Raw genomic sequence first — 119,730 nt, forward strand, 5'->3', positions numbered from 1 at the left:
TTGTCAAGAGTGCAGTAAATTTTGCTTTGTTGCAAGAATATTTATCGGCGCTTTGTGCTTGCATTCCACGCTTGACTTTGTGTATGGAGCCTTGTAGATTTTTTTTTTTTATTAATCCTATGGAATGTGAAAAATTGCAATATTTAACAAATTTTCGAGCCATAATTATGTATGTAATGAAATGAAATGAAATGTATTAAAGATACATTTTTAAATAATTTTATGTAAGTCCAGCATCAGTGATTTGCTTACAGTGTGAATTAAATGCCAATTACACAAGCAGATGTAAGCTAAAAAGGAGAAAAAATTAAAAAATATAATTTTGTATTATATTTTTTAACATTAGAAACCAACCTTTGGTTTTTAGAAATTGTTTCGAATCGAAGTCTTTGATTTTCGAATTGCAAAAGTATCTAGTTTTGAGTTTAAACAGCTCTTTTTCTATAATAAAAACAAAAAACTAAAGTTTTGTAATTTTGAGATTTTTTCGAATTTCGAAATTTTTGAACATCGAATTTTTAAAGTTTCTAGTTTAGAATTTAAACATTTCGTTTACAATTTTTCGTTATTTCGAATTTCGAATTTTTGACATCTTTGATTTTTGAATTTTAAAAGTAGCTAGTTTTGAATTTAAACAGCTCTTTTTCTATTATAAAAACAAAAAATTAAAGTTTTGGTATTTTGAAATTTTTTTTCTAATTTCGAAATTTTCGAACATCGAATTTTTAAAGTTTCTAGTTGCGAATTTAAATATTATTGAACCAAAATATTTATTCCGTTACAATTTTTTTTCAAATTTCTATGCAAGCATTTCGACAATTTATTTGATCATTTAATATTTAACTAATTCATATCTAAAGTCCTCTTACAATGAAATATTAAATAACTCAAATTCAATATTCCCATAAGCAGTCCTCTACTAATCACTTATGTTAGTATGAAATTCACCATATTCCAGCTTTAACTTCACTCACAACTCCAACTCACTCATACAACGCATTTTTACAGCTCTTTTTACAATATATTTTATCGAAGTTAATAAATTTTCAAAGAGCAATCATATATTTATGCACAGTTTTACATAACCATAATTCTTTTCTAACTATTCGTTTAACCTTAATCACAAAGAGCGTGGCATATGGGCAACTGGGAAATTTAAGTGGCACTTAAATATAAACGTGACTACATTAGGAAATTACTTGACCAATGGCAATTTCAAATGTACATACTATAGATGTAAGTATGCATGAAGTCTGTGTACATATGCCAATTTTATTTATATGATGGGGTTATACTTTATTTCACGTTTTGATGGAGAAAAGGTTGAGTGGCTTAGTATATTTAATGTAAATGACAACTGGTATGGAAGAAATGTATTTAAACATATGTTTGTAGTATTATTTAGGTAATATTGCTCTATAAATACTTGTTATAAATTTTATTTATTTTAAGAAAATTTATCTCAATTTCATAAATATAGCCTATATTTTTGTTGCTATACTTTAAAGCAGCTTATTAAATCGACTTAAGTGAACGTAAGCATTTTTTGTTATTCTAACGAAATCACTTGAGATTCGAACTATGCCTTGCAATTGAATACTTGCAAATATGTTGGAGTTAAGGATGTATTCATATTTTACTAGAAATAAGAATCTGTTTTTTTTTTTTAACTCAAGTCAACTATTTTAAATTATTTATTATAAATCTATAGACAAATTTATAGATATATTATAAATAATTTTGTTAGGTATATATAGTTTAATATTTATTATGATTTAATTACTAAAGCAAAACTCTCGCCATAAAATTTTCCTAAAAACTCATAAAATTCTAATTTTTAAACGCAAAGCAATTTTGATCAGCAAATTATAATTTGTTTGTCTTTATATATATTCATATTTGCTTCTCTTATATATATAATACATATATATGTCCTTTCGTTTTTATGACTCAATTTGATTTCAAACGAATTCATGTAATAAATCAAAAAATTCATGTTAAAAAACACTTGTCAAACTTTTCAAAAAGTCATTAAAAAGTTATGTAATTTACTGTAGCCACACTTACTAACAAGCTTATAATGAGCTATAACGACATTTACAAAGCACATGCGTGTTGCAACATAAGCTTTAACTAATAATTCAGGACTAAATAAAAAAGCCCTCCTTGGTGATATATTTATACAATCATATTTTGTGATATAAATAAATTGCATAAGCACATATTTATATATTATATGGTTTTCCAAATCCCGTTTTTGTGTAAATTTTCGAAAGGAAAACTTGTATAAATTCATTATAAAGTATATTTTAAAAATTGGTACCCTTCAAAAGGCCTAGCTATAATCCCTGTCATAATAAAATTACTAAACTAAAACTCTCACATGAACATACTGAAATATATACAGCTGTGTTCAAAATAAGGATAGTGCTAAGAGTCGATATTTGAACATCGAATTTTTAAGGTTTCTAGTTCCGAATTAAAACATTTGGTTAACATTTTTTTCATTTTTGCGAATTTCGAAATTTTGAAATCTGTGATTTTCGAATTTTAAAAGTATTTAGTTTTGAATTTAAACAGCTCTTTTTCTATTAAAACAAAAAAACTAAAGTTTTGATATTTTGAGATTTTTTTCGAATTTCGAAATTTCTCAAACCTCGAATTTTTAAAGTTTCTAGTTCCAAATTAAAAATTTTGAAATCTGTGATTTTCGAATTTTAAAAGTATTTAGTTTTGAATTTAAACAGCTTTTTTTCTATAAAAAAAAACTAAAGCCTTGGTATTTTGAGATTTTTTTCGAATTTCGAAACTTTCGAACATCGAATTTTTAATGTTTCTAGTTCCAAATTAAAACATTTTTCCGTTAATTTTTTTCGAATTTTGATACAAGCATTTCTATAACTTTTTTCAGCCATTTAATATTTAACTTATTTATCTCTAAAGACCACTTTCAATGCAATATTATGCTAAGAGTCAATATTAGACTTTTTTATAAAAAGTTTATTAATTTTTTTCTGTGTTTAAATTGAGTACGAACATAAAAGAAACATTCATTTTACATATTATATGGATTTTATCAATATAAAACCGCAAAAATTTTAATAAACGATAATAGAACTAAAATAGCGCGAAAATTCGTAGTTCAGAAAAATTTTGTTATAGTATTTCACATCTGGTTTAAAAAAAGTATCTGAAACATAGGGGAATATCAAAATGATGACATAGGGGAATGGTCGAAAAGCTTTACAGGCACCCGGCATAGGGTTGACTATCTACGGAATTGAGGTCGGACCAATGCGCAGGCCAAGGCATGACCTTAACCTTACGAAACCACTCCTTGGCTAGTCGACTTGTATGTAATATTTTTTTTGTTTTTTGGTAAAAATATCTCCAGTTTTTAATACGTTCCTTTTTCACAACATAATTTTTATATAATTTTCACTCATTATTGATTGAACTCATTTATGAGCAACGAAACGAGCACTGTTTTGAAGCCACTGTTACAGAGACATATTAGATCCAATCCACCATGGCGTATGATGAATAATAAATGAAGAAACTATAGGCTTGTTCGGCAAATCGTTTTCGGGCAATATTTTCGCATTTTCCGTTTTCAAATCGTTTGACATGTTCTGTAAATCGTTCCGTTTTTGATTTTTCGAATATCACCAAATCGTTTTGTCGCCCTGTTCTGCAAATCAGAATCGTTACAATTTTCCGATTTCATATTCGGCGAATTTTAATCCAAATCACCGATTTGCTTAAGAAACATTAATTACAATGTTCGTATTTATTAAAAAAACAAAAAAATAATATTATTAAATATTAATAAGCATTAAATATTTATTAAGTTTTGCCTGGACTTGTGGAATTTTTCACGAAGTTTTGGGGTAGAAAGTTAGTATAGCGGTGGAAGAATGTCCACAGACAGCAGAGAAACCCACTACATATTTCCGAAACTGAAGAAGGTGTTTAGAAATAAAAAAAAAAGAATTCACTCAGAGAATCATCGTATTTATGCTGAAAATACCTTGCTGCATCCTGTAGCTGCATGAGTGCCATCAATGCATCCTATCACTCTTGATATTCTAAATTTTTGCACAAAATGAAGTTTTGCTTTTCTGGCATCCACTTCAAACATTTGAAGCTTAATCCATTTTGGACACAAAATATTTTCTAAAACATTAATCACTTCGGATAAAATTTTGGATATTGTGCTTCTACCCAATATCGGCATCCTTTCCAACTGAACGTTGATATCTCTCAGATGCCGTCTTTCGATTTAATAATACCGTTCACAACAAATAAATGGCCATAAAAAACATTCTTTAATAAAAACTGTTACAGAACGGGCAGGACGGACAGGGCGTATGATAAACATTATGTTAGTCAAACTGCTTTACTTTGAAATCTCTGCTATTATATTCAAAATATTATTTAAAAAATTTTAAATAAAGATTACATAACTTCACATCATTAAAAATGAGAAATATGTATTAAGATTATTTTATTATTATTTCAAATTAATGGAAATTTGTGAAATTAGACTGGGCAGGGCGTATGAGCAACATTACATTAAGTAAACCATTCTGGTTTCAAGTTTATTTTCCAAACTAAATTAAAAATTACAACACCGTCTTTTGTCTAGTTCGTTGTATCCTCGATGCCCTGAGTAGAGCTAGAGATACATTGAGATCTCAAATCCTTACTAAGTTTACTTAAATTACTAATTTGTTCTCATACAACTAAATACAGTGGTACTCCAATATAACGAATGATATAATGTTGGGACCGTTCGTTAAACTGAAATATTCGTTATATCGGAAACGAAAACTAAATTAATATTGGTACATATATGTTTAAAAATAACTATTTATTCATGAATTCATAAGCATTGGTTGAAATAAATACATATATAATGGAAAATGCATACAATAAGATTAATAAAAGTTGAATTGTAAAACAAAAATATGAGCATTATTCAACTGAAAAGAAATTTGTTATGCTCATTTGCTTTTGTGGGCTAGAAATTTTGAGATCTTGTGCCATTCGATGTAGGCTTTTCATTAGAAATATTTTTTCCTGTTCCACGTTGTTTTCTTCAGACCATTTGATACCCTTCTCAAAGCAGTCGATGGCATCAGTATGCTTTATTGGCGGCACAGCTACAACTGCAGCGGTATCACCTTCCTCCTCTTCCGAAATTTCTATAGCTAGTTCATTTTCAGCACTCGCGTTCTCTTCTAGAAGTACATTGTCTACACTGTTCACATGCTTCCAAATCATCTGTGTTGAAGTTTGTCTAAAATTTTATTTGAATATTAATTTAAATTATTTCTTCAAATGCATAAGTTAATCCGTACCTGGGGAAACATTGTATGGATAAGAGAAAGTGTGCTCTCCATAACAGAAAGGTCTTCTCTGAATCGCAAATCTGCTAGAGGTATATTTTCCTCATCATTTCATCGTCAGGTGTGGTTTTATTAATTAAAATGTTTTTCCAACACTTCTGAAGAACAACCCCTGAAACTTTTTCCCAAGCTGCAGCAATAAGTTGAACTGCATTGAAAAGAGTGAGGTCCTTTAACGCTGTATTTAAATTTTCTTTCTGCACTACACTGCTCAGTAAAGAATTTCGGTAAAATAATTTGGTGAGGCGAATCGCGTTCTGGTGCATCGGTTGAATTAGAGCCATTACATTCGGTGGCATAAACACTGTTCAAGTTTTTCCATCTAGAGTCACCAAATCTTCTTCTGGTGGATGACTAGGAGCGTTATCCAGGAGTAATATTGCTCGCTTTGGTAGCCTTCGACTTTCAAGAGAATCTTCAACCTATAATTAAAAGTATTATTAAGGAGTATTGAAGTGAAAATTGTTGTAGTATACAAACCTGAACCATAAAAAAAATAAATAGAATTCTTTAAAAAAGTAGCTCAATAATAACAACAATGCGGGTGTTTAACTGCCTGCATTGTTTTTGTTGTAATACAACCAAAACCAAATACAAACGCCATACATTCGTAATATCGAGTTCATCCAATTTCCAGCTTTCGTTATATAGAGTCATCAATGTATTAAAAAACAGCGTTCGTTATACTGGAGCACCACTGTATAAGAAAGTGCACTCCAACCAATAACATACACTCTACTAGCAGCCAGCGAATCTTTTTTTTACCTCAAAGCAACAATTGAAGCACAGCAAAAAACCGAAATAATTTCAACGATCACCAGTTAAACGCCATATAAGCCAATAGGAAAGCTTATACGGCGGATGCAAACAATAATAAGCGCATATTCACAGTGAAAGCAAACATTTTTTCAACTACGAAAGTATGCAAAAAGTAATATTATGTAAATGTGGAGTTGCAAAGGGTCTTATTACATATTAGCAGTTACACATACAAACATATTTACACACAGAGACGTAAGACTATTAAACGTTACGTAATGCAAACGTGCTACTTATTTATTGTTATTTTTGTAATAATGCGCACAAATATGTTTTGCAACATGCAATATAGTGATGTAACCACAGCAATATATATATAATGAGTGTGTGAAAAAATATGTACAGTGGTGTGAAGAAATACAAGCGCTATGCGAAAAAAATTATACGTAACATGCAAATATAAAGCCGAAAAAAGAGCGTATTGGCCATATTACCACACACAAATAACTGCATATGTATGTTTGGGCATACCGTTATATACGTTATGTATCATTTATGTTTGTATGTATGTATGCCTCACAGTACGCTCAGCAGCACACGCTCCGCTCTGTATTGATGAGCATCATTTAATATTTATGAATTGCTGCGTTTGCGTCAGTTGACTGCATTCAAAAGGATCGCAATTTTCAGTGGCATGAGCCGAGCTGAAAAAACGGCTTATTTATATTTTTTATCAAACAACTTTTTCACCACACACAGCTGCGCACCGAACTTTTGCCATTTCATGCATTGCTTGTTACACAATTTTTGCTCTTTGTTTTTCCCTTTCCTGTTTGATTTCAAACTCCACAAGCACACATACATACAAACAGCAGCGCGCTCACATACACACTCACACATTGAGAGCTGTGATGTAGCATGGCATATTTCTGCTGTTGCTTTTCTTTATTTTTTCATAAATAATTTATTTAATTCAAATTTATGCATATTTGCTTCCTTTTAAGAAATCGAAACGAAAGGGCTGTAAATACACATACTACATACACAAAAAAGTAGAAAATGCTCTCAAATGTATTTGGCAAATTTCAAGGGTTTTTCGTATACACTTGATTGGCTGTGAGCATCATATGATTAGAATAAGTACAAAAAAAAGTTTGCCCATTTCAAAGGGATGAAAAGTGTAGGCTAACATGGAGCATATACACATGTCTGCTGTGGAGCATGCGTTCTTGTGGGCGATTTTCTCAAACCCTTTTTGCTGTTCGTTTTTGCAGTTTTCATTTTTTCGAAAAAAAATTGCTGACCCACAATTTCCAAGCAATTTACAATATGCAATATACAACTTACGAATTTTGATTGATTTGCATATCAAATAAATATTCAAATATTCTTTGCATTTTTGAAAAAAAAGTTTGAAGAATCAATACAAATGTTGCACATGGCGTATACGCAACTATTTCACTGATTGTAATCTTAAGGCAATTTAGTTATTTTTTTGGTACTAATTCTGCTAGCCATTGGCTTTCGGGAAAGTCAAAAAAACAGCTGATATGATGAGGATTGTCGTCTCGCAGTGGAGAGAAAACAGACTGCCAACCTCGCAATGTTGCGATCGACCGCAACACGAGCGGGATGTGGAAGATACCGAGAGCTGAAGAGGGAAGCGAGACGCATTTGCAGGCAAAAAAAAGAAAGAGGCCGAAATGCGTGAGTATGAAGAGCTTGACAAGCTGGCCGACAGGGGTAATGCTCGAAAATTTTACGAAAAGATCCGGCGACTAACTGAAGGTTTCAAGACCGGAGCACACTCCTGTAGGACCCCCAGAGGTGATCTAGTTATTGATGACCAGAGTATACTGAGTTTGTGGAGGGAACACTTCTCCAGCCTGCTGAATGGCAGTGAAAGTACAACACCAGGAGATGGCGAACCCGATTCCCCAATCGACGACGATGGAGCAGATGTTCCATTGCCCGACCGTGAAAAAATTCGAATAGCAATCACCCGCTTGAAGAACAATAAAGCTGCGGGGGTCGATGGATTACCGGCCGAGCTATTCAAATACGGCGGTGAAGAGCTGATAAGGTGCCTGTATCAGCTTCTTTGCAGAATATGGTCGGAAGAAAGCATGCCTGACGATTGGAATCTCAGTGTACTCTGTCCAATACACAAAAAGGGAGACCCCACAATCTGCGCCAATTACCGTGGGATAAGCCTCCTCAACATTGCGTATAAGGTTCTGTCGTGCGTACTGTGTAAAAGACTAAAGCCCACCGTCAACAAACTGATTGGACCTTATCAGTGTGGCTTTAGACCTGGAAAATCAACAACAGACCAGATATTCACCATGCGCCAAATTTTGGAGAAGACCCGTGAAAATAGGATCGACACACACCATCTATTTGTCGACTTTAAAGCTGCTTTCGACAGCACGAAAAGGAGCAGCCTTTATGCCGCGATGTCTGAATTTGGTATCCCCGCAAAACTAATACGGCTATGTAAGCTGACGTTGAGCAACACCAAAAGCTCCGTCAGGATCGGGAAGGACCTCTCCGAGCCGTTCGATACCAGACGAGGTTTCAGACAAGGTGACTCACTATCGTGCGACTTCTTTAACTTGATGCTGGAAAAAATTATAAGAGCTGCAGAGCTAAACCGAGAAGGTACAATCTTCTACAAGAGTGTACAGCTACTGGCGTACGCCGATGATATCGATATCATTGGAAACAACACCCGCGCCGTTAGTTCTGCTTTTTCCCGCCTGGATAAGGAAGCGAAGCGAATGGGTCTGGTGGTGAACGAGGACAAGACGAAATATCTCCTGTCGTCAAATAAACAGTCAGCGCACTCGCGTCTTGGCTCCCACTGACACTGTCACTGTTGACAGTCATAACTTTGAAGTTATAGATAATTTCGTCTACCTGGGAACCAACATTAACAGCAATAACAATGTCAGCCTGAAAATCCAACGCAGAATCACTCTTGCCAACAGGTGCTACTATGGACTAAGTAGGCAATTGAAAAGTAAAGTCCTCTCTCGACGAACAAAAACCAAACTCAACAAGTCTCTCATCACTCCCGTCCTACTTTACGGTGCAGAAGCGTGGACGATGTCAACATCCGATGAGACGGCACTAGGAGTTTTCGAGAGAAAGGTTTTGCGGAAGATTTATGGTCCCTTAAACATTGGCAACGGCGAATACCGCAGACGATGGAACGATGAGCTGTACGAGTATGTGTATTCGACGACATAGATAGTCCAGCGAATAAAAAGACAGCGTCTACGCTGGCTAGGTCAAGTTGTTGGAATGGATGAAAGTGCTCCAGCTCTGAAAGTATTCGATGCAGTACCCGCTGGTGGAAGCAGTGGAAGAGGGAGACCTCCACTCCGATGGAAGGACCAGGTGGAGAGGGACCTGGCTTCGCTTGGGATAACCAATTGGCGCCAAACTGCCAGAAGGAGGGATACGTGGCGCGCTGTTTTGGACTCGGCTATAACCGCGTAAGCGGTGTCTACGCCAGTCAAGAAGAAGAAGAATTCAGCTAGATACAAGATTTTACTAAATAAATTATAACTTTTTTTAAATAAATCTAAACTGTTTCTAGTGAAGTGGAACTAAATCTTAGGTCACTAAAATTGTAGAATTTAAAAATTTTCCTAAATTAAAAAAAATAAAATCGTTACGAAATAACTGTAACTAAACACTTATACAGTGATAAATAATAAAAAAAAATATTTTCGGCTACTTTTTCACATTTTTAGAAAGCGACTTTAATCCGTAGAAATCTTTTCAGGTTTTTCCTTTAATATTTCACACTTCTACCACGCTCACAATAATGTTTCCGCAACAAATATAACCCTTTAAATTACATAAACTCTACAACACAATGTGGTCTTGTATACACCCAATATCTAAATGCAAATATTTTACAGCTTATCACAAGTTATCCCCTTAATAATAAACACAATAGCGAAAATCGCCAATTGTACGATAAACCCTTCTTTGTTGCACAATTCATTTGAATATACGCATGTACTAACAACACCAACACATGCAAAGTATTTCGTATAACCGAACTTGCGAAATTTGAAGTGCGAGGCATTTGAGATTTAAAGTAGCTGCATAATATTTACATACTATAAAATAGACAAGTATTGGAATGTATAGTATTATTGGAATACACACATAAGCTGAAAGAGGTCAAAATGTTGCGAGGTATTTTAGATAATCGTAATTTGAAGGGTCTTAGATGCAGTGTGGGAAAAAATTTTATGAAATATATGCAAATTAATAGTTTTATTCTCGATGTGCTTTTTTCCCGTAAAGTGTATTTTTAATAATTTTCAAATGCTCTAGATATGACTGTGTTATAACACTTTTAACCCATTCCATCCCATTGTACTCACTTGGGTACAGAAAAATATAAAGTTTTTATTTTTAACCAAGTGTGTATAATGGAATCGAATATGTTTTCTGTATCATTTTTTTTCTGTACCCAAACGAGTACAATGGGATAGAATGGGTTAAGGCTTCCTCGTATTAATTCCTCCCCAAGTTGGCTAGATAACCATCTGAGTTTCATTCATGTCCGTATGTTTCTAGAGAGCTAATAACCAAATAACACTGCCCAAAGTGTTCCCGAACGGGTTTTTTGTGCTGAAAACTTCCAATACCGTATTGGATCCGTCATTTTAACCGCAAAAACCCCGAAGAACCATGTTTCATTGAAATATACTGAACTTAAATAGCATATCTAGATGCAATATGAAATAAAATGCATTTAGTAACAATCGGAATGCCAACAGCACTTTTGCAGTTGCAACCGCGATTTTCAAACCAGTCAGAAAAACAATCCATCTAACTCCAAATTAGAGTTGATTAAGTTCGGAACCTTCGTGAATTGATCCTGGGCTATAAGAATATATAGTTTGTCGCCGGAGATGTAAAGGGTAATTCAAAAATAATATCCAGCACGACTCGTCAGACCATTAGATAACTTAAATAAATCGTTATACCATTTAAATTAAAAACGAGTAAGGAAGGGCTAAGTTCAGTTGTGACCGAACATTTTATATTCTCGCAATTTATTTATTTAATTTTATGAATATAACACACAATTTCATCCATTATCATATATATGGTATAAAGTTCATTGTAAGTTGGAAACCCTAATATTAAGTATATGGGAGCTAGGTGAAATTATGACCCGATTTCACCCATTTTTGGCACGGAGACATATTATTAGACGAATTTCTTCAAATTAGAGAGACTTACTTATATTTTCGGTAAAAGAATAGTTATAAGCATTGAGGTCCTCATATTCGATATATGGGGCCTTGAAAACCTATGGTCCGATTTCGGGCGATTTGTAAAAAGGGGGTGCCACACTATAAATGCAGTATATATGCAAACTTCTGTTCCAATATCTTCACTAGTGCTTACTGTATATATTGTAAAGTAAACCATTCTGATCGACTTCAATGTTCTGGTACATACATACATATGTATATAGGAAGTAGGTGTGGTTGTGAAGCGATTTGGCTTATTTTCACAAAATATCATTTAGATGCAAGGAAAATAGTACAAACCAAATTTTATGAATGAAATTGGTCGAGTAGTTTCTGAGGTATGGTCTTCAATCTATAGGTGGGTGGAACCACGCCCATTTGAAATGTTGTATACCAATTTGGCTGCAGCCCTTCTCTATCATATTTATAATGAAATTTAAGGTTTCCTTTTAGCTTTATTTACGGCTTAGTTATAACACTTTATAGGTTATCGGTTATCGATATTTCGTGAGCGTGGCAGTGGACAGATTTCGCCAATCTTCGAAAGCAACCTTCCTATGTTGCCAAGAATCATGTGTGACAAGTTTCATCAAGATATCTTAATTTTTACTCAAGTTACAACTTGCACAGACGGACGGAAGGACGGACGGACAGACCGACAGACATCCGGATTTGAACTCTACTATTTACGCTGACCACTTTGGTATATATAATCCTATATCTAACTCGTTTAGTTGTGGGTGTTACAAACAACCGTTATGTGAATAAAACTATAATACTTTATTAGCAACTTTTGTTGCGAGAGTATAAAAATACATTTGCAAATACTTCCATTGTAAAAATATCGATTGGGGCCATTAATACAAGTCAAACGCTCTATCCTATAAAAATGGACATAGTTCTACTACTGCCGTGTGTAAGTATTTATTAAAACATTTATTTAAAACTGGTCCAATATACACTAGATCCGAACTAGTTTACAACTAACTTTTTATACATTTACAAGCAGCAAACTTACAACGTAGAGTGCATGCACTGTCCAAATCAACTTCATAGCTATTATAAAATATTTGAAAGCCCATTGAAAGCTTTTACGCTGCAACTTTTCAACTCAACTACTTGTCGACCATGACCAGGGCTAAAAAGTTATTGTAGTTTGTTAAAATCAGAATTGAACTCTGCAACGCCACTTACATATGAGTGCACACACCAGCACACTTCGCAAGGCAGTACTAATGGAAGAAACTCTTCCATGTTATAGTGTATATAAGTGTGTGAGTGAGTGTGTGCGTGTGTGGTTATCTTGAGGAAATTTTCACACCTGTCACTGACACAAAAACCGACTTATGTTATACAACAATAGCGTACTGCATGTGCTTGGCATTCATGGTTTATTGCTAATGTTGCATCTTTGCCAACTTTTCGCACACACACCAACACACATACGCACGCAGGCAGTCAGCTGCCACAGCCTGCAGGCTGTCCTTTCACTAAATTTCTCAACATGATGCAACCTTTAACATTAACTTGCCGTTACAATATCTGCAGCCGCTTGTGTTTTTCGTTCGTTCGTTTTTTTTTGTGCTTTGTAGCTGCCAACTTTTCTGCACAACTCTTACAGTTCACCGGGATTGTTGTGTTTGTTGTCATGCCTGCTCACCTTTGGCCTTTTGGTTGATGGTAAAAGTTTTTCACTTAACGTGGCTCATAAATTGATTTCTCCTCTTTAACGAACTTTAACATTCTTCAGGTGAAATTATGGTGTGAACGCCAACACGCACGCACGCACACACCCACAAACTCGCAAACTCATTTAATGTAAAATATTATACAGCGGTGGTCATGAAAATAAGTGCTTGGCATGCACCTAAATTAGTGCCTATGGGTATTTAACTACATGCACACACACACACATTTACACACACACTTCGGAAAGTTCTTCATGTAATTATTGTCTTGGCAGTGCCAGGAGTTGAGCTGAGAGTTGACGTGGCAAAACATTTGTGGCTGCAATGTGGCAAACTGATTGGCAACGTCAACTCGCCGGCACTCAAAGTGTGGGCAACTAACCGTAAAAAAGGTCAAAATGTGCAGCCATTATGCAGCTGAGACTTGTTGCAAGCAAAACTGGCAAACTACTGGCGAGCGTACAAAAACAATTGCCACAAAAACAATGTTGCAAAGAAATATGCAAAAGTCAAGTTGTTTGCAATTTTCGTTTTATTTTCCTTTCTATTATTTTTTTTTTTGCACAAAATACTTTTCATTATTGTTTTTAGTGCCGGCGGCAATATTATTTCTACTCATTTCATGCTTCTTGGCAGCTTTTTTGCCCCATAAATTGCCATCTTTCTCAATTCTCTCGGATAAAATGCAATAATTCTGACTGCTGTTGTTGTTGGTATGTTTACTAATGGCGGTATTTGTTGTTGTTGTTTTTCTTGTTGTCATATTAAAAATATTAGCTAAGCAAATCAGTTTTATGCAGCTTGCTTCTGTCATTTTGACCTTTGTGATAAAATGCAGAGTTATTTTCGTAATTAAAAAGTCAAAGTGGCTGGGGCTTAGTGTGAGAGTGCAAGAGTTTACAGTGCACTCTCATCACTTTTAAGCTATTCTTAAGACTGGTAGGATAAGTACATGAAATTTATGCTGGAAAATTCTTATGGTAGAAGTACAAAAATAGAGCGATAAGCTTTCCAGCTTTAGATATTAAACCTATATACTTTACCATATTATATAGTAATATGAAAACTAAACGAATCGGTGATAGAAAAATTTCATACGAAACGGTCCAAGAAATCATTTAAAGAAGTAAACAACTTAAATATTACTTTCCAAATTCTGTATTTCAGACTCATAGCACTTTTATTTCCAATGAAACACATACAATATGAAAGAAATAGTGAATATTTTGACACTATGGTCAAATTTTATGTAATTTTCCTTGTAAACATAACATACACTGGTGGTCACATAATTAAGGACACTCCGTTTTCTTTTAAAATATTGGTTTATTTTATAATTTAAAAACGACATATTTTTTTAAACTTCAGTTACCATATTTATTATCTTCTAAGGTATAGATTTATTGAAAATTTAACGAACAAATTGTTTCCCATCTGAACCAAATAAATTAAACTTGGATTCATCGCTCAACAGTATTTGTTTCCAAAAATCTAAGGGTTTTCCGATATACTCCCTTGCAAATTTAATACGACTCTTTCAGTTTTTATTTGATACGTGCGGTTTTTTTCTTGCGATTCAAGAAGACGACATCTGATGGTTCGTGTTGATACATCGTTGGTCAGTTGATCCTTTATCGTGCCAAGAATTTGCCTGGAAGTTAAAAAAGGATTCGCCTTGCAAACTCTACAAATTACACGATCGTCCTTTAAAGTAGTTTTTCTGGGCCGTTTTTTTCTTATTTTATTCCCTGTCCTCCGTGATGAATCAAAGCATTGTGAACCATTGATTTTGAGCATAAAAGTTCCTTCGCTACGGCTCTAATGGACATTTTTTCCTTCACGTACTTGTAAATAATCATTTTCCTCAATTCTGGAGTACAACTCTTTTTTCGACCCATATCTAACAGTTATTTTATTTGATATTGAATATTTAGTTAATATACAAATGATTTATACAACTTACCGCAAGTTTTTGTGTTAAAATAATAAAAAATCCAATAAAAAAATTGGTGTCCTTAATTATGTGACCAAGCACAAGCACACTCAAAATACAATAAATTCATCAAACCGCCGAATTTTAGTAAAAGTGTCTAAATTTGTCACTCAAAAACGTGCTACATTTTTGAGCACAGTTATAATATACCGTTGCAATTTACAGTGGGTCTCTAGGCGAAAATTTAGTGCTAAAAACATTGAACTGAAACGCGTGTTTTACTCAACTTTATTTTGTCCCTAATTATGTGGCCACCAGTGTATTACCATAGCGATATCTCATGAAAACCTTCTCTAGGTCTCACTTTGCAACATCATTTTAACATAATCGACTTTATCTCGCCAAGAACTCTTCGAACTGCTCAGTAGAATATAGGTTATCAACAATAGATTACCACCTTTACTGAGTTCACAAAAAGTAAGACTAATAGCCTTTTCACACAGCCAAATTAATTGAGAAACCAGTTTTTGCCCTGCACACTGCCGGCTACTAGATAACCTATCAGCAGTTATATATTTTTATTTTTGCTTTTCATAAGAAGTTGGTTAGTTTCATCAGCTGTTTGCAATTTTTAACAGCGACATCTACCGTCGTGTAGCGTGAACAACAACTCGCAGACAAAGAACGTATATATAATTACAAACACGGTCTTTGTCGCAGAGTTGCATTTCATTTTCAATTCGATTAAAATTCTTTGAAAAATTAATGTAGTTTTTTTATTTTTTTATGGTAAATCGATCTTAATCAGCGTTTTAAACGAGCAGAGGGCGGTTAATTGATCAATTAGCTCGTGTGTGAAAAGGCTACAACGGTATTAAATTAAATTGAAACAAAGTGTTAACTTTGGCAATTGGTATGCGACATTTTCAAAATATCAATTTTTTTATTGTTTGCTTATTCGATACTTTCAAATATATGATGTGAAAGCGGTAAGATCGTATTTTGAATAGTTTTTGAATGGCAGCGTTCTAAAGAGGTACTGCCCACAACGACTTTTTGAGCAGGGCAATTGCTGACATCATAACTCAACGATAAATTGACCAATTGACTTCAAAATGAAACTGAGTATTCTTGAATATATTTACTATACAATGACCTCTTTTTGATTGACTGACTGATTGTATATTTGGCATTAAAAACACGACCATTTTTTTACCTAAGAAAACAAAATTTTTTTCAGAACTACGCCATTTTGTAAATTTTTGATATTTTTCAAAATCGTAGGACATTGAATAGAAAAGATATTTAACTTTAGTCTTATTTTTGAATTTTTTTGTTTCAGCAACTCATTCGGCCGGAATGATGTCAGCAGTTACGGAACTTTTTTTGCCACCTCCGAAGATTGCGTATAACTCGGTTATTTTTCACTATTTTTGTAAAAAAAAACAATTTGAAATGTATAATAGCTTAAAATATACCTTATTATTTGCAAAAAACTTCGAAACAATCGATCGAGTAATTTCTTTAAAAAAAAAATTCACTAAAATCGCCTAATTTTTCATTCGTTACACTGGCATAGCCCCTTAAAAATTATCTTTCAATAAGTAATATTTCTCAAACTATAAACTGAACCTCCTATATAAATTAAAAAACAGCGACTTTGAAACGCATCTATTATATGAAGTAATTAGGTTGAAAATATTTTCAAAATATAGCATTGAAATTATCCACATCCATAAAACTCGCACCGCCGACAGAAAAAATGAGACCAATAATTTTCAATTTAATTCTAGTGTTTTAATTTTTTTCTTTCCTTCTTCAATATTACTGGATAGATAAACAGCGCTAAAGAGCACAACAATAAAATAGCTTTACAAAACCATTGCCTACAATTCGGCTACTTTAGCGAAGTCACATACCTTGGATAATAAAAGTGTTTTAATAGAATTATTAGAAAATTTTTGAGTGAAAAAATACATTGAGAATGATTATAAAATGCTTGGAAAATATATATAATAATATTTTCAATATTAGTACAGTAAAGAAAATCATACTTCGCACACAAAACTGAATTCAGTTTCCAAACATGACTCGTAAAACAAGCGCGCTGAAATGTAGGCAACGTTTTTGATAAAAATTTTATATTTAGAGACCTTTATTAACCAGCAACTTCTCGTAACTTATAAATACGATGCTGTTACCCATTTGGCAAGTAATTAAATAACGTGATTGATGACTTTCGCTTGCAAATTCCGCTTATATAAATACTCATACGCTTTATCAGTGTGAGTGCACATAAAAAATTTAACTTTTCGTTTTTGTTGACATATTGCAGTTTAAAAATTTAGTAAGTTGACAAACGATGTGAAATAATGCAGAGAAGCAGAGCGTTTATGATGACAAGCAAGAGAATATGTGTAAGTAAACGAAGATGCGTGCGTCACTGAAGAACTCATCTTGTGAGGAAATGAGCATATAAAGTTTGCAAGTAACGCGTGGGAATATCGAATTGAGGGTGTGTGTCATAACTTTTTAGCTAGTGAAAGCTTTACAACGCAATTTTTGTTTTTTTCTTGCAAAAACACTAGTTTTTTAAATACTTGCCCCCAGCGTTGCATGGAACGCATACCATATGTACATGTATTAGTGCCTGCATATGTGAGCAGCAAGCACACTGAGTGGCTAAGAAATTTCATTACGCTGAGTGCAGAATGGCAAATGCAGTAAATGAAGTCAAAGTTCAGCTAAAGTTGATGTGTTGCATGCAACGTGTTGCATAACCATTGCCGATATTTCCAGTTACGGTTTTTCCCCGTTACGAGTACGTTGTCACTCATTTGAGGTAAGTGCTGCGCTGAGTAATGACAGCAGTTTGGTGGCACACATGTACTAGTGTTTGCATGTATTTGCATATGAGAGCGAGCGTAATGAATTCTTTGCACTTTTGCTCATTAGAGCAGCAGCGGCGAAAAAAAAGCACCGTTAAATGTTAGTAGCACTTAAAAAAGCAAAGTAACTATTTGGCACAAATATGGTTATATGCGTTGGTATATACTTACATAGTTTCACATTAGAATCCCTTCTTTCCTTTCAACTTACACTTAATATGCTTGGCGCCAAAATGTATGCTACACATACACCCACTCAGCGCTGCATTGCATTGACTTTGTAGTGAATGCGCAGCACTTTCGAGCGTTTTGCTCATTTCGCTATGTAAATTGTAAATATGTATGTTTAGCCAAAATTTCATAATTTTTTCCGCTTGTTGGCTTCAAATATTCTCCGTTACACTATGGCATATTCGTCGTTTATAAAATAAGAAATAATAAAAAAAAAATATTACTCAAAGTACCCTTTCACCCTGCTGCCAAAGCTTGCGAAGCGGAAATAATTTTATTATTTTAATACAATTTAAAGCGCTTCTTCAGCTTGTTGAGTATGCACGGTCCAGCGAGCGCTCAGCTGACGCTAGAACTACTACCGCTGCTCTGCTTCAGCTTCAGCTTCAGCTTCTGTCGCTGTCGCTTTATGCTTTGCAACAGCTGTCTTTGCCAGGCTGACTCAGTTTCCGCCTGCTTAACTCGTCAGTCCTTTAGCTTTTCTACACTGCAGCCATCTTAATTTCTTTTTTTTTTTGCTTTTGTTTTTGCTTTTTTTTTTTTTTTGGCTGCGTCTTATGCAACATACTACTGCAGCTGCAAGTGCTTTTGACTTTGATTTGATTCTCCTCACAAATATTAATACTATCATAAGCGCAGCGTGATAGTCGCGCAGACAGTACAAACTGCTGTTGCTCGACGGTGCGTCTCCTTCTATTTACTTCCTTAAGATTATATACTAGGGGAAAATATGAAAATGAAAATGCGTATAAGCTGCCATTTTGTTTTTTGATGGAATTAAGTTTATATGCCATTATGTGTCATGCTTTGCGCTTGTTGCAGCTGCAAAAATGTCATAAAACTTAAGAAATGTAAACGTCTTTTCTTTCTTTTTAATAATTCACTCTTTATTGTAAAAACAAAACAGAAAATTTAAGATCTGGAAACTATTTCAAATACAATAGTAATTTGTTGTAGAATAGGAGAGTTTTTCTTATATACTCATCTATAAACTATCTCGAAGAAAAGTCAAGTTTCTTTTTACCCATTTCTACTTCTACTACGCAATAAACAAAATCTATAATAGCGCGCTATTGGTCTCTTTATCTCGCAATTGGAAAATACCAAGCGAGAGTGATACTCTCTCTCCACCTCTTCTTCCCACGGAGAGGCGGTTTTTCTCTGCTTCGACCGGCGGGTACTGTATCGAACACTTTCAAAGCTGAAATGCTTTCATCCATTCGAAGAACATGCTCTAACCAGCGTACGCTGAAATTTCAATGTCGTCGTACAGCTCATCGTTCCATCGTCTGCGGTATTCGCCGTTGCCACTGTTGAAGGGTCCATAAACCACCCGCAAAACCTTTCTCTGGAAAACTCCTAGTGCCGTGTCATCGGAACTCAACATATTCTACACTTCTGCACCACAACGCAAGACGAGAACAATGAGTGACTTGTAGAGTTTTGTTTCAGTTGGTCAAGAGAGGACTTTTATTTTCAATTGCTTACTCTGTCCAAAATACCACCTGTTGGTAAGAGGGAATCTGCGTTGGATTTCGAGGCTGTCATTGATGTTTACTCCCAGATCCTCCTTACAATTTTTGTTTCGTTTGTTAGAATAATTCTGCCAACATCTTCACTGACCTTATTCCTTTCAAGAGACGTCGGGAAGAAGTCGTTGGAGGAGAGGGTACATACATGGCTGGGTCGATGTCGGCGAGAAAGGTTGGTGGCGGAGTCGGAGTCGGAATCTCCGCATCAAACATAGTTTCAGGCTTCCCGACCAACCTTTAGGGAGGTGACGGTCATCTCGGATAGTAGAGCGGCGATACTAGTCACTGACTATGCCCTCAAGCTTGGTTACGGAATGCCTATCCTCACTGTCGGTGGCATCGTTATACTTTTCAATTAGATTAGTCTGGGTTCGGCGGATCGCGAGAAATTGTAAGGCTGATGAGCTTGCAAGGTTAGGAAGGTCAGACTAACTAGTAGAAGCATGTAGGAGCACCGTTGTCCAATTGCAGTTTACTAATGGACAGATGAGCCTCGGCTGAGCTGGGTAGACGCTGGTCAGTTACTAACACATGCGCAGTCGCAAGATCCTTCTGGCCCAAGGTAAACCGCGGTAGGTAGCTCGGTAAACCTTCGCTATCAATAAACCTTACCTCTCCTTAGTCGTAGGGGTTCTTACTGGCCATTGTCCCATCGAGACCCACGATGTAAGGTTAAAAATCTTACCGGATGCTAACTGTAGAAGCGGCATGGAGGAAGGTGAGGTGGAATCGCCTCATCACTTTCTTCTGGAATGTCCCGCCTTTGCGAGTTCAATCTCTCTTAAAAAAATACATTCCAACTTTTAAGAAAGAGCTACCTCATCCTTTATCTATGCGCTCATATTCCTCTCACGACCATTGTGTGTGTTTGTTGACCACGTTATGGTCAAACTTCGATACCATCAATTCATTTTTATTCCGTTTGACTTTCGAAAATTTATTATGTGTCCCTTTTATAAAGCATAATATGCATTTTAATTCAACCAGGCGTACGGTCAACCGGCCCTATCAAATTGAGTTGGGACAAATGGACAACTACATATGCAAGCAAAGGAGCCTGAAGTAAAAGTTTTGCATGTGTGCTTAATGGCTGGAAAACTGCCTTTAGTGGCCTTGTGGTCGGTTCAACGCATTGACTAACCGTATGAAAGCAAGCTTATTTATAGGTGTGTGTCTACATTTGAAGGGTCCCATATATGTAACAGACACACACAGTCACCAACAATCAGCGCAGCGCCCACTCAATGGGTACAAGTCATTATTCATTGTTACCGCCTGCAAGCGCCACCGTTGAGCGAATTGAGTTGTATCCGAAAAGTCAACATACTCGTACATATGCCTGAAAAGCTTTCACATGCAGCAACACAACTGTATTGTTTCCCAAAAAAAGTCGCAAAAATGTCAAAGAATTAAGAAAAATGTTGTTTGTGAAAAAATGAATGCGCACAGTTAACGTGATAAATCAAATTAATGAGAAAATCACGAGCAATAAATTCGTTTAACTATCGGATTTATCATTTGAATGTTGAGTGGTCAGCGTGCCACAGCACTGAACGCTGAAGCTACCCATGAAGCATTATGTAGACACATATGTGTTCATGACTTTTGACAGCCACTGTTGCCAATTGTGCAGCCACAATGCTATTGTTCAACTGCTTCTTTTACTCTTTACAATTGCAAGATATTGCTGGCACACATGGCGTATGAGTAACATTTTAATAAGCTTAGATCTCACATTGCATAATAAATCATTTCGTTTCACTAATGCTGTGCGCAATGGTAAATCAGTTAGTAAGCATATAATGGCATCTCATTTATATGGTTACATTTGATAACTAATCACGCGTATAACAATACAATTGCTCTTAATCACACACTCAGCGTATTAAATAAGCATTTTCGCTTTCTTTGTCATATTAATTACACATGCTTGAGTGAAGTTAATACTTCAAAGTGCTTTTGTTGAAATAATTTAATATAATTTGAGAGAAAATAGTAAAGATTAAGAAATTATCTAGTTGCTGGTGATGACAAGCTGATTAAAGAAAATTCAATTTATAATTAAAATTTATAATATTTATTTGAAATTTCATAATAAACATCAACATCTGATTCCAAAAATGTATCAACGGATTTGACTTAAACACAATCTCTTTGTTGAAATAATTTTAATTGAAAATATTTCCAAAATTTATAATTTTTTTTTCAAAGTCATTATTTAGCTTGGCAAATATCTCCCTTCCGCCTTTTTGTCTTTTGCATTTCACGACTATGTATACACGCTACAGAGGTAGTATCTGGCAATACTATACTTCTTTGAATGGTCTTGACATAACGTACAAAACAGCGCTATGCACGGCAAATACGCTAGAGAAACGTTCCGTGAGATGAATGGTGTTTTGGGGGATGGATTCAGAGCTGGTGAAAACGACACTATGGATAAGCCACCCGGCGGAAGTCCTGTGACGACGAATACCGATCAAATCATGAAAACATCGAGTTAGACCGGCCTGTGGCATCTCGTGACATCGCCCAGGAGATAGGAGTTAGTCACCAAACCATTTTAAACCATCTGCAGAAGGCTGGATACACAAAAAAGCTTGATGTTTGGGTGCCGCATGATTTGAAAAAACCTTCTGGACCGAATCAACGCCTGCGATATGCTCCTGAAACGGAACGAAGTCGACCCATTTTTAAAGCTGATGGTGACTGGCGACGAAAAATGGATCAAATACGACAATTTCAAGCGGAAACGGTTGTAGTTGAAGGCCGGTGAATCGTCCCAAACAGTGGCCAAGCCGGGATTGACGGCCAGGAAGATTTCGATATGTGTTTAGTGGGATTGGAAGTGAATCATCCACTGTGGCCAGACGCTTAATACTAACATCTATTGCGAACAACTGGACCGCTTGAGAAGGCGATCGACCAGAACCATCCAGAATTGCCCAACAGTCAACAGGTGTAGTGTTCCACCAGGCCAACGCCAGACCACATACTTCGTTGATGACTCGTCAGAAGCTACGGGAGCTCGGATGTGAGGTTTTATCGCCTCATATAGCCCGGACATAGTGCCAGTGATTGCCACCTGTTGCTGTGCATGGCGAACGCCTTTGGTGGTGTAAAGTTGAACTCAAAAGAGGCTTGTGAAAAGTGGCTGTCCGAGTTCTTCGCAAATAAAAAGGGGGCTTCAACGAGGGGGTATTATGTAGTTGCCGTCTAGATGGAAACAAATTATCGAACGAAATAATGAAAGTCGATTGAAAGTGAAACAAATGATTTTGAACAATAATTGAGATATAATAGAGGACCAGCCACTCTATCAAAATAAATTACTCTAGAATATTTTCTCTAACTAAATAAGACTTTCCTTATTCTTATTATTACTAACAAAAATTTAAGCAACACGAAAGCAATCAATCTCAGGTGATTAGATGCTTCTTGAAACATTCAGCAGTGAAACGAGCAAAATATAATTAATTATGGACCCAATTCTTTTTCAGTGAAAAAACGAACCTAACAAAAATTTCAAAATAAACACAAGTCATAAATTGCTAAAAGTAACCCAGTCTAGATCCCCAAAGGATTTTACACGACTCACAATTCTTATTACACTTGACACACAAGTAAATACGTGTGTATGTATGTATGTCTTGCGTATCAAAGCAACAGAGCAACTACATTTTTTGTTATGCAAAAAACAATTTCGCAATCACACTGGACATAAAATTCCATTTACCATTTTAATTTTTTCATTGTTGCTCTGCTACACTCTATGTTATGTGTGTGTTTGTATGTATGGTATGTTCTGCTTCGCTTGCAGCTCATATTCGTGGCCCTTGTGCAGTCCAGTCAACGGAGCAGAGCAGTGTAGAGCATGGCATAGCGCAGGCTTTTGTGACAGCAATGAATGCAATGAAAATTAAAATAGCATAGCAAACAATCTGCACTGACAGCAGAAGCGGCATCAGCAGCAAAAGCAAAAATAACAAAAATATGCAGCAGCAGTGGCAATAGAGAAGGCCAAGAGTGTAGTTGAATAATGCAAAAAAATGTGGACATTCAACAAGAGAAAGAAAAGTGAGCAGATAGTCTCGGATGGAAACAAGTTACAAAACTATATATTTGGTAACTAGAATTACACTAGTGACAAGTGGATGTAAAGTGGAACAGTCAGAGAATGATTCTGTTTTAGAATATCTGGAAAAACTCCAATTCCAACAGAAGTTCCAAACTACATAGCTTTTAACTCAAAGTGAACCAGTGTCAATTAATAGTAATATGGACCAATCGGAGGCTGATCTGCTCCAAAGTTTGTAAAAATTATTATTCTTATTAATTATATTATCTTATTACGCAGTTGTTATATTTTTTCTCAAAGTTACTTAATATCGTCACGAAATATTCGAAACTAGTCCAAAAGTAATGAGTTCCGCACCAGTTGAAAACACAGAAAATTTACTACTTGGTCTCTATATGACTCACAAAACTCAAACTCCCAACTCGTTACTACTCAAGCACACACAGAGATATGCACTTGTATATAGCTATATATGTATATATGTACATATAAATATCTGAATAACATTATATTCAACAACTTTATTTACACATGTATATATTTGTCTGCACGTCTACTACATACTACATATATCGGCCGCTCCTTGCATCATTTTGTTCATTTGTTCTCTGCAAGCGGCAAGCGGGCAAGCAAATGTGCTGACATGTTAATTTGTATGTGGTAATTGCATTTTTAAATATTTAAATTTAATTCACATTTTAAATTGTCAACAACACCATTGCATACGCATATGCCCTGCTGAATTGGACTTGTTGACCTCCATGCGGAAGCCGTAGCCTCTTGTTGCCTGCAAGGCTATGCAATTTCTCATGAACATGTGTTTTTAAACTTGTGTCACAACAAGTGTTAATACATAAATACATACATATAAGCACACGCAAGCGATAACTGTCAGCAACACCTGCTTATTTTTCCGTTATTACTCTTGTATTTATATATCTACAAATACGCGTATGTATAAGTGTGTAACTACAAATGTTGCTACGCATGTTGCAGTGAAATACGAAATGTTACGATAATGATTTTCTGGTTGCACATATACATACATATACATATACATGACATATTAAATTCCTTCATTTCTTAAATATTTATAGAGCAATACATTTATATTTTTGAATTTTTACTTATGAAAAAAAAAAATTGTATAGAATCCTAAATGTATTAACTCTTCCAAATTCTTATTAAAGTCGGGCATCTTCAATATTTGATAGTTCTGTCAGAGCCAGAGTCGATGAAAATTTTATGTATCGTTAACAATTTTGTTATAGATAAATTTTAATGATCATTGGATAATTGAACTGATTCATTATTTAAAATATTCTATAAATTTTCTCTCATATTTTTCTATTAAGTGTTAAATATTAATATCGTTTTCATGTCAAAGCTTTACTGTTGAGGTAAGAGAAGAACGCTTTATATTTCCTCCCTCGTCTTATCTCTGTCTTTCAATTACTGAGCCGTAGTGGTCAGTCATTACTTTTTCCAATACGTTATAAATATCTTTAACCTTCCCTACCAAACTTTGGTTTTCAAAATAATTTCCGAGCATTATTTAACAAATTTATGTTTTCAAAGTAATTGGAAAACTTTAAAGTTCTGAACCATCTTTTTTGAAACATTTCAAATTTTTGAGAAGATATGGACGAATTTTGATAAACAGAGCATTGCATTGCGTCTACTGCTAATGGCATTGGAATACAAGTGGACGTAGTCATCATCCGACAGTACCCATTTTCAAACTCTATCAACGGGAGAAGGTGAGAAAATCACGAACCAAATTTGATTATTACTTGCATAGCTCGAATACTTTATGAGATCCAAACATAAACATATTATAGGCCGTGGCCAGGCCTACTATTTAGACGAATTTAAGCCACAGCTAATTCCAGCTAATTCTGGTTTTGTAGCTTAATTGGTGGGTGATGGCACTTTATATTTTTTTCGAAAAATAAAATTTTAGGTGTGGCATAGTCCGCTTTTTAGACTAGAGTGCTAAATAAAAGCGTAATCGATGTTAATGATAAAAAAAGACATCTGTTCAATTTTTTTAATCGAATATATAAAACTCAAAGGCATTAGTAGATGGTGGAAGTTTGCACAAAAAAGGTGGAGCGGTTCTTCATTGATCTAGGTATATCATAGGTTGGCAAATAGCTCCCTTCCGCTTTTTTGCTCATCATTCAATGCTTTATAAAACGTGATATAGGCGACAACTTCATAATAGCCCCTTCGTAGAAGCCTTCCTCCTTATTTGCGAAGAAGTCGGACAGTCACTTTTCACAAGCCTCTTTTGAGTTCAACTTTACACCATCGCCATGGACAGGAACAGGTGGTAATCACTTGGCGATATATCCGGGATATGTGATGGGTGCGATAAAACCTCCCATCCGAGCTCCCCCAACTTCTGACGAGTCATCAACGAAGTGTGTGGGCATTGTCCTGGTGGAACACTACACCCTTCCTGTTGGCCAATTCTGGACGCTTCTGGCCAATTCGCCTGCTTCAAGCGGTCCTGCTGTTCGCAGTAGATGGTAGAATTAAGCGTCTGGCAATATGGGAGCAGCTCATAGTGGATGATTCCCTTCCAATCCCACCAAACACACAGCAAAACCTTTCTGGCCCTCAATCCACTGTTTAGGACGATTCACCGGCCTTCGACCGTTTTTGCTTGATATAGTCGTGTGTGATTCATTTTTCGTCGCCAGTCCCCATCCGCTTCAAATCGGTCGGGTTCGTTCCGTTTCCACAGCATATAGCAGGCGTTGATTTGGTCCAGAAGCACCCAAACATCATGCTTTTTTGTGTATCCAGCCTTCTACAGATGGTTTAAAATGGTTTGGTGACTAGCCCCCATCTCCTGGGTTATGTCACCAGATGCCACATGCCGGTCTAACTCGATGTTTTCCATAATTTGATGGGTATTCGTCGTCACAGGTCTTCCTTCGGATGGCTTATCCATGGTGTCGTTTTCACCCGCTCTGAATCCCCGAAACCATTCCTCCGCAGTTCGAAGTGATGGAGTACAATATATATATATATAGGTTATGTCAAGACCTTTCAAAGATATATAGTATTGCCAGATACGAGATCTGTAGCGCTTTGCACATAGCCGCGAAATTCAAAAGACAAAAGGCGGAAGGGAGATATTTGCAAGCCTATTATATACTAAACTTACCTTATTCGCGTTAATTCTAAATTCAAATACCGAAAATTCTAATACAATTTTTTTAAAGCAACAAAGCACATGCAAAGCATTTATTTATTATTTTTCCTCTCAGAATATGAGTCAAATTATGAACATTCACAAATTTTCAAACACCAACCCGGTTGAATTACCGTTAGCTGCTGCTGTTGTGCAGCTAAAAATATGCAATTAACCATATTGTCTCAGTGTCCAACACGTCAATGTCACCCGGCCGTGACGGTAACTCAGTCAGTGTCTGCGCTGCTGCCGGTGTAGCTGCCAAAACCGGTGCATGCATTAGTGTCAGTAGCAGTGCCGGTGCCAGTCCCGGTGTCGGTGTCGGTGTTACTGACGCTGTAAATGCATTAGCAAACGCTCGTGTGTGTGTGTGTGCAACAGCTGTCGTGGCAGCCTGTTACGTCCATGTGCGGTATAAGTAGTGCATGCGGGTGTGTGTTCGTGTGGCTAATATAGCGACAGCAAAGTGACAACCTACACCACTGACATGTTGCAGGCGTACCAACGACCGTTGCTCAGATAATATTACACACACTCTCACACATACAAGTAGTTTCCCGCTAGTCGTGTGCTATGCAAATGTGCATGGTGCGAAAGTGTTTAGCCACCTCAGCCGTGTGCTCCTCAATGCCGTGTGCTGGCGTTTAGTATCTCGTTTAAGTGTCATTGGCTCAGGTGGGTGTACTTAGATTGTGTGTGTGTGTGTGCAGCGCCGCAAAGTATCACTCGTGTGGGTTGTCACTGTTGCGGCAGGCCAACAGGTGACAGTGGCCACAACTCCATAGACTTAGTGATGCTACTCGTACTCCTGCTCATCCTCCTGCTCTTCGCGGTAGCGTTGCCATAATTTATGTTGTATAATCTCGATGCTGAGTGCCAGTAAACTAACTGCATAGCCGAAGATAAGAACCAAAAGTGCTGATGCGAAGGTTTGCAAGTCGACCTGCACTCACGCGCACATGTTTGGTTGTTTGTACGGAAGATAAAGAAGTAAAAAGAGTAAGGATATTATGTGTGGGAAATATGGAAAATATTTAGTGGCATAATTTTGTGCTTATATTCAAATATGTTTGTACCCGATATGTGTGTAGTTAGGAATTTAAAGTAATTTTTTATATTTTTATATTAAAAAGTATCAAATTTGAGTTTTTGCAAATACAGGGTGACACGTAAGAAAATATAGATATAGAGGAATATCTCTAATTTAAGTGTTAAGGGTATTGAAGAAACCGAAGTCAGTTGTTTCTGGTGCTCTAGGTGTTGGTGGAAGCCGTCTAAAAAAAGAAGCGCTTAGGTAGGGTAATTGTGTTTAGTAAAGGAGATAATACTGGAAAGGCCAAAGCGGCATCTCTACCCTAATAGTCAATAAATGATAGAAGCTTTGATAGGAATGACCAAATCCATATATTTTCCCTATTTCAACTTGTATATCTTTCAATATTTTTAAATGACATCGTTTCCTCCAAAATATTTGACTTCTCCAACTCTTTTTACATTTGACTTAACCTTTTATGGTTTCTCCAAATTCTACTCACCCTCAAATCATCCGTATGTATTTGTTTAACACAGCGCGGTTTCGGTGAATGCCAAACTTTGCGTTGGTAGTCCATTAGACCCGATTCAGTAACACGTCGCAAACTAAAAAGAAAACATATAAAAAATTACAATAAATGCAATATTAATAGCGACTTTTTATTAAATTCAATCAATTAAACTTTTTCTGAACAGCTAAAGTTATACACATTTTTATTACATTATTCTAACGCACTCCCTACTCTACAAATAGCACAAAAACCGCATATGCGCTCACCTAAATTCCAAACATCATGTTACACATGTGCTCGCATTTCTAACGCCTAAGTGTGTACTATGTATTGCATATGCGTATGACAATCAAACTTGCATTAATTTTCATTCAGATTCATATTTCATTGGGGAATTCACAGACAGGTATGCTATTACTTGCTCACTCATACTAATTTCATAACTGCCAGCTGCCAGCTGTGGCACCTGGTTATGAATATATTGTGGAATGTAGGTTCTTTAGCAACTAGAGCTGCTTTGTTAGGCATGTGGGTAAATAAATATGTATGTATATATCCTAATAAGATATGGGGTCTTATTTCGTGTAATGTATATACAAAATATACTAGTAAGTTATGGTAAGTTACCGTAATCTGACTGCCATTATTACTGAAAAGGAAATCATTACTTCTCAAATGGGAGATTTCTTCTAATACACGGTAAGGTTAAGTTAAGTTACGTTATGTTGAAGTGACTTAACTTAACATAACTTAACTTAACTTAATATTACAAAAAATAGTGAATATTCATACATTTAACCGGTAAGGAAGGGCTAAGTTCGGATGTGACCGAAAATTTTATACTCTCGCAATTTGTTTATTTAATTTTATTAATACACACAATTTGACTCACATATTCGTATAAAGTCTATTGAAAATTTGAAAACACTAATATTAGGTATATGGGAGGTAGGGGAATTTATGACCCGATTTTACTCATTTTTGGCACGGAGACATATTATTAGAAGAAAAATATTCCCTCTGAATTTCTTCAAAATATCTGAGAGGCTTACTTATATTTTTGGTAAAAAAATTAATCCGAAGCTCTGAGGTGCTCATGTTCGATATATGGGGTCTTGAAAACGTATGGTCCGATTTCGACGATTTTTAGAAGGGCGATGTCATTCTTAAAATGCGATATTTTTGCAAAGCTCTGTTCCAATATCTTCACTAGTGCTTACTTTATATATTGTAAAGTAAACGATTCAGAATGACTTCTGGTATGCGGGAAGTGGGAAGTAGGTGCGGTTGTGTACCGATTTGGAATATATTCATAACATATCATTGGGAAACCAGGAAGATATTAGGAACCGAATTTCATTGAAATTAATCGAGTAGTTTCGGAGATATGGTTTTACCCATAAGTGGGCGGAACCACGCCCATTTAAAATTTTGTATACAATTTTGAGTGCAGCTCTTCTGTACCTTCTTTATAATGAAATTAAAGGTTTCTGGTGGTTTTCCTTACTGAATTAAAGTATTTTTAGTTGTTTTCAACATAACCTTTGTATGGGAGGTGGACGTGGTTGTAATTCGATGTCCTCCATTTTTAGACTGTATAGAGAAATGCCTGAAGAAAACGACTCCTGAGAGTTTTATTGATATTGCTTTAATAGTTTACGAGACATGTACAGAAAACAAAGTTGGGGGCTGGCTCACGCCCACTTCTCCAAAAAAATTGCATCCAAATTTGTCCCTTTCTAGTGCGAGCTTAACCTTCTTATGGTGCCAAGAAATACGTGTACCAAGTTTCATTAAGATATCTTAATTTTTACTCAAGTTACAACTTGCACAGACGGACGGATAGACAGACATCTGGATTTGAACTTTACTCGTCACCGTAATCATTTTGATATACATAACCCTATATCTAACTCGTTTAGTTTTATGACTTACAACCAACCGTTATGTGAACAAAACTATAATACTCTCTTTAGCAACTTTGTTGCGAGAGTATAGAAATTTTGTTGTTAGTAACAAAGTTCAAAATAAATTATATGGCTTCAATCTAATGAAATTGATCATTAAAAAAATATTTAAAAAAAAATAAAATAATTATATTTAAAAATTAAGTCCCCACTCTATTTGAAAAATAAAACCGAAATTTTTTTCTAAACAAAAAAAAAATTTCTTGAATTATACCGTTTTCAGTCGATATATATTCTTCAGAACTTTATACATACTTACATAGATACATATGTATGATACCCGTACCTATATCAATGGTCACAGCTGTGCTGGTTTATTTTATGCCCACATACATATACATATGTGTACGTATATTAAATGCGTTCTCATATTCCATTCACATAACGTGTTTGTTGTCTTATGCATTCCCTTGTCAAGAACATGACATGTCTTCCATAAAACTGCCGGCATACAAACACATGTAAATGTATGTATGTGTGTGTGAGAGCACGTTTACTGCCTGTATCTCACTCGTGCAGAACAATTGTCCAGTTTTTCAATGAGCGCATGTAATAAATCTTATCGCACAAAAACACACAAGCAAACAAATATTCTCAAAATATTCTAGTGTTAGATATAACAAACAATTTTGTGCAGATTTGTGGCAGGATATATGAGTAGCTTTAACTGGTAATAAACACTTGAGCACTTTGAGATGTGAGGAAATTTTTTTTCACCTGAATTTTGAAAAATAAATAACTCGAAAAGGGCTTTGGCGTAACACAAAAGTACTCTAAATACGATCTAGAAGATGATAGGATGTGTATAAGTCCTTAAGAGGTTAGATTTGGAACCACTAAAGTAGCTTACATCTTAATAAAAATAAATATGATTATCGAAAATGGAGAGCAATTTGTCTTTATTTTTTTTTGGGAAAATCGAAATATTTTTTTTTCAATTTTGTTATGTATAATTTATTTATTTCTCGTTTGCCATAAGTCCACAAAACATTCAAAAATAAATAAATTTCAACCTTCTAGCGCTTTGCTGTGACTTGACGTTGCTATCAAGAGTTATAAGCCCCTAGAAATATGTTACGCAGATATAAGTCTTGGCAGCTGCATAAAAAGCGCATATATACATACAAATGCATATGCAACTATTAGGAAGTGCACTTAGTAGCTTACCATATTTTCCATAACTGCCACACGCTCACACCTCATCTATGCACTTGGTGCTCGTAGTATCACAGCAGAGCATTTTGCATTTACCTGCTGACCATTTCTCTTTATTTTCTGCAAAGTTCAGCAAATTTTTCTTATTTATTGCAGACGGCAGCTCCCTTGGCTTGGCTTGGCTGGCATATTTCAAAGCGCCACACACACACACACGGTGTTGCCAACGCACACAATATTGTCTTCTCTCATAATAATTTTCACAATTATTCTGATGTTTGCTGTTGATGCTGTTACTAGTGCTATTGTTGTTGGTTTATGCGTCACAACAAGTTGCATATTTGGTGCATTGCTTGCAGTCATCTGTGTGCTGTTTATTGCTATCAGTGGTCTGACAGCAAATACTTTTGAAAGAGACAAACTGCTTGCATGTAAATGCATGTGTATGGGTTTGTGTGTGCTTTGCCTTTGAAGAGCTGTGCCATGACCGCAGCACTTTTAACTTTTAACTCAATTTTATTGTTGCTCTGCATATTACAAGAAAACCGAGTGTACTTTGCTGCTACGGCAAAATGTCTACCGTTAGTTGGTAAAGTGAGTAAATGCGTGTTGGTTGGGGAAAACTTAAGCTATGTAAATTCAATGTGCGGAATAAATATAAATATAAATATGTAGCATACTTCAGGGAGTTGATAAGAAAAGTGCTTTGTAAAGAGGTTCGTTTTATAAGTATGCAATTGCATTGATTCGTATGAAGGTAATACTGAATAAATATCCGAGAAATATTTAAGGCAAATAGTAGCGAGAGAGTATAATTTATATTTTGTTAAAAATTTATGAAAAAACATAATGTAGCATACCTTTGGGAGTCGAGTACACGTGATAATTGCCTTTAGTGGCATCTAAGTAGAGTTAAACATATACAACATGGTTCAGGAACGCAATTACAAACCTTATTAGGGAGCTAATAGACTTTTTACACAGCCAAATTAATGTATCAATTAAAATTTTGATTGAGAAACTAATTTTTGTCCTTCACACTGCCGGCAACTTGATATCCGATCAGCTGTTATACATTTTTGTTTTAGCTTTTTGTAAGAAGTTGGTAAGTTTCATCAGCTGGTTGCTATTTTTAACAGCGACATCTACCATCGTGTAGCGCGAACAACAAATCGCAGACAAAGAACATACATATATAATAATTGCAAAAACAGCCTTTATCGCAGAGTTGCATTTAATTTTCAAGTCAATTAAAATTCATTTAAAAGCTAATGTAGATTTTTATTAAATTGATCTAAGTCAGCGTTTTAATCGAGCGAAGGCCGGTTAATTGATCAATTATCTCCTGAAAAGCTATACGAGATTCAAAATGGTTCAGGACCTCGTTTACTAATTAGTATCGTTTTCTTTGCTCTGGTTTTTAAAACGGAAAGCAGTTTATGACTTTTTAACTAATGAAAGTATATTAAATATTCCCTGGCATTCTATACCACTTATGTTTATCTGGATACAGATACGTCAGTATTTTGTAGGGACCAATAGCCTGAAACGATCTCAGACTATTCGCGACGGTTTCAGAATGAATTTCATTTCCTACTGGTAATTTTTTAGAAACACAGTGGTAATCAGAAATGGTTCTCCAATATGCTAGTTACTATATTTTACAGAAGAAGAGAAGAATAACTTTACAACCTAACCTGACCTACAAAAATCACATGTGTCTAATGACCGGTTCTCACATTCTGAATTCGTAAGCCAGACCATTTGTATTAAAAGTTAGTCTGAACCGAAAGCTATGTCCATACAATTTATTCGGTGTGTTATTTCCGACCAGAGCTTGAAAAAACGATAAAAGTATAATAAAAAACCAGCAACAAAGCGATCTAAAAGTTCCCAAAAAAACCACAAAACACAAAAACAAGTTTGGAAGGTCAATGTTCGGGTGTAATGGATCATATTGTACTCTCGCAAATTATTTATTCCATTTCATTAGGAATGCATATGATAATCTAAATCTAGCATAAAGCCCAATAGAATGTGAATTAAATACAGTATATGGCTACATTACCACTAAGATATCTCATATATTAACCGATATATACGGTTTGAACTAAATATTAGCTATGTGGTACCAAGGGAAAGTAATTTTACCCATTTTTGGTACAGAAGCACATTATTATAAGGAAAATATTCCCTTTGTATTTTTATAAAATATCTGGGAGATTTACAGATATTTTCTGTAAAAAATTGTCCATAGGCCCAATGGCTTTATATTCGATATCTGGTGCCTTGAAAAATGATAGTCTCAGCTGGACAAGTTTATGATAAACGATGCCTTACCTTCAAAGTACTATTGTACAAGTTTTATTACGATATTTTTATTGGTTATTGATTTATATATTGTAAAGTGGACGATTCAGAAGGAATCCAAAATTGTATCAAATTAAAAGTAGGCGTGGTTATAAACCGATTTCGACATTAAGCTCTCAGCAAAGTCTATTTAAATAATTTATAAATAAATTTAATAATACCTGCAACATTTTATTTTAAACGCAACAAATAATTTGTTCAATAATGGAAATAAAAAGTTGAAAAATCATATAAATTTAATAATTACGAAAATTTCTCTAACAAGCTGAAAACTAAAACCAACTTTGTAGTAAAAACATGTGAATAGTTACTAAAATTATATGAAAAATAATTTTACTCCATAATACATATTACCCACACACCAACCACTCAAAATAATTCGAGCATAACTATATAAAAACAAAATTAAAAAAAAAATATCTCATTTACCCATATGTAATAGTTTTGCGCAGCGGTGAACCCTTCTGCACAATGGCGACCATTTTTTGTGGCGGAAATAGTTGAATCTCCGTCAATTCGCAAATTTCCTTCTCGCTAAAAGTGTCGGCGATGATTTTATACGCTGTTGCCACATCCACATGGAAAGCGAATTCTAAAATGAGAATGCAGTGAAAAAGCACACGCATATTAATTTGGTAAAAAATATGAGACGAATATAAATAAATATGCAAAATAAATGTGCAGTCTGAAATGAAATGAAATCAAAACTGACAAACAAAATAGCAGTGAAATTCAAATAAATAATAAAAGCAAAGAAAAAACCAACACTTAATATGAATATCAAGCGCAAAAGGCTTGCTAATTTGACTACAATAATAATAAATCTTAATAACAGCATTTCAAATTTCACACATACACACACACACGTCCCTTGCGGCCACAGCACAATGCACAACGTTCAACATGGCGTATGAGTAACATGTGCATGCAAAGAATGAGCGAAGAGTGTAGAGCAGAGAGTAAGAGTATTTAAAAAAAACTAAAGCAACATGATATGTAGGCTTGAGTGGGCCTGCATATATAAGTATATATGTATGTATGTGCAAATGAGTGTCTGTGTGCTTTGCATATTTACTTTAGCAATTATCTAGCAAACCGCAATGCCTGGTGTGTGTTACAATAATTACAAAGGAATATTAGATTCATACTCTTTCGCCTCACATTTCACTTGCAATAACACAGCACACACGCATACACAACCGCATTCGCTTGTGCATACATATTGCAAATAGCTGCTTGCAAGCATGGTAACTTTCATTTTTCTTTTGCTCTTTTTTCTTGGTGTATTTAAAACCGAAACTGTTAGTTTTTTTCATATCACAATAAAAATACTGAATATGAAATTAATATAATCATTAGAGGAATGTAAATATGAGCTCAAACGTCTCTACATTTCAAAATACCCAGTGAATCTTGAAAAAATATCGAAATTAATATTAATTACTTTATTTAATAAAATTGTTCAGCAATTGCTGAATAAGAAACCCATTCATTCAAAAAAAAAAAAAAATGATTTTAATACTCACTTTTTTGTCTCCGGAGCTCTCTTCCTGTGAACTACAATATTGATTTTAAAACGAAATAATTTTGAAATTAAAATCATACAGATATTGAAGCTCCGTATATAGGCTTTGTACTGCCATGATGAATATATAAATAGATCTATAATAAAATACTAACATTTTCTCACGTATTTAAAAAAAAACCGAATTTGTGTTTTGCTAAATCATTTCCTTTTTCTCCTATAAAATATCCATATATATTTTAATAATTTTCGATTTTATAGCGTTTTTAGACAGAAGCAAATTGATCAATTAACCGGGCTCTGCTTGATTAACCGCTTATTATGTTCGATTGACCATACAAAATAAAAATCTACATTAACTTTTTCATCGAGTTGTAACCGCCTTGAAAATCAAATGCAACTCTGCGACAAAGACGTACGATATACGTTCTTTGACTGCGATTGGCTGAATTTTTTGATAAAAAAGGTACGGTAGATGTCGCTGCTAAAAATATGAATGAAACTTATCAACTTCTTATGAAAAGCAAAAACAACAAGTAAGGAAGGGCTAAGTTCGGGTGTAACCGAACATTTTATACTCTCGCAATTTATTGATGTAATTTTATAAAGATAACACAATTCGACCCATATATTCGGTATAAAGTTCAATAGAATAACGAAAATCATCATAAATAGTATATGGGGACTGAGGTAATTCCTAAACCGATTTCACTCGTTTTCACCACCAAGATACAATGTATCGAAGACTATACGCTCACTTAATTTAATATTACTTATAATAAGGTATATGGGATGTGGGGGAAGTTATGACCCGATTTTTACCATTTCAGGTACAGAGAGAAACTGTTATAAGAAAAAAATTCAGAGGGAATGAATTACATTAAAATATCTGAGGGATTTGCCTAAGTATATTTTCGGGGAAAAATTACCCTTAAGCACTGAGTTCTTCATGTTCGATATCAGGGGCCTTGAAAAGTCATGGTTCGATTTTGACAATTTTTCACAAGTGATGCAACAGATTATATACAGTGTTTGTGTAAAGTTTTATTTCGCTATTTTCATTGGTTCCTAATGTATATATTATAAAGTGAAGGAATAAAATGAAATTCAAAAATGGGTTATATGGGAAGTTGTCGTGGTTGTGAACCAATTTCGTCCATTTTTCACACGAGTCATCAGGGTGACAAGAAAATATTATATTCCGAATTTCATTGAAATCTGTCTAGTAGTTCCTGAGATATGGTTTTTGACCCATAAGTGGGTGACCCCACGCCCATTTTCCATTTTGTAAAAAAATCTCAGTGCAGCTTCCTTCTGCCATTTCTTATGTAAAATTTGATGTTTCTGACGTTTTTCGTTAGTGAGTTAACGCACTTTTAGTAATTTTCAACCTAACCTTTGTATGGGAGGTGGGCGTGGTTATTATCCGATTGCTTTCATTTTTGGACTGTATAAGGAAATGGCTAAATAAACGACTGCAGAAAGTTTGGTTTATATAGCTTTATTGGTTTGCGAGTTATATACAAACAACCTATTTGGGGGTGGGGTCACGCCCACTTTTCCAAAAAAAATTACATCCAAATGTGCCCTTCCCTAATGGGATCCTATGTTCCAAATTTCATTTTCATAACTTTATTTATGACTTAGTTATGACACTGTATAGGTTTTCGGTTTCCGGCATTTTGTGGGCGTGGCAGTGGACCGATTTTGCCCATTTTCGAAAGCAACCTCCTCAGGGTGCCAAGGAACATATGCTCCAAGTTTCATTAAGATATCTTGATTTTTACTCAAGTTATCGCTTGCACGGGCAAACGGACGGACAGACGGACAGACATCCGGATTTCAAATCCACTCGTCATCCTGATCATTTATGTGGTGACACAAACAACCGTTAGGTGAACAAAACTATTATACTCTGTGCAACAGGTTTCGAGAGTATAAAAATGTACAACAACTGATCGGTTATCGAGTAGCAGGCAGTGTGAAGGGTAAAAACTGGTTTCCCAATCAAAATTTTAATTGATCAATTAATTTGTCTGCCTAAAAACGCTTTTATATTAAAAAGAAGTTTAGATAAATTTCGGGCAAAACCAGTATTTGCAAAAATGCTTACTCTCCAAGTACCAGCTAATAGCGTGTTGGGTATAAAATGTATAAAGAATGGTGATAACCCAAGGGTAAACCTAATTCAGATTCTAATATATTTGCATTGTGGTGCAAGTATGCGGTTTCAATGAACCAAATATAACAAATGAACACACAGACACTTACACAAGCACACAAATGTATGTAATTCTTGAAACATACATGCATACATATATGTAGTCATGTCGACAACTGGTTCATGTTCACAGCAGATAACTAATAGCAAACTACTACTATGCAATGCTTACTGTATTTATTCGCAGCTACTTTGACTCAACAAAATAGACACACATAGAGACATACATACAACGTACGGAACTAAGACTGCATGCCTTAGCACGTAGGAGTAAAACGAATTAGCATGAGGAAAAATTAAGCTAAAAATTCGTATATACACAATATATTCCCCTTTGGCATGCCGAAATAGTAGAAGCTCAGTGAAAATAGAAAATTTAGACAAATTTGCCGAGGGCAAGTTAGCAGCTACTTACTTGCTGCGCTGCTCTTCTTTGGCCCTGCGTAAAGCCAATGAGCACTTGGGTTGCATTCAAATATACAGAGTCTAACAAACGCACAATATTCATATATGTATTTACAAATGTTTTCATATACTTCTATATATATATATATATTTATTTATATGTAAGTGCGCGTGTGTAAAATGTGCAGTTAACATGGTGACATACTTATGTATGTATATGTAAATATGTAATTTTAATTTAATTATTTTCAGAGCAGTGTGTAAGGAAATATAAGGAGACCATTGGATGGGGTTGCTAGAGTGAGTGGGAATTTGAAAATTAAAAACACAAAACAAGTAAGGAAATGCTAAGTTTGATCTACAATTCTGCACCAAAACTTTTTGAAAATTTTCCCGTGAAATAAAAAATATCTTCATTTGAATAATCTTATACCTCGTGCCAAATTATACGTTTGACCCAGTTTATATGACTCTATATCTAACACGTAACTTACAAACAAGCGTAAGGTGAACAAAGCTATGTAAAATACTCTCTTAGCAACTTTTGTTGCGAGAGTATAAGAATCCTACTGACAAAGTCTGTAATAATGGTACACAAAAATTCACATAAAAACAAAATTTAAATATTATTTATATTATTTATATATGACAAAGTAAACAATTTTTATGTAACCGAATATTTAAAAAAAAAAATATGATTAATATTATAGTTACGAAAATTCACTTTCATGTGACACCAAGATTATTAATATCGGAGTTTTGACTATTCAAAGTTCCACACTGAACCTCTGCTCTGCTCTGCCGGATTACCAGAACCGGAAATGTGGCAACAATAACCGAATGTGATGTTAACGTTACCGGAAATAGATTCACGAATATGGGGTAACCGGATATGATATTGCGAAAACCGGAAATGGGGCAACCGGAACCGGATGTAGGATATCCGGATACGGAGCGCCAGGAATCGGATATGGGTAATGATGTTACGGAAGCCCTTGTTACCGTAACCGGAAATGAGATAACCGGATATAATGCTAACGGAACCGGAAATATGAGGTGGCCGGATATGATGTTGCGGGAACCGGAAACGGAGCAACCTAAACCGGAAATTCTGTTATCACAACCGAATGTGGGTTGAACGGATATGATGTTACCGGACCCGGAAATGGATCACCCGGAACCCGATATGGGATATGTGGTGGCCTCATTTTCTGTGTTCCGGGTATTTAGAAAGTATTATGTACCGAGTTTCATTGAAATCGGTCGAATAGTTTTTGAGATATGGTTTTTGGCCCAAAAGTAGGCGACGACACGCCAATTTTCCATTTATTAAATCTGAGTGATAACGTTTCCCGTTAGAGAGTTAACATACTTAATTAGCCTAACATTTGTAGCGAAGGTGGACGTGGTTATTATACGATTATATCAATTTTAATAGTAATGCAATATAAATTTTCATTTTTTTGGGTCCGTAAAGGAAATGACTGCAGAAAGTTTGGTTTATATAGCTTTATTGGTTTCCGAGATATTCACAAAAAACTTATTTAGGAGCGGGGCCACGCCTACTTTTCAGAAATAATTAATCCAGATATGCTTCTCCCTAATGCGATCCTATCTATATACCAAATTTTACTTTCAAAACTTTATTTATGGCTTAGTAATGACACTTTATAGGTTTTCGGGCGTGGCAATAGTCCGATTGGTAATGGAATATGTGTACCAAGGTATTAAATAAAGAAATCGCAAAAAGTATCAGTTCTTACCTAACAAAATTTCGGTGTTCACTGAATTTTAGCTTAAAAAATTAGTTTCAGGAAAATAAACAAAAGTTGAAAACAGTTAAACAAGGCTAATTCATCTTTAGAGCCAACTCCTCTGGCTACTACTGACAACCGCAACGAAAATTGGATATCTTGTAGCTTGAGTATAACTGCAACGCATGGAAATGCAAAACCGCAAAGTTATGGCCGAAACGAAGCAGGCACATACGCACGCATGCGTAAGTGCGAACCAGGAGAACATGTAGGCAACTCACACACCGACACACACACAGAATTGAAATGTGAGCGCGGTATGGCGGTGAGCGTTGCAAGCACAAAAGATCATGTAATTCCGGTACCCTGCACTTGGCGTTGCAGTAAGCATACAAAAACCAACAACAAAAAAATTACAACAACACAAATGCGAATATAAGTAGCGCTAAAGTAGAAGCGTACGGCGAAAAGCAGCAAAGCGTTAGAAATTATTCTTGCATTTTTCGGTTTGCGGTCTCCGGTTTCCCCCGTTTCGGTTACAACAGTCGACAAGCGTAACAACTACAAAAACAACAACAATATAAAAGTGGTAATGCTGCTCATTTCACAACAGCTCACTTCCTTTGCTGTCCGGTTCGGTTGGTTTTTGACGTAATTGTAGTTTAAAAGCCCAGCAGCTTAATGCTGAAGGGTAAATAGATATAGCCCGCACATGTGAGTGCCCATATGGGATATATATACATATGTGTGAGTGCATTTACAACAAATTAGAGTAGAGAAATGATATGCTGTGGTTACTTAGCCACTCATGTGTGCTGAAAATTTAGAATGCCGAAAATTATGCGCATTTACCTGCTGAAAATTGTAGGCTCTGAATAATAAACAATACTCATTGCAACAGTGTGAGTAAAAAATTTTGAGAAAGCAACACTTTCCGCTACTCACTGCCTTTGCGTATCCTTTTAACGCCATACTCTGGATCATACCAGTTCGACGCCTCATTCGTCTTGGCATGCGCACCCGTCTCATGACTATGTAGTATCTCTCTATATGTCTTCGCCTTCTCCGCTGCAGTGAGCTCAACACCCGGTTGCAGTGGCGATAGTGTGGTCACATTGTCAGCTGTCGTTTCGGAGAGCGCTTCATTATCCGTTGGTACGCTGGTCACTTTCTTGGCGTATAACTCAATGGCGATGGGGTCTTTAGTGCGCTGAGAGAGTATATACAAATTTTAACAAATTTTTTTAAACGAAAATAAAATTTGAAGGACTGTTTTTGATTTTCTAAAAAAAAAAATTATTTTCTCAAAAAATTAAATTATTTTCTCAAAAAAAATAATTTCTCAAAAATATTGCGGTAAACTATAAGTTAAAGCTTTGTGCGCTAACATTTAAACTCACCAAAAAATAATCACGATTATACGGTATATCCTCTACACCAACGGCCAATGAGCTGTGTATCAAATCACGCAATGTACGTATCGTTTTCGGCTTCTCCATCAATAGCGTACCCACAATACTGGCCGAATAGAATTGATAGATGGCAAAAGCGAAGAGTAGACTGGTAATGACGATGCAACGACCCGAAAAGAAACTTGTAGAAAATGTCAGACCTAATGATAGACGGCAGCAAGCAGTCGATACGAATGAGTTGCCATTGTCGAAATGAAGAATAATAGTAAGTGAAATGAAATGTGTCGGACTACATACTGCTACAGCATACAAGAACAATAATACTGTCGAAATTCAACTTGACTAGACTAGACTAGAGAAAGGAGACTAAAGAAAGTAGAGTTTGTTTTTATTTTTCGAAAGCTGATGAATTAAGTAGGAAGGTTTAAATTGTTGTTTCAAAATATGGTAGCTTCGGTAGTACTTTCATGCCTTAACAAAACATTTATAGAAAACATTTTGCTTTGAAACAACTTTAGTTGCAATTTCTTGGACTACTTCCCTACTAAACCTATAAAGCACAAGCTGTAATCCCACGATCCCCATTCCATACTCTCGTAAATAGTGAACGTAGTAATTAGCAACATTCCTACCTTCACCCATCGCTGTGTACTTTAATGAGCTCATTTATTTATCTGCAATACTTCGAAGTTTTCGCATTTAACTCCTACCAATTCTCCACTTTAGTATCCTTCAATACAATCAAACACCAAATAAAACTCTCCAAATAATTTATAAAATCTTCTACCTTGCAGTTCAATTACTCGTATTTCTGCTCATTCTTGTTCAAATCGTGCAGTCGTTTGTGTGTAGCAGACGCTTACAGCAGTAATGAGACGTTGTTATTTTCTCAACTGCTTGCCAGTGGAAGCCATTAGCTGTTGCCCAATTGCATTGATTGTTGCAATTTAATGCGTTTTGTTATTGCATGGATTTTTATGGGCTCCCTATGAAGAGAAAATCGATGAGAATTTATGTTTAAGTTGAGAAATAAGTTTAATTCAGTTTTTAGTGGAAATCGAGAAGGTACAAATTTGGCTCCAAATTTAGGATGGATGAAGGCTTGTTTTTTCAGGACTGAGGAAAAATTTAGGAATAATTTGGGTAGTGAATGAATTGTTATCAAGACCTTTATCCAAGGTCCAGACTCAAATGATGTTTTTATGGTATATTTTTGAGCAGTATAGATGAGTAGAAAGCATTGAGTAAAAACTGTAAGTATACAATTCAGATAAGTTCTCAGCATTATAATTTAGATTTTGAGAAAATAATACTTGAAAATTGATCTATGCTCAGTATGATACCTACTATATAATATGTTTTTGAAATATAATAGCTTGAATCTGACCTCTGTAAGCAGTTATATGTATGCTTAAAGAAATCTGGAGGCCGGTATAAAAAATGCCTCTATCTGACTACAAAATCAAAGGGTCACTAGGACATCATCTCTTATGGAAAACCATATTTACTAAAACTTTGAAAAATGATAACTAAAGCTGGGACTATTTTATGAAGTTAAATTAATCAACTGTCCAACTTGATAATCAAACCATTTTATGGTCCAGCAGATCAATAAGACACATCTTAAATTAATGTACAGATCTTAAACCTCGATCTTTCTCTAGAAGCGAAAAAATCTAATCAGCTTGTTGGTGGTTATGGTTAAACAATTCGAGTAATCTTGTTTTAGAGATGTGTTTTTCAAAGCGCTCTTATTCAAAATGTCCATACTTGGTGGACGGAGGGTTTCATCTGAAAATGTTTGATCATTAATTATCTCAGCTGGTCATACAAAGACAACAGGTGGCAACTGCATGCCTTGATCGACAGACCCCTCGGCCTCTACCGAAACCAAAGCTTTTATAGCTTTTGGTCTTAAATCAAGTTCAGAAACTATAGAACCGAGATTAATTAGTGTGTAATCTGGTTCAGGTGGCGGTAGCTGGATAGCTCGAGACGCTATTATACTCAATTGAACAATTAATTAGTTTCAACAACAGTCAAGGTCATCATAATTTAATAAATTTTCTTGAAGAAGAATGAATTACTACTAAGCTTGGACCCGAGCTGTATGGAATGGATCCCAACTGTACCAACTTATAGTATTTTCGATCTAACTTTCAAATAAATAATATTCTTATAACACTTTCACTTTCCTTTCACAATTATGAGACCATAAAAAAGAATAAACTCTGTTCAAACCCGACCTAATTAAATAATAAAATGTCGAAATGTAATTAAATAAAGAATGCAATATTTTCTTAGCATTACGCAGTTGTTGACTTAACACACTTTTTTCGGCACAAAAGCATTTCTTATAAATTGGTAAGAAGAAGCAGTGTTTGCGCGCATACTTTCCCCAGCAACTTGTGCCACCACGAATGCACTAGCAATTTGTTCAGTTATGTTTACAAGAATGAAAGTCTTGTAACAAAGCCAAACAAACGAAATTGAACTCAAGAACCTACAACGCGCCAAAGTAGCGCATATGAAAAGCGAACGGGGAGGCAGGAACATGGAGGCAAGTAGTATGCTTAGTTATGAAAGCAAAGCTGAAAAGTAAACTTGTGAGCGCATAAATTGCGTTGCATGCTACACATGCTACCAAACATGCCAATAAAACTAAGAGCTCAAGTACACAAACAACGGCTTACAACGTATAAAGACTACACATGCGGACCCCCCCAAAAAATAGCTCGATAGGTTATGTGTATGTTTTGCCAAAGTTCCTGCGTATATTAGTTTTCGAAGCGACGCACCGCTGGTGCCCTTAACGCTACCACTATCTATACGCTACCAAACTACTTTCTCGACAAACTTACCTTGCTGACATATAGAGCCCACGTAGAACAGCACCGACTCGAAGAACAAGCCCGTGCGCTGTTGTGCCGCAACGCTGCCTGTCTGGCCGCAGCACGCACTACCGCAGCCGAGCATGCTGCGCCTGCAGCTAATACCGTGCACCTTCTTTCGCCGCGCTTCCGTCTTACCGCGACGTTGCATCAACTTTTCCAGCTTTTGTTTCCGTTGCTCTTTTGTTGCCAAGCCAACCGACGGAGCGTTGCAAGCGCCGCAACTCGGCATTGTCCCGGCACTTAACGGCATTCGTGTGGAACAGCGGCAACCAACTGGTGGTGGTAGTTCATCATTACCGCCGATTGCACACAGTTGTTTGTTGTTGGCGGTAGTGGTGGAGGTGGCATTGCTGTTCATGTTGCCGCTGCTGCTGCTGCGCGTGCTGTGTCCTTTTGTGTCGCCGCATTCACCAGGGAGTCAATTGTTGGCGAAATCAATGAAAGGATAAAGCAAAAACGCCGCGCAAGTATGAGTGAAAAGGGAACGCAAAATGTGATGAAAAAATAATAGAGTTTCTAGTAGTTTTTGACCTCGAGCGCAGCAAGTAATATCGCCCGAAATTTTTGGAGCGAAGAAAAAAGTAGAAATGGTACAGCAGCACAAGCATGTACCATGTACGCAATGGAGTTGAGAATTTAATGGCAATGATCTCTCATTTTTCAGAGGCACGCATTCGTGTCGCACAAAAACTTTGCGCCAGCGATATTTGCACGAAGTGTCCCAGCATGTCCGCAGTGCATAGTGCATCTAATCACCAGCGCGATGCCATTTGGTGGTACGAAGGTGGTCGGATAGATCAGCGGAGCTGAAATAGCGCCTGACATCTGGGATAAGAAGTAGATCCCGCTAGTTGTAAGTGGTACAACTAAGCAAATCAACACTGGTTAGACAAAAAGGAACTGGAAGACTTCTGCAAGGTCTGTGTCATCTGCGGTTCAGCCGTAGTGGGTGGCCTATATCGAGCTTGAGGTGGAAATATAATGAGATACAATTTAGTTTCAACTTCAGTTCAGATTAGAACTCTCCTCTCACTGCTTTATCGCGAAGTTCTTTCCTAAAAACTTTCTTATCCGACCGATGACCAAGGAAGACCGAAGTTACTTCTTCCGACCTTCTTGGGACAACTTGGGACAAGACCCGACGGGGTACACTTCAATCAACCGCGGAACTTTTTAATTTCTAATTTAATTTTTTCGCCTCCAGTAAAGTCCAAGCTCTTATATGAAGCGACCTTACAGGAAATTCGTGAAATTTATTTCATCATGTCTTTTCAAACCACCCTCGTACACTCCGACACTCCTTTAGCAATGATAATCACTGAATATGACTGCCACAGCGCCAATGCACTTCGACATTGTGGCGTTCAATGTCCCTTGTGTCTTGCAATACATCCTAACGGCATTTTGCTGCAATTTTTGGCTCTTTGGTTTGCTTGGAAATTGAAAGTTTTGATTTATACTTTCACCAAGTTCGCATTGTCTATCGACATGCCCGCTGTTCGGCACGTCTTCGTCTACCTTTTAAATGGTGTTTTATGAAATTGCCGCCATCGGAGGTTATAAAAATTACTAAAGTGAAAAGAAAATTCCAAACTTTTGTCTGAGACGGAAAATAGTAAAAATCAAAAGCACGTTCGTCATGCGGAAAATTTTATCATCGGAATTTGTAATAACCGATAATTTAATGACATTTTATGCGCAGCGTAGTTGAGGTGCATCGATTAGTTTTGCTTGATGGGCGCTGGAAGTCATTAATGACACGAGTGAATTTAAGTTTTTCCACTAAAGAGCGGAAAAATTGACGCTCGGGGTATTTGGGAATGTTTACGAGCGATTAAACTCTTTAATGTAGTATTTAACTGAGATTCCTCTTTATACGTATGGCATTGCTTTGAACTATTTGATGATCTTCTAACATTCTTGTATTATGAATGAGACGTAGGGAACTCCGGCAGAGCCAGATAGAGTGATCTTATTAAAGGTTATTATTTCGCTTTAAAGATATGATGGAATTGGAGGCATCTTTAATAGAAATAAGAAACCCTTCCCTAGTTTCCGAATATTCCGAGAGTTCACATCTGAGATTCTTCTATTATAGTAAAGGAGAATAAAACTGGAACCTAATTCCGTACAACTTAAGGTCGTCTGACAAGGCCAAAGAGTACACAAGTTAGGATTACTTGAATTGGACGATGTCAGACGGCACTAGGAGTTTTCGAGACGAAGGTTTTGCGGAAGATTTATGGTCCCTTAAACATTGGCAACGTCGAATACCGCAGACGATAGAATGAGAAGCTGTACGTGTTATTCGACGACATAGACATAGGTCAGCGAATAAAGAGACAGCGGCTATGCTGGCTGTTGTTGGAATGGACGAAAGTGCTCCAGCTCTGAAAGTGTTCGATGCAGTACCTGCTGATGGAAGCCGAGATAGAGGGAGACCTCCACTCCGTTGGAGGGATCAGGTGGAGAAGGACCTGGCTTCACTTGGTATTACCAATTGTCGCCAAACTGCCAAAAGGAGTAATGCATGGCCCGCTGTTGTGGAATCAGCTATAACCGCGTAAGCGATACCTACGCCAGTCAAAAAGAAGAAAAAGGTGGGGAATAATATATCAAGTTTCAAATCCTAGTTTTAAAAACATATTAAGATTGTATAATTTAATGAACCATTCTTTAAGAAGAAACAATTCTTCTTCAACACAACAGTCCTTTAAGCCTACCCAGTTGCTCTACCACACCGACCGCCTCTAAGCGACGCTCCACCGACGTCAGTAGCCACAGTAAGCATATGGTGAAGATGCCACATAATCCCAGTAAAATCCAGACCATATTTGAAAAGGGTTGCAGAAACACTATACGATCCTTTTTGGTGCTCGGCGGATGACGAAATATGAAGCAAGGTCTGTGAATAAAAAAACACACATTGCAATTAAATACAAAACTATTTCACACACAAACACACATAAGTACAGTAGCTTTCAGCAATGAGCCCTTATCAACTCATACACGCCCACAAAATCAACGGCCAACCGCCAGCAACGGCAATGTTAGAGGCGCAGCAGGTGAAAAGCCACAAACATAAATCTTATTTTACACAAAGAAATTAAATCAGCAAACATGTCCCCGACAGGATTTAGTTTCAATTAATGTGTCAATCTTCGGCGAATACGTGGCACGGAAGCGTGCGGACGGCCTCCGACTAAAAACAAATTGCTTGTCCAATGCCATGTCCTCTACGCCAGCTGCCTACACACTAGCAACAACAACAACATCAAGCGCTCTTAAATCGCCGTCTCATTGCCACTTAAGTTGCTGTCAAGTCAGCTGTTGGCTTGACCTTTCCACACTCAAGGGAGCAGCAGCAAATAGCAACCCGGTCTCTAAGTGATAGTGACGCAAGCAGCAAGGTGGCGTCGGCGGTGGCAGCATTAAATTGTCATTAGCACAGCAGGAGGCGTATTGAAGAGCAAAAACAATAATAACAACACAAACAAATCAAAGAACCCAAATAAAATTGAACTCCGTTGCAATAAGCGTAAGTACAATAACAACAGAAACAACACTGCACGCATGCAACAAATCACCGCGTAGTGATAAGAAGCGTCGCGAAAGTGCGACGCAAAAATTGAGCAGCGCATAAATTTGCAGCGTTTAACAAAAGAAAAATGTGTATTTAATCGGCAGAGTGTGCAAATGGTGTGTGCTGAGAGCCATACACACCTTTCTAAACGACACGACATGCAGACCATAAAACTACAGTGGCGGTCAGTTAAAAATTACAAAATTACTTTTTTTCAATTTTTCAATATTTTAGAATTTTTCTAGTTTAAAATGACCTAAAACTTTCTGAAGATAACATTTCAGGGAAATATAGAAATTCGATTATTTCAAATCCGTGAAAAAATATGTTTTTTCTGATTTTTTTTATACTTAAACAGCAAACTAATTCTGCAAATTGAACAATAATAAAAATACAGCTGAAAACACACATTAAAGACTTGGTTCATGGAAATCGTAGGAGATGCATACTCGGAATATTTCACTAAAAGTAGCAGTTACTAATAGAGAAATCAAAGTACTGACATAAAAACCGTTCCCACAAATATCGGAGTTAGTTACCGATAATTAGAGTGAGATAGCTGTAGTGAACATTTAGTCTACCGGTTGTTAGTGTTATTGAAAGTAGAGAATAGTAGGTTCAGCCAAATTAAAGAGCCTTCTGTTTTTTCCAATGTGGTAAAGAAATAGTAATTGTGGAATGGTTTCGAAGCTACCCGTTTTCCAGAATTCTTTAGAAGTAGTTATAAAGTATTCTGACAAACTACTGAAAGTTTAATAAACAGATAATATTGGCTGGATATAAAAAAAAAATCAGATATGTTTCGTTCTTTTGGTCGTTATTCAATGCTTTATGAAAAGTGTTACAGTGATGACATTTAGTTCAAATATGCGCCATTTCGATCGATCATCTGTTTCCATCTAGACGGCAACTTCTTAATACCCCCCTCGTAGAAGCCCCCATTCTTATTTGCGAAGTACTCGGACAGCCACTTTTCACAAGCCTCTTTTGAGTTCAACTTTACAACACCAAGGGCGTTCAACATGGACAGGTGGTAATCACTTGGCGCTATGTCCGGGCTATAAGGTGAATGCGATAAAACTTCCCATCTGAGCTCGCGTTGTTTCTGATGAGTCATCAACGAAGTGTGTGGTCTGGCGTTGTCCTGATGGAACACAACACCCTTCTTGTTAGCCAACTCTGGGCGCTTCTGGTAGATCGCCTGCTTCAAGCGTTTCAGTTGTTCGCAGTAGATGGTAGAATTAAGCATCTGGCCATATAGGAGCAGCTCATAGCGAATGATTCTCTTCCAATTCCACCAAACACACAGCAAAACCGTCCTGGCCATCAATCCTGGCTTGGCCATTGTTTGGGACGATTCACCGGCCTTCGACCACGTCCGTTTTCGCTTGATATTGTCGAATGTGATCCATTTTTCGTTGCCAGTCTCCATCCGCTTTAAAAATGGGCCGAGTTCGTTCCGTTTTAGGAGCATATCGTAGACGTTGATTCGGTCCAAAAGGTTTTTTTACTTCAAAACATGCGTCACCCAACTATCGAGCTTTTTTGTGTATCCAACCTTCTGCAAATGGTTTAAAATGGTTTGGAGACTAACTCCCATCTCCTGGACGATGTCACGAGATAAAGGTCTAACTCGATGTGTTCCATGAATCGATTCGTCACCTAAGGTCTTCCGCCGGCTGGCTTATCCATGGTGTCGTTTTCACCCGCTCTGAATCGTCGAAACCATTCCTCCGCAGTTCGAACTGATAGAGTACGATCTCCCAAAACACCGTTAATCTCACGGACCGTTTCTCAAGCGGATTTGGCTTTAACGAAGGAAAACTTTAAAATAGCGCGAATTTCGGCGTTAGTGAACTCCACGTTTACACATTTATAACTGTTGAACGCAATATCCAAACTAATCATGCATAGCGTCGTATTGTAGGTTATATCAAGACCTTTCACAGATGTATAATATTGTCAGATACGAGCTCTGTGGCGCTTTATACATAGCCACGAAATTCAAAAGGAAAGAGAAACCCTGTTGAAGAATACATAAACGTCAAATATAGGTGTTCACTTTCAGAAATGGTTTGACAGTTATCCCTCTAGGACATCCTACACTACCCACTTATAGATTCAAAATGTCGGTTTACTTGTTAAAACCTCTATAAAAATATATTTATTATTTTCTTTAACTTTAAGAGTTTATTTCTATTCCTTCTGATGAGTGACAATTCACTTCGAGTGGAACTTGATAACAGAAAAGTAGTAAATTGTAATTAGCCACCAGTGTACATGTATTCACACACTCACTCTCACCATCAATACGTAACTGTCAATGACCAACTAATACACATACAAAATATTTATTGTTGTTATAAATAAAGACAACAAACGACTGTAATTGTGCTGGGTTCAAGTTATATGTATGTGGCACTGTGTGACTTTTTGTTGGCGATATTTTGTCGACAAGATTTATGTTTGTCAATCGCAAAGGTTAAACTTACAAACATTTATCTTGGCAATAATAATACTGAACAAACACAAACAACAGCAACTACAATGCGAACAAAAGCAACAATTGGCGACAATGCACAAATAACGGTAATGTAAACTGAATAAAAAAAAAACAAAGTTGAGTGTTAAACGGCGACGGGTCTCGTGTCGGTCGTTTTAATATCATTTTTCATGCCATTGACAGGTTACAATATGCGAAATTAAATAAACCGCAACAATAACGGCAACAACAGCGCGCTGAGAGCAGCAAAGGTAACAGGTGAGGCAACAATAAAAGCATTAGTGACATAAGCGACGCGCGCCAACGGCACCGCACACAAGCCACCAGCCACGAGCCGCACCACTTAATTCAATTCATTGTGGCATGTCCTTCATGTCAAGCGCTATGGCATCACTCAAATGTGTTGTGCTGAATTGAACTGGGCTGGGCTGTGCTTTCAAGTGCAAAGCTTTCGACAAATTGCTTTTTAAAATTTCCCAAAGAACCACAAGCAATAAATACACTAACAACTTGTATTGTTGTACTAAACATGGCAAAAAAAGAAGTCAAAAAATGAAAATTACAACAACACCAAGCGGCACAACACTCCAATCACGCCTAAGAGCTTTAGCGCGGCGTACCACGTGACTGTTGAGCGGTTGACCGCTTGTGCTGTGCGAGCGCTAGGAATTAGTGTAAATCACTTTTTCACCAGCCACCACTCATGCTGTACGTATAACAACAACAAGCAGAAAAAGCAGCAGTCCGTTCCAAAAAAAAAAAAAAACGCACCGTCTGCTTTGACTTCCCGGCTCCCCATTGAACTTTGACACCTTGCTCCCGTTCCGTTTACCATTTATCACTTTCGCTCACCAAACATTTTTTGTGTTTATTTACTGGTTCGTTCGTATTTGTTTTTTTTTTTTTTGAGTTTTTTCCCTCTCACTCACCTGGCCACCCACGTTCGTGTCGTGTAATCAATCACTTTGGCACGTTCGATGCGAAAGAAAATCGGCGAACCACCAATATCCGCTTGTTTGCGTACCAACGCTCCTATCATGCCATCGAATTTGCCATTCTTCAGGTAGCCCCAGCTGGCGGTCTTCGACAGCACGAAGCTGCAAAAAAAAAGTTTGACAGCAAACAAAATGAATGTATATTTAAAAGGGTATATATGTGAGTATGTGCGTGAAATTTAAATTTTTTGTGATAATTGAATTTTACATGATTGAATTTGTTTCCAGACTAAAACAAAAAAACAAACAAATATGATTTATGTACATTTTTTATAACCTCACTTTTTATATTCTACGAAATTTTACTCATGATTGTTTCAGATTCACACTCTCACTTAAAAGTTTAAAACTGTTGTCTGATTAGATTTTAATGAGTGCCTATTAGTAACTGTTCTTTGTTGCACCTAATACATTTCCTATACACCAGTAAAAGATTTATTTACAGCCTGTTACGAAGGTGGTGAGTTAAATTAAGTTTTAATTATATTTATTTAGACCCGTGATATTCAAGAAACAATAAAACATATTTGATTTGATGTTATGACCAAGAATTAAGATAAGGGTTCGGCATTATGTTTTAAAATGATTTCGGGAAAGTGACTACCGCGGCCACCGCTAGGTTGAAAATCGATGGAAATCATTCCTAGTTTAAATCGACTGTTTTAATTTTGATCACTTTAGTTTATGGATTCATGGTCAGCTATAGATTTTCTATCTCTAGCCTATAGTATCTTGCAAAACATTGTTAAGAATGCATTATCGTACATTTGTGTTTCAGAATCGACTTATTGAAATTACTTATTTTGAATCTTTTGATGAGAAGTCCATTAGCTGATATTAATATTTAATAACATAATGGAAGGACAAGACCGAGGTTACTGAATATGAAAATGTTGCACTCTTATATCTCTAGTAGATCACCTAAATTTTAAAAAATTCTCTATCTATAATTTTGTGTTAATTTTAGACCCATTAAAAGTTTGACGAACCGACGGACTCACGGAATATGGTGCAATTTTTAGAAAAGGCATGTGGCATCTCGTGACATCGCCCAGGAGATGGGAGTTAGTCGCAAATTTGACGCAAAAAAAAAACCTTCTGGACCGAATCAACGCCTGCGATATGTTGCTGAAACGGAACGAGCTCGACCCATTTTTGAATCAGATGACGACTGGCGACGAAAAATGGATCGCGTACGACAATATCAAGCGAAAACGGTCGTGGTCGAAGGCCGGTGAATCGTCCCAAACAGTGGTTAAGCCGGTGTTATGCTCTGTATTTGGTGGGATTGGAAGGGAATCATCCACTATGAGATGCTCCCATAAGGCTAGACGCTTAATTCTACTATCTACTGAACCACTTGAAGCAGGCGATCGACCAGATGCGTTCAGAATTGGTCAACAGGAAGGGTGTAGTGGTCCACCAGGACAACGCCAGACCACACACTTCGTTGATGACTCGTCAGAAGCTACGGTAGCTCGGATGGGAGGTTTTATCTCCACCATATAGCCCGGACATAGCGCCAAGTGATTACCACTGTCCATGGTAAACGCCCTTGGTGGTGTAAAGTTGAACTCAAAAGAGGCTTGTGACAAGTGGCTGTCCGAGTTCTTCGCAAATAAGGAGAGGGCTTCGACGAGGGTGTATTATGGAGTTGCCGTCTACATGGAAGCAGATTAAGGAGAAAGAGAAGGAGATATTTGACAACCTAATACATATATGAACTATGTAGTAGATTAGCAATAAAATATTTTTACTAAAAATAATGTACTCAATAGAAACTTAGCTGAATAACTTTTAGTAAACTAACTAAGGATACTGTATTTCTCCAAATTTGTTCATAAAAAGGTCTTTCAATATATTAAACTGTTCCTCAGATACTAAAATAAATATATTTTAGTTCTAAGGCATAGTCCATCCATTGAACTATTTCTCATATCAATATGCACATTATAGATAATATATATAATACTACATACATTTAGAACCGTAAAAGCGTGTTACTTAAGCATTTCGCTTTCATTTCCTCCTCACTCCGAACACTTAACACTGGGGAAATCTTAATTTAGACATGACTATCGACAAATTGCTGGCAACAGTAAAAGAGTTGTATCTAAGCACACCACTTATGTGAAAGTGAATGGGAGTGTGACTGTCGAAAATGTGAAAAAAGGAAGAAAATAACTGTTTAGTGTTCGAAAAGTGACGAAGCATGTCAGAGTAATTCGTACATATTTTGCCATTTTCAATTTGTTACCACACCCATTTTAATCAGCGCCACATACAATCAATCAAAACACACAGGAATAAGTGGGAAGGTGGGTTTTTGAAATGGCGAACTATTTGTAATATATATTTGTAAAGCACTCCGTTCGATGTGATGTAGATGAAAATGAGAAAGTTCTGAATGAGGTAGAAATAAAAAAAAATAAAAAATCTTTTATAAAAATGCTAAAAAGTTCTCTCTTTTTGTTGAATAACCCACAAACGTGAAAGGTGTTAGGGAAAAAATGCATTGCGTAACGAACCTGAAATTGAACAAGTCCCTTACGCTCGAGAGTAGTGCGAAATTGAAGCGATTCATTGAATCCACATGCGTGTCGTAGTGTGTGGTTAGATAATGTTCCAGTGTATCCGTGTGATTCTTGTTCGTTACCTGTAAAATGAGTACATAGTAAGTGTTGAAAATACAACAAAAACAACAACAATATAAATTTGTAGAAAGCATATTGTAAAGTAAAGCTGTTTGCAAATATATTTACATTGGAAACTTGGGGAAAAAGTTAAGACCAGCTGAAAAGTGTGTAACGTCTTGGGAAAAATCTCTCAATGCGACAGGGAAACGCACTTTTTTCGCTGAAAGTATTTAGAAATTCTACATTTCCACTAATATGTGAGTACATACTCGCTTTTAAAAAGTTAACAGTGTAGAGAATAACATATAGCAAAGTAATGTAAGAGTAATTGCACCGAGGGAATTATTTTGTACAATTACACACAGAAGACGAAAAAATCAAAAGGCTGTTTCTTTAGAAAGGGGAAACCCACTTAGACTATCAAAAGCAGTCCTTTGTGATGCCGTAAAATTCAACCGCCTCACTTATTTTCTGAATCGACAAAGCGCTTAGAACCTACCACAAATTTGCAGAGGTTTTTAACTTCTGTATCCGCTAATACGCGAGGTTGCCCAAAAAAATGAGATCCAAGGATTTTTTGTCTAGATCTCGCAAAGGCGGGACATTCCAAAAGCAAATGCTGGGAGGATTCTATCTCACCTTCTTCTAGGCAGCTTTTGCAGCTAGCATCCGGTAAAATTTTTAATTTGACCGCGTCAATCCCGATGGGACAATGGCCAGTTAGAACACCTATGACTTGGGAAAGATTGACCTTGTTTAGGGCAAAGAGTTCCCTTTATATATTAATAATAAAAAAAACACGATTATCATCGGCAATACTCGTACAAAAGTATATACAATACGAAATGTATTATGTAGCTTACATTTTCTTATTGACTCTCATCTAAATGACTCTCAGATGCCAGAACCTTAGTGCCAATGTCAGAGTTTATGCCGAAACTATTAGTCTATATGTAAAATATTAGTATTGTCTTATAGCCCTTTTTAACTTGTTTTATTTTAATTATCTTTACTTACTACTGTATTATTAAATATTTTTTCAGTTGAATGACTTGTGCACCAGCTTCGACGGCGAAATACAAAAATTTGGTAAGTCAACTCAATTTCGATTATTTTAGTAATTTTGTAGAGGAACATCTCCACTCTCCTAAAAATTTACTACTTTGTCTAAATTTATATTTAAAGTAACCCTCCAATTCAACCAAACAATTTTGCATTTTATGTTCAAAAATAAGATATAGAAAATTAAACTGTAGTTTATACATCACTGAGCCTACGATTAGAGATGATTGACCTTAAGGGGTTATATGGGTTACGTGGGTTCAAAAAATCGATTTTTTGTTTTTTGGCTTATTAATTTCTACAACATCTCAAGAATATTATTCTAAGTTTTCAAGTCTATCCGAATAATAGTTTCGGAGATATAGCTTTTGGAAGGCGTGCGCTCCACACAGGTTTTGTTCCTCAAAACTGTAAACGCGATTTTCTCGGAACCTAGTTTTCAAAGTCGCTTCTCAAATGTTCTCGAAAACTACTCCACCGATCTTGGTGAAATTTTGCACAGGTGTTCGAGATACAATTTACTCGTGCTTGAACGAAAGACGATTCAAAATGTCAACCAAATTTGACCGAAATTTTTATTTTTTTGGGAAAATGTCTGCCAAAATGCCAATTTTAACTTTTTTGTTTTTCCTTCGTTTAAGCACGAGTTTATGGTCTTACCCAAAACACATATTTTTGTTTTTTCATTTAGGATGATCCTGTCAGGAGTTATGCTGACAACGCGGACGCACCTTTTTTTCTGAGGGGTTACCGGAAATGACATCACAATGAAGAAGATTTAATTATTTTTTTGTTTTAATTCAGAAATTATTCTTTAAATATGTATCAATAAGACAGAAAAAAATTTGAATTAATTAAATATTTTTTTACATTGAAAAAAAGATTGAAAATAAGCCTTTTTAACCCGACAAATCCCATGTAGCCCCTTAAATTAACTAAACATAAATATTTTATGTCATAAACTTGCTGAGAATTACAAAGCAGGAATGGAAATTGATGAAATTTATGTAGTGAATTATCCTCACATATTTTTTCCAAATATCTGAGTTGATGTTTTAACAGATTAAAGAACAAACTGGATTTCAAGCCCAGTTTAGGCGTAAATACTTTCGGATTAAGACCAGAGTGTTCCTAAAAGTAATACAACAATGAAATGATTTTAATTTAAGTAAATAATGTAGCTGGAGATTATACTCATCATCATTCTGTAACCATTTCTTTAAATTATAAACCATAGCAAGCTTTATAAAAAATAACTGGGCTAAGCGTAGGCGTCCGGCTTAAAGCCATAAACCTTATTATATATAAGGAGACTTATTATATGGAATATTGATTTATAGTGTTCCTACAAATAATAGATTTCTTGATACACTTTGAGAGATCGAATTAATATAAGCTCAAATCCTTACGAGTAAATGGTGAGAGAGTTCAAAAGAGATGGTTTCCACATTGACTAGTAGTTTCGTAGTATTCCATAGTTCCGTGGAATAATATTTATTTACTGAATCATTGTACAATGTAAATTACAGAAAGATATCTATTATTGTTAAAGCAAATCCCTACAATTCAGTTTATCAGCACCTTAGCTGACAATTTGTACAATTTTGTTTTCAATAAAAAAAACTCCTTGTGAAGTTGCATGGCTGAATAGAAATGATACAAAATTCAAAGGCAACACAAACACACACCCATAAATGCAAATAAATATGCAGACATTTGTATGTATGTGTGAGTGTTTATGAGCACTTGAAAGGTCTTTGCCGCAGGACAATGCAAAGCACAGGAGATAAACCCACTTCCACTTGGGAAATCAAAGGACATTGTGACACCAAACAAACAACCGACCAGCACGGCGTTGGCCCACATGTGCGCACTCTCTATATGTACCTATATGTACCTATGTGTATATATTTGTATGTCTGTAAATAGTGTCAAGTTAGCACAAGACTTACCTAAAAGCAAATATGAGTTCTATGCTCTTTTTCTCGCATTTTCCATTCTAATCACACAATCACATCACACGCTTACGCAATCAACTAAGCGTTTTCAAATTTGCGCTCCTCAACTTTTATTTGTTTGTTTATTTGCTATTGTCCAATAGTTCTTACTTCTTTAGCCGACTCTTTCTTTTTTATCTAATACACAGCTCTTCGGTTTATTCCGGTTCCGCACTGTTTGCGCTCTTTATCCCCATTAAGTAACACATCTTCACTAAATTTGCGCCCTGCAGTCATTATTGCGTAAGTGTGAATAAATGAACATGTTGGTCTATAGTCGGTAGCTGCAGCGGAACTCATTACTTTGGGCACGATTTATTACTAATAGTAGTTCCTTGAGTATCAAAATATTAATGTTGTATTTAAATGGGCAGAGACTGTTCAGAATGGGGTGTGGTCTTAACGATACCTAATAATGAGAAAGAAAGGTCTAGCAGAAATGTATTGTCACGTTAATTAATGATATTTTCTTAATATTTTAGAAGGTCTTCTGAGAAATAGAGAGTCGTTCACACTTCAAATACCCGCGAGTGATGTTTAAGTTCTGATAAAATCCTCTTGATGTATACTCTTAACTCTGTAGAGATTTGAGCTCTTGACTTATTGAGTAATAGTAGCGAATGCCTCTTCCAAGACTTTCTTCAATCTATCAAAGTGTAAAAATAATATTAATTGCGCCAAAAGGTAGGCAACACTTTTTAGACATACCTATTATACAATCTACACGACTTATTTATAGACAGAAGAGCTTTTATTGCGTCTTTGTTCCATTCTTTAATATATATTTCTATTGAAAAGTTTTCGTTTCCTTCAAAATTATAAAAAACAAATTGGATCTTCTCTTCGCAACTACACACTAGTGATTTTCCAACCAGTCAAAATGACATACCATAACCCATTTAAACTCCCACGTCACTATGTGCATTGCCCCCAGGGTACTTCTACGTATGTATGTATATATGTATATATGTATGTATTTTTTATTTGTTGTATTATTTGCCATTGAGCACACCACTTACCACAATCAAGCAACGGATGCGTGCCATCTTCATGTCCATTCGCCTTGTAATTGTGGTCGATCTACGATACCAGAGGGCAATTTGTAGACCATCATCGAGTGCGAAATATCCAATTTCCGAAATGTTCAATTGGCCGCCATATTGTAGTCCTGGATTCCTATTGTGGTCAACAAAGAAACAGCAAATAATACACATCAACACGCATACATATATATTACTTATACTACATATGCGCATGTGTATTTGTGTATGCCTGTGTGTGTTGTACAACTAAACGAATGGGCAAACAAATATTAGATTTTCTGTCGATTTTACGCTCGTTTTGTATTTGCGGCTAGTTTATTCGTAGATTTCCTGTATTATTATTTTCCCTGCTTTTTTTCTCTTTCCTCGTCCCTTTTTGGTAGCACTGGGCACATTTTTATATGTAATAGCACGTAAGTGTGCGTTTTGGTAAACATTTTGTGTACCGTTGAACTTCATTTGGTTTTCTTATTTACTCTGAAGCACACAATTGTTCAGTAACGGTATTAGAAAATTACTTCTGACAAAAATTAACTCGGTCGTGTTAGCTAAGTTGTTACAGATTTTTGTTCAAAAATTTTTAAATTTTTATTCATGCGCTCTTGTGATTTTATCAACTTGTTATCTTTATTTACCACTTTTGCCATACTGAGATTGAAACATCTTGGTAGCGAATTGCCTACTAACCTAACCTAACCTATCCAACCTTTATGATAAAATTCTGCAAGTTCATTTCTTTTCATTGCTACGGCTATACTTTTCTGTTTTAAATTTATTGGATAATTAGAAATGTCCTTAATTGTGCTAAAAGCTATTCATGTTTAAATCTTTGGTAAATACATAGTACTTAAGTATTCGAATCGCAAAACTGTTTAAGACAATCTTCTTAGAAAAGAAAGCTAGGACGTAGGGCCTTCAAATTGAGTCCGAAATATCCATAATAGCCTTTCGATCAATAATTAATTGTTCAATTAACCGGGCTTTGCTCGTTTAAAGCGCTGATTTCGATTTATTTACCATATAAAAGAAAATCTTATTTTATTACATTAATTTTTAATCGAATACTAATCGAGTTGAAACTGAAATACAACTCTGCGGGTAGTCCCCGCTGGAAATTTAGTTGTGGTTTTTGGTAAAAGAACAATTAGCTTTTTTTTTTTGCTGTTAATAAGAAGTAGAAGTTTCAAAGTTCTCATTAACAGCAAAAAAGTCTATAACAACTGATCGTTAATTGCGTGGCCTACTGTGCGAACAGCAAAAACTTGTTTCTTAATTATAATCTTAAAGTATTAGGGTTTTCGGATAAAAAATTAGCATGTAAAAAAGTAAGTAAATACTATAAACTATCAAGATATAAGAACAAAATTCAATAAACATTACCTAAGCTACCTAAACATGATGAGGCGTAGAAATATAGAAACATTTTAGACATTCGCAGTTTATTTGTTTAATTTTATTAAGCTAGCACGCAAATTGACCCATTTATACATATAATATATGGGAGCCGACATAATTTCTGGACCGATTTCACTCATTCTGGCCACAAAGCTTCATTATATCCAAGATTACGGTCACTTAATATTGCTAAGATATCTCACACAATATCTGTGGCTGCAATAGCAATCTCCTTATAGTGCCAAGAAACACATGTATCAAGTTTCATCCGGACATACCGACATCCGGATGGACAGACAGGCATCCCGAATTCAACTGGTTATGTCGTTCTGATTACTATATTTAGACCATGTCGTTTTAGGTGTTAGAAACAAACAAACTCGAATACTAAAAAGGCTTCTTTCAACTTATAGAAATGGCTAATTTACCAGTTGAATGCATCGGGCCACCTATGTGGGACATTGCTGGATTGAAAAATATTATTTTAATGCAATTTGTATAACAGAAGGGAATTAACTTTTATTTTTAGATTGGTAGATTGCAAGTTTCATTTGAAGGCATAATAAATTAAATACTGCAGGGATTGAAGGAGATACTTCTATTCAACAAGAATTGCAAGTGATTGCATTGTCATGTATCCATAGCTGGAATAAAAGGCTCACTAGAGTTTGGTGCAACGCAAACTTTGAGAATCCATCCATAACATCGGAGAGAAAGTTTTCTCGCGAAAATATTAAAACAAATTCGTTCTAAGTAACAGCACACAATATTTTAAAAATAATAAATTAAAAATAAACTCTACCAAAAGATAAAATTACAATAGTTATTTTCGAAATACTCCTTTCATTATTACAACTAAAAACATGAAAATATATTTTTATTACATATTTTGTTGATAATGCCATCATTTCTATACCAACGACTAAATTGCGCTAACTTTCATGGAAATAAATCAAAACTGATATATTTTAAACGCTTCCTTGCATTGTTAAAATACAATTATTTTCAGAAAAAATATTGAAAAAAGTTGTTTACCGCCTCAGATTCAAGGCCTTCCTTCCTGCCTATATGCCTTTATGCTGCCTGTGCCCATTATTGTCACAAAGCAAACTTTGGCAACGCGTAAAAAATTTCAATCAGCAAATTGAAAAACTTTCGCTTAACAACACGAACACACATGCATATGGATGAGGCACATTTCACGTAGAAGTTTACAAAAGATTATTGTCAACGGCACGAAAAAAGAAACGAAATGCTCACGCAAACGGCAAACTGCTGCGCTGTAACAAAACATATGTTGCCAATACTCAATAAGAGTGCCACCAGCACACACACACACATACATATTTTATATGCACGTGCGCTTGAGTGGCACCGAGTGTGTGTGGGTGGGCGTGTGTTTATCTTCGTAAAGCAGGCATATCCTTTTTAATGAGTATATCTTACGATGTCGCCGTGCATGCCGTACGCGGGTACTCACAAAAAAAAAAACAACCAAAAAGCAAACCAAATAATAGCGAGTGCAAAAAAAGCAGAAAAAAACGAAACTTACCAAACATCGTAGAGCTGGTAGTAATCCTTCCTTTGAAGTGTATTATTAGTAGCGCTTTCACTGTCAGACGACGTGCAGCAGCCACCACTGCCACTGCCACCGCCATCACCAGCATCATCATTGGTGGCAGCACATTTTTTGTTATCGCCAATCTGCGCAGCGTCGTCACGTATACGCCGTGTGTGTCGCTTTGCCAATATTAACTCAGTATTTATGTTGATGTTGAGCTTTTCCAGATACTTTTCAATAATCTCCATGGTGTTCTCATTATTGGCAGTCACCGTCAGTGCTGCTGCCGCTGTAAGTGTAGCTTTTGGGTGCGGTGTAATCGAAGTAGTCGCTGTCGCTGTCAGTTGCTGCTGCTTCTTCTTCTCTATCTCCTCTTTGCTTTCTTGCAGCTGCTGCGTTTCAGTTTGTTCCGACAACTTATTGTTGTTGCTGTTCTTGTCGCTGTCGACTGTCTCATTATACTGATGTGCGCTCTTACGCTTGCAATTCGCATTGCCATTGTTGTTGCCATTGCGATCGTTGTCAACGTTGTCATCGATGTCAGCATTCCGATTAAATGTATAATCCTCAATCAACAGCCAATGATAGGTTGCATTGAACAATGCTTTATTCGATGCCTTGGCATTCGTACGTTCATCCAACGTGTGTTTGTTTGTGTATGTACATATGTATTTGCCAGTTGTTCACCGTAACAATGAAGCGTTCATTTCGTATGCATGTGGAAGTGAGAAAGTGAAAAAGTTAGTCCAACGTTTCAAATGAGATTTTGAATATTTATTTTATGCTTTTCCGCGCCCACTCTCTATTATTATTATTAAAGCACCGTTAGTTGCTTCACGGCTTGCCATAGCAGCGGCAAGTAGTACACGGAGATTTAAGAAATGACAAAAAATCATAAAATTGATTGAAAGCGAATCATTAGCTTTGAAAAGTGTAAGTTGTCTGCGGCCTGTGTTGCTCTTAGCTATTTCTTTTTCTTTATATTTACTTCTATTTACAAACAAGAATTGGAAAAAAGTGTATGCTAAAAATAAAAAAAAAACATGTTTACCCAAACAGTCAATAGCATCCTCAACGTATTAAATCACGTCCATGTGCTTCGAGCTTTCTTTCGCTTCATCTCCCTATTACTTTTTCTCTTCATATATCAATAAGAATGGATAATTGCATAGATTTGCTTAGAAATCGTGTTTTTGTTTTGCTCTTGTTAGCGCTGTTTTACCGCTCCTTGGCAGCCAAGCAGCCATGGGCGATAGATGTATGAAGGTTAAAGCTGCTTTGAATTATTTTATTAGCTTGATTTTTGCTTTGGTTTGGCGATTTCTCTCTTCTATGTTTTAACAATATTTATACTCTCGCAACAAAATTGCTAAAGAGTTTTGTTCATATAACGGTTTTGTTGATATAAGCTTATATATACCAAAGTGATCAGGGTGACAAATAAAGTTCAAACCCGAGTGTCTGTCTGTCCGTCCGTCTGTCCGTCCGTGCAAGCTCAAACTTGAGTAAAAATTAAGATATCTTAATGAAACTTGGCACACGTGTTTCTTGGCACCATAAGAAGATTAAGTTTGAAAATGGGCGAAATCGGACCACTGCCACGCCCACAAAATGGCGATAACCAAAAACCTATAAAGAGGTGTACCTAAGCCATAAATTAAGCTATTGAAGTCAAATTTGGTATGAAGGATCTCACTATGAAGGGGCATATGTGGATGTAATTTTTTTTTGGGAAGTATATAAAGGAAACTTTCTATAGTCGTTTCTTTTAGGTACTAAATTATACAGTCCAAAAATGGAGGAAATCAGATTATAACCACGCCCATCTCCCTTACAAAGATTATGTCGAAAACTTATAAAAAGGCTTTAATTCAGTAAGGTAAAACACCAGAAGCCTTAAATTGCATTATAAAGAAGGTACAGAAGGGCTTCACCCAAATTGGTATACACAATTTTAAGTGGGTGTGGCTCCGCCCACTTGTGGGTTAAAAACCATATCTCCGAAACTACTCTACCAATTTCAATGAAATTCGATTTATAATATCTAATTAATTAATAATATCATATACAAGAACTTTGATCGATCTGAATGGTTTACTTTGCAATATATAAAGTAAGCACTAGTGAAGATATCGGAACAGAACTTTGCACAAATACTAAATTTATAGTGTGGTATCCCCCTTCTAAAAATCGCCGAAATCGGACTATAAGTATTTTAGGACCCATATATCGAATATTAGCTCCTCAGGGGTTCGAAACATTTTTTTACCGAAAATATAGGTAAGTCTCTCAGATATTTTGATGAAATTTCTTCTAATAATATTTCTCCGTGCTAAAAATGAGCGAAATCGGGCCATAAATTCCCCTATCTCTCATATACCAAATATTAGGGTTTTCAAACTTTCAATGGATTTTATACCATATTAGTGGGTCAAATTGTGTGTTATATTAATAAAAGTAAACAAATACATTTCGAGGGTATAAAATGTGCGGCTACACCCTTCCTTACATGTTTTTTACAGTTTTCAAACGCAAACTTCAAGAACCACAGCTTCTTAATGAATTAGTAGGTAGAGTTTATTTGGTTTTATGAAGATAATCTGTATACTGAAAATCTATAATTGATGGATGATATGCCAAGAAAAATTTGGTAACTTACACACAATTTGACTGAGAGCCCTCCCAGAAATATCGAATCAAATAATATGATCATAGGCATGGATTATCCATCCCCAGTTGCATAAAGAGCATTTACCCTCAATCTATTATTAGTCCAGACAAGAAATTTCCGGAAGATATCAATTTTCCAGAAGGCACTGTAATTTCAACCAATCGAAATCGAGAAAAATATATACATATATCTCTCCCAAAAAATTTTAATTCGATTTTTTCGATCAGTAGCAGCTCTATTCTTATGAAATGGATTCCTTTATTTCTTGCTGACACTATATTCCACTATTATTTGCTTACAGTTGCCAAGTACATATAGCAACTTTACCACTGCTGCATTTTCTCTTAGTTTTACATGACATACCTTCCGTTTACGTTTATACGTTTCTTTAAACGTCTTTTATGCAAAAACATTTTTGGTTTATTTATTGATAGATGGCTACTCTATTGATAAAATCTGACTGAATTAAATTTTGTTTCTTCTTCTCTCTCCTCTTCTTATGTTTGTTTTTTCTTATTTCGGATATGAACTTCTCGATTCTTTGAAATGTATATTTATAGAATCGGTAGGCGATCCAAATCATTCATAAGCGCTTTGCTAAATAAATTCAGACTTAAATTGCTGATTCTGATTCTAATTCGATTGGCTAAAAATTCAAAGGATATCCATAAATAATAATGGCTAACTTAGTTCAGTAATAATTTCATCCTTCTGATCTCTTATAGAAATAGTGAAAATTTTCCTTTTAATATAACATATTAGGTGTGTTCAAAAAATAACGGGAGCTGTAAAATTTAAAATTCCGCATGTTTGAAGTAAACACAGTTAAATGTTTTTTTTTTTATTTTTAATAACAAAAATAATCTCACAAATTAACCCATTCACATTCAACAATGAAATTTACTATACCTAAAGTAAAATACGTAGCTGCACTGTCCAAATTGAAAATAAATCCACAAATGATGTGGCGCTAATTTTCGAAATATCCGCCAGCTTTTGCCATTCACAAGCAACAAATTTAATAAATTGTATGTATTTTCACATTTTAATGCTAATTGAATTGAATAGCTAATATGCGGTGGATTACAATCAATTTAAACTAAAAGCTCAAACCGTAAAATTACACCTAACATCAAATTGTAAAGGCACAACAGCAGCAGCAACAACAACAACAACAACTAATTTATATTTATTGAGAGAGGCAATGAATTTTCGAATAGCCGAAATTGTCGAATGTGTGTGCAGTAATAAGCATTAACAGTTACAAAATAGCAACAAATCGACGGCAAATCGAATACAAATGGAATTGCTGAATGGCCGATTTGGCACACGCACACACAACGGCACTCAAGCGTGTGTCTGCTTATTAGTAGCGATTCCTGCAGTGCGCTTACGATATATAGAACCGCAAGCGAATTTCCGAAATACACTTGTATGGCCCGCAGTCAAACTGTATTTAGTTTTTGCATGGATATTTAAATACATTTGGCGGCATTCACATGGCGTGGAAAGCGGCAGACGGACAAAGCTCGAATAAGTGCGCAAATGTGAGTATACATACGCTTTTAATATTATATATCATATATTTGTATGTTGTAATGTGGTAATAATAATAATTTCCATTCAAAAATTCAATTGAACTGTACAGTTATAAGCCTTTTGATGCAGGTGTTCTCAAAGCTTGTTGAATATTATCTGGAATTTGTTGATTATTTTTTATTTTATTTCATTTAATATTTATTTATATTTCATTTATTTAATTAATTTTGATTTTTCATACTGTACTTATACGTACGTTAGTTACTTAATAAGCTTCACATAATTCTTCAGTACGTCACTATTTAGTATTTGATAAAAACATTAAAAAACATAATTTAGTTGTGGGTATTTTAATTAGGAATTAATGGTTTATTTAATGTAAATACTCCGAACAAATATTAGTCTTACTATTATTTAGACAAACAAGCCTTTATTTTAACCTGCATAACATGCCATGGCGTATACGTAACACTTGACTTTTTCACTAAATTTGAAAATTTTCCTGAAAATTCTTATCAGCACCGGCGACATCACTAATTAAATTGTTACTGCCACATAATCTTCGGCCATGTGCCACATTTCTGGAAAATTTAGCCACTCCAGACAGGCTTGGTTTACGAAAATATTATTAGTCCATAATTTTAAAACTAAAAATTAAAGAAAGGCTAAGTTCGGGTGCAACCGAACATTTTACACTCTCGCAATTTATTTATTTAATTTTATTAATATAACACACAATTTGACCCATATATTCGGCATAAAGTCCAATAGAATAACGAAAAACATCATATATAGTATATGAGGGCTGAGGTAATTCCTGTACCGATTTCACTCATTTTTTCACAGACATCCGGATTTGAAATCTACTCGTCACCCTGATCACTTTGATATATAAAACCCTATATCTAATATATAAAATTCTCGTGTCACGGTGTACGTTATTGAACTACTCTGAAACCGCTCGACCGATTTTCGTGAATCTTAGCGTGCATATCGGCTAGGGTGGAGAATCGGACAACATCTATTTTTCATCCTCCTAAATTTTAAGGGTGTTCCACTCCTAAATTTTTTTAACTTTCCGCGAAGAAAATTAAAAATTTTCTAAAATCGGGATGTTATTGGTTGTTGAAGTTCAAACCGATCTGGCTAATTTTAGTCTTGAAGTATTCGTGGAAGGCCAGAAAAAGATTAGAAAGTGAGTAAATATGGAAAAATTGCGAGTATAAAAAGAGAAAACAAAAAAATAATATTTTTGTTGCTTTGTTAAAATATTTTTGTTATTGTTCGATTGTATAAGGTTGTGTCGATAGCCCAAAACAATTTGTAAAAAATAAGGAAAGGCTAAGTTCACGTCCAACCGAACATTTTACACTCTCGCAATTTATTGATGTAATTTTATTAAGATAACACACAATATGACCTATATATTCGGCATAAAGTCCAATAGAAAATCATCATATATAGTATATGAGGGCTGATGTAATTGGTTCTGGAATTCGGCCTTGAAATTTGTCCTAAATTGCAAATCAACGAAACACCAGTCGGCAAAATCGCCAAAAATAGCGCTATAACGAAGATTTTCCAAATATTCAAGAAGTCGCTGGAGGTACTCCACAGGACTTTAAAAGATCTTGATTGTCGATAAACGTTTTTGGTGGAGCCAGGATTCTGTTAACATGTGATTTACGTCAGATTCTTCCAATTATTCCTGGATCAACTGTTACTGACGGGCTAATCGCATGCCTAAAGTCATTTAATTTGTGGCGACACATAAAGTATCGCCAATTAACAACTAACATATGAGTGTTTTTGCAACAATATCAAATTGCGATTGTAGAAGCGGTTGGAAATGGTAGGAAATGGATGTTGACACCTCGATGGATTAATAGCATTTCCAACAGATTTCTGTCACTTCATTGAATTCTGTCACTTCATTGTCACACAGCTACAAACCAGAATGTAGTCAATTATCCCAAACTATTTAAAATTGCCTGTACTTTCACCACTCACTTTGCAATTAAAAGTAGTGTGAGTTGTCATCATGCTGCGTAACATAAATCGACCTCGAGTAATCAATATCGTCGCCGAAGCCAAGATTGGACCAACTTAATTTAATGTATACCTTAGCCACAACAACGTGTGGTTCTGCTAGTCTATATATATGATTATGCGAATAGTGGCACATTTTCCACCGCCGATGAAGACCAACCTTCCTCAATCGAAGTCGCTGTGACCACAAGCACGAAATTCTGAGAGCTTAAATGCTACAGCAGTTAAGTTTTATATTTATGATATTTATATTTTATTTTGTGTTGATTTTGACAGAAGAAAAAGTGAGCAACAAAAATTAGTGCTGGATTAAAAATCAAGTCACAAAAATCTCCATGGAAAAATTTATTGAAAATATTTAATTTTATTTTTATAACGAAAACAAAACAAAACTGTGTTACTAATAAATTAAGATACATACATAAAAAATAATTATTTTCTGCTAATTATTATTTTTGTAGCAAAAGAACTACCGATTTAAGATGCCACACTGCGTATACGCAACATTATTTAAAAATTCCCTATACAGCCAGCCACAAGTAACACACACACACACTTCTTTCTATCTCACCTACTTAACTTTCACCACACTGCCAGGTAGCATTTTACCATTTTCCCACCCATTCCACTTACCATTTCGAGCAGCCGACGACTCGCTGCGCCGCATGCCAAATTCAGCACCACCAACTGACGGCTGCCATCGTCGCGCAACACTTGCGCCAGCCAATTTGCATTCGTGTACGCATTGCGTGCGCCAGCATTACCTGCCGCTGATCGACCATAACCGCCACCAGCGGCAAATCCACCGCCAAATGTGCGTTGCACATTCCAATTGTAGCTTCGGTTGTTTTTGCCATTTTTGTTATTGGCAGCGGTTGGACGTTTATTGATTAATTGATCGATATGTACAACTTTAATTAAAATGTCCCACTGTGCGGAGGTGGTGGCGACGGAGGCATCACTGGTTACACGACTGGCACGGTTGCTTCCTTTTCCGCTCTGCGTCACATTTCCGTTATTCAGCAGTGCGGCGGCTGTTTGTGCGCGTGTGACCGCGGCAGTGGTCGTACGTTTGCTGCGCGTATTTCCGTTATTTCGAACTTTCGGTGTATTGGTTTCGACAGCTCTAGATGGCGGCGCTGCACGCGCTGTTGTTGCCGTTATTGGCGCGCTACTACGCTTTGTTGTTACCTTGTCAGCAGCGCTGGCCTTTTTTGCTTTTTGACTTGCTTTTGTATCGGGCTCTGACCTCATTTTGTCCACCGCCTCGCTGCCATACATGCGTTGCATCATTGCCAGCGTCTGCATATTTAAGTACGTCATTTGTTCACCGAAAGTGTTGCCGCCGCTCCCCTCGCTGCTCTGCCAGCGGCAGGTGAAGTACGTGACACGCGGTATATGCTTGTATTTAATTGCAAATTCATAAATTAACTGCTGCTGCAACGCGGCTGTCACATCCACCGGTTCTTCGCCATCGTCCGTCTGCATTTCGGGTGCAATCGCCTCCTCCTTCTCGCTCTCTCTCCCCTCTGCAGCAATGTTTTGTTGTTCTCCCGTTTGTGGTGTGGCTGCTGCCGTTGCTGAGACACTTTCTGCAAATAATGCTGTTGCTGCTGTTCTTGTTGTTGTGGCTGCTATAATTTTTCTGTCAACAACCTTTGCACGCTCGACATTTTCATTTCCATTATTTTTCACATTTTCATACTCATTAATTTCAACGCTGCTATTCATAGTTGTTGCCACGCTGTTGATATCGTTTGCTGTTGTTGTTGTTTCAGTTTCTGTTTGTATTTCAGTTATTTGTTGGGTCATCATGCGTTTTGTATCAGCCACACCTGTCATTGCTGCGTCCAATGTTGTAAACTCATACCCTGTGGTAGCATTCAGCTCTTCAGACACACCGTCGGTCGCTTTTGCGGTGTCGCGTTTGAATAACACTGTACAGCAAAAATATTTTATATTTTTTTATATATATCTACAATTACAGGTTTACTACACCAAAAATTATAATTGTCACACCAGATGGACAAAAATTTATTGAATATAATAGCTAATACTCAGTGATTCTTATTGATGAACAAATATCATGTAGCATAAGCATATTATTATCGAACACTGCACTAACTTTCTCAGATGACTAGCTCAACAAAAATTTCGGGATCTTCAGCTGATTAACTCCCAGACTATTTCCCATAAGCATTGTAACCCTCTAATTCGTATATATATGGAACTCTAAGGAGACCTATCCTAAATATAAATAAATCCTTGACAGCATACAAAGAAACACGAAATTATAAACAAAGATTCAAAAAATTTGCAGTTCCGAAGGCTTTGAACTTGAAAAAATAAGATTTTTCGACAAAAACTTGAACCGAAGCCCATAGCTTTACCTTTTGTAAATCTAAAATATATATAGAGATTTGTGATTCAGTTCTGGCAATCTCGAAATAACGGCAAAATCTCTAATTCAAAATCTAAGCTATATGTTTTGGATGTTTTATGCCAATTTAAAGTGAAGAGCTATCAAAAGATTGAGATTTTACGGGATGAATAACCTAAAACCAATATGATAATATCTGTGATGCGTGAAAGAACGGAAAGCAATATTTTTGTATACCCCTTGAATGTAAACAGCAAAATGAGTATATCGTTTAAGCAGTGAAATTTATCGCTTTGATTGTTTTTCTATTTTGCTTATGGGTATATTGCATTAAAAAAATTAAATTTATATATTGTACATTTGAACTATTTGTTGCACAACACGCTATCATCTGAAAAAGAAAAATAATAACAATAATGACAAAGGTATGGATGAAAGGCTTTTTAATCTTATAGTGGCTGGAATAACAGTCTTCCCGGATTTTCCGCCGACTTTTTCGCTCAGAAACATAGATCGGAAAGTTTTCTGAATAAATTGGGCTGAAACAGTGGGGTCCTTCTTCATTTGTATGACTATTTTGGGCTCTTCGCCTTCCCTTTGGGCGGCCTGATCTTGGCGCGCTCTCTAGTCCACTATTTTTATACTCTCGCAACAAATGTTGCTAAAGAGAGTATTATAGTTTTGTTCACATAATGGTTGTTTGTAACACCCAAAACTTGGCACCATAGGAAGGTTGCTTTCGAAAATGAACAAAATCGGGCCACTGCCACGCCCACAAAATGGCGAAAACCGAAAACACATAAAGTGCCATAACTAAGCCATAAATAAAGCTATGGAATAAAATTTGGTATGAAGGGTCGCACTATGAAGGGGCATATTGGATATAATTTTTTTTGGGAAGTGGGCGTGGCCCCGCCCCCTACTAAGATTTTTGTACATATCTCGCAAACCAATAGAGCTATATAAACCAAACTTTCTGCAGTCGTTTTTTTAGGCACTTCTTAATACAGTCCAAAAACGAAAGAAAACAGATCATAACCACGCCCACCTCCCATACAAAAGTTAGGTTGAAAATTACTAAAAGTGGGTTAACGCACTAACGAAAAACGCACTAGCACTAAATTTCACATAAGAAATGGCAGATGAAAGCTGCACTCAGAGTTTTTTACAAAATGGAAAATGGGCGTGGCGTCGCCCACTTATGGGTCAAAAACCATAATCTCAGGAACTACTCGACCGATTTCAATGAAACTTGGCATCTTGCATCCCAATGATATGTTGTGAAAATAGGCCAAATCGCTTCACAACCACACCTACTTCCTATATACCAGAACTTTGAAGACGATCTGAATCGTTTACTTTAGAATATATAAAGTAAGTACTAGTGAAGATATCGGTGCAGAACTTTGCACAAATACTATGTTAATAGTGTGGCAGCCCCATTCTAAAAATCGCCGAAATCGAACCATAGGTTTTTAAGGCCCCATATATCGAACACGAGGACCTCGGTGCTTCTAACCTAATATTATGGTTTCCAACTTTCATTGGATTTTATACGAATATGTGGGTCAAATTGTGTATTATATAATATAAATAAAGTTAAATATATAAATTGCGAGAGTATAAAATGTTCGGTTGCACCCGAACTATGCCCTTCCTTACTTGTTCTATTTATATTTTACCACTTTTTGGATTGTGATCTTGCTCCTGGAGTATTTTTCTGTGATTTTCTCTTATCATTGCCCAATTAAATGATTCTGACCAATAAATTTTAACAAATCAAAGACTATTAATGCTAATTTTGCATGAAATTTATCCTTTCTCAAGTTTATTTACCGATATCTATACAAATTATTCACACACTGAAACACTACGCGTAAATATTGCCACGGTATACATACTTTTGTCGTGTGTAAATCATAGGTGATCTTCAAAAAGTCTTCATTTTGCAAGCGAAACAGAAGCTAACGGTAAATATCATACCATTATTGTTGAACTCTTGGAAGAAATATTCAAATAATAGTAAAAAATTAATTAGTTTCAGGATGATGAAATAGCGGAAGATTCTAGTATAGTATTCTCACAAGATAAATATCCTAAGAATCTCACTAATTAAAAATTTTCAAAAAAAAATGATTAGGGATCCCGATTTCTTTTTTCAAGATCAAACCAAAACTGTAATTCGAACAACGTTGAAAGAGTCTTTTATAATATTCAGTTTGCTTATAATCTCACAACTTCGGAATTAGAACTTAGGTCCCATTTTTTAACCCCTTCAAACGGTATGGAGTGCTGGAATAAAAATAAATAAACAATTTTCTAGAACGAACTAATAACATAAAAATTTAGCACGTGTGAAATTTAAAAGTCTTTCTCATTTAAACAGTAGATTCGAAGCCCTATGTTCCATCTGGGACTGGGACTGTGGGAAAATGTATATACATAGATAATTAAGATTTAGATATCTTATGAAACCGAACTATTGAACTCTTAATTGCACTCAATTGCTCACCTTGCTCCAGAGAACCTTCATCAACCAAATCGATAGGCGCAACAACGCGGAATAACTCATCCTCAACATTGCTGAGCAACACTTTAACATCCACATTGTCGTCTACAGCATTAATCTCCAGCTGCTCGTGCAAATTACTGATGTTGTTGCTCTTGTTGTTGTTATTTGCATACACAGCTTGATTGCTATGACGTTCAACGGCAACACACTCACACCTGCACCATATTGCCGTCCATATTAAAATTAACAAAGCCATTTTTATTTTGTTATTAAAACATTCCGGCGTACGTGTCGCCACACGCCAGTAACACCGCGGCACCCTGTGTTGATGAGTAGGCAATGACCGCTGCTGCATACTTGGCATGGACATATTTAATACATACTTATGAGTCGTTTTTGTTGCTTTTGTTTTTGCTTTCGCACTTTTTAAAAAAAGTTTCATAAATTATGTCGTTGCATAAATAAATTCCACAATGCCACAAATTAAAGTGGAACGAAAGCAAAAAAAAAAAGAAAGAAAGAAGCTCAAAGAACTTTATTATTAAAAAATATATTTATTTTTTTACACAAATTCTTCTTGCAACTTATTTTTTATGTGGCCAAGCCACAAGCGTGCGACCGTCTGTTCGTGCAACTTCACTTACTTGACTGCCACAATTTGCTTGGCCGCTTAATGTGCGCTTTTATAGCGGAAATATTGTGGTCGCCATAAGTGGCTCATCACACGAGTGCATGCAACAGCAACAACAACAACAACTGCTGGTACTTCCCCTCAAACGCCTCAGCGCCGGGAGTGTGGCCATTTAATGTTTTTTAAGCAGCTTTCCGAAAGGCAATTAATGCGTTTGGGAGAATTACCAGCGGAAAATTGCTACAACGAGCAGCAAACTGCGCTCGCAAGTTGCACAAATGAGCGCACACACATACATACATACATATATAAGTATATATATTATCCATTCATGTAAATGTCATAACCAAGACGCCATTTGCTTTTCGATTCTTCTCTTAACGGTCTTATATTATTAATAGCACAGCGGTTACAATCAATTTTTATGTTAATCGCCATTTTTCTCGTTCGCTCGCCGCGAGTTGCAGTGATTGAAGCGCACACATACATACCTACACACACCGGACTTCAGCGGCTTTGTTGTCAATTGTTATGAGAAACATATGAATTGTTGTAATTTGCTTTTGTGAACTTTTATCGATAGCCATGCTGAAGTACACGTAAAAGAAAATGCGCCATAATCTACTTACGGTTACTAAAAATTTAACGGTACACTGCCTTATCGCACGCGCTGCCTAAAGTCCGTAAATTGCAATAACAAAGTGTTAATACCGGTTGATCGGGAAGTACCGTACGTTACAGAGTTAATAATAATAACAGTAACAATAACAAAATGGTGTTTAAACATTCTGCTTCGCGATTCCGAAAATGGAGGATACAACAAGGAGGAATTCAAGAAGATAACCCTAAAAAATATAGGGGGTTTATGGGATCGATCCTGCTAAGTGATGCCAAGTCTCCCTCCCTGGATATAGAGTTAGATCAAGAGCTAGAGCTAGATAGAGCTAGATCTAGATAGATTTCAGATAGAGATAGAGATAGAGATAGAGATAGAGATAGAGATAGAGATAGAGATAGAGATAGAGATAGAGATAGAGATAGAGATAGAGATAGAGATAGAGATAGAGATAGAGATAGAGATAGAGATAGAGATAGAGATAGAGATAGAGATAGAGATAGAGAGAAGAGCTAGAGCTAGATAGAGCTAGATCTAGATAGATTTCAGATAGAGATAGAGATAGAGATAGAGATAGAGATAGAGATAGAGATAGAGATAGAGATAGAGATAGAGATAGAGATAGAGATAGAGATAGAGATAGAGATAGAGATAGAGATAGAGATAGAGATAGAGATAGAGATAGAGATAGAGATAGAGATAGAGATAGAGATAGAGATAGAGATAGAGATAGAGATAGAGATAGAGATAGAGATAGAGATAGAGATAGAGATAGAGATAGAGATAGAGATAGAGATAGAGATAGAGATAGAGATAGAGATAGAGATAGAGATAGAGATAGAGATAGAGATAGAGATAGAGATAGAGATAGAGATAGAGATAGAGATAGAGATAGAGATAGACATAGAGATAGAGATAGAGATAGAGATAGAGATAGACATAGAGATAGAGATAGAGATAGAGGATAGAGATAGAGATAGAGATAGAGATAGAGATAGAGATAGAGATAGAGATAGAGATAGAGATAGAGATAGAGATAGAGATAGAGATAGAGATAGAGATAGAGATAGAGATAGAGATAGAGATAGAGATAGAGATAGAGATAGAGATAGAGATAGAGATAGAGATAGAGATAGAGATAGAGATAGAGATAGAGATAGAGATAGAGATAGAGATAGAGATAGAGATAGAGATAGAGATAGAGATAGAGATAGAGATAGAGATAGAGATAGAGATAGAGATAGAGATAGAGATAGAGATATGGAAATAGAAATAGAAATGGAAATAGCAATAGAAATAGAAGATAAAAATTCAACTCACAAGTTTTTTTCACAATAGCAATAGAAATAGAAGATAAAAATTCAACTCACAAGTTTTTTTCACTGTATTCCCCTTCCTCAAACATAATGACAACGTTTTATTGAAACTAATATTTCAATTACGCTGTCAAAGCAAAGACAGTTGTCGTTATTCAAACTCATTGTCAATTGTTCAAATATTTCATAAGTATTATATAACGGTAAATACATTGTTCGATCAACATTTATAGCGCTGCACCATTGGAATTTATGGAAAAGGACAGAAATAATTCCGTTAAGTAAGCCAAATTGATTTCAACATTCATACAAACACATCCATACACTCATATCCCCTCAATAGGGCGATTGTGTGGACTTTCAAATTTGAATTTTTCACAAAATAATTTATGACTGCCACATTGTGGCATACAAAGCATATACTTATTTCAGGAAAACGTTGAATTTTCAAGTAGTGGTCCTTTATCAAAATTTGTAACATGTGTCAATTTTTACGGTAATCAAATTTCAACTCAAGGCCAGTTATGTGACTTTAAGCTCATAAATAAGTAAAGTGGTTGTATGATATACTTGCAAAAGAAGCAGAAGTCACAAATGTAGCAATAAGTCATGAGAAGTTTTAAACTGAATAAATAAAATAATTAAAAAATGTGACTCATAAACAAATTTTAATTAAAAGCCAAAACCGAAAGAAAACAAGAAATGCATAGAAGTTTTAATTATATTCATTCGTATGCGTCTATTTATTTTTATTTATTTGTATGTGTTAAGGCAAATAAAATGATGAAAATTAAATGAATATGTTGAAGAATTTGTCAACACACAGGTTGTGTTTTACTTCATGCAAGATGAAGAGAAGAAGAAATTGCATGAATATTAAATTTACTTTCATTACGAGCTCTGAGTGACTTCTGTATTTTCATTTGATATGTAGTTACATATATACATATATGTTGTATATCAGTATACAAGATATTAAATAAGAAAATTAAAAATATTAAACTTATTTATATATACCGAAGAGTATTCACAGCATTTTCATGGAATTCAGCATTTCTATATAATTGTCATAATCTAACGCTTAATGATAACCGTCGGCGAAATGTGTGACATTAGATATTATAAACACCATCTAGTATTCGTACGTAATCATAACCATAACCTATATCCTCTAAGAAATCTATAGGGAGAGATGCCATTGAGGCAAAATCACTGAAGCACAGTGATTAGATTAAACTTCTACCTATCTAGACAAAACCCTGCCACACTTATTATATTTATTGCATCCAAAGAGTCCCCGCATGGCACTCGCTTTTTTATTGCTTTTACTACCATTAAATAGCTTCTATGCCAATTAATTGATAACCCTTACAACCCCATCAACTGTATTCAGTCTTTATATGATGATTTCAAATTGGTTTCAGCGTCACTCTCATTGCAATAAAGATAAGAATTCTTGTATACTAACTACCCACCCATATATCGAGTTCTTGTCAAATTGTATAATTATTATGAAGTTGTTTACTCCTTAGATATCAAATTGAAACCGATATCTGTGTTGACTATATCTAAAATTGCAACAAATATTTATCGGGGGTCATCGAAAACATTTACATATAATACTTTCAATAAAGATCACAGACTCTCTTTAATTTTTGCAAATATTTTAGAGTAATGTGAATGCCACTCAATTAAACCGACCGCCTAAATCCCATTTCTTAATTAAGAAGACCTGGTATGTCTACTCCCCTATTTTCGATTAAATGATATACCCAATGTACAATGATATTTGTAGCGATTATTCTACAACTCGAAGTTAGTTGAGTCTAGTTATCTCACTTTCATGTGAAACCGAACTATGTGGAGTTGGAGTGGTTTAAATTTACAATTTGTTGGATAACATCATGTCACATACGGGATGAGAAATTCTTATTAAAATTTAGGAAGGAATTAAGGGGACCCCCACATTCCCGATTTCGAATTTTGACGATTTTCAATGGGCTGGTAAATGAATATAAATTATTGTTTAGGGTTGTAACTTTGCATACATTTATTTGAAGACTTAAAAAAGAATAACAAAATTTTACATATTTTTTGTTGTTGTTGTTTTTTGTGATCAAACCATATCCCTTCTTTTCGGCGGCGATTTCCGCTCACTGGAACATCTGAAACCAGAAATTCCAACGGGATTAGAAAGAGTACATGTTTGGCTCTGGTATGTACTAGGATTATTAATTTCGCACAAAAATTAACAAAATGGCGGACCCTTGAAATTTTTTTTTTGAAAATCGCCTTTTTTTCATCCACAAATCAAGTTGAAAAGTCACCAATTTGATTTATCATAGTTCATACCATAGCTATATATGTATAGAATAACGTATTAAAAATTGGAACCGATTGGATTAATAGGTTTTTAGTAACCTCATCCGCCAGTCGTAATAACACTATTTCGAGAAAAACGCTTTTAAAGTTTTGATGAGCTCTCGCCGTCGCCTCACGCTTCCACCATTAATCGGCTATATCTTCAATAGTTTTTAAAATTTTCACTTGAATAGTTATAGGTTCGAATTAAATACAAAAAAAATCGATTTTTTGAAACCGAGAATTGAGGGGTCCCCTTAAGCTTCGCTCATATAATTCCATTGTTCCGAGTGTTTATTTGTAAAATGTTTGTTGGTATACTCTTGAGTCGCTTATGTCAATCATTAAATATCTCGTCGGTCCATAACCTCACTTTTATAGTCGAAATTTTAACGGTCATATATGAGTTAAACACACTTGCGCCTAAACTTACACCGAACTCAACTTCATACTAATGAAGCAACAAAAAAGTATGCCTCAAAATAAAAATTCATCCTTATTTGGTGCTGGACCCATATACACACCTATACAAAAATAGTGAGGCCGAGGTACATTGAGGTTTGTTTGCACTTTGCGCTTCCGGCTGATTGAATCAAAATCAAACGAAATACATAGAAGGCATATAACAGACACACACACATACACATATCTGGCAGTACATAGAAGTGAGCACCCAGTCAAGTACACGTATACATAAAGTTAATTAAGAGGCGACGTGCAAATATGTGACAAAAGCAGGGATGGCCGCGTTAAAACTGCCACATAGCCAAGCACACCGGCGCACACAGTGGTGTATTGGTTCATTGGAGTGGCATGGCGCACCGCTGGCAGGGCGTAAAGGATAACCAGGAAGCCGGCATCACCTGACACAGATAGATGAAACATGAAAGAATACAAAGAGTGTGGGAGAGAGTGTATGAAGGTATAAGCACGGACAGCTGCGGTTCGAGCGTTGAGCACTTTGTTACTTAAATCACATATAAGTACAAGGAAAGTATGTATGTGTGTGTGTGTGTGTGTGTGTACAGCGAAACGTGTCAGAATCCACCAAAGCATTTTTTTGGCACTGATTTTTCCGCTCAACTCACACTAACTATGCGAAATGAATGGTGTAAAATTCAATTTGATTAAATTCAGCAACCGCCAAGCGGACAAGCGAAGTGGCAACACCAACACCAACCAAGCGCAAGTCATCTCATCTCAACTCAACTCAACAAACGAACGAACGAAGGTGATTGTCTCTTTATTTTCGCTTTTTCAATTTAATTATTCCAACAAAGGCGCTTAACGACAAAGGCAAATACGAAAATGTAAAGTGAGCGATAAAATGCAAGTGTCTCTCTCTGTGAGTGTGTGTGTGTGTCATTGAGCGCGCATGGGGTTACAGTTAGGTGGTGTTGAAATTTTTATGCAATCAAGCACGTAATGGTTTAACGAAGCGTATATTGATTTTTAATTGCATTACAACGATTAATTCCATGAATTCCTAACATCGCGGAATAGCAAAAGTCCAAAAACAACAAAAATAAAACGGCAAATTCTATTCGAGTAAGAAAAAAAAAGATCGATGCGGTGAACCAAATGGTGGAATCCTGTGGTAATGCAAATTGCGGTAAATGTAATTGAGTGGCGCTTAAACGAGATAGCAATCTACCATGTGCCTTTTGTTTGAGTGATTGTGTGTGTGGGTGTTCCATTGTGGTCATGGTGAGCGCTTGCTCTCTTTTCTCGCTTCATTCACTTTGTGTGATATCGTTTTAATTTCGTCATCCTTTGGCGTCATTCGTGAATAACTCATGGCATTTTTGTCATTATGATTTTGTTCGACATTTGTTAGATTAGATTTTTGTAAATTTCATTTGAAAATTCATTTCGCTTTTGATCATCAAAAAGCACTTAATTTAGACTTAACAATTTGTAGGCATGAGGAGTTGTATCCAAAAATATTAATTTCTGGATTCAAATTGGTATTTAGCTTTTTAACTTCATTAAGGGTTGAGTTGTCAAGAAAATACCAAATTTTTTAGGCTCTTTCAACTCAAAATGTCTAACATATCGTCCTATAACCCTACTTTAACATTAGAGCATGGTATTCCTTCCGAATATTAGATAAAAATTCTTTGAATATATTTCATTATCTGAAGTGCAAAAAGAAATATCCAAATATTCAGCTATTGCGTTATTTATTCGTAATAGTCAAGCATTTATCCAAAATGCCTCGTCTATTAAGTACTTTGTTGTCTCAGTATCATTAACAAATCAACATTTCATTTTCCATTTGAGCAAATTCTAATCGTTTCCCCTGACAATTTTCAAAGTGATACTTAACTGCAAACGAATCTTTGATTTGATTGACCCGAGTAAATATCTAACTTTTTTTGCTATTTCTTGTTGTTAGCATGGATACTTTTGATTCTGTCCAACAATAATACAACAAATTTCTATCGAAGTGTGCAGATTTTTATGAACCTCTCAACAACTGAGGGTAGACCAGACCCTATACAATATCAGTACGTTACCACAGACTCCCAATATTCGAAGAGGAGTTATACCAAAAACATTGTATCACAAAATAGTTCCGAGAGTCAAACCTTTTTATACCCTCACAACATGTTGCAAAGATAGTAATATAATTTTGTTCACATAAAGGTCACAAAAGGGGCAAAACAAAATATGAAATACAAAATTTTAAATGTGCGTGGCTCCGCCTACTTAGGGGTCAAAAACCATATCTCAGAAACTACTCAACCAAATTCAATGTGATTCGTTCACTTAGCAATATATGAGTTCAGCATCAGTGAAGATATCGGAAAAAAACTCTGCACAAATACTATATTCCTGGTATGACATGACCCGTATAAAAAAATCGGACTAAAACTCAAGACCCCGGATACCGAACATGAGGACATAAGTGTTTGTGATCAATTTTTTACCGAAAATATATATAAATCTCACAGATGTTTATAAAAAATTTAGAGGAGATTTTTTCCATATAATTGTGTGCCTCTATGCCTACAATTGGAAAAACCTGGAATACTTCCTCTAGCGCCCATATACCTGATATACGGCTTTTCAAACTACCGGTGGACTTTATACCGTATCGTTTAATATATGAGATATCATAGCAAAAAAAACTTTAAGTGAACGTATAGTATTGGATATGGAGTGGCTTGGTGGCAAAAATAGTTTAAATCGGTCCAGGGATTCATATGCTATAAGAATAACGATTTTCGCTGTTCTAGTGGATTTTATGTCGAATGTAAACCTGAGAGTGTAAAAAATTTTCGGTTACACCCGAACTTGTTTACCGTTATGTTTGCTTATTTCATTCAGCTGTCATGATTTACATACTTCAGGTTTAGACTGTATAGTTTGTGCTAAATGTTGCTCCCTCAACTCAACTCCTATTATCGTCTCAAAGTCTTGATAAATATATAGTTAATTTCGTACTACGTATTGAATTAAATTTTTTTAAACAGATGGCAATCCTCTCCAAAAAATATTTTCGACATAAATACATATATACCAAATATAATTATAATTATTTGATGACCGTTTTGCAATATTTTATTTAATAAAAAACTGTAAACAAGAAATTACTTAAGGGGTTAGGTTTAGTCAGAGACACGAAAAAATGAAAATTTTCAGAAATTTTTTTCTCTATTAAATCATGTTATTTTACAAAAGTAATAATATGGCATTATTATATAATGTTTTGATTTAAAGTCACGAAATTTTGAAAAAAATATATATAAATAATTTCCAAAATCTGTATTGACTCAGTTTCCAAAAAAAAGGTCCTCGCAGTGACAATCATAAATCCTTGGAGATTCATCTAAAATCAATCGGATAAAAAAAATAGTTTTATAAATAGATAATCCTGGGCCTAATCCGAAGCTTTTTTTCAAAAATTAACAACATGGCGGCCTCAGAAAATTTTTTTTTAGATTTTCGGAAAAAATCAACCAAATCTTAAAAAATCGAAATTAAACAAAAAAAATCTTCGGATCAGGCCTGAGTTTACTATGTATTATAAAAGCTGTATGAATTTCATTAAAATCTACAGAGCGGTTATCGAGATACAGTTGTTAAAACATAGTTTTGAGTTAAACGCATTTAACCCGTAACCCCTTAATAAAATGTTGCCACCTCTCAAAAAAAATTATATGCAAAATTTCTTAAAGAATTTTAGCTTAATTTTTTGATTCTTTAGTTCTTTATCTTATAAATGTTACTGAATTAATATACATATATAAACAGGTGGCAACTCTCGTCAACGTATGTTATTACTACCTTGTAATTTGAACTTAAAATTTTCAAAAATGTGGTGACCTTCAAAATATTTTTTAAACTATTCATGTAATCTGTTGAATTATAAAAAAATATATATTCAGATCAGTTCTGTCTTCATTAAGATGGCGTTCTATAAAACGCGATGAATTTTTCTACTAAATTTTCGTATATAGATCTATAAGAACTGATGAGGTAGTGTTGCGAGGGAATTCGGGAACTGAAGTAACATCATGTAGTGTTGCCACTACTTTTCAAAAGTATACCTTTTCTGATTTTTATCTTTTTAAGTTTATAAAATTTGTGAAATTCATACACTACCCAATTACCAACGGCACATCGTTCCATAAGAAACCTGAACACCGCGGGCACGAACCATCTGCTTGTAGGTGTGAAAAATCCATTTCGCCAAACAATTGTTTCAATTAGGGAAATTGCCATTTCCATGAGCAAATTTTTAAATTGCAACAACAGCAGTAACAAGCACTTTACATGCCCCCACACACGCTCGACAGTGTGTAGCAATGTTTGCAATTTGTAAAAGAAACCCTTTTTTCGAAATAAGAAAAAATACAAAAACAAGAACAACAACAGTGTGTAAAAAAACTATTGCCAACGATGACGCGAAAAGAGCGAAAATTGGAGAAATGTCAAAACATAACACTACAAAACAATTTGCGTGCAAGTGAAATGACAGCGCACCTATAAACGAGCGACGGCGCGAAGAGGGCGGGACGCAAGGCTGTCAGAAGATGGGCCAGCGAATTGTTGGCAAATAATGTTAGCTGACGCTATTAGGGTGCCATTGCTGCTGCTGTTGAAGGCGGCAATTTTCAATTTAAGCAATTTCCGACGACTTTCAGCAAAGTCACCAGAAAAATTGCTTACATTCAATTTCAGCCAGAAGTGCACACACCGACGCACGCACGCAAATGCGCCCAAAAACAAGTCGAAACTCATGCGAGCACTCAACAAGTCTATTAGGATGATTGCTTTCGAAAAAAAATATATAAAAAATATAAAACAACAACAAAAACTACACACACGTCCATATACTTTGGATGATCGCATAGGTGTATGTATATATCTGTATATGTAGGTGTGTGTGCTTGTAAGTACATATGTAAATTGTGTAAAGCAACAGCGTTAACGGTAACTTTGCGCCTTTGCGCGTGTGTGAACCGTTAAGAAAAAAAGAAGGTGAAAATAATGGTGGAAAAAATTTGCGCGAAAAACGGTTTTTTCCAGTCATCTCTTTGCGCTCTACTTTTGTTGTTGTTATTGTTTTTATTACAATTATTACAGGCTTGTTGCACTTAACCCGTTTATGCGCCACGGCCACTCAGCCGGATTAATACGCCGCTAATGCAATAAGGCGCGACATTTGTCGCCCACGAAAAAAAAGGACCGAAGAGCAAAGCGAAAATATAATAAAAACGAATAAAAAGTGAATAAAAATGAGTTAAAATGATGGCGTATATGTTTGATACAGACAAGTGGCCCGTTGATGATGATGGCTGGAATAATAACAAGTGGCATCCACATACATATATACATACATAAGCGAGGGCGCTTGAGAAGAGTCTCATACATATTTACATTTTATTCATAAAAAATTTACACACGCTTCATATATGCATGAATGAGCAGAAATCGATGTGACCGTTAACTATTACATATGTATTGGTGTGTGTATATATAAAAAATGTATATGTGTATGTATATACATATAACATGTTCGCTGTTTATTGCAAATTGTCATGGGTAAAATTGGTGGCGTTGCGTCTCGCATGCTGAAAAGTGAATATATTGTAAAATTAAATTTAATTGTATCACTCACCTGCAACGAAGCAAAATAACAAGCAATAAGAGACACATTTTATATATGCATCACTCAACCATGAACGCACGCTGACAACGATAGGCGCGCAAAAACGAGACTCTAAAATTTTTTGTACTGGAATATTTCAACTGCCATTCTTTCATTTAAAGGCTCCATAAAAAACAGATTTTTTTTACTCAAACTGCAAGTAAGGGATGGTAAACCCTTTTATCAATGAAAAAAAATATATATAAAATTTTTCGAAGCAAAAAATCTGTAATTTCCCCTGATATCTAAATTGATTAGAGTGTTTATACTTTCCAATAAATAAGAAGCCCTAGAAGCCCAAGATCTTACCACGCTGAACTTTTTAATCGACCAAATGAGTTGAAGATGTCTCAAACTTCGCTATACACTGGGTAAAGAAGAAGTATTTGATTTTAGTAGGTAATCCTACCTTTCATGGAAATTTATAGCTGGGTCTGAGTACTCTAACTTAGAGTTGTGCTGCTTATTAATTAAAATTGCTAATAATTGGTAATAATAACCAGTAAGCTTTGAAAATATACAAATATAGGTTCTAATTAGAATCAAAGAAGCGCACCCAACAACCTCTTAATATCAGTTGATATTGTACACAAACGTAATACAGCTCTCGATCAGATAGATTAAAGAGCGTAAGCTTAGAGGAAAGTTTCTCAATTAGATTATTTTGTTTCAGCCGAAATACTTTAAAACACAAAATAAAAATGCATTGAGCATATACCGACTATAACTACGTTCTGCTTGATAATTTCTTCCTTATAGTTATGACTGGTACGGATGTAAAATATTAGATTATGTTTCTCTAAAAAATTTTAGGCGCGAATTCTGCGACAGAAAAAAGAAGAAATCAATCAATGCCTTTAGTATATTGGCTGAATATATCGAGTAATCCATGTAGATGTTTCAATAGCTTCTTTGACAGATCACACGTGAGTCCTGTCAAGCTGTCATGTTATTTTTGTTTGGCATTTCAAATTGTTGAACTTTATTACGAAAGTTCACGTTCTGTTAAGAATGTGCTTCTGGCGGTTCGCTCAACTTATGGTCAACATAGTCGACCTACTCATACGCAACACCATGACTCATCCGACACCCAACATTCATTATTGAATGAAATTTGACTGAATAGACCACTTCCAGCACGCAGTGCAAAAAACATAGCAGTCGTAGCTGAGAGTGTACACGAAGACCATGTCGAGTTTATTCGGCGCCTTTCGCAGCAACTCGAACTTTCATCGCGCCATAATAACCGACTATTTGATGCCTGAAATTCAAACTCATAATCTCGGCAATATTTGATTTCAACAAGACTTCCAGGCGCCACTTCCCACACATCGCATCAATCAATGGATTTATTGAGAGAACACTTCGGTGAGCAGATAATTTCACGTTTAGAGCTGGTCAATTAGCCACCAAGATCGTGTGATATCACACCGTTCCTGTGAAGATTTGTAAAGTCTAAATTCTATACGGACAATCCCGCGTCGATTCAGGCCTTGGAGCAAAACATCACTGGCGTGTCCTTCGCCAATTACCAGTTGGACAAGTCATCGAAAATTGGACTCAACAAATTAAAAAATGAAAGAATGTTCTTTCGAATTATATTCCCCTTAAATTAAAACATTATGTGTTTTTTTTTTTCTTTAAAAAAAAAGAGGGAACCTCGAAATGTATCAACCATGAGCACACTATTCTTCACTATCATACACCATAGTTTCGGCTTTTGTAAAGCAGTTAATATATTTAGGAATTATATATTGGGTATATTAGAATTTATAAGAAGATTTTGTGTAGCCTAATAATCCCTGGTGTTTTTCAGGAAAGCTTCGATATCTTAAGTGATCGCAGGAACGACGTAAGAAAATAGTACTATGCGCCACGCATCTCACCTTTTGGCAGTTTGGCGCCAATTGATAATACCAAGTGAAGACAGGTCCTTCTCCACCTGGTCCTTCCATCGGAGTGGAGGCCTCCAACTTCCTCGGCTTCCACCAGCGGGTACTGCATCGAACACTTTCAGAGTTGGGGGACTCGCGAGTTTTACTCACCAAAAATATATGATATACATAAGCATAGCTTATTTACAAATTGAAATGTAATAGTCAATTGAAAGAATTATCTGCTATTTTTATAGCCACCTCAAGGCTATTCATTAACAACGTAGTATATATGTAAGTAAGTATCACTTGTGTATCACAGAACATTTGCAATAAAATCACTTAAGCATAATTGCGCGTTTTAAACTTCGTGTAAACGTCGAATTCAAGTGATTTTTTATGAACGCTGATGTTTCACTGAGCGTTTGCATATTTATTGTCATATATCTATATATGCAAATGAGCACACATTCATTGAATGAATGTCTATATGTATCATGTATATGAGTACAAAACTCCTATTTGCTTTCAAATAATTTGAATTTTGCCATCTCCTTCTGTTTGCTTGCAGTTAATGGGAAAATTTGATGAAATAAATTAAACCAGTGCAGTTTATTTACTTAAGTAAATTGAATTTTCATGCAGACAAATGTGCCATGAAAAGTAGAAAAAGAAAGATGTCAAATTTTTTTTCAACAAATTCCACATTCGTCATTATATTTATGTTCGAGTAATGCATGGATGTGTGATGGATTTTGACTATACGAGTAGAGTTTGCCACACTTAATTACTGTATTCTTAGAATTATTTTGATTTGTAAAAATTTGCAATTAATTTAATAATAATAATAATTTATTTATTTAAAAACGTTGGGGTGTTTAGAATAAAAGCATAGCCAGATAAAGGGAGATATTTGTTTGTTAAATGGAATTTATATTGATAGATGCTTATATTTTGAATATTTAACGAATAAAATCTAAACTTGTAATAATATGAATTTATAATAGCAGTAAAACTATCTAAAAGCCCTCTTGTTTATAGTTAAGTACCTTTCTACCAAATTTTTAAATTCCTCGATGACTGAAATTACTTTTAGATAGACAGTATCATATTTCCGCTTCACATTCACATCTAAATAATATTTTTCGGAACTAAATTTGTTCCAGAAATAATTCTATTCTAATCAACACAAGCAAATGTTATATACCTGGTAATCGGTAATTTCAGAAACCACCTTCACCTGTTATCCTTGAGAACCCAACGCAACCCAAAGACAAATTGAACAAGTAAGGAAGGGCTAAGTTCAGGTGTAACCGAACATTTTATACTCTCGCAATTAATTTATTTAATTTTATTTATATTATATAATACACAATTTGACCCACATAATCGTCATATATATTGTATAAAGTCCATTGAAAGTTGGAAACCATAATATTAGGTTAGAAGCACCGAGGTCGTCGTGTTCGATATATGGGGCCTTAAAAGCCTATGGTCCGATTTCGGCGATTTTTAAAATGGGGCTACCACACTATTAACATAGTATTTGTGCAAAGTTCTGCACCGATATCTTTACTAGTACTTACTTTATATATTGTAAAGTAAACGATTCAGATTGTCTTCAAAGTTCTGGTATATAGGAAGTAGGCGTGGTTGTAAAGCGATTTGGCCTATTTTCACAACATATCATTGGGCTGAAAGGAAACTATTACAAACCAAGTTTCATTGAAATCGGTCGAGTAGTTCCTAAGATATGGTTTTTGACCCATAAGTGGGCGACGCCACGCCCATTTTACATTTTGTAAAAAAATCTGAGTGCAGCTTCTATCTGCCATTTCTTATGTGAAATTTAGTGTTTCTGACGTTTTTCATTATTGAGTTAACCCACTTTTAGTAATTTTCAACCTAACTTTTGTATGGGAGGTGGACGTGGTTATGATCCGAATTCTTTCATTTTTGGACTGTATTAAGAAGTGCCTAAAAAAAACGATTACAGGAAGTTTGGTTTATATAGCTCTATTGGTTTGCGAGATATGTACAAAAAACTTAGTAGGGGGCGGGACCACGCCCACTTCCCCAAAAAAAATACATCCAAATATGCCCCTTCATAGTACGATCCTTCATACCAAATTTGATTTCCATAGCTCTATTTATGGCTTAGTTATGGCACTTTATGTGTTTCGCCATTTTGTGGGCGTGGCAGTGGTCCGATTTTGCTCATTTTCGAAAGCAACCTTCCTATGGTGCCATGAAATAAGTGTGCCAAGTTTCATCAAGATATCTTAATTTTTACTCAAGTTACAGCTTGCACAGACGGACGGACGGACATACAGACATTCGGATTTGAACTCCACTCTTCACCCTGATCACTTTGGTATATATAACCCTATGTCTAACTCGTTTAGTTGTGGGTGTTACAAACAACCGTTTTGTGAACAAAACTATAATACTCTCTTTAGCAACATTTGTTGCGAGAGTATAAAAATGTAGAAACCGATTTTTAATTATCGACGAGTCCACCAGAGATAAACTAATTCTGATTGACGAAGTCTTTGAAGACCTGGCTTCCATTGTCTGGCCATATTATTTATATATGGTAATTAATACATTGTTCTGTTCTGTAAGCTAGCAGCTCTTGTGGGTATCAACAGATCATTAGGTCCCTGAGGACGAAAAGAAATCTCCGCTGTGATACCTTATGGTTCGAAAATTCTGTTTCCACCGGTGGGTACTGCATCGAACACTTTCAAAGCCGGAGTGTTTTCGTCCATACGGACAACATGACCTACCCAACGTAGCCGCTGTCTTTTAATTCGCTGAACTGTGTCTATGTAGTCGTTTAACTCATCTAACTATAAGCTCATCATTCCATCGTCAGCGGCATTCTTCTTTTCCCTCGAAAACTCCTGGTGTCGTTTCATTAGATGTTGATATCGTTCACGCTTCCGCAGCATAAAGCAGGACGGGACATGTAGAGTTTGTTTTTAGTTCGACGAGAAAGGACTTTAGTTTTCAATTGCCCACTCAGTCCAAAGTAGCTCTAGAGGTATTTAGAGGCCATATTGTATCTGAACTATCATTAGGAAGACATTATCATCTTTAGCCACAGCCAAGCGGTACTCCAGTCAAAATCCTCATTCGAGATCAAATCGAAACATTCCTAGAGAGCATATTAGAACTTAAAAAACAAAAATGTAAGGAGAGCCTGTGGATCTGCACATCAATCAAAAGAAGAGATTGGTAAATAGGAAGACATGAGAAGGCGACGGTACGGTGGCGAAACAGTCGATATTTCGACGAGGAAAGCTACTTCGGTTATCCATTTCTCTAGAGTTGAAATAAATCAACGAGATAGGGCATATGTATAAAATAAGTATTAAGTTAACAGATCAACCTTGAAGCAGGAATAATACTTATTCTGCAAACGCGTAGTGATCCAAAGAAGAAGATGCTTAGTCTTTGAATGATAGATCTGCCGCAAGAAGCGCAATGCATCTGCTGTAATCGGTCTATCGTTTTGATATCCCCATTTGAAATCCCAACGTATTAATCAGCTTAAAAACATATAAGAACAGTAAATATAAATATTTTTTTAACTTACCAGATATGATATGAATGCCAACTTCAGCTGTGGCAAATATCGCCACCCAAGAAATCTCTCAAATAAGCTTACATCGTGATATAAATGGTATATAACAAAATGGTGTACATATAAATAACGGTTATAAGTGTTTTTCAAGCTGTTTGTAACCTCCGAGTGCCACAAACCGTTACTTGGCTGATATCCAGATAACACAAGTAAAGCTGTGTGGCAACGCAAGCGCCGCATCAAGGCGAAAACGTATAGCAGCGCCAGCAATCGCATCTCTTCAACGCCCATTCTCCCCGCTCCCAGCACTTGAGCCTACTGCTGAAGTGGCACTTTAGTGTGTTTCCAGCTATGTAAGCCCGCAAGCATCCACTTTTGTGGGCGTTTTAAGTTTGCAATGAACACTTTTGAGCACGCAACGCCGCACATTCACACACACACACAGGCACACACATGTAGGCTTACAGGCATTAATAACCAACACAATCCGCTGCCTTAGTTCACTAATCCAACGCTTAAACGGCAACGCCAGCGTCAGCAGCAACAGCGTACCGTTATGTCGTTCATGTCTAACGTAATTTAAGCCGCAAAAAAGGTTGCTCGCTAAAAGCAAAAAGCGGCGTTTGGAGCGCGGCGAATGTGTGCAGGGAAATGCTAGGGAGCGAAGCTGCTGTGGATCGACACTTGAGCGGCGCGTCAGTTCAAATTGTTGAAAAGGTGAAAACGAGCAGAAAAAATGCCTCAAGCATAACGCCCACTGAAGCACTGCGCACACACATACACAGCCATATACAAAAACAAATACAAAACGTTAAGCTGCGTTAGCAGTACTAGATAGCACAAACAACACAACACCAGCACAGAGACAGACACAGCGCGGATGAAAGCCAAAGCTTCGTTCATCTCTGAAGGAATTGGGTGAAAATTTCACTCAGGTGTTTCTACTTAACACAATTGTTGACATTCTTTGCCGCCGGGTGGCAACCAGCAACCAGCGAGCGCTAAAAGATAGCAATGACAACAAAAACAAAAAATATTTTAACGTACATATACAACGGTATAACGGTGTAATATGGGCGCATGCCAGGCGGCAGGCGTGTTGCAGCCGCAACAGCTTTATGTTGAGGTGAAGGGCGTACTTGTAGGTTGAAAGTGTTGCAATACTTTGACAGAAGTGTCAATTTTTGGCCTGCTGGCATGCTAAGCATTTCAGAGTGGTGTTGTATTTCTTGTTTTTTTCATTCTACTTTGGGCAAAAGGGTTAAGCTTTTAAATTATCCACTTTACATTATTATTGCGTTATTTATTGGGTTACAAAATGTTTTCGCAAGCGCTGGCAGTTGGGAGTTACTTAACTCTTTTAACGGGGTTTCGTTATTTAGTTATTAACCGATTGTTTGAATTGAAATTCAATTAGTGAAGCTGAGTCCCTACTCTAAATAACATAAATCTTCCGTGATTCAATTGCTCACCCAGGCCGAGAGTACTACCTGGTCTGTAATTTTAGTATTGAAGCAGAGGGAGATTATTTATTCGTGATAGAGGAGACCGCCCCAATATTTCTCAGCGAAATTTTAAGTCTCCAGAAGAATGGTAGTATAAATAAGAGAACTGGATAGAAATTATTAAGAAAATTCATGAGTTATCTTCAGTAATCTTCTAAACCAATTTTTTTTTTTGACTGGTGATTTTATCATTTAGGTGTTTAAACGAGTCTAACACTTGTCACTTTTTGGGTTTTTGAAAGTTGACGTCCATATAAAAAGATAATGAAGTTGCAAAAGATTCCCCAAAAGGGAATGTTGCATAGGTGAGGATGGCTAATCAAAAATTTCTTCTTTAATGAAATAGTTGTCTTTAGAAACGCTTACTTAACCCACTACATAACAGATCTCGGATTATAAGACTGACATAATTTTCACTGTTCCTATCGGCCTCGACTTTTCTGGTTGTCTTCCAAATTTTGAATTTCATAAGACAAGGAGTATTCTAAAAAGCAGAAAAAATTCAGAAATATACCATTGTTGTTTCTTAAAAAAATAATTCGTTAAATGCGATCCGAAGTCGATCAGCTTAGATTTCGAAATAAAAATTCCAAATATCCTATATATGAATATTTCGCTGAGAAAACTAACTTATGCTTCTTATCCTTATCACAGCCCTGTGGAAATTTATCTATGTATGAGACTTATTCCGTAATTATAATGAATAATTTGAACCAATGGCATTGTAACCAATTTACCATCTCTTCTGTTCATATATTTTTTGGTTATTATTGTCTAACACATACCATAAGCACCACATTTCTGGCAGTAATGAATGATCTCTAACGATTATCCGACCACCAATTCGCTGATAATATCGCAGAGCTGTCAAATTATGATTATCATATTTTATATTAGGTTTTGTATTATCTCTCTTCCGCCGTTTTGTCTTTTGAATTTCGCGGATATGTTTAAAGCGGCACAGAGCTCGTATCTGGCAATACTATTCATCTCTAAAAGGTCTTGACATAACCTATAAAACTATGCTATGCATTATTAGTTTGGATATTGCGTTCAATAGTTATAGACGTGTAAATATGGAGTTCACAAACGCCGAAATTCGCGCTATTTTAAAGTTTTCCTTCGTTAAAGGCAAATCCGCTAGAGAAACGTTCCGTGAGATTGGTACTCTATCACTTCGAACTGCGGAGGAATGGTTTCGATGATTCAGAGTGAAAACGACACCATGGATAAGCCAGACGGCGGAAGACCTGTAACGACGAATACCCATCAAATCACAGAAAACATCGAGTTAGACCGGCATGTGGTATCTCGTGATGTTTGGGTGCTTCTGGACCAAATCAACTGACCGATTTGAAGCGGATGGTGGCTGGCGACGAAAAAAGGATCACATACGACAATATCAAGCGAAAACGGTGGTGGCCGAAGACCGGTGAATCGTCCTAAACAGTGGCCAAGCCGGGATTGTCGGCTAGGAAGGTTTTGCTGTGTTTTTGGAGAGATTGGAAGGGAATCATCCACTATGAGCTTCTACCATATGGGCAGACGCTTAATTCCACCATCTGCTGCCAACAACTGGACCGCTCGAAGCGTCCAGAATTGGCCAACAGGAAGGATGTAGTGTTCCACCAGGACAACGCCAGACCACACACTTCGTTGATGTCTCGTGAGAAGCTATGGGAGCTCAGATGGGAAGTTTTATCGCATTCAACATATAGCCCGAACATAGCGCCAAGTGATTACCACCTTTTCCTGTCCATGGCGAATGCCCTTGGTGGTGTAAAGTTGAACTCAAAAGAGGCTTGTGCAAAGTGGCTGTCCGAGTTCTTCGCAAATAACTGTTCGCGAAACAGGCCATATTTGAACTAAATCCGATCACTGTAACACTTTTTGTAAAGCATTGAATAAAGAGCAAAAAAGCGGAAAGGATATACCAATATTCAGTTGAGTAGTTTAAGTGTTTTTGATTGAGAATTCAGTTAGTTCTCGAGAACTTTCCCGACTTTAGTTAACTGATAAAGCTATTGCAAATAAGACCTCAGCCCCAGCCTCAACCTCATATTTTCAATTTTTACGCTAAATCATTGCATTGATTGCTACAGGTGTCTATGGTAAATCATTGCACTTAAATTTACCTACATTCCATGTTCTAGTGGTTCAGTATATTATCGACTTGGCCTAAATCAATTACCTTTTTGTTTGCATCCAAAAAAACTCCCTTTTTGCTCACTTGAACTAATTTCAATTTACCCACCAAAAATATATTTATTTCAATAAATCCCACTCAATAGTGATAAAAACTCGATAATATTCAATGTCCATTCACAGCAATGGCGACCTCAATACTTGTATTGCTGCGCTGCAAGTAAACTTTTCGACACTATCGCCAAAAACGAAAAATTTGCCAAAATTAAATTTCATATCAATGCAGAGAAGTTCTCTCTACTTTTGCATAGCGCATCCTGCCAATATCGATAATCCGCATGTAACGTTACACAAATTGTTTTAGAACTTTTCAAAAGTAAAGTAGTTGACGGGCATTGAAAAATCATGAATGCGAAGATAAAAGTAAGCCGTAATGCAATGGCCGTCAAAATAGATTTCGTTTCGAGCCATGTCAATTTGTGGAGAAAAGGCACATACACCGACATTCTGTGAGGTTTCATAGCCCCAACTAGCGCTGAAATAAACTGGCATGCATTTTTAAGTCTTTACCGAACTTTATTGAGGGCATAGCTATTGTGCAACTGTAACTAAATATAAATATGTGAATGTAAGTGTAAGGACTCTTACAGCCATATTATATAACTCGCATTGCAACAAATTTACCGTTTTGCATTTTTCCGCTGTAAATATGCAACTTCTTGTAGTTCAGCGCATACAGCAAAACTTACAAGAGCCAAAGTTACCGAAATTCAATTTCGAAATTCGCACTTCAAGCATAAGCCGCTGGAAGGAACTTTTTGTTGGCAATTTTTTTTTTATTTTTTTTTTTTTTCGTGCTCTCTTTCTATACGAGGGCTGCTATATATATTTCTGGCCTGATAATGAAAATAGGAATATTTATCAACGAAAATGGTTTTATTGTTTTTCAAAATATTCTCCATCAAGATTTATACACTTTTGCATGCGCTCACACCAATTTTCGAAGCACTTTTTTTGAGCGATTGTCTAATTGTGCGGGATTCAACGAGAACAAACCTTTTTTACGGCCAGGTGTTCATGCAATATCGAATGTATGCTGGTGGGAGAAATGCATAGGCATGCCTCTATCTGAAGGTATGTTACATGACGGTCTTGCATTATCAGTTCACGTACGGCATCGATGTTTTCTGGCACAACGGCTGTTTTTGGACGACCTTCACGGAATTCGTCTTTGAGCGAGCGTCGGCCACGATTGAATTCGTTGTACCAGTTTTTCACAGTGCCATAGGATGATGCTTCATAGCCATACAAAGATTTTAATTCATCGATGCAATCTTGTCGCGATAATCCACGTCGAAAGTTGTGAAAAATGATCGCACAAAAATGTTCACGAGTTAATTCCATTTTTTGGCCGAGATGAATTTTTTAATTCCCTGTAAATAAAAAAATTCAGAAATATATATAGCAGCCCTCGTATGTACACGTATAAAGCATTTGTCTGATATTTTTATACCAGAGTCTAACACATGGCTAGAATGCATTATAAATTTGTAAAACTAACGGTTATTTGCAAGAAGTTGAGAAGAGCAACCGATTTTGGAAAGACTATCAATCCGATTGCCCATCTACTGTTGCTAAAGAGTTGGGATCTCTTATGAAAGAATTGAGTATGAGTTCTTCCTGAAGTTGGTTAGCTAAACAGACACATAACAATTACACAGAATCCTTTTCTAGAACGAATAAGACCGATTTAAAATTTTTCATGAACCCAAATTAGTCTCGAGATGATCTCAACTTTTAACCCAAATTAGAGCTGCTTTGATTCAATCTTTTCTGCATTCTTCGGACCCGCCACAATTTTACCTCTCCTTATTTATTTATCATTCACATCTTCATCTCATCTTCACTTACAATCGCTTGCCACGTTTCATTCCTACTGACGCCTTGCCGATTTTTTTTTTTTTTTTGCACACGCACTTCACGGAATTTCAGCATTTTTCAGCTCTTTTTATGCTTTCCCTAAGCGAAAACGTTTAACTCACATTTCTTCCACTAGCTTACCGAAATTATTCTGACACTGCCTGTACGCTTGCATTTGCGGGTTATCCCATTCATCTCATTGCCGAATGCGAAACTTTTCAAATTAAACAGGCGGCAAATCTGTGCACTTTTAACAGTTCATCTCCAAGTAATTTTCTTCGCCCGCGCCGCCCTTCAGCTCACTATCGTCACTTTTGCGGCACTTTTCTACGCCTTGGCAATTCAATTTGCGAGTTCTTTTCCATTTGGCGTACGCAAGTGCAACTGTGGCATTCAATTGTTGCACGTGCAATTTGCATGAGGGGAGCTGGAGGGTGCACGCGCACTCTTCATATATTCATGAGTGTAAGTGTTCCACATGTGGCGACGCCTGCTTTTGTCGCGAGTTTCGCAACAAATTTGCAAATTCCTCACAAAAAGGCACGCTCCGAAGAATGTAGTGTGCCCAAAAGCAGGGGAAGTTGTGGCAATAGATTTGTAAAAAATATGGATTGCTCTTATAGCTAAAGAAGGTTACCCGTGTGCGGATTCAGACAGTTGGATAAGTCGGTGAATTTTTGAAATTTTCGTTCCTTCGTAAAATATAAATTCGATGATCGGAGAGAAGAAAGGGAAAGATAAACTTGTCTAATGAAATAATTGTGGATAAATGGTAAGAGATAAGTATAACATGTCTAAATTTCCCAGTATTCAAACGGAGTCTTCCATGATCTATAGGCCTTAAATTGGTTTAGGGAAAATTCAAAGAAAACCGCAGCAAGTTTTTCTCACAAATCTTCACTCTAATGAAACCCAGATCGATCACGTTACAGCGAGGAACAGCCGAAAACTCAGTATTATAGCTCTCAAAAGCTATAATATTTGTTTTCTATTTTTTTTTTTCATTTACTCTACGCTAATAACTGTAACTGACTTACACTAAAACTCTATCGCATCGCAACACTAAAATATTAAATATTCAATTGATATACCCACGCATGTAATGATCAAGGAAAGTTGTGTTAAAAATAGCATACAAGTACACATCTGACATCAAGCTCATTGTATTAATTCACATATTTAAATATGGCAACGCTGAAGAAATGACGACAATTTACGTACCATTGAGACATTTTTGCGGAACGTTGCAATTTTATGGTGCAAAACTTTTCTCGCACAACTTTTATGCTTGCAGCGAACTTTTTTGCACTTCTTCTTGCACACCTACAGTTACATGTGTGTGTGTGTCTAAGTGTTTGCTGCAAATTGCACATGTGCTCGTATGCAGAGACGTAAGGGAATCAATAGGGTGTGGCACGACTATAAAATTCCCCCTTCGCTATGTTGCTGAACGAATTGCGCTCGGAAAATTTATAGTTTTCGTATTTTAATTTGATGCATAAATTCAAATGCTTCCAGTCATTTGCGTTCATCTGCGCTCAAATTTTAGTTGCTCACATTTAGCAAGAGGCTATAGGTTTTTAACTGGTATAATTTCAAATAGAATACGAAGTCTATTATAAAAATTTGGAAAGGATTATAAAAATTTTCAAGGATAAGTGACAATATCTCTAATTCTATAATGATATATGACATTTCATGGTTAAAAAATACAGCTTTTTATGAAAAAAAACGAGAGCAGTTGAAAATTATCTCAGTTTAGACTAAAAAATATGCCTCTATTTTAGAAACAACAGTATATAAAGGACATCGTAAATAAAATGTAGCATAAAAGTGACGTATCCATATTTAAATTCTACAAATAATCGTAAACAGACAGTATTTTTTGATAATTTTAACATTCATAAATATGGTCTAACTTAAAATGACGTTACTAAAAGCAGGTTTATAAAAAATATTCTGGGACACTCCTAAGCACACTTCACTTCAGTGCGAATTTATCTGCTTTCATTTATTTTTTACCGATCTCGAGTGATCCAAGTATAGGTACATTTTTCAATAGTATTTTTTGACAGATCAGGCGTATGTAACAAGCAAAAAAGAAACCTGAAGAGATTCAAGAGCTGCCATTTCATAGAGAAAAAACAACGGTTTGGAGTAGTTTGTGGTCCGATGGAATCATCGGTCCATATTTCCTCAAAAATTATGCCAGTAAGAACGTAACAGTCAATGGCGAACGTTATCGCGCCTTAATAACCGACTACTTGATTCCTGAAATAGCAGCTCGTGATCTCGGCGACATTTAGTTTTAAAAAGACGGCGCCACTTCCCACACATCGCATCATTCAATGGATTTATTCAGAGAACAATTCAGTAATTTCATGTTTTGGGCCGGTCGATTGGCCACCAAGATCGTGTGATATCACACCGTTAGACTTTTTCCCGTGGGATATGTAAAGTCCAAAGTCTATACGGACAATTCCGCTTCAATTAAGACTTTGGAGCAAAACATCACAAGTGTCATTCGCCAGTTAACAGTCGAAATACTCGAACTAGTCATCAAGAATTGGACCATCTGAGACGTAGTCGCAGCCAACATTTGAAAGAGATAATCAATAAAAAATAAATACCGAAGAATATTCTCCAATTAAATTTGAATTGTCTGTGTTCTTTTCTTTAAAAAAGTAGGGGCCCTTGAAATGAATCACCCTTCAGTATGCACCATACATAACTTAACCTAACTTTTATCGGTTTTATCAGACAAACAAATCTTATCCTGAACCACTTTTCATTGATATTTAGTCAAATGAAATCATAAATATATTTAAAATTTCTTTCTATATATTCTTCTGATATGATTCTAAAATGTATTATTTGTAATTCTTAGCTTCTTGTTCGATTTTCCAGGGTTCTCAGTAAATGTCAGCTCATTTAAGAATATATGGAATTTGGAAGTTCTTCTCAAATACATTTTAAACATATTTTCAAAAAAAAATTCTCCTTTATTCTTCTAATTTCAATTCTGGTGAAATACTGCTCGGTGAGGCTACGATTCAGCTGGAAAATCTACAGGGTTCTCAGATTTTTTTTCAAACGATCTACAATGAAAAATATAATTAAGATTCCTTGTCGAATATCGGCTATACAGGATAGCCATGTACAAATTAAGCCTGGATCTTTATTAGATCTTTATCAGATCCTCTTTACTACCATTTTACAATCAGTTGCTTAAAATAACAAAACCGTTATGGAATTTGAATCCTCTAGCAACTAGTTAGTAGTCGCCTACTCGGCTAACACGAAGTAAATTTTGACACTTGTGTTTCCACAGAAATTAGTGATTTGACTCATTTCATCATTTTTTTTGTGATTTTATAAAAAACAACTCAAATTCCTTCAAATGAATGTGAAACAATTTGTGCAATCAAAATGGCAAGACAAAACCGAAACAGGGGTGGGGTGATAATTTAATTTATTTCGCAGAAAATCACTCCATCACAATTCAGCGAGTTTCTTGAGTGCAGCGATGCAGACATTTTTGGGCGTACCACAGAACTCGAAAGTTGCAATCTCAAGCGTTCAAGCTGGCAACATGATTTCACGCCTCATTCAATTCGTTTCAATTCATTTTTGTCGTGGAACCGACACTCACACACACACTCATCTGACCCCCCACACACATGCCAGCGCCGGTAACACAGTGAACAATCAATTTCACCAGCTGCGGGTCAACCGTGCATGCCAACAACACGTCGCACAAGCGAGCCAGGCGGAGCGCAGCAATCCAACAATTCAGCAATCGAGTAACACACAACAACTAACAGTCAAACAGCCAAGCGACCAAGCGTCGACTAAACGAACGAATGAATGAAAGAATGAATGAACGTACGATCGACAGCCATTAAATGTCAGGAACGCCCAGCTCGGAACGCCAGCAAAAGTATAATAACAACAATAAAGCAATAACGTGTGCAAGAGCAATTGGAAAAGTGCAAGTCGGAAGGTAGAACGGAAGCGGAACCGTGGTAATGTTTCAAACATACCGTTACGTGAGCAGCCAGCAGCCAGCAGCTAGCTTATATGCAATGAAATAAATGCGCATGTGGATGTGTTTGTGTGTGTGTGTGTTAGCTCGCTTGATGCATTAGTAAAATGTCACAGTGTTGTGTAAAATACGTGCAACACCTTTGCTTCCAACCGACCGCCCAGCCAACAGCAAGCAAGCATGCAGTCAGCCAGCCAACCGTTCATCCATTAGACGAACGAACAGTTCCACCTGAGCGCCGAAGCGTGAACTCTTCATTTTTCTCTCCCCCCCCCCCCCCCCCCCCTCCAACAACACACGTCGACACGCTGCACGTACATAATGAAGACATGGGTGCTCAATCCCAAAAGGAGTGTGTTCTACAATGGTATAAAAATCGTAATGCCTTTGCCAAAGAGCGCACGGGGACACAAGCGAGCGGCGGTATGTGTGCACTCAGCCGCATTTTTTGCACTTTGACTTGTGGTGTCGAATTGATTTGACCTGAATATTATTGCATGATGGCGTTGCAGCAACGGGTGAGGCGAAGATGGCTACAATGCCACATTTTGATAGCATATTTTAGCAGCTTCGGTAAAAGAATGCATTGGTGTATGTGTACAAATAGATTTTTAATGAAGCTCCTGTTGCATTCTTTAGTCGTTTGTGGCGCATATTTGCCCCAAATAGTATTTCTCTTTACGATTTCACTGCAGTAACCTTAGTTTGATAATGAAATGTATTCATGGAAACATGTTGCATAAAGAAATAGTTCGAGCCAAAAATATTATCATAGACAATATTTTTTGAAAGCGTTCGGCTTTCGTTCCTTTATTAACATGGAATACTAGAAAACTTTATCACTTTCATTATTCCTTTTATAAGGTCGATCTATATTCTTATAGTCTTTTTACACAGGAGCTAATTGATCAATTAACCGGCCTCTGCTCGATTAAAACGATCGATTTACCATAAAAAAATAAAAAACTACATTAACTTTTAATTGAATTTTAATCGACTTGAACATGAAATGCAACTCTGCGACAAAGACCGTATTTGTATTTATTTAATATGTACGTTCTTTGTCTACGATTTGTTGTTCACGCTACACGGCGGTAGATGTCGCTGCTAAAAATAGCAATCAGCTGATGAAACTTACCAACTTCTTAATAACAATGTATAACAGCTGATCGGTTATCGAGTAGCCGGCAGAGTGAAGGGCAAAAAGGGTTTCTCAACAACAATTTGTGTAAAAACGCTATTGTGGTTTCATTACAACTAGTTATTTAATATATATGGCAAAAATTCATCGTTTCAAGCTATTGACCGCAAGGTGACGCTACCTCAGAAATTTTGTGAAAAAATAATGAATTTTGTCATTTGATAAAACATAAGAACGAGGTTCGGCGCGCTTTGTGATAATGGATGTAATATGGATTCAACATTAAGCACCTGAGTCCAATCGACATTTCGCTGAAAAGTTTTACAACGGACGATTTTTGTGAGGCTCTCAAAAAATAACAGAAATAGTAAAACGTCGTTTGAGAATCCAATTCATATATTCATTACATAGTTCTTTTGTAACAGCCGTTAAGGTTAGACGTGTTTTGATGAGCTTGGCGATTTTCGTTTGTTAGAAGCTCACACTTCATTGCTTGTTCTCGAATTCTGGACCAAAAATAATACTGTAACGATACTTCAGTCTCCATAATCGCCAAGATTACATAATGTCAGTGTAACTTTTTAATATTTCCAAAAATATACAGAACCTTAAAGTCGTTTAAGAAGTTTTTCGACAATTCAAAGAAGCGCTAGAATAGGTGAATAATATCGAATGGAGACTATTTTAAAGCCGACCACACTAATGCAGGCGAATAAAAAAATATATAATTTTTTAACACATCTCGCAGTTGCTGGGCAAGGTTTTAGTTAGTACTTAATGGCATTCACATTTATTATTTTCATTGACTACAACAAAAATGGTAAAATAATTATTGGACTATGCATTCTTGAACCGATTAGGCGTCGAAATTAGGACAAATTTTGTCGCTTAAGGGGTTAGGGGTAGTCAGAGACACGAAAATATTGCAATTTTCAGTATTTGTTTTATTAAATCACGTTATTTTACAAAAGTAATAATATGCAATTATTAAATAATGTTTTGACTTGAAGTCACGAAAATTAAAAAAAAAAACTGTAATTTCTAAAATTATAGCTGTTTGTGTTAACCCAGTTCCAATAAAAGGTCCTTGCAGTGACAATCATAAGTCTTTGGAGATTCATCTGAAATCATTCAGGTAAGAAAAATTTAGTTTAATAAATAGTCAATTCTGAACTGAATCGGAGCTTCCTTTCTTTCAAAAATTAACGAAATGGCGGCCTCAGGATTTTTTTTCTAGATTTTTCGGAAAAAAATTAACAAATTGGTCTTAATATATCGAAATTTTTTAAAAACAAAGAATTGATTTTTTGAAAATCCTGACTACCCCAAACCCCTTAAGCCTCTGATCGAACATCTTTTTCGTATTTAGAATTCAAAGCTTTGTTATCTGCTCAAGATATAGGTATTTAACTGAGTGATCTTGGATTCTCTGGAGAAGAACTTAGACCATGCAGAATTATGCATCAAGTCATTTCCACATCTGCATAAAATGTATTGCTCCAACCCTACTTTTATGTTCCCACAATGCATTTTTTTTATAAAATATATTTACAATTAATTTATTGGAAAAAAATTACGAAATAAATTTACAAAAATTATCTATAAAAATGATAAATATATTGTAGAATACGCAAACTCTAAGGAAAATATTTTACTGTTTGAACACACATGAGAGCTTACCTCGGCATTACAAAATATTTCCCCGAACATATGCAAACTGTAAATAAAAAGGAATTACAGCTATTTCCACATACCTTGCTCCTCTCCAGTGAGTATAATAAATTGTTTTGGCATTTTATAAATCATAAGCAAGAATCACACACAACAATAACAAAACTAGGCAAGAATGAAAAATTAAGCTGATAAATAATAACGGCATATATGTACATATTTTATTTTTTATCAAGTAAGTGTGCGCAATTTCTAGTATTTAAAAGCTTTTATTAATGTATTTATTATACGCCTGATGCCACTAATTTATAACTAACAACTATAAATAAAATATTATGAGAGAAAATAAAATAAATAACGAAAAGTTTTTGGCAACATTTTTACCTGCAAATGATGAATGTGCACCGAGCTGTGCTTTTTTCCCGCAAAACTTTGCACATTTCAGTAAGAAGCCATTTCTATTACTTTTTTTTTTTGGTTTTTTTTGGTTGAAACCCGTTTCTTTTTTAATTTTTCTTCTTCAAAAAATATGAACATAAATCAAAAGAACTTACAAGGCTATGACAGATGTGTACGTAGGTTGGCATTTAGAGCATAACGTATGCACATTACACGCATATGCAAACAAATTCATAAATATATGTATACACCGTTCACACACAAGCAAGCTGTAAGTAATTCGTTTGTCGTTTCTTTGTTTTTTGTTATTGTTATTTCTTACAACCAGCATTGTTGGTGAGTAATACGAATTTAAGTATGACAAAAACACGTTTGAAAACTCCTACTACACACATAACGTGACATTCACCCCCTTCCACTCTCTCTCTCTCGCTCTAGGTGGCTGCATGCATACGTGCACTAAATGACATGTAAAATCCGTAAGCTGTTAGCAGCTGAAAGGCAGCAAGAGGCGTTGTGCAGCGGAACACCTTCATTGGTAAAGTTTAAATTTCATAAGCGAAACTTTTTTTCGGCAAATAAATATTTATAAAACGCTTACCTGGCACACACATAGCACTCACACCCGTGCAGATTTCTTCAACTCAAATGTTACTCATACGCCATGTAGTGTACAAGTTTGACTACAAGCCCCGTCCACAGCGCTAACGTGACCTTCTACAAGGATGAAGTGACGTTGGTGGTTGCGGAAAGCAGCGACGTTTAAGAAAAAGACGGCTAGGCTTAGTGAAATTTATGATAGGCAACGAAAATTATGAACCGATTTGAGTAAAGGTAGCAATAGGAAATAGTCTTACAAAAGGGGATATTCCAAGTTTAAAGTTGCATATTTGCGATGTACTATAGTTGTATTATGAGATTAAAAATATTTGCAAAAATTTACTTAAATTGCTCTTTCAAATAGTCTATCAAGAAAAATAGATAGAACTATTTCTCGCATGCAATAAATGTTGCTCTCGAGTTAAATAAATTTATCCCACGCGATTTTTAAAACGTTGTTTTTTTTAATTTTTATTTCTTAATTCGAATTCATAAAACATATTTTTGAAATTTTTTTCGGTAATTTATTTTTATTAATTCTATTATTTCTAGCAATTTATTTTTCTAGTGTGTTATTTTTCAATAATTCAAGGATTCCAAAAAGGAATGTATAGAATCAAGGAAATTAAGAAAAATAAATGTCGCGAGCTATCTTATCACATCTTCAGAGATCTTAGCTATCTGGTGAATCATCATTCTTCTGTCAACACGAGATCGTAGATTTTCAACCGTGGTAGCCAATTCAGGATTACTTTGTCGTGGCTTTCTGAAACCAAAATATCACATTAATTTTTCTTTTCAATCATCTAATGTCTTCGTACTGTGGGGATCATACTTTTTTTCCTGGAATATCCCTCAACATTTTCTCTATAAGCCTACGTTGCTAATTTTTTTTGGAAGTGTGCAAAACAAAAATACGAAATCTTAAAAAAATATACACAAGCGAATAAAAGTTTTAAATTCAAATTGATGCACGCACCTGTGTTCGAACTAAAAATCACCTACACACCAAAAAAAACCGTAAGCGCCATAAAGTATGCAATGTGTGATTTAAATATTTTCCGCTGTAAACAACGCAAAAGGTCGGCCTGACCGGATTACTTAGCGGTGCGCATTGGAATAACATAGCATTTTTTAATAAAATAAAAACTTTTTTTTTCGATTTTGTTTAACGGAATATGTGTGTTTTTTCTCGCATGCTTGTTATTTTTTGCACTTTTTCGCGGCGAATTATCGAAATTGTGTTACGCCATTTGCCATTTGTCAGCATTTTTGCTACGTGATTATGTGGCGCTGCACGATTTCGGCGCTTAGATTAGCGTTAGCGCGAGCGCACATGTTTGCATATGCCACAGACACACGGACACATGAACAAATATATATTTACACACACACATACAAATGCATTCATGCTTTGTACATTAGCGTATTCATGAGTGTGTAGGCATGTGTCGGCTGGCATTTTATTACTGCAGTAGTCGCACGCCGTGCGCCTCAAATTGCCATGGATTAGGCCAAACACACACACACACACACACACTCGTGCGGTCGCGCACCGCTTTAGCTTTTGCCATCAATGTGGCATTACACGCTTTAGTCAAACACCAATACACTCACAAACACATTCACCATTCGTATGTATGTCTGCCTGTATGTCTACCGAATGCATTGAATTATTTAAATTTTCATTTTTCACATTTCGCATGACATTTTTATGGCTTGATGCGTGCGTGCACACACCATCTACATATCGCACGGACTCGTGTATACCCATACACGTGTAAGCATGTGCTGAGTTCTCAGCTCAATTTTGCGCCGCGACAAGGCCTACAAATGCAACTGTCGCATATAAATTTGCCGATTTTCATAATAAATGAGCCACAGCGCTGATATTTAACCGTATCGCCAGTGGCCTGGCAATTGGCATATCGAAATGAGTGTTTAGCACTTCGTTGCTTCCAAACCAAACGCGGATTAGTTGCGTCAGCGCAAATGTCAATAAAACGGGTTAAAATGTTATTTATGTAGCTGGCGCTGCATACATAAGTGAGCGCACCTCAGCTGCGTTTATCTCTTTCATGTTTTATTTGCTATGAAATTTTGTTGTTATTTCTTTCATGCTACATATTAGTTAAAATACATAAAACGAAAATGAAAAGTGAGCTCGGTGCATTCAAAGGACTATCTAAATTTTGCAAATGTGGTCAAACGCGACAGTAGCAATAAAGGTAATTATTTCAGTACAAAGGCGCATAACACCAAATATTAGGTTGTCATATTTCTCCCTTCCGCTTTTTTGCTCTTTATTCAATGCTTTATAAAAAGTGTTAAAGTGATCGGATTTAGCTCAAATATATGCCGTTTCGTTCGATAATATGTTTCCATCTAGACGGCAACTTCATAATACCCTCTTGGTGGAAGCCCCCTTCTTATTTGCGAAGAATTTAGGCAGCCACTTTTCACAAGTCTCATTATCATTTTGGGGCTTACGCCGCCAGGGGCGCATATGGACTGCTCCAAACCTGTAGTTTTTAGAATCTTATGCCGGAATCTTCGGAAGTACTGTTGAGAGTTCGCCAAGCTGAGGTATTAATGCCCTCATTCTGCGCCTTTACTAGCTCCAAGGCGAACTCCAGAGGCTCTTCAGCACTCCTAGGAAGGTATCTTATCTCCTCTTTTTGCACAAAGGACTGGACCAATCCACCCTTCAAGCTTGGAAGCAGTCTCCGTAAGCCAGGTGGCGGTCTCTTTGTCCCTGCAATCGACCAGAAGCATACCTGATCGGAAGTAGACACCAGTGTTGTTTTTGTTGTTGCTTCATTTGTTTCGTACGATCAGTTGGCTCAAAGGTGAGCCTCGTGATCTATATTTTCTGTGGAGAAACAAGAGGGTACGCCACGTCTGAGCCCCTTGACGTAGTAAGGCCACAGTAACTTCCCAAAGCGGCCCGGTGTTTGGAAGGCTCCGTAAGAATACAGACGGATTTACCTCCTGGCTGCAAACCATCCAATGGGCACGGTAGTCGCATAACACCCTGTTTTAGGAGATGGCAGCTCTTGGTCATCGCGGAGGCTGGCTGGGTGCGACTAAGCCTCTGCACCACGTCAAAGTGCCTGCCATTCGCAGAGGTTATAGTGGATGATTCCCTTCCAACCCCACCAAACACACAGCAAAACCTTCCTGGCCGTCAATCCCAACTTGGCCACAGAAGCATGAGGTATATGTAAGTTTTTTCCAAACTTATCAGCAATTGCAGAGCCACTCCCGCTATTTTTTGAACTTTGTACATAAAAAATGAACTCAAAAAATGTTCGTCGCATATTGTAAAATCAACGTTGTTTCCATATGTTAGTGCTTTTTGTATTTTTTCTAGACACACATTCATTAGTAGCAACATATCAAAGGGGTAATGACTTTGACATTCGAGTTGCTTTCATCTTTATATGGTACAGTTAACTTTATCCCATACGTATCTCTAAAGTTTACATATTCATGCCTATGTATGTCTGCATGTGTGGATATCTTTTTTCTAAATATTTACAGTTCTAGAGTTATTTGATCGATTTCACTTCATCATTTAAGCACACGGACTATAAACAAGAAGAAGTTAAATACATATACATATATATAAAGATATATACTTACGTTCATGTAAGTACCATTGAAGTATATAGCAACTTGTATGCCACCGAGTATATTAGCATCCTCATGTTTTTACTAACAAAATGTCATCAACAAAGCTCATTTTTTTCGTCCGCAATGAACATTCGTCTGACTTGGTTCGATCTATAAAATATGTGAGTTTTTTTGTATTTTTACATTGTAGCTGATAATGTTTACTTTCAATATTGCTTTTCATCGTTCACATTTGATGGCTCTCACTAAATATGCAAACACTGGCAGCAGAACTACACTCAATCAGTTGGCAATCGGCTAAAATAAATGTTCATAGAAAAAATTACAAAAACAAACGAATTTACATAGATTGTTTACTAGGAAAATATATATCGCCATACCGTTAAATAATTATAAAAAAATATAATAATCGCATTAAATAATTATAAAAATAATTTTTCTAATTTCCACAAATTCTATATTCTCGCTTAAAATTAATTTTTTTCGCATAAATAATACATTTATATTTTTTATACTAACAAAATTATATACCACACATACATATGTATGTACATTCATGCAAATCCTCTGAAAGCTCTATAGCTTTTGTTTTCTACATAGCGCATGCATATATAAATGCACTTCGGTTTCTAAATTTACAATTCTGCACTGCTGCAATCAAATTGCAATCGCGTCGCTAGGGACGTGACTATACAAAAGACAGATGGATACAAGAAAACATAAACAATGCATCGCACTCAAATGTGTTGGCCCAAACACATGAGGTGCTACAAATATAGCCAGTAAGCCAGTGAGCAAATGTAATTGGTTTGACAACATAAGTTTAGAAAAGAAATTAAATGTATAAAAAAACATATTTTTTCAGGGCGTAAGACAATTGGCTTTATCTACCAAAACACATAGAACTTCAGACTTTTCAAACATCTCTCTGTACTTAACTGGAAAAATTGTTCCTCTCTTATGCCTCTCTTGTTCCGGAAAAACCTTCAGAACATGATAACCTGTATTGCCAAATGATCTGCAACGATTTTACGCTGAAAAGCTCTAAAAGCTCTGAAAAGCTCTTAAGCTTAAAGCTCTTAGTAATCTGCCCGTAAAATGTATTACTGAAATTTTCTAAACAAAACTCAAATATAACGGCATATTTATAATTTAAAGAAAGATTTTCCTCCATCAGAAGCTTTATGGGATTACGCTACAAAAAGCTTGTATGTATTACACGATACTCACATGTATATCTTTGTATATTTGCTATGCGAATGCACGGTCACAAAAGCAATCAGAATGCAAGCTACCGAAGCCACAAGATTCTGCATTAATATAACGGTACTTCGCCTTTTGGTATTCGCCCAAATAACACGCGTTATCCAAATACCCGGCAACAAAAGCTTGCCAAGACTTATACGACAATCGTGCTATATATTATTAAAATACACACATACATACATATGGGTGACTTTTTTCAACGAAGTTCGCTTATGCCAGCACCAACGCACACAACGATATGCTTCACTGTATGTGTATGCAGCTTTTTATGTTGATTGCATTGTGTTGCTTGGGCGCTGCAACGCCAAGTTGGCAAGCAGCTCGCGACGCACGCTCATATGCAATGCATGAGTGTACGCAACGCCCACAGGCACCGCCAACGCTCTGTTTACCATACATATATAGTTGTATGTATAAGCTTCGATCGCTACAAATGCGTTACGTGCAGCTTTGCGCAGACTTTTGCGGTTTCGGCGGGATTTTTATTTCATTATTTTTTTCATGTTTATTTTATTTTATTTTATTTTATTTTATTCATTTCTTACCACAGCTTCTGCTACGCGCGTATGGGTGTGTGTGTGTGTGCTTTAATGCTCATCGAGTTTGGGATGCGCAACGAAGCATTTCTTGTATTTACTTCGTTTTTTCTCCGCTATTCCTTTGTATATAAATTGCTTTCTTTCTTGCATTCTTGACTGTGAAGCCATTAAAGTGTAATATATTTTGAAAACGTCACGCTGCAATGGTCGCATGTGTGTGTCGCGTAGCAGTCACCAGTTGCAGTAGCCTCATCTTTAGTTGCTCTTTTGGTGGAGCTCGCTTTTGACTACTTGCGTAACGCAGTCAGATTGCGTTTTATGCACCGGGGAAGTCGATTTTGTATTCTTAAGTGTGTACGCAGCGTTATATACGCATGTTAGTTGCGAATAGCGTACAGTGCGTGCGCCTATTGATATGCAATAGTCGAAAACCGTCGATACGGTTGTTTACTTAAGCAAGCACTTCGCATTTATTTTATACCCTTTATAGTATTTTTTTTTTGGAATACAAAAATGAAATAGTTCATTTATAATTTACCTCGAGTATTTTTTATTGACATCTTGGACGATATATAAATAAATCGAAGAAAATAATTTTCTTCGAAAATAATGTATAGCGAATGGTTTCAACGACATTTTTTTTAGTCAGATCGATAATATGTGATTGCCAGTTTCTTTAGCTGGCAGAGAACTTTCCAAACTGCAAGAGGGTCCTCAAAAGAAACTTACTTGCTGATAACGTTTTTAAAAGCCGCATATGTTCCAGCAGCATAAATATCTAAATTAAAAAAAATTGGCTAATATAATAGCATTTTATCTTATATAAATCCAAATCTGTTATACTACATATCACGATCCGACATACTTAGAAACCTCAAAGCTGTTAGTTCGTATCAAATTGGTTACTCACAAAAAAATATTTTCAGCATTACGACTATGAGTAATATGAAGATTACTATTTTGGCTGTTTTGGATTAGGTAGGGTCAACTAAATATGTAACTTTACGTCAACTCAAGACTTTTATTCAAATATAAGATCTTACTGAACTCTCAAAATATAAGAACTCTAATTAAAATTAAGCACATCGGGTAATCTAAGTATATATATTTTTAATACTAAATTAATTATTGAAAAATGATTTTTGACGAGTATGAGATGTGTTCAAAAAATAACGGGAATTTTCATATTTTGAAAAAAAAAAATTATTCACTTTTTTATTAATTTACTGTTGTCGCCATCAAAATAGTCCCCATTCGATATGATGCACTTATGATGCGCTTCTTCCAATCGTCGAAACACTTCTTAAACTCGATTCTTGAGATAGCTCTTGACTCTTTCAGCGATTTCTCGTATGCTTGTAAAACTACGACGCTTTAAAGTTCTCCTTATTTTTAAAAGTAGCCAAATTCAAAAGGAGTTATATCTGGCGAATATGGAGGCTTTGGCATCTTTACAGTATTTTTTTGGCCATGAATTCGCGAACAAGCAACGGAGTATGAGCTTTTAACAAACGGAATTCGCCAAGCCCATAAAACCACGGCTAACCAGCGGCTGCTGCTGGTCTCAGCTGAGCTATTACTTCAGGGGCATGTATGTCAATATAATCTATACTACTATTATAAAGAGGAAAGATTTGTATGTATGTTTGTAATGAATAAACTCAAAAACTACTGTGCCGATTTCAAAAAATTTCTTTCATCATTGGAAAGCTACATTCCCGAGTAACATAGGCTATATTTATTGCTAGAATCTCAACTTTCTGGAAATAGTTCCCAGGTGAGGGTATCAAAAAGGCTCCGTAATGGAGAATCTTAACCTGAAACTGAAAATCGTCTTGCATGTCATTCTCTTCGCATCGCAATCGCATGCCAATGAGTCGAGTAACGAGCGCCCGCAGCTGCTTACTGAGCAAAATTTTAAAAAACTCTCAAGTACGCGCTTAAGGGTCGAGTACGGAGCGTGTGCAGTGGCTTGAAGAACAAAAAATTAGAAATATACACGCTCGCACTTGGGCGTCAAGCTCTGAGCGTTCCCAACGTCTTTATAATCAGAGAGAAAGACAACGGACACCAAAGACTAGGGTCATAATCAAATTTAGCTCAATGCAAATAAAATATAATTTCATGTTCGAATTTTCCTCATTTTACTTTTTTAAATGAACCCACGAAGATGAAAACAAAAAATTGACAATTGACCTTTTTACAATTGGAAATTTATAAAATCCCATTAATTAACACACCTCGTAGTACCATTGCTATGAAGCTATATAAAAATTGCCCCTCATTAAAGTCAGTAACAAACACTCTTATAAACATGGAATGATTCTGTTCATGATTTTAAATGTGATTTAAGAATAATTAAGGCTTAGATCGAAACAGAAAATAATATTTTCAAAGCCATCAGCACATTCTTGTCACATAGACTGGCTCAACACATGCAGGGTATATTCTTGCAGCGCCACAAGTATTCCACGCTTGCTTTCATTAAAATGCTATATCTTACAACAGTTATACAATTTTCTTTATTTTTTGCGATTTCCAAATACCATTTCTTCAACTCAACTCCATTTTGCTTTTTTTTGCATGCTTTTAAACCCATTACGCTGCGCATAGCCAAATGTTGCAATTCCCATAAATATGCTGCCGAGTAGTACATTAAGAATTACGCAAATAATTTATCTATGAAATGCAAATATTTTTGCTGTCGCATATTTTATTTGTACGTGCTGCGGGGCAATCAACAAAAAAATAAAAAACACAAACCACAATAGCAACAACAAGTACCACCAACAAACACATCAAAGCGACTAGTGACCAACCAAAGCAGGCGAAATTAAAATGACCTGCGGGTGTTTAAAAAAATGCTACGCTCTTTTAATTTTTTATACGTTTTTCGGGTATGTGTGTGTATTTGTGATTGTTTTACAACCTCGACCGCCTCAAAAAGTTGGTTAAATATGTAGGAATTTGTGCAAATAAAAGCGAAGAAAATTAGAAAAGTATATACTTAGCTAGCGCTTCAGCTAAAATTGCAAAAAAAGAAATTTAAATATAAAAAATCTTAAAAAAAAAAAATAATAAAAAAATATAAAAAAAAAATTACTTAAAAACAAACAGTGAGTTTCAAAATTTTTCGAAATTACTTGCCAGCAATAATATTTTTCCTTTTACTGCTTCTTATTTGTTATGTAGCCTCAAGCAATTACCGCTTGCAATTCTATTTTTAGCACTGCCACCTACTAAATATAGTAACGGTACAACTCTGCTCGCTTACATTTATGTTTGTAAGTGTGTGTGCTGATGTCCTGCAGCGTTTCCATTTGATCAAAGCGCATTCGCATGTGGTGACAGCGCAACAGCTACTACCCACACACACAACACCAATAACAACTGCACTCTCCTTTTTTTTCTGTATTCAACTCCATCATTGTCTCATTTATACTTGCTTTCACACCAAAACTTTCAAAACTTTGCATTTTTTTAATCTTCTTCTTCTCTTGTTTGGCCAGTGGTTAGTTGTAGTGTATGAATTGCATTTCATTCTCACCTGTCCATCCACTTGCGAACACATTTAAAAACATAATCCTCCTTTTGTTCGCTTGTCACTTCAATATAATTTATATTTTTTTTATTTTAAGTCTCTCTCACTATTCTTTTGTTTATTTGCTGCTGGAGTTGGACCATTTTTAATCTCTCAAACTCATTAACACATTTTGTGATGTCGCCTCGTTGCAGCATAATAAATTTCAAGCGTTTCTTACTTTAATTTTGTTTTCTTTTATTTTACCGTTATTTAAGGTGCTTAAGTGTCGCATATTATATACTTATTGCATTGTATTTTGTTTACACTCAGGCAGCTGGAAATTATATTTCTCTCGAGTGCGAGCATTTTTTACTCATCTGTCAATTTGACAGCTTATGATGCATTAAAATTGTTGTGTAGCTTCAGGTGGTAAAGTGTGAAGAAATTATGTAAGACTTCTTAGTGTATTGCACTTGTTTTATTTAATGAAAATATTATAACTATACATCTGGCTTTTAGGAGAAGAGAAGCTCTAAAAATATGTCAATAAATGTTGTATGTAAACGATACAACAAGACATTAAATAATAGGCACATTTATAGAAAGGTTATATTATTCCAAAGATGTGTTCACATTTTAACAAAACCGCTCCATCATTTTTTAAGATATCGTCTCTACCGAATTGAAAATGTTTGTTTTGAAATAGACGCGTTTAAAGCTTTAACTTCAAACTCACGTGGCTGATGGGCAGAACATCCAAAGGGTATGTATATCATTTAGAATTTTACTCGGATTGATTTGATATTTTTGGATAATATTTTAAACATATAAGATATTTAATAAGGCAACAATTTTCTTTTCAAATTTCATTTTCATTTGAAACCTAACCCTTTAAGTTTCAGACTAAGTTTTTTTTATATGAAGATCTTATATTTGAATTTGAAAGTAGGCTTAACGATAATGAGAGGAAAATATTTTTATTAACTACAACTTTGCTTCCGCTGTTTTCCAATAGATGTCTCTAGCATCAAGCGCTGGTCGATTAAATCGATTTTTTTTATATCGATCTTGGACATTTGTGTCAATATTAACCCAACAAAATATTTGTAGAGATCTGTTTGCATCCCAAACTTATTCTTAACTGAATTTTCGAATTTGCGGGAATGTCTATAGGGTCAAGCGCTGGTCGATTAAATCGTTTTATATCGATCGTGGACATTTGTGTTAACATTAACCCAACAACATATTTGTAGAGATCTGTTTGCATCCCAAACTTATTCTCAAATGAAAATGTCACTTTTTGAGCCGAATTCTCGACATTTGCGGGAAATTTTTTTTTTTTTTTTTTAATTCTAAGAAAAGTGCGGCTGAGGCTCATCGAATGCTTTCGGATACGTACGGTGAGGTTGTCTAAGTGAAAAAAAGCCTTAAATTTGCAAAAAAAAACGGCGGAAGCAAAGTTCGTAGACCTAATATATTTTTTTTGTGGTGCTTTATGCATTCCGTTTGACTATATACTATATACGAGTATACCAAAATTTCTGAAAAAAGAGATAAACCATCGACAAATAGATTCGTCTCTAGATCTCGTATATTCGGGACATTGACACAACCTCGTGGTAGAGTACATGGATAAAGACATTTTTTAGAAGTAAGCAATATAACGGGTATCAGTAGAGGTAATTGTTTCAATCACCATTTAGTTAAGTGATATTCCTATCAAATTACAAAAAAAAAATAATATTTCATCATTTATCACTTCTACTCACATTTCACTGTTGTACAACAAAGAAAATAAATAATCGCTTACTCATATCTAAAAGTCTACTAATCTCTGCACAAAGTAATATGAGAGAGTTAATAAAAGTGAATGATGCTTCAAGCGGATTAAAATATAAATAATTAAAAATCAAATCGTTTTTGTTGTTGTGTTGCCAGAGGAGTACTCTTAGGTGTAGAGCGAATTCATGAAACTAAAAATACGAATCAAAGTGAAGACAACAATTATACTTTGTGGTATAAAGCATTTGGCAAGCGATTTCTAATGTATTTATGTATGCATGTCTGTCTGTTAGCAACCGAACTCAGTCTTTCAGTTGTCTGTGCATAAAAATATTGCATATTTCGTGCATAAAAATCAACTAAAGCAAATGAGGGGAGTGTAGCACATTTCTTTTTCAACTTTATTTATTGCTTGATATTTGATTTGAGGTTGGTATCGCAATCAATGTTGATGCTGAACTAAAGGGCGCTGTACTACTTAAACACATAAACACACATATTGACTATAATTTTTTTATATTTTATAAGCTTGCAAGGGTGTTTGTGCAATCGTTAAAAATGGCGAAAAGAATTGGCGGTCATCAGCGCCCATCACTAAGGCCATGTCGTAAATTGTAGCATACTTTTCAGCGTCAGCGAAGTACATAAGTTGAAACATTGTAACTGTCATTGTCATTGCTGTCGTACAACAACAACAAAGTTACCAAACTATAAGTACGGATATATGCAAACAACATGAGAGACACTAGCAGCATAACAATAGAGTTCTTGCGGTAGAGAAGTTACTAGAAGCAAGAGGGTGTAAGCGACTGGCGTCGGTGGCACTCCGTAAACTATGCAGACCCTTTTGTTTTAGCGTCGATGTCCAATGTGAATGCTGATAATAATGATAATAGAATAGTTGAGAACTACAAATGCAACAACAGCAACCACAACAACAACAATAATAATAATAATAATTTTGCAACTACAACAATAAGAACAATGCAAAGAACAGCATGTAACATGCGGAATGGCAACACAAAGAGTAAATGGAATGGAAAAAAACTGTAAAGCCATAAAATGAAATGAAAATATTTTTCCTTGTTATCGGTTCGCTTTTTTTTCTTCTGCTTCTGCTTCTTCTTTTTATTTTATTTTTTAAATTATTTTATTCTTTTGCATGCGTTTGTGCTTTAAACAATGAGCGAAGGAAGTTCATGGAGGCAAAGCGTTGGGTGGGCGCTGAAGTTTTATGAGTGGTGTGCTTGTGTTCGACTGTGCGAATTCCAATAAATGCAACGTGCAGTGAGCCAACTCTACAGTTATAGCCGTTGGGCGTTATCTTGTCGTCTTTACGCACATACACACACACCAAAACAAACAAGCAAGCAAACAATAGATAACTATGATAAAACTTCGCTATTGCCAACGCAACGAACTCCGGTTATGATTTTCCGCCTGTCTGCCTCTCTTCCACTTCAAAAGCCTGGCGACTTTTGCTCCCGGCCTACCACACTGTTTCGCTCGCAAAGAGATTCCGCCTTCTGATTTTTTTATTTTTTGTTGTATGGCAATGAAAACTATGCGAAAGAAAAATATTTTATATTTCCTCTCAGATAAATATCAATGCCGTGCAATACGTAGTGGTAAGAGCTCGATGTAGAGCAGAAAATTACCCACAAATTGCTGCAGTTGTGGCTTAAGAGCTCTTACGACTTTAAATTCTCTCCATCTCCATTTTCTTTGTATACCTCAGTAATAAATGTGTTGTTGTAGTCAACTAAATTACGCTGCTGATAATAAAATAGTTGTACAACTTTACGTTTATATGTATGTATATGTATGTGTGCATAAAGATAACGGGTAATAATGGCAAACAATCGCAATTTGTACGCTACTCATAAGTTAAGCATGGCAGAAAATGCTACGGACAAGCGTAGTCTGAGCGTAGCAGACTACGAGAGCACAAGTGCCGCTTTGCTATGCAAATTAGTAATATTGTCACACTCAAATTATCGCTTGAATTTTTTATATGCAATTACTCTCCGGTGTGTAGTTGTTAATTTGCACAAAATCAGCTTTTACACCATGTGATTGAGAATGCACCGTTACATATGTACATGAATACTTTAACCTGTCATCTGGTACAAATGTGAGCATTTATTTTACTACATCATACTCGTATTCTATCTAGAGGCATAATAAAGTGAGATTTAAAGTGTCTATAAGAAAAAAATCACAAAATTAAAGTAGAATAATATAATAATGAAAATAATATAATTAATATAATTTAAATTCGACTTGTTCTCCAATTTCCTCCAGATTCTTTACGGTCTTATTTAATGATCTTAAAACTATAATTTATTCTGAGGAAGATATTATTACCCAGCCCAGATATGATTTCAAAATATTTTCTTTAAATTTTTATCAAAATTTCCTATGTCCTTTGAATGGCTTCAACATTTATAAATATATTAGCCACACACGTCAAAAAACCCGTTAGTTCCCAAGGAAACTCAAAGAACAGTAAGTTAAAAAACTATCTGATTCGCTAGATTTGTTCCCATGGACCAAAAATTTAGGCACTCTATCTAACAACATTGTCACTGACCGGGACTCTCCTGACAAAAATAAGGTTAAACTACTGAATAACTGAGCGAGAGTATGTGTACTGGTCACTAATAATAAAAGGTAGTGAAATTCTCAGAAACAACGTGGTATATTAGGTTGGCAAATATCTCCCTCCCGCCCTTTTGTCTTTTGAATTTCGCGGCTATGTTTAACGCGCTACAGAGCTCATATCTGGCAATACTACACATCTTTGAAAGGTCTTGACATACACATGGAGTTCACTAACGCCGAAATTCGCGCTATTTTAAAGATTTCCTTCGTTGAAGACAAATCTGCTAGAGAAACGTTCCGTGATATTAATGGTGTTTTGGCGGATGGTTCACTTCGAACTGCGGAGGAATGGTTTCGACGATTCAGAGCGGGTGAAAACGACACCATGGATAAGGCAGCCGGCGGAAATCCTGTAAGAACGAATTCCGATCAAATCATGGAAAACATGGAGTTAGGCAGGCATGTGGCATCTCATGACATCGCCCAGGAGATGGGAGTTAGGCACCAAACCATTTTAAACCATCTGCAGAAGGCTGGTTACACAAAACAGCCTGATGTTTGGGTGCCGCATGATTTGACACAAAAAAATCTTCTGGAACCTTCGAATCAACGCCTGCGATATGCTGCTTAAACGGAACGAAATCTACCCATTTGTGTAGCGGATGGTGACTGATTCACATACGACAATATCAAGCGAAAATGGTCGTAGGCCAAGGCCGGTGACTAGTCCCAAACAGTGGCCAAGCCGGGATTGCGGCCGGGAAGGTTTTGCTGTGTGTTTGGTGGGAGTGGAAGGGACTACAAAAATAATTGTGATCTTTACTGTTATATTTACCTCAATACAGGATATAACAACATAATTTTGGGGCTTCAACAGGTTAAGGTTTAAAAAAAATTTAACAGAAACAACCATTAAAAATTATTACAAAATATTATAAGTATTCACTAAAAACCCGAATAAGCGTACAAAAACAAAATATTTTTTTCATAAAATCACCAAAGCTCTTTGGAAAAGGTGCAAACAAGTTAAAACGAAAATTACAAATTATATGTCCCATAAGCTTTCCAAGAGACTTTCTTGATAATTCGAAGCATAACTTTACGAAACCTAGCCTCTTTAATATATTTTCCATTACTAAAGCTATTAATTTGTACTTATTGTCTCCGGATAATTGTCTCACCTCCCATCGTATTTTCGATTGCAGACTATGTTAATGGAATCAATTATAGTACTTAGCAAATCATTAAGCGATTTGTTTCCTTCATTATACTGCCCGATGAGTAATAAAAACACTTTCGAAGCAAATAAGAGGAGGCGCTCAAGCGAATAAAACCACATAGCGATATTTATACACAAATTCCGAATCAATTTGCTCGATAAGTAATGCTCTATGAATACGTTAATGAACCTGAAATTAATGTTGAAAACTTGCTTACTTACTTTCACTTAGTGGGTGTGGTAATTTGGTCATTAAAAGTATCAAATATTTACCGATACCTACATAAATTTTACTATGGAGTATGGTCAACACATTTTTCATCAGAGGTTCTAAAGACATACATGTAGTGAAGTTAAATACATATATTGATTGAAAATTAAAAGTTATCTGTATGTAGACATAGTGGACTACTGAACTGAGGTCAAAACACCTTAGAATTCAAATACTCCGCGAACCAGGGACATTGGCTGGAATCAATACCTCAACCTCAAGAGATTTGTGATAGGCTCATCAATACATAAGGATCTATAAAATCATGCGTAGGGGTTTTGACATTACAAAGAATAAACACCGGTCCGATCAATTGTCCAATAGGGATCTTGGTGATCTCAGCTAGGTTAAGAGGCATAATAAAGTTGAAATAAAAAATCTAACAACTGTCAGGCTGAAACCCTTGAGAGCGAGTCTATTAAATTTAAATTAGCATTTATCCACTACATCGCGCTATCTACATTGTAAAAATTCCTGTTACACTTGTATCACTTAGCTGAATTTATTTTTACTTATTCTTCAAACTGCTTAGTTTTCGTGGATAAAAATTAAAAAAGAACAACGAGAACAAGTGAAAACCTGAGTAAATGAAATAGGTAATCCATCGTTGCACGCTAAATGTGCCTTTCTGTGCTTTTTTCTCTGCTTTTTGAATGTTCCTGTTGTTTTGTTAATTTTCGTTGTAGTCAGATTACGTGAAATCGGAGGTAAGGGTCACGTGTCATTAACATTCAAAGCGTTTAGTAGTAAATTTCGTAAATTTCCATATAAATGAACTCCACAGTCGACATTCGTGTGCCATAGCAACAAATGTAGCAAACGCTGGCACACCTGCAGAGTTCATATAATATTAACTTTGTATGTTGCTCTGCTATGCTTTAGTAATTTATTTAGTTTAGCAGTGGCAACCTACACTTAGTTTTCTCGCGAATATATATATATAAGTTTAGCAAAGCTTTCTCTCTTGCTTTGGGTTCCACCTTAATATTGCGACACTTCCTGGATACTGATATCCAAATATCTACGGCTTTCTTGTACTCTTTTAGATTCTCATTTATATTTCTTGGACCTCGATGCAGTTGCGATTTTTTCTAATATTTTTTCGCGTGTTGAAGCTATTCACATGAGAGGACCTGACCTAGTTAGTTACCTAGTGTCTGCCTTGCTTTACTTATTTTGGTCACTTTACCTTTATGAGTATTCGGTTTCAGCTAAGAAAATGAGTGTTAAAGTGTAATCCATCTGTTTATGGTTTTTCTCTTATTTCTCTTAATTGGGATCCAGGATTTATTCCTTTTCGAAAGCTCTGTAGGCCTCGTTCCTAGAAGTAAATAGGTCTATCTATTCTGTCTGCTTTTTTTTACTCTTCCAAGATTCGCATCTGCTTTAATATAAACGGAGATGGCTACTAGGTCCATGTCTTAAACCAATAGATCGGGAGCGCGATATCGACTTCTTTTGTACCAAATGGTCTGGACCTACTCCCAACTTATCTCTCCCTCTTTTTGTACCCCAAACCCTGCCTCTTTTTATCGATTTTGAGAGCATCATTGAATGAGTTCACATACTTGACTATCAAATTGAGGAAACCATTATATTTGATTAATATCTTGATCTATTAGATACATCTTCCTGAAATACTTAGACTTCAAATCAGATTTGCACACAGAACATGAGAAAAACAAAACCAAAAGACATCCTGAAAACGTACCCCCACTTAAGCGATAAACAAGCAACAACAACCACTGCTCTTCCACTAAGGCCCTCCACTTTTTCGCATTCTTTTGTGTTGCCCCATTGTTTGCAAATGCGTGCATCTGATAAATTTAAGTGTTGTTACACCCGCCTGCAAGAAAACAAGGAAAAACGCTACAACGACAATGGAAAAAATCACAACGCAAAGCGAAAGGAATGGAAACAACTAAGCGGATAAGCAAAACGCAAATGCGCGTAAGAAGGCTGGGAAGTGAAGAGGTCGTAAATGGAAAGTAACTCGTAATTGTGGCATGAAATAAAAGGTGATTATTTTGTAAATTACACGGCGTGCGCACAGCTCGGATAATTAATTCATTAGCATAATTTACCGTTGTTGAAAGCGTGCCTTTTTTCATTTGCCTCTCACACTCCCTCTACTATTTTTTTTCTGCTGATATTTGCTTTTTGTCGCCCAATAGCAATTAAGTAAGAATTCGCTTATTTTTTCTACACTCACGCACACACATATACACCCTGGCATTCTATATATATTCAAGTGCTTAAGTTAAATGCAAATTTTATTTAGTGTGTGTTGTTGTTGTTGTTGGTGCGTTACTGTTAGTATGTAATTTAATAGTACTCATTATAGCTTGTCCAGACAGCATCGAATGCATTTAAATGTAAATTTCTTGTTCCTTTAGGTGCTAAGTCAAGTAGAAGCAATGTCCTTTGAAAATATTTTACTGTTGGCAATTTTTTCACTGCTCCAAACTCAATTAGTCAGTGTTTTATTAAAGATTTTAAGGCAATTTGGTGGCGCTGATTTTTGATGAATTACAAAATGATGTAGACGCATAGGCTGGTGAGGGTTTTAAGCAACTTCTTAATACCCCCCTCGTAGAAGCCCCCATTCTTATTTGGGAAGTACTCGGACAGCCACTTTTCACAAGCCTCTTTTGAGTTCAACTTTACAAACCAAGGGCGTTCGACATGGACAGGAAGAGGTGGTAATCACTTGGCGCTATGGCCGGGCTAT

The 119,730-nt window shown here is 35.9% G+C and overlaps 1 protein-coding gene across 1 annotated transcript; it reads right to left on the reverse strand.

Annotated features, from left to right (window-relative positions):
* Positions 1–26,981: 26,981 nt before the first annotated feature.
* On the reverse strand, positions 26,982–69,232 carry LOC105211160 (uncharacterized). Its single transcript, XM_011182493.3, has 12 exons — positions 67,928–69,232; positions 61,027–61,652; positions 58,056–58,212; positions 53,870–53,997; positions 51,276–51,443; positions 46,984–47,165; positions 44,228–44,650; positions 41,355–41,566; positions 40,900–41,164; positions 34,479–34,641; positions 28,549–28,651; positions 26,982–27,956 (listed from the first exon to the last, which is right to left on the reverse strand). Exons 1-12 carry the CDS (start codon positions 69,134–69,136, stop codon positions 27,810–27,812), a joined length of 3,783 nt encoding a protein of 1,260 aa, XP_011180795.3. The 5' UTR covers positions 69,137–69,232; the 3' UTR covers positions 26,982–27,809.
* Between the last annotated feature and the right edge of the window lie 50,498 nt (positions 69,233–119,730).

Source organism: Zeugodacus cucurbitae, chromosome 4, assembly GCF_028554725.1.
Source record: "Zeugodacus cucurbitae isolate PBARC_wt_2022May chromosome 4, idZeuCucr1.2, whole genome shotgun sequence".
In the NCBI taxonomy this organism is placed as follows: Eukaryota; Metazoa; Arthropoda; class Insecta; order Diptera; family Tephritidae; genus Zeugodacus; species Zeugodacus cucurbitae.

Bases quoted from the DNA above. Each gene is read 5' to 3' on its own strand.
- LOC105211160 (XM_011182493.3), bottom strand. From the start codon at position 69,136: ATGACAGGTGTGGCTGATACAAAACGCATGATGACCCAACAAATAACT. The intron at 51,444-53,869 runs GTTCGTTACGCA...TTTTTTTTGCAG, and splicing joins AGGGACTTGTTCAATTTCAG to CTTCGTGCTGTCGAAGACCG. The intron at 41,567-44,227 runs GTAAGTTTGTCG...GTCTATCATTAG, and splicing joins GGGCTCTATATGTCAGCAAG to GTCTGACATTTTCTACAAGT.